We start from the raw sequence: 144,179 nt of genomic DNA on the forward strand, positions 1-144,179 counted from the left end.
AAGGAAAAAACCTTGAGGCTTTAGAATCATTTTAAAGGTTGTTTTAGTATTCAGATAAACTTATATAACTGCCATCTAAATTATTTTTACTGTTTTAAGCTGCTTAAGTCCTGCCTAGAACCCCTCACCTCAAAGTGTCTTACATAAGAGTTGCATTGCTACACAACAACAAATCCTTAGAATGTAGTCTAATACAAAATGAAAAAATAAACCGCAGTGCCCAGCAGTATGTACAAGGAAAAACTGCTTTAATAACAAGTAAGAAAATATTTCAGTATCATATAGCACAATCTATCCCCCAAAATGTCTTCCTGCACGTTTTCTTCCTGTGGGAAGAGGAATCCTTTAGGAAATGCTCTGTGTGTTTATTTTTCTGTAACATATAAAATACAAAAATAATGACAACTGTGTCTAAGCCCCAGTAGATTACAGTACATTTTGGTTGTGCGTTTCCGGTTAAAGGCGGTCGGTGTTTAGCCCTGCTAAAGTGTCCAGTGTATATCATTTAGGCCTCCATTGTCGCCAAGGCCTCCATCTGCCTCGAATAAGTTCATGAGGGTGGCCATGGTGGTTTCGTCATTCTCAAAGTCAAGAGCAGAACCCTCACCTGAGGGACCAAAGAAACAAACAAAGTGAATAACAAGAAGAGTTAATATACTTTTAACACTTTATCTCTTTAACATGCAGTGGTTAGGTAACGCAAGCAAATATGACCTTTCACTTTTTTTTCTTGCACCAACTGTCCCCAGGGATATGTAAAATTCAACCTACATTATTTTACCCACTGTCAGGGACTAAAAAAAAAAAAAAACTTTTGACAATTCAAAAGTTCCTGCTCCCTAGTAATAATGGAAGTTGAATTTCAGTGGTTCTGTTGCTAGTGAAGTGTCAATGATAACAAAACTGGCCTAAGGCTGGCCATAGATGGATCTTTCAATGGCTAAATGAAAAAATATAAATGGATTCCTCCATCCACACAACTCAGGTAGGTGGAGGAATCCTCGCTTCTGAGACATTGTGTTTTGACAGCAGGGGGTCCGCATTATCAGAATATAATGACAGCCCATTAGCTACAGCCACGGATGAGTGGGAGTGGCCACACATAAATCTGGTCCATGCTAAACCAACCAAATTTCAATCCATCTATGGCCAGCTTAAGTCTCTTTGCTAAGGGAGACAATGGGAGGTTACTACATTTCTTTTTACATATACAAGAGCCCAACCTTGAGAAAGCCAAAAGTCCACTCTTGCAGTGGTACTTGGACCTAAATGCGCTCTAGCGGTGGATAGCCCCTTGTTGGCATTGTGTCCACAGTAGCATTTGCAGTGGCGGAGCAGAGTAGGACTGGCCAGAGAGAGATTACTTTGATGCAGCTTGCCAGCTTAACCACCTAATCCCTGGACCATTTTGCAGGCCAAAGACCAGAGCACTTTTTGTGATCTGGCACTGCGTCGCTTTAACTGACAATTGCGCTGTCATGCGACATGGCTCTCAAACAAAATTGATGTCCTTTTTTCCTCACAAATAGAGCTTTCTTTTGGTAGTATTTGATCTCCCTTGCGGTTTTTACTTTTTGCGCTATAAACAAAAAAAAACAGTATCCTTTTTAAAAAAAAAAAAGCTGATTATTTTGTACTTTTTTCTATAATAAATATCCCCCAAAAATATATAAAAAAATAATAATTTCCCTCGGTTTAGGCCGATACGTATTCTTCTACATATTTTTGGTAAAAAAAAAGAAAAAAAAAAAAAAAAAAAAATCGCAATAAGCAATTATTGATTGGTTTGCGCAAAATTGATAGCGTCTACAAAATAGGGGATAGTTTTATGGCATTTTTTTAATAATTTATTTTTTAATAGTAATGGCGGCGATCAGCGATTTTTATTGTGACTGCGACATTATGGCAGACACATCAGACATTTTTGGAACCATTGTCATTTATACAGCAATCAGTGCTATATAAATGCACCAATTCCTGTGTAAATGACACTGGCAGTGAAGGGGTTAACCAGGGGGTGGCAGTGAAGGCTTTAAGTGTGTCCTAGGGGCGTGTTACTAACTGGGGGGGGCTGGGCTGTGTGTTAGTGAACACTGATCTCTGCTCCAATCACAGGGAGCAGAGATCAGTGTCACTTGTTGCTAGGCAGAATGGGGAGATGATGTTTACTTCCACATCACCCCGTTCAGCCTCCCCGTGAGACGATTGTGGGTATCCCCGCGGTGATTGAGTCCGCAGGACCAGACTCACAGAGGTCCCAACCAGCACACGCGCGTGCACCGCCACAGGGGCAATTTTAAATAGACGTACCTGTACATCAATTTGCCTGCCCCGTACATTGTCGTGCGCCAGTAGTTAAACTGAATTGGTTGTTTTACAAGGTGATCGTTTACAATTACTTAAAGTACTAAACTTGAACTGGAATTAGTCTGTTGTGATTCTTTGTACAGCAGAGCTAAGACTGGGAGAGGGAGGGAAAACACTACAAGCCAAACAGACTCTTCTGCAAACACATGTGTGGACAAGGAACATGATGACAGGAGGAAGTGTGAGAAGAGTAGTGAACTCCTGCTGCTTCTTCACTGCCCAATCACAGGCTGGGAGTGGGAAGGTGGCCTAGCTTTTCTTACCTTACCTGCAGCAAGGAAAAGTCAGGTACAGGAAAACCAAATATAAGAGAATTAAATATCAGCTTTTAAATACACCAGCAGAAACTTACTCAGGAGGTGATCTGGAATAGGGAACGAAGGCAAGATGTCATTTTGAGAAGACGCGTCTAGTTTCTCAATTTCTGTAGGGGACAGTTGTACCAAGTCGTCTTTCTGAACCTGAACAAAAGCAGTCAAAGACTTCTTAAAAAAACACAAGTACAAATGCCACATTGATAACACTCACATTTAAAGCAAACAAGCGCTAAGCCTTTTGTTTCTATGACTGTTTCTATAACCTCAGCTGGTGTGTAACCAGGACACAAAGTGATGGCAAATCCAAAGAATTCACAGTTGCCACCCCAACAAGAATCAAAGGGAAATCTTACAATGAGAGCACTTGTTCTAATCTAGAAACAACTATCTTAGGCATTATTCAGATGGGCATACAATTGGGTGGTACTGGCGCAAGCTGTTAAACATAATATTTAATCTGACAGGGGATGAGGGCGTAAAAACCCTCAATCAGGGGTCAGCAGTCTGAGTGAGGCCTGTGGATGTAGATAGGCTAAATAAGTCTATGCACAGGCAGCAGATGATGGTCCAATGACGATAGTAGGGGGCAGTTCTGTACTTAGGGCAAGCCTCTTGAGGGAAGCAGAAGCAAAAACTCCAGGAACATGTAAAGCAGAGATAGAGGCACTGCTGAAGTAAACTACGGAGCATCAATTAACATTCACATGTATGGACAATTGCCTTCTAGTGGCGGAGATTGGCGCCATCTTGTGGCTAGAAACTAAAAAATACTGGTAAAAAGCAATAGCAAGATTACCATTGCTTAGTACTTGCCAGAACATTAATTGGTACAAAATTTAAAAGATAAAGACATAGACTAATGCACTCTGCAGACACGCAATGGTGGGATAAACGCTTCCTTTCAAAATATATATACCTAGAGGATTACGTATTATCCAGTCATGCCCATTTGTGGAACCTGCTCATTCCAAGGAATGGCAAAACATCTCAGAATTCTGCACTTCAGAGTGGATAGAGAACCTTATCCAACAGACAATCTGGATACAATCAATTTGTTCAACAGCTAAAAAACCTTATTAAAGAGCTTATAAATGTCCACAGCCCAGTTCCTAACACCTGGTATGACACGCTAAAAAAGAATAACAAAAAGAAAGATTTAAATGACTATAACAGTGAGAATGTCTCCTCGTGGAAGAAAAATACACACAATCTACCCTCTCTCCTTACTCTCGATCCACGGAGTGTTGCCATTTATAGTCCGAATCCTTCCTCCCCTTCTCCCTATGGCAAACATACCCCAGACCATCTAACAATCCACTCACTATATCCCGCCAGGCAAAATCATCATTACATACTACACCAAAAACACATAATGCAGTTCTGCTCAAGAGTCTCAACTCTTTTTACAATAATAGAACTAATCATGTCACCACTACCAAGCCTCACAACGAAGTATACAGTCCACTCAGAGCTGTACCAAATAATGTACCGCTTCGACTCATCACCCCCATTGGTTTCGTCATTTGATAATCAATCTACTATTGACCCATGTGGTTCTTCTGCCAGAATGCAACATACCCCTAGAGTTCATATCCTACTGCAAATAACTCCGGAGCCAAACACCAGTGCCCATGACCCCACAGACAGACATACTGTAGCTTCTGTCCGATTCCAATCATGCACCCAATGTTCTGTCCAACGTCAGAACAAAGAATCAAATAATCAGCTTAATTCTGCCACATGCTCCAGCGAATCACCCAATACACCTTTGTCCAACTCTATAGATTTAGATTTTGATGCTGACATCATCAACACACTCAACTATACCAAGAGAATGAAAATGAGGATCTCAGTTTGTTCACACAACATCTTACAATGTTTCTCCCCCCCCCCCCCCGGTTACACATATTTCATTGAAACCCAAATCTATCTTCTACCCTTACAATGCCAAGGGCCCAAATTTATAAACTTTTTATAGGGTCGTTTATTCAGATTTTCTCAAACTGTCAACAACCTAATACTAATCATAGAGATCTGGGCTACTTGTCTAGGGATGACCAATCAGCCCTTAATAGTTTCATGAATAACAAAGACCTCATTATCAAAACTGCAGACAAGGGGGGTGGGATTGTCATACAAAATAAAACAGATTACATTGTGGAGGCACACAGACTATTGGCCCATTCCACCACATTCATAAAACTTGCAAAGACCCGCTAACAGGCTACAAAACCGAGGCCGATACGCTGGTCAAAAATGCACCATCTAGCAGCATCCTAGAAAAAACAGAAGCCTTGTTTATTCTTAGGGAGTACTACACTACCCTCTACTTTTATCGCATCCCTAAGATACATAAAGAACCAAACCACCCACCCAGGCAGACCAGTTATAGCCACCATGGACAGCATCACAACAAGATTCTCCAAATATATAGACCAATTCTTACAACCACTAGCCAAAAATCTCCAATCCTATATAAGAGATGGCACTCGCCTATTAGAACTTCTACATCCATACACATGGGAACCCACCTATACATGGGTTTCACTTGATGTGAACGCTCTCTACACATCTATACCACATGCTTTTGGTCTGTCGGCTCTGAATTATTTTCTATCCCTAGACCCATATTCCAACCCCAGACAAGTTCAGTTCATCTTGGATGCAACAGAATATTGACCAATAACTATTTTAGTTTTGACGGGGAATTCTTTTTACAAATACAGGGAACTGCTATGGGTGCCAACTTAGCATCAACTTATGCAAATCTGGACAGGGGTTTATGGGAATCTAGGTACATTTGGAACAACCACCCATTTGGCAGTAACCTAATATTTTTCAGCCGGTAAATAGACAACATAGAGAGGATGAACCGCCACTCCAAGGTAATCCTCGAGGACTAAGGCTCTGTCTCCTATTGATAAGCCCCAGGTGCTGACCATTACACACACACACTGAGCAAACAAGCAGGACAAAACTCTGGATAGCCGCACACTGGAAAAAGACTTGAAATCCCATCTTTAATTGAAACAACGTGGGTCACATCCAAACAAAGTCCAAAAATCCACAGCAAAAGGAATAACAGGGTACAGGAAAATCTGATGCGTTTCGCACCACAATCAGTGCTTACTCATAGCTATGTATGTGTTTCAATTAAAGATGGGATCTCAAGTCTTTTTCCAGGGTTCGGCTATCCAGAGTTTTGTCCTGCTTGTTTGCTCAGTATATAGACAACATAATCATCGTCTGGGATGGCCCCCCAGACCTAGTGAGGGACTTTCGAGAACATCCCAATAATCCATTTGGACTCTCCTTCACCTATGTCCAAGACAAAAACACATTAGCTTTCCTTGTCTTGGAATTGAGCCACCACGAGTGGACAATACAAGCCAAAAACTTTACAAAACCCACTGCATCACTATAACACCTGCCATTACCCCAAGTTGACCCCAAACATCCCCAAAGGCCAATATTGCCGACAAAATTGTACAAACACCACAGATTATATAGAACAAAGTCACCTGCTCAAAAGAAAATTACTCAATAACAGATACCATGAGTCTCTTGTTGAGCAAGCACACAATTTCTACCTTGACGGCAAGCCAGTATGTACCGACAAGGAGACGCTTGACCACTCCGCTAGATTTATCACCAAATTTCATCATCAGTATAAACATATGGAGAATATTCTGAGTAAACACTGGAACATTCTGGCTGAGGATCCACACCTAAAAACCATCCTACCAGCAAAACCTAGGGTGACATACCGAAAAGTGCCCAATCTTAGAAATAAAATTGCCCCAAGTAAAGTAAAACCTGATAAACCCATACAACCCACACAATCATGTCTCTTCCCTTTCAAAAGGCATGTTTCACTGTAAAAAAGCATCATGTAAAACCTGTGCTTTCGTAAAACACGGCAAAAAAGAATATACCAGTAAGTGTTAAAATGTATTTATGTTTTGTTATTGTGAACACTCTAGGCTTTGCAGCAATTATTTGCATTTATCTCTTCACTTATTTGGTAGATAGGCAGTATCATTTATTATTCCTAGTAGCACGAAGGACACATACACTTACAAAAAAGAAAATACTGCCAAGGGGAAAAAAAAAACATATAAATTTGATGAATTCTACAATTGTTCATCAAATTTCATTATTTACTGTTTGACATGCCCATTTTACTTGTTGTACATAGGTCTGCCCACTCCGAAAACATTTTGGAGAACACCATCGCCTAGTAGAGGAAGGAAAGGACAAACATAGTGTCCCTCGCTACTTTGCTAACGGTCACAAAAAAAAAAAAAAAAAAAAATCGACCACAAGCCTCAAAGTTTGGGTGGCAGAACAAATACCCAGGGGTCTTCCAGAGGCAGAGAGATTCCACCAGCTTTGCGAAAGGGAGACCTACTGGATATACTCTCTGGATACCCTCTCGCCAGGAGGGTTGAATGAGGAATTACACAGCAGTTCATATACACATCACCCTGTTCCTTCTTTCTTCTGACACGTTTGCTTTGTTCCATTGCATATTTATAATGAAACAACTGTCATCCATTCCAACATTTCATCTATTTCTATGCATCATCTTGTAATGATGCATATGACTTACCCAATTATGGTCTCCCCCATGCACATATAGAGAGCTATTTCAAACACAATATTTATCATGTGAGTATGTAATGTTTCTCACAATAACACACTATATTAGCGGAGTCTATTTTACTATAATATTGAATTGAATGCAGCTTCTCTTTTAGGATTTTTAGATATCATTCAATAATACGTTTTTTATTATTCAACATCATGTTTACCATTTATTTCAATTGGCTTGTTTGAGATGCATGTTGTTTTTCTATGTCTTTATCTTTTTCATTTTGTACCTATTGATGTTCTGCTAAGTACAGGCATACCCCACTTTTAAGCACACAATGGGTATAATTTACTAAAGCTGGAAAGTGCAAAATCAGGCTCACTTCTGCTTAGAAACCAATGAGCTTCTAACCCCAGCTTGTTCAACTAAGCTTTGGTAATAAAATCTGGAAGCTCATTGGTTTCTTTCAGAAGTGAGCCTGATTTTGCACTTTCCAGCTTTAGTAAATAAACCCCATTGTGTACTTAAAAGTGGGGTATGCTTGTACAAAGCAATGGTAATCTCTCTATTGCTTTTTTACGAGTAATTTTAGTTTCTAGCCACAAGATGATGCCAATCTTAGAGGGCCTTCTGAACTGTCCATACATGCGAGTGTTAATTGATGCACTGCATCTGCCAATCACCGCCCCTTATATAAGGCTCTCACACTCCTGTACAAACCAGCTTGAAAAAGGAACACGCTTGTCATCACCAACGGCAGAGTGCACGCTCAGAAACGCATTGAATCATATCCGGTGATGTACAGAACTCCACAATGTGCTTAATTTACCTTACCTGGATGCAAGTGCTTTTATGTCTTGTTAAAATAAATGTCATACAGTTTACTTCAGCGGCGCCTCTATCTTTGTTTTACTTATTCAAATTGGCGCTGTCATCTGTACTGCAAGCAGGAGGCGTTTGCTTACGCCCCCTGCTGTGTGCAGGCAACCCATGGAAGTGGCTGCGCAGAAACCATTGCATATAAAAATTTTACAGGTGTGCAGAGCGGATGCATGGCTCAGAACACAGGAATCCACTCCTGTACACCTGTCAAATTTTAACACATGGCTGCATCTGCATCCAGTTCCATAAGCAGCTTCATGCAGCTGGGGACTGATGCAGACACCAAAACAAACACCTCATGCATGCAATATAAGTGCCAGCACCTGTCTGAATGAGGCCCAAGAGGGAAATTCTTCTCACTTTTTGCATGTACCCCAATACATTGGTCTCCCAATAGTTAACGTAGATCTTTAGTCAAAAAATCAAGTCCTGCTAGATGACGTCATGCTGGCCCCCTTTGCAGTAAATGTAGAACATTAAAAATAAGTGTTTATACTGTTTAAAATCCAGTAATTGGGTAAAGTTCCACATTAAAAAGGAGGAGTACAGCCAAAGCTCGATTGGCTGTACTTCTGTGGATCACTGGAGGGCAGTTCCGTTTTCAGCAGACACCGGGGTCAAGCCTGCTGCCGGTTGATGTCACTGAGCCGGTCCAGGCTTGGGAAGGATCACAATCATACAGTCAGGATCCACCCCCATGCCTGGCCTGGCACCCAGCTCAGCCTCTCAGTGAGCACCTAAGAGAACTAGTCGGCCTCTCCCGCCCCCTCCACATACCATGGCTCCAATGAGTGTGGTGGTAGAGCAGAGTGCCTCTTTAGTAAACTAAAACTATTGTCAAGGCAAAGGATGATGCATGGTGATTTCATCAAGACACTCCCGGGGCTGCAGAATTCTGAACTTACCTCCACGCATGGGGCGCCGATGCCAAGAGGGGATTTCTTTAAAAGGTCAGTAGGACTTATATCCCCATTAAAAGGAGGAGACTGCAACCTGTAAAACAGAAAGGATTTATACTTTGGTTATTGTGGTTATCACTGTATTTTTAATTTCCATAGCGCCATCTTACTCTGTGGCACTGTAGGGTGGGATATATGGGATATACCTCACAGGCTCCTAAACATTTTAATTTTATATCCATCAGATGGTCCCAATCCCTTACTACTAAGGTGATAAAGAATTGTTCAAGAAGGTCTTGGCCTTGTTGCTATTAGAAAGACTTGGATAAAGAAAGCGTTCAATCAATAGGACCCCCTACAACTGGCTGAGCAAGGATGCGTTTTAAAGTACAAGTCCCTGTTCACCCCGGTGCGATTTGTCATAAAAAAAAAAAATTTGACAGGTCCAAATCGCATGACAAGTTGCACCTTATTGTTGGCAATGGAACAGTTTAAATCGGTGTGACTCTGACTTTGTGGTGCCACACCAATTTAAAAAAAGGTTCCTGCACTATTTTATTGCGATTTCAGGTGCGACTTGTATAAACATCTGTGCATGACGTCGCACAGGTCACACCTGAAGTCACACTGACCTGCGGCTTTAAAATCATGCTAATCCCTCTCCACTCTATCCCAAACTAAAAAAAAAAAAAAAAAAAAAAAAAAAAAACACAACATTTTGCGCTTAGTGATACTTTAAAGAGCGTCTAAGCTCAAGAACAAAAATGTGATATAGTGGCTGCATTGGTTTTTTCTTTCATACTTTTTTCCTTTATTTTTACTGTGATCCTGCCAATAACAAACTTCTTGTCCTAAGGCAACAATGCTTACTGTACTCTGAGGCCAGATTAATGTAGGGCAGGGGTCTCAAACTGGCAGCCCTCCAGCTGTTGCAAAACTACCATGCCTCTGCCTGTGGGAGTCATGCTTGTAATTGTCAGCCTTGCCATGCCTCATGGGACTTGTAGTTTTGCAACAGCTAGGGGGCCGCCAGTTTGAAAACCCTAATGTAGGGGCTATTCAAACTTCAGCTCCAGTTCCCTATCCTAATATAGACCCAGCCACTCAAAAAGAACAGGCCATGCACAGAAAACAATGTGCATGGCCTGACTGGCTCTGCATTCCGCACGCACTGCCTGGGCCAGGTGGTGGGATTAACAACGGGTGACGGGGGCAGAGCCCCGTTCCTCACTGACATGAGTGACTGCAGTGTCACCCCTGTCAGAAAAAGCAGCGGCCGATGGAGAACCTGCTGCTGGAGGGAGGATTCAGCTTTCTCCTCCCTCCAGCCTGCACGGGAGGGAGCCAGCGGCACGGAGACAGAAAACTGTCCTTAGTCTCAGTGTGGTGCTGCTGAGGAAGGAGGGCAGAACGTGACATGTCATATGGCTGGAGAGAGGAAGGAGAGGTTGCGAGTACTGATCTGCCAGAAGGGGGGGGGGCTAAACAACACGGAAATATGGGGACACCCAATGTAAAGGGGGACTCTACTGGGGACACCCAATGTAAAGGGGGACTCTACTGGGGACACCCAATGTAAAGGGGGACTCTACTGGGGACACCCAATGTAAAGGGGGACTCTACTGGGGACACCCAATGTAAAGGGGGACTCTACTGGGGACTTAACCTGGTGAGTTATTCGTCATCTTCACCCTCGTGCTGGATTACTTTTTACGGGCGCTGCCAGGCAGTCCTAACGGAGGCCTGGCATTTGGCTTCTGCAGTGTTGCATTAGACCTACGTGGCTACGCCCTTCCACCTCACCTCAGCATGCAGGCTTCCGTACGATTGTGGCTGCTCCTAGTTACCTCAGGCCGCATGTCCATGCATGGCCGTTATGGAAGACTAGTAAATCAAATGCCAGACTTTCCAAGCGTTACCCCTGTGGTGTTTTGGCGCACACCAGCACAAGCTCTTGGAAATGCAAGAGGGCGCCCAGTAAGAGGAAACCTGGGATTTGACAGCCTGACTGTCCCTGGCCTGTCCCTTTCACTCACAAGATTTCAGTTCTTTCAGTCATAGATGCTCAACATCACAAGTAGGCCTTACCGGGGGTGGTTTGTATGCACATAGAGCCTGCCTAGAAACACCAACTCCTCCCAAAAGGCAACCCACTGCTTTCATCAGGGCTGAGGGCTCTTAAGAGAAGTACTGAGGTAAAGTGCTGTGATGTTTTCATAAATTTGTACAGCACTCTGCCGGCCCCTCCCACCAACAAGCTCTTCTTGCATTGCACAGAAAAACACAGAGACTCAGGCCGCGTACACACGCGGGGACTGTTCGCTCAACTTTGTCCGTCAAACAGTTTCAGCGGACAGTCCGCTCAAAATTAGCATGGACGGACTTGGCCACACACGACGAACGAACAGTCCGCTGAAACCGTGCGCGATGACGTGAACGGCACGTACGACGGGACTAGAAAATGACGTCCTATACACTGCAATGCAAACTTCGGCGTGTAAATCCTTTCTGAGCATGCGCGGAACTTAGTTTGACGAACAAGCCTACACACGAGGGGACTGTTCGCTGAAACAAAGTTTCAGCGGACAGTTTTTCGGAATTTCCGAAAAACTTTGTTCAGCAGACTGTCTGCTGAAACTGTCCGCTGAAAGCCCACACACGAGCGGACTGTCCGCCGAAACACTGTTCAGCGGACAAAGTTGAGCGAACAGTCCCCGCGTGTGTACGCGGCCTCAGTGATGACATCATTGCATCTAAAATAAGGGATGTAATGAAAACGGAAAGGTTTTATTTAAAATGTTGATGAGGGGGGACAGGAGGAACCAGGGAAGGCAAAAATATAAGCAGATTAAACTTCTTTTTTAAATCCTTTTTTTTTTTAAAACAGTCGGAAAGAGTTAGGTCAGGTTTTAATTGGGACAATGCAGTAAGACACCTGTGCACACTAGAACAATAAACAAATCACTAAAAAAGTTTAAAATATAGGACTAAGGCCCCTTTCACACTTGTGCGACTTGATACTGCAAAGTCACATGACAAGTCGTACCCCAGGTTTTCCAATGAATACCGTTCATATCTGTGCGACTTCAAAAGTAATCCCTGCACTACTTTGGTCTGACTTTGATGCAACTTGAGGTCCATAGATCTCAAGATTACACAGGCATTGCTCTAAGTAGCGGCAAAATCCTGGGAAAAAAAATCGCTGCAAAGTCATGCAACTTTCAGGTCGCACAAGTATGAAAGGGGCCTAAAATTATGAAACGTTCCCCCCACACTGTTTACATGAATCATACACAAAGTGTTAGCAAAGTAAAACTAAGAAACAGGAAACCAATGGAAGTTTTACCTTTGCAGTTCTAATATCTGTTTTGCAATCTCTTTTCCAATGTTTGCAGCACCGAGCAGTGTCCCACTGGACATCCCAGGTACATGGAGGTAAGGACGCTTGGAAGTATCTACAACAAAACATATCAATTAGAAATCAACTTCAAAGTGCACCTGTGCCCAGACTTTGGACATTAAAGTGTTTAGTACTTAATAAGCTGTAAGGCCAGGTGTTGCGTGCATCTGCATGCAGGCAGTCTAATGCATGTTGTTTGGGAGACAGCCGCTGCTTCTTACTTGACATCTGTGTGGGTGCAAGTGCGTGTCACTGAACTTACACTGTCTGCGTTCGGGGACCCGAACCCGACCCACGCGAATGTCAAATTGGGAGCAGCGGCTGTGTCTGTGAAGCTGTTGCATCCCAATTGACATCAATGGGACTGCCTGCAAGCAGATGCACAGAACACATGTGTATTCCATGTAGGTAAGACACAGCCCTCACACTGGTATACACTTAAAAGGTTTGTAACCCTAAATTATGCTTTGTGCCAGCCTCCCTATTTTAAGCTGTCATCCTGCATTGTATAAGTGTTTGTTAGAATAGATGCCTCTAAATACCTTTTTGTGTTGTATCTTCAGGCCAGTCGCGCTACTCCCGGCCGCTCTGCTATTCCAATCCAGGGCTACAGCCTCTGACATCAGCAGGGAGTCACATGACCGCCGAGCTGGGCGCTCGATCCCTCCCACTGTAGCTATGGATTGGAATAGCAGAGTGGCTGGGAGCTACGTGACTGGCCTGAAGATACAGCACAAAGGTATTTAGAGGCTTTGTTTCTAACAAGCACTTTTACAGTGCGGAATGGCGTTTACTAACAGTAGCGTGGGAGAGAGGAGCAGAGGGGAGACACAGCGGATGATGGAGGCACATGAACTGACCATGGTATCAGGGCTCAGCAGCCATGGCAAACCGTGGTCAGTTTACAGGGGGGTGGGGTGGGCAGAAACTGGCAGGATCACCCAGGTTTTTTTTACAGTTTCCAGAGGTGCAGGTGAGACAGCACAAACACTGTGCTGTTAAACCTGCTATAAGGAAACAGGATCTCTATTTTTTTTGGTAGGGTAACAACTACTTTAAGCATGACTGTGTGCATGACACACAAGGGAGCTTTAAAATGAGCCCTCACTAACCTCTTCAGCTGCAGGTACTGTGGCATTAATTTCCAAAGACCACAGCATACACTCTAAAGTCAGTTACAATCTGTTTTCTAAAAATTTGGAAAAATTTTAAAAGTTGCCTTATGACCCATCTCATGCACTGCCTGCCTTGGTTATGAAAATACTATTTGGAGATTATTGTCCCAAGGACAGGTAGGTGACTGACAACCCTTAACATCATTATGTTCTTACCTCTGCTAAGCACTATTGGTTTAAAACAAAAAATAACTATGTTTATTCAATATCTACAAATACAATTCCCTCAGCTATTATCATAAGAGCTTCCAGAGCACTTTACCACTCTGTCATCTCTCAGTTTGCGGCTGTGGTAGGGGGCAGCGTGGCGCGCAAATTTGTTGTTCTCTTACTTCTCATTAAAACAGAAGTATAGAAAACTTGAAAACATTTCTTATTTAAAAAAAACAAACCAAAAAAAACAAACAAAAAGGGTTTACATTAATAAAGGGCTAGCAGGCCGCTGTCAGAGAATAAGAGGAGAAAAGCTGTGATTTTAGTGCCTGTGTTGTGAATTTAGGAGATTCATTTCTCCACAATGCCTGAAGGTACAGAGGTGATTGGGGACTTGTTTTAGTGCATCTTAAATGCTTGTTTAGAATATGTACATAATCTGTGCAAAAGTTCACTTAAAAAGATATGGCAACAAATTAAACGAATGATAGACAAATCTTCTCACCTTCTGAAGAGTGTGAGCTCCCAGGGAGAGAGGTAGTCTCTAGAGATGACCACTGGCCTCTGCAGAAGGAGAACACATGAGCTCATAAACATGTTCATGGTTCAAATAGTAAAAACCAAAATTGTTTTCATGTTGTTTCGAATGTATTCATGTTTCAGGAATATATACACACACATGGCTTAAAAGGAATTTTGACTCGCCTGTAAAATTCCATATCTTGGGAGTACAGTACAGGACACAGGCTGGATATTCATAGACCCTGGGTTATAGCCTACCACAAGGGTCTATAAATATCCAGCCTGCGTCCTGTACTGTAAGATTAGGAGAAAAGGAATTTCAACTTACCTGTAAAATTCATATCCAGACTCCACCTTACCAACCACTCAGCATCTGCTGCCATTCTCTGTCAATCCCTCCACTGGATTCTGCTCGCTTAATGAATAGAATTCAAAACACTAGCATCCAACCCATCCACCACTATACCCAGAGCAACATTAGAAATCTTGCCACACAATATCACCCAAACCGTCCTCTTCGGCCCTCTTAAGACCTCCTGCTTTCCCATTACCTTGTCCTGTGCTTGACTCCAAGGCTTCTTCAGAGTCTCTCAAATCCCCTGGCCCCCTCTACCTCAATTTTTCCAGCTATCTCCTACTCTGTGCGCCTTTAGGCAACCCCTGAAAACTCATCTCACCAGGGAAGCCTACCCTGCTACTATCTAAAAGGTCTATTTACCTCAACTCAATCCCCCACAGTTATTACCTTTTGTATCACTTGACACCCCCTTTCAGATTGTAAGCTCTCACGGTTATTAGAAGCAGTAGAGAAGAAATATCCTCTGCTAATCTGTTGGTCACAGTGTTGGTGTAGGGCAGGGTGGTAAAAGCAGTGAGGGAGCTGACAAGCACAGGAGATAACTGGCAGAGCTGCAAGCACTGGAAGGAGAGAGCCTAAGATCTTTACAGCAGGGATTTCTGTAGATCCTGCCCTGGAGTGAAGAACAGGTACACAGGTGTTGGAGTTTGCAATATGCAGGCACCAACACTGAAAGAACTTGGCTGGGTAGCAGAGTGGCGGTATGTCCCCTAGGCAACACTCTGTACAGCGGGGAAGCTCAGTTCTGATGGCAGAGCAGCTTATTGGGCTCCCTCCTTCCAGTTCTTGCAACTCTCCACATAGACATCTGTCAGCATGCCTCTCTGAGCCCGTCAGCTTCCACAGTGAGGAACACACTGTGGGGCCACAATTTACCCAAGTCTGGGTTACATTGATCAAATTCCTATTAATAGGAAAGGCAATACCTTTACTGTTCAACCCCCTGATACCAGGCACACACCTAGTGAAGGTACTGCCTTTTACCCTTAGTGAGATCTGCCACACCTCCTTGCCATTCTAGAAACGAATGCGGACACTGCGAAGGCTGAGGCCCCCCAAAGGACTGGGAGATGGCAGGGAGGAAACTTGGAAAAGCTCTGAGGTAGAACAAAAGACAAATGAACAACATGAACCCATTGGAGTATATACTACATATTAAAAAGGTACCTGTGGGAACATTGTGCGCCATGCTTTTAGGCTCTAATATGCATGACCAGTCCCCTTTAATACTGACACAAGAATTTATCTGAAATTCCCCAACACTTACGAGACCACGGTGTTAACTGACACAATATATTCAAACTCTTTGGTCCACGGATTAATGAAACTGAACCACTGGCTCCTCAGAATAATGAAGGACCCGTCTTTCACCCTGAACTTGTATGGGTTTGTCAATATCTTCTCCTTGCTCTGAAGAACTGTATGAAGGAGATACAGACCATCAGCGGTGTAAAATATTAAATTCTTGCATGCAATAAATTAATCTTACTCGTAGCACGATTTTATTTTTGCAGATAGCCAAGGGGCCCAAAAGATTAATGGAGAATCACGGGCAAAATAACAAAAGTGACATTTATGATGCAGTCTGTCAGTGGTCTTAACACAACAAGTTCTGTTTTTCTGCATCCCCCATTTAACGTAGTTTTACTACCTGTTAATCCAGCTGGCGGATCCATTATTTTTCGACTTCTTGTAACAGGGTGACAACACTATTTGTTCTGCAGTACATCACATAGCAGCGCTGTCACACTGTGGACAGGTTAGTCTTAGATGTATATCTAGGTTTAAATGGACTTTAAACAAGAGACAAACAAATTAAACCCCAACTCCAGCTAACACTGTAAGGCAGCCCATACATTATGTGTTTTTTCTTTCAACCATCAAGAAAATGCCTCGATTTCCCCATCCACACATTCGATGTGGATGAGGGAATCCCTCCCACTGAGGTATTGTATTCTGCCAGTGGGGAGCCTTCTCTGCCCTCAGTGTTGTCATTTATAACCAGCGCAACCTGACTGGCTGGTTGTACACAAGTCAATCAATAGATCAACTAGTGTACAACCAGCCTGGCCTTACAGTACACGGACCAAAATTCGGCCGGTCTCTTCTGAATCGGATGAGTTTCAATCTATGTATGGCCAGCTTATTCATCTTTGATCATTTTCCTAAGTACATCACAGCAATCAGGAGAGTTAATTCTTAGACAATTGGGTTATGCTTCACCTCCACGCGATTATATACTGGCAAATAGCAAAGTCTGACACAGCCCAGCGTAACCCCCCTCCTACTCCCAACATTGCCTCAGTTCTGTCAGCAAACAAACAATATTGGAGTGAAACCAGTGGACCTGTATCTTATGATGTACTCCAAGAAAGGGATTTTACAGGCAAGTCAAAAATCCCTTTTTCTTGTATTTCACTGGACACAGGAGAATACATTTTTAGATTACTAGGGCATATAAAAGCAATCTCACAAGGGGTGGGCAACAGCAGACAAAGGCTAACAGGACCAAGGGTAATAATCCTCTCAATGTAACAAGAGGAGGAATAATTGACAAGGACCCCATCAGGCTTTTTTTTGACCAAGGACAGCATTCATCGAGGCTTGAACAATAACCTAATAAAACTTAGCAAGTGTGTCAGCAGATAACCAGGTGGTGGCCTTACATACCTGGGAATCCTGCTGTTGAAAAGCCCATGAAGCACCAATACTCCTGGTAGAGTGGGCCTTCACAGGAAAGGAAGGAACACCACTTTTCAGTACTAGAATTGGCATATCGGTAATGTTACGCCGAATCGACCTAGCAATTGTGAATCGAGAGGAAGCCAGTCTCTTTCAGGAGCATTCAACCAAAACAAATAATATGGAAGTTTGACAAATCAAGGCCATGGCTATGAGGTAGTCTAGCACAGCGCTAACCACACCCAGGCGGTGAAAAGCAATTTCCTTACAATGCTTTGGAGCAATGCAAAAAAGGAAGGCAATACTATGGCCTTCACTTGACCGCACTAGTATGGAAAAGGATACCTTAAAAAAAAAAAAAAAAAAACATCCTTTAACACCAGCAGTTTAACGGTACAGAAAGGGCCACCTTTAACCAAGGTCCATAGAGACTGCCCATTTCTAGGGGAAACAGGTATTGTTGCACAAATTGCTTAGGGGGCACAGATACCTTTCAGAATGAGAATGCAACAGAGAGGACTTGGTTGGTTTGGCCAGTTTCCAAGACCCCGACCCTGATATCTTAGGCTGTGAAAGTTCTAGTAATGGTAGTTTTAAATTCTTATGGACCACCTCCGTGGACTTTTGAGATGGAGACATATGAAAGCCCCAGGTATCCTCTTCAGAGAATTAAATCGGCCTTGCAGGAGTTTGCTTCCTTGGATCCTGCCTCCCAACCTAAGAAATGGTAGAAGGGGGAAGGGAGGGAAACCTAGATTTCTCACAGTCATCTCTTTGCAAATCTTTACATTTCATAGAATACTTTCTACTAATAAAATCTGTGATTTTTTCAATCTGCCTCCACAAAGTCATCCATCTCATCCAAAGCCCCATTTTTCCTTCTCTTTTCTATATATTAGGGAAGGGGGCACACCGCATATGTGCCTCACCCAAAGTCCCAAAAATTCCCCCATTTGATACACAATAGGGATGGAGACTTGATGACTGGTTTGGCAGTGTTCCCCTGCTGCCCAAGTGAGAGGCTTGCAGATTCCGGGTGGCGATGTCGCCATACCCGGGTTCTTGCATACTTGGGGTATACCAATACTGTATTCTTGTCATTTTACAGCACTATTGCGCTAATTTATTGGGGCTATCCTGTGACCATAGTGATTCGGGGTTCCCTTTTTAGCCTGTACCCGGGAGCTGTGATGCTTTCTACATGCCCCCCCCTCCCCCTCTGTACCCGGGAGTTGTATGGAGTAGTGGGTTGATGCTTACAAGGCATCAGCACTACGCATCCTGCCTTGTGTGTGACATAATGCTTGATGTCGACATGCAGCACATGTGATTTTTATCTCAGCTGCTTGGTGGGCTATACAGTCTTCTGTGGAGGGCGGTGATTACCACCTCCACCAGGGTCCCTCCCCGGCCACGTCAAGCTAGAGTGACGCCGGCAATAGGCCGGCGTGCACATGTGTGGGGGCCCTTATAAACTGCCTCCCTGGACACAATCTTGCTGTCACACCTTTCAGACATTACATTGTACTTTAGCACCTCACTTCGGTTTCAGCTTTCTTCCAACACGCGGGTACATTCACTAGGTCCACATGCATTCGCTATGTCACCCTCACTTTCTTCCGTTGGTTTTGTCTGTTTCACTCTTTGATTTCCTCTTTTTTGTCCCCACTATTCATCACTGTTCCACCCTTTTTATGTCACTTTAGCTATGATCACAGTTTATATATTGATTTTACATATATTTAATATATACACTTTGAACATTTTGTCATTTTAACCATATTATTTACACATAGCCCCATGTACACCTTTTTTTCAGCTCACTTCAGGTTTCCATCCCAGGCCACTTTAGTTTTTCACCCACACACCAGAAAATTGTGTCTTGGACCATCAGGAGGTTTTTGTTGTATGTGCCCTGCTGCACACGGCTTTCATTACCTCAGTTCCCGGGGAAGACTACTTTGGGACCTTGGTTGCACGGTCGCAGTATTTTACAGTATCGGACCCCTTGTGAGTATTTAAGTTGGGCTAATATGCCTTCCTGTATATTATTAATTAGAACTAGACTAATGTTACCATTTTTTTTTTTTTTACACTCTGTAGACACATTTGAGCATCCGCCCCTGAAGAGTGTCTCTACACAAAAACGTGTACGCGATGCCGATCTATGTCTGTAATGGACATATTGACCCTGGTCTGCAGTATATTCATGCATTTATCATTTGCAATTCCATTTACATATTTATACTCCTGCTGCTAGTGCCGTTTATAGGCCATCTCTGTGTGTGTGTTATATTATATATATATATATATATATATATATATATATATATATATATATATATATATAACTAAACTTAATCCAATATAATGTAACAAGTAACTGTTTTAAAATTATTATACCTATGTAATTTTTTTACCCATGCCACACCTGTATGTTATGTGTGGGTGGAGTTATTATGAATCAGTATACCTATTGTATATGTGGTTTCTAACATTGCCATATTTCATATAATACGTTCTACTAATAAAATCTGTAGTTTTTTCAATCTGCCTCCACAAAGTCATCTATCTCATCCCAAGTCCCATTTTTCCCCTTCTCTTTTCTAATACAATGGTAAAGGCAGCTGAAAATTCCTCCTTGGTCACAAGAGATCCCATAAAGATTTTAAAGAAAATTAAGCATTAAAGCAAAAAAAGGGCTCTCTCAGCATAGATAGAGACAAGTCCATAACCTATGAAACTAGCAAAAGTGGAGGCAATCCTGGAAATGAGAGGAGTAAATGCGGAGCAGTGTCACGCTTGCTTTTCGACAGCATGCAATTACCTGGAAGTGGAGCATAACCCAACAGACTAAGAATAAACTCTCCTTTGTCCTGCGATGTACAATCAAGAAAAAAAGCAGAATAAAATCTAACTATTGCAAGCACCGCTAGTGTTATATAGTTTGTACAAACCCTTGTAACTGCCTCTTTTGCTGGACAGTTTGGCCTGTTACATAAAAGAGGAAAAATCTACTAATGGCAGAATAAACAGATAATAAATTATGTTACCATGGACTGAGAAAACAAAAACGAGGATGTGTTAATGCTAGTGACAGACTGCATTATGCACAGAATGTAATTTTTAGCCCATCGGTCCATTTTAAAGGAGGATATTTATAAAAGCAATAAATGACCAAACAATCACAGGTAGTGAATCAATCACAGTCGTTTAAAATACTTGCGCCAGAAAGGTTCACCTGGGGTAAATGTTTGGTAAAAGTCCGATAACTGCTTTAAAAATATACTCCTAGGTGTTGACACCTAAACATTTTAAGCAATTTCTTTCAGTATGAATTAAACTGAAATAAGAATATTTTCAGGGAGGGCTTCTGTGGACTTATATTTTACAGTCCAAATACGCAGAGACCAAAACACGGACATACGCCGCAATAAAATGTATTAATTGGCTATTAAATATCCAGCAGGGACAGAGGCAGTACTAGGGAACAGGTGGACATTACCACTTTTGTGATGGTCCGTTAGGTGGCTGTGGTCATCTGGATGGAAGTACTCATAGCAGGAAGTGCCCAAAAGCTCCTGAGGAAGGTACCCTAAAATAGCCGTGGCTCTGAAAAAGACACAACAAGGTGGATGAGTAAAGTGACTACAAAGCACGTCATGTTCAAAAATCCCTATTACATATTTGCTTTTTGTAGCAGCAGAATCTCAATAAAAAATAGACTGAGAGCCAAACAAGTTTCACAAATCTGATATAGTAGATGTAGTAAAATACGTATCACTTCCTTAGAAGGGAAGGATGGAACACAACAAAATCCAGACACATTTTTTATCCTATTTTTGGCTGACGTTTTCTATTTGATAGGGTGTCAGACATAGGGGAGGGTAAGGGGGTCTCAGAAGGGGAGATTTTCCCTTTTTTACAGGAAGTGCGGGCATTGAAATATAAGCGAACCAAACGAAAATGATCTCCAGTATTATTATCATCATCAAGTCCAACCTGATCCATTCTCACCGCGACTACAAACATATGGCGTTATTGTAGCCTCCATAGCAGTAGGATTACGTCAGATTTTTGAATCTCAAAGTGGTACATTGCTTTGCATGGAAATTTGGCATTTTATATTGTAGACCTGTAATTCTTAGGAATAACTCACTTAAAGTGGTGTTGCCACCAAAAAAAAAAAAAAATGTTTAAAATTCTTTAAAAAAAAAGAAAAAAAAATTGGAAAAAAAAAAATAATTGGAAAAAATTTTTTTTTTACTCACCTCTAAATACCTGTTGCTAGGGGGTCCCTCATAGTCTGCCTTCTTTCTTGCCGGGCTGGTGACATCACTTCCCCTCGCACCGCACAGTCACCTGGGACCTGTCACGTGTCCCAGGTGACTGCGCAGCATATCACGGCGCCCTGCGCCGCTCGCGCATGCGCAGTGGGTGCCCGGCTGTGAAGCCACAGCCGGGTGCCCACAGTACGAATGACGGCGCCACGAGCGGAGCGGAGAACATACATTATAATAACTATAAAAAAATAATAATAAAAAAAGAATTTCCCCACGATTCACTATCACTCAATTCTGCAAGTGTTCTAATTTACTATCGCTGTTTTCTAGCTGATCCAAAACCGCTTTTGACATAAAAGGCACACTTTTTAGTTGCCATGGACAATCTCAAGTTTCTAGGCAGAAAGAACAGTGTATGTATATATGTATATACAGTGGTGTGAAAAAGTGTTTGCCCCCTTCCTCATTTCCTGTTCCTTTGCATGTTTGTCACACTTAAGTGTTTCGGAACATCAAACCAATTTAAACAATAGTCAAGGACAACACAAGTTAACACAAAATGCAATTTGTAAATAAAGGTGTTTATTATTAAAGGTGAAAAAAAATCCAAACCATCATGGCCCTGTGTGAAAAAGTGATTGCCCCCCTTGTTAAAACATACTATAACTGTGGTTGTCCACACCTGAGTTCAATTTCTCTAGCCACACCCAGGCCTGATTATTGCCACACCTGTTCACAATCAAGGCATCACTTAAATAGGAGCTGCTTGACACAGTAAGGTCCACCAGAAGATCCTTAAAAGCTACACATCATGCCAAGACCCAAAGAAATTCAGGAACAATTGAGAAAGAAAGTAATTGAGATCTATCAGTCTGGAAAGGGTTATAAAGCCATTTCCAAAGCTTTGGGAATCCAGCGAACCACAGTGAGAGCCATTATCCACAAATGGCGAAGACATGGAACAGTGGTGAACCTTCCCAGGAGTGGCCGGCCGCCCAAAATTACCCCAAGAGCGCAGCGACGACTCATCCAAGAGGTCACAAAAGACCCCACAACAACGTCCAAGGAACTGCAGGCCTCACTTGCCTCAGTTAAGGTCAGCGTTCATGCCTCCACCATCAGGAAAAGACTGGGCAAGAATGGCCTGCATGGCAGAGTTCCAAGGAGAAAACCACTGCTGAGCAAAAAGAACATCAAAGCTCGTCTCAATTTCTCCACAACACATCTTGATGATCCCCAAGACTTTTGGGACAACATTCTGTGGACCGATGAGACAAAAGTGGAACTCTTTGGAAGGTGTGTGTCCAAGTATATCTGGCGTAGAAGGAACACTGCATTTCATAAAAAGAACATTATACCAACAGTAAAATATGGTGGTGGTAGTGTGATGGTCTGGGGCTGTTTTGCTGCTTCAGGACCTGGAAGACTTGCCGTGATAAAAGGAACTATGAATTCTGCTGTCTACCAAGAGATCCTGAAGGAGAATGTCCGACCATCTGTTCGTGTACTCAAGCTGAAACGAACTTGGGTTCTGCAGCAGGACAATGATCCTAAACACACCAGCAAGTCCACCACCGAATGGCTGAAGAAAAACAAAATGAAGACTTTGGAGTGGCCTAGCCAAAGTCCTGACCTGAATCCTATTGAGATGTTGTGGTATGACCTTAAAAAGGCCGTTCATGCTCGAAAACCCTCTAATGTAACTGAATTAGGACAATTCTGCAAAGATGAGTGGGCCAAAATTCCTCCAGGACGCTGTAAAAGCCTCATTGCACGTTATCGCAAACGCTTGGTTGCAGCTGTTGCTGCTAAGGGTGGCCCAACCAGTTATTAGGTTTAGGGGGCAATCACTTTTTCACACAGGGCCATGATGGTTTGGATTTTTTTTCACCTCTAATAATAAACACCTTCATTTACAAATTGCATTTTGTGTTTACTTGTGTTGTCCTTGACTATTGTTTAAATTGGTTTGATGTTCCGAAACACTTAAGTGTGACAAACATGCAAAGGAACAGGAAATGAGGAAGGGGGCAAACACTTTTTCACACCACTGTATATATATATATATATATTTTTTATTTTTATTTTTTTATTTTTTTTATGTAATATAAAACTGCATGCAGGGCACTGGACAAAGTACTTGGGACATAAGGGAGGTGAAATAATACAGTAATGTAATTTGTAAGATTACAGTGTACTATGTTATGTATTTTGTACTTTTTGAATTTGAACTTCGCCCCCCATACTTCACAACGTTTGCAGGGAAAGAAGGCCAGAACACAGGACATCGGGAAGATGATCTGGAGGACACAGCGGAGGGACATCGCAGGATCCTGGTGACAAGGCAAGTATGTTGTACCAGGATTCTGCAATGCAACCCTGAGTGTGGCTCGGGGTTACCGCTAATGGTACTGAAATTGAACCCCGAGCCACACTTGGGAATACTGCCAGGAGGGTTAAAGTGGAATTCCAGCCAAATTTTTGCTGCTATCGGAGTTTCAACTAAGAATATTCCCTTACTTCCAGATGTGTTGTAAGGCAGGAGGAGAGGGGAAATCTCCTTTAGCTGGACTCAGACAGCTTTAAAAATCCAACTGGATTCTAACCCTTTCCCATCCCATCCAAAATTAGACTATTTTCAGCTAGAGTTCTACTTTAAAATGAAGTACATCTTCATTAAAATGTCATTAACAACAAGTAAACAAAAACAAAAGCTGCCCACTTTTATGCCCACAAAACAACAACCAAAAATGATAGGAAGAAAAAGGAGAAGGATTGATTGACAGTCCTTACCGTTGATCCACATAAACAAATTTACCATCCATGGTGTAACGTGTGACAAACTCGGTGGGCTTGACTTTAATCTCGGGGGTGCTCTGCGGCATGATGAACGGGTGGAGCCTCCCAATGGCCACAAGGCAGCTGAAATTATAGGACTCTTTCTCAGAGTCACTGTCTTCTTTCATTCCTACTTCGCTGGATAGGCAGTTGCGGAGGTAGCCCGTGCAGTGGATGGTACAGAATCGCCGGTGTTCTACAAAGTAAAATAAATAAAATCAGTAACATTCATTTATAAAAGAGTGGCCTTATTCAAATAGGAATCTTGCAGAAATTGCTAGGGTTTCCTGAGCAGTGATCAAAGGTGGATTGACCACCTGATAAAGCCTGCATTGTTTCCTTACCAAGCACTTTGCAGGTATCATGTATAGTGCCTGCCAGTGGATCTCTCCTGTTCTCTTATAGGGAAGTAAATAAGAATACCAATGACCTTTCTAGTGGTCTATATGTGTGACATTCTTCTCACTTAGAATTAATGTAAGGGACAGGTTTCCCTCTGACTCCATATTGTAAAAGGGTACCCTTCTCACTGAGAAGGGTACTGAGCAATAAGGGTACTGAGCAATAAGGGTACTGAGCAATAAGCCTCTCCCAATGAGCATGTGTGACAAAGCTCCTAATTTATTTATTTTTAGTTTTTACATTTTTCTTTAGCAGCCCTGTTGGGGGGGTTGGTGAAATATCAGAGCTCTAAGCAGCCTCCTCATGTCTCACTTTTGAGACAGAAAGGTACTGAGGACATAGATTCCTCAATCCCTTTTCCTGTGGCCTCATGAACAAACAGGAGGACTACTATACAGATGCTCCCTGTTCATTGACAAACTGAAGCATAGTAAACACAGTTAACATTGCTTCAGTTATGAATGAGCACAAGAGCGATTGGTACCATTCCCTCATGGTGTTCATTTAGAAAGGGAAGGGGCCAGTAAATATCACATAATTTATCATCCCCCATTCCATCCTAAAACCATATCCCCCAATCTTCCTGAGCCCCGCAGCAGCTGCAACTGGCAGGAAGGAGAGGAGGAGAAGCTGGCAACTCTGCAATGGGGCAAACAGGATAGGAGAAAAGGAAAGGGGGATGATCAGAGTGGTGGGAAGGGGGGGGCGCAGTTAATTTAACCAATCCCTCTGTAGCTCCCCTGGCAGCAGCTGAAAGCCAGCAAGAGGCAGAGGAAGAGAAGCTGACTGCACTGCAGTGAGAGCCACAGGGAGATCACTTTCAGCGATAAGGAGCAAGGGGCTGGCTGTAGTACCTTAGGTGCCTGGGCCCCTTTGTTGAACTTATGGGGCCTGGGCCCTGTACATGAAGGCCAGCTGTACTGCCTTATCAGCAGCCTTGAGCACCATATAAAGGGGACCTTCCCCCAATAAGCACCTATTTCCCCCATGAGCAACAATGTAAGGGGAGACCTTTTCCTAATGAACAAGCCATTGCCCATAAATTTTTTGGTAGGTGTTCTCTGAACGATTACATTTATTTCAAGGGTACCTTCAGCCTGGGTTCACACTAGCGCGATCTCAGAGATCGCATGTGATTTGTGCCCGCACTGCAGGTGCCGATCAAATGCGATCTCTGAGCAATGAGAGTTCAGCCATACAGTTGTATGGCTGAACATTGGATTCACACAGAAAATAGTGCAGGGACTTGTTTTTTTGACGTACTAGAATCAGATCGCATGGGTTTTCTCACCTATGCAATCTGATTCCTGTGCGAGTTCACAGTTCGCACTGCAATCTGTGAACTAAACTGGGGATGTCATTAACTTTGTAAAGACACCCGCAGCGGTTCGCAGAAGGCAGTGTCAACTGCCTGCGGGAGGGATGCGATGTGGGAACTAGCGGTGCAATCGCGCTGGTTCCCGTACCACACATATGTGAACCCAGGGTTATGTTTGAGAAAGGTTATATTAAAGCATACAGAGCCACAACTTTTTTGTTGCTTTTGGATAGAGGAGGAAAGGCTTCAACCCCACGTCAGTTTTATTTTTTGTGTCCCAAAGACGCAACAGGAAACTAACGGTAATCTTTCCAGAGTGAAGGGAAATCCCACTTAGACAACTGTCACCAGAACAGGTGTCCCAACGGGAAAACTTCTCTCACCCCATTAACCCACCTACTCCCAGTTGCAAGTTAAAATTCCCATCAATGACGATGGTTGCCTTGACCAACAGAGGGGTGACTCTCCCAATCAGGGTCACAGACAGCAATAAAACATCAGAAGTTAGTATCCTTATCTATAGCGGGATGTGTTATATGTCCACATCCTAACAAATCATATACAACTATGAACAGAATATTATGGACTTTGTCATGAACTTTGCGTGGACATATGAAAGAGGAACTAAGTAACATAAAACAACTTTATTATGTACCATTAAAAATGTATTACACAACAATAAAAATGACTCTCCACATAGGGGTTCAGACTGGATTAAGGTTACAGGCTGGATTGATGTAAACTGAGTTTGTTTCTAAAATACCTATCAAGAGCCTTTTCTTTAGAACATACAGGTGTATCTCAAAAGATTAGAATAGCATCAAAAAATTTATTTATTGCAGCGATTCAATTCAAAAAGTGAAACTCATATTATATAGATTCATTACACACAGAGTGATATAATTTAAGCATTTCTCTCTTAATTTTGAGGATTATGGCTCACAGCTGGTGAAAACCCCAAATTTAGTATCTCAGAAAATGTTAATATTGTGAAAAAGTTCAATATTGTAGACTCATAGTGTCACACTCTAATCAGCTAACTCCAAAACACCTGTAAGTGTTTCCTGAGCCTTTAAATGGTCTCTCAGTCTGGTTCAGTAGGTTGCACAATCATGGGGGAAGACTGCTGACTTGACAGTTGTCCAGAAGACAGTCATTGACACCCTCCACATTGCTAAAGAAGCTGGCTGTTAACAGAGTACTGTATCCAAGCAAATTAATGGAAAGTTTAGTGGAAGGAAAAAAAAAAAAGAGTGGTATAAAAAAAGATGCACAAGCAACAGGGATAACCACAGCCTTGAAAGGATTGTGAAGCAAAGGCCATTCAAGATTCACAAGGAGTGGACTACAGCTGGTGTCAGTGCTTCAAAAGCCACCACACACAGACATATCCAGAACATGGGCTACAACTGTCCCATTCCTTGTGTCACTCTACTCCTTAACCAGAGACAACGTCAGAAGCATCTTACCTGGACTAAGGAAAAAAAGGACTGGACTGTTTTTGGATGAAAGTAGATTTTGCATTTAATTTGGAAAGCAAGGTCCCAGAGTCTGGGGGAAGAGTGGAGAGGCGCACAATCCAAGTTGCATGAGGTCCAGTGTGAAGATTCCACAGTCAGTGATGATTTGGGGAGCCATGTCATCTGCTGTAGTTGGTCCACTGTATTTTACCAAGTCCAAAGTCAGAGAAGCCCTCTACCAGGAAATTCTAGAGCACTTCATGCTTCCCTCCACTGATCAGCTTTATGGACATGCCGATTGTTTTCCAGCAGGACTTGGCACCTGCCCACACTGCCAAAAGTACCAATATCTGGTTTAATAATCATGGTATCATTGTGCTTGAGTGGCCAGCAACCTTGCCTGATCTAAACCTCATAGAGAATCTGTGGGGTATTGTCAAAATCCTTTTTTTATTGGTTTTATGTAATATTCTAATTTTCTGAGATACTAAATTTTGCATTTTCACTAGCTGTAAGCCGTAATAATCAAAAAAAAAAAAAAAAAAAAGAAAGAAATGCTTGAAATAGATCAGTGTGTGTGTGTGTGTGTCGCATCTATATAAAATAAATGAGTCTCTTTTTAGATATTACGCTATTAAAGATTAGGAGTGGGTTCCAGTGTACGGATTCGGTCACATGTGCTCCTGAAGGATCCCCAAAATGTGAATGTGAACTGTAAATCGGAATAACTGCATGTTGTGAACCCTTATGTGGAGTGTAATTTTCAATGTTGAGTAATAGATGTTTAACGGTACATAATAAAGTTGTTTTTATATTATATCCACATAAAAGTCCATGACTACATATATGTTCATAGTTGTAAGTTATAATCCTTCCCCACTCCATCTAAGGTGCAAAATCTGCTATATGTGTTGGAGCGATGCGGTGACATCCTAGTGCACCATGCCAAAGAACGTACACTGCGGTGCACTGACAGAAGTGGAGCATTCACCTGTTTTTGCGCATTGTGGTGCATTGGCAGCCCAGTCATTTTGAATGGGCTATCCGAACAACAAAAATTGACAAACAGAATTGCGAGTGTTAAACTTACAACATTGGGTCCTTAGATTCATTTTAAACCTGACAGTGGAAAGTCACTGTTGCCTTTAGTAACATAAGAACTACCTTTTTTCTTTGCTCCGCGAAGGAATTCTTCCTTCTCTTTGTTGGACACGCGACCGGTCCTTATGCGACAGAAGAACGACCGCCGGGAGCCCCAATGGAGACGGGAAGAGCCAGCCTGAAAGTGTGTGTGCACTTGCAAACCAGCTTTCAAAACAGTTTAATAAGACTGAATCAGTTCAAAAGATGACGTCTGGATTAATGAGGAAAGACATTTAGTTTTATTATAGCAAGGAGCGACAGATGATGAGTCCACAGGCAGACAGCATCAAACTTGAAAGCGAGTGAAAATTTTACAACAAAAGTTTGTTGTTTTTTTTTCGTTTTTAAAGATTAAAGCTGAACTCTAAGAAAAGCAAATGTTGTTTAAACAGAGTCGTGTATTTTTACTTGACTCTTGGTGTGCTTTGTGTATTTCTTCCAGATCTGTGCAGTAATCCAGTGTGAGACTTTACCTCTGTGTAGGAGATACCTGTATTGAAGACCGGTCTCTGCTGCTCTCTCTCCTTGTGCAGGGTCACTGGTCTTGTCTCCGCCCCCTCTTTTCATTTTCTGCAGGCAGCCTGTAGTGGGTGGACCTGCTGAGCCCCTCCCACAGCTCTGCTCAGATTATGTACGGCACAGTGATGATGTCATCGCTACTTTTGCAAGGAAATATCTGGACTTGTAAAGGAATTTGGTGAACACAAAGTGGATTTAGATCCATACAGGCTACTAAGGAACACATTTAATTGAAGGTCTTTGTGCCCGGAGTTCAGCTTTACCTTTGACAGCTAAAAGAAGCTCCACAAAGCACCAAATACATCTAAAATGGCCATATATAATTATGTCATAACTCCAAGGTCATTTTAGAAAAGCCATAACCCTTTCCTTGGAGGGGGGGGGGATACATATTATGGCCGATGTTTATAGGAATCCTCTGCATCCAAGGCTGGCCACACATGCTTTAATTTTATTATCCAACTGATGGGTAATTCAATCAATATGATCATATCTAAATGCAATCAAAAAGCCATAACCTTGATTCCAATTGATGTAGACTCAATTTAGATTGTATCTGATAAACGGAGTTGATTGCCCAGGGTGGAATAATATCAGTAATTTTGTATCAATTAACAGCACGGAATACGGTCATATTTTGATAGATTAGACCATAAGACTGAATAGTGGAAACAGAGATCTGATTGATGACTTAGGATTGGAAGCTACAATCATATCTTAACTAGGAATTAAAATCTACTTACCCATGTGTGGCATATCCATTAAATGGGTTGTTGATTCTATACTGATTATTCCAGACGAGATAGATCGAAAAAGAAATTGATCCTTTGTTGGTCACCACAAGAGTTAGCCACACAAGGAAGAAATAATCTTTATATATAATTAAATATATACACTATATTACTAAAAGTATTAGGATGCCTGCGTTTACATGCACATGAACTCTAATGGCATCCCAGTCTTCGTCCATAGGGTTCAATATTGAGTTGGCCCACCCTTTACTAACAGCTTCAACTCTTCTGGGAAGCCTGTCCACAAGGTTTAGGAATGCGTCTATGGGAATATTTGACCATTCTTCCAGTAGTGCATTTGTGAGGATAGTCACTGATGTTGGACAAGAAGGCCTGGCTCACAGTCTCCAATCAAATTAATCTCAAAGGTGTTCTATTGGGTTGAGCTCAGGACACCCTAAACTTGCTCATCGATGGCTTTATGGACCTTGCTTTGTCCACGGGTGTGCAGTCATGTTAGAACAGGAAGAAGCCGTCCCCAAACTATTCCCACAAAGTTGGGAGCATGAAATTGTCCAAAATATCTTGGTATGTTGACACCTTAAGAGTTCCCTTCACTGCAACTAAAGGACCAAGGCCAACCCCTGAAGAACAACCCCACACCATAATCCCCACTCCACCAAATTATTTGGACCAGTGCACAAAGCAAAGTGCAATAAAGACATGCAATAAAGACAATAGACACACTCCTAAACATTGTGGGCAGCCTTCCCAGAAGAGTTGAAGCTGTTATAGCTGCAAAGGGTGGGCCAATTCAATACTGAACCCTAAAAAGGCAGGCGTCCCGATACGTTTGGTAATTTAGTGTACATGTACATACATCTCCTTATCAGCATGCAGTAGCTGTGCAAGTCTGAGCCAGGAAAAAAAATCTGCAACAGACAACTGCCGATGAGAGTTAAATTGTCCATAAATTGCGTCTGATTTTATAGGACGAGTTGAAAGTTCTCTGCACATGGCTGTGCTGTTACATTAGGCCATTTTACATATAGATAGTAGTTTGTGGGATTGGCTTGAAAAGCACTTTGTGTCATCACTGTGTCTTTTGTCACGTGAGTCACATGCTTCTCCAAGACTAATCACAGGTGTGGGAAATTCAAGAGAAAGCGCATAAGCTATAGACACAGTTCGCTTACTTTTGGAATCGATTAATTTTTCCCGCGGGGTGATGTCCGAGGAGGACAGCTGTTCCTTTACTTTGGCAACATCCTTGGGATGTAGATAGTCAAACAGACTTTGTCCTATCAGGTCAGCCTAAAAAGAAAAAATGATAAAAGGGATGATGGCGATTATAATGGGAAATTTACATTAAACAACCTTTCAGTGTGAATGGCATCTCACTATTTACTGATGGAGAATTTATTTCTTCTATTAGCATTTACTGTAATACTCAGTACTGCTGGAGAATATTGCTCTGACCGCTCACCTCCAGTCCTTTCCCCACATTTTGCTCCTGTTATATGCATTCCTTTCATCAAAGCCCAACTCCAGGCAACTAAAAAATGATTCCTTGCATTGGGATTGTGCCAACATTGCAAGCGTTAATAGCTTGATTTGTCTAAGGGGGAGGAGAAACAGTTTCACTTACCCGATTACCAATTACCGCTTGCCTGTACAAAACACTCAAAAAAGGAAAAAAGCCTAACAAAAAGCAAGGCTTATATCCAGGAACACTATCCCCTTAAACTACCTTTTAACCCCCATCTCCCTCTAATCACAGAGTTAGACAAGTAGTTGTGAACAAACTAAAAATTAGAGACACTTTCAAATAAATATAGTTATACTATAACTATGCAGACACCATAACTGCTTTTGAATAATTTCAAAGATGATCTTTCTTTTACAAGGTTAGAAAATTCTGTCATGTGACCATGCACCTCTTCCACCTGACAATGGGGGTTACAGGACACTGAGCAGACACACTGTGTGCCTGTATTCTATAGTCTGTTCAGCCTGAGACAATATGCAGGATGTGCTTAAGCAGGGGGAGTGTTCAAGAGGCAGGCTGTGATTGGGTGGGGGTGTGTGCCAGTGGCAGGCTGTGATTGGTTGGAAGCCTGATTACTGAACCAACTACCCAAGACAGGCATGCTGTGTGCCAGCATAGTGTTCTGTACCTCTAAAAACTCACCACATAACACAGATGAACTTCAGTGCTTTCAGATGGAAGAAGTACATGAAAATGATAAGACTTTGATTTATAAAATACACATACTTTATGTGAACAGGCTATGCAAAAAACTTAAAATAGCACTGCCCTAGGCTTATATATTTGCACATGTGAACACAAAAATATTCAGGGTACCATGCACTTTAATTAAAATTAATAAATAAATAAATCTACTTAAAAAAGTGGCTCGAAAGGCAGAAGGTGTTTTACCTTAAAGAGGAAGTAAACCCTGACAGGTTTGCCTTCCTTTTTTCCCCCCTGCAAAGTAAAAGCATAACGTGCTAGTATACATCGCATACTAGCATGTTATGTGACACTTACCTGCAAACGAAGCCTGTGCAGTCCCCGCTGTAGACCGCATCCATGCTCGCCCCTTTTCCTTCTGGGGCCCCGGACTCCAGGCTCCGTGACTGGCCAGAGCCGTCTTTCACACCATTCACTATTGAAGAAACGGCATGGGCGGCCGCTTCTTTACAGCGCATGCACCGATGACATCATCAGCGCAGTGTACAGCAAATATCTCCTAAACTGAGCAGGTTTAGAAGATATTTACAGTACCTATAGGTAGCCTTACCTATAGGTACAACTTCCTCATAGGAGGTTTACAGCCTCTTTAATGCATTCTATCCATTAAGGTTATACTTTCCCAAGCCCGATCTCAAGCCAGTGATGTGCACAAGAGCAGAGGCTCTATCTGCGCTCTTTCTCCTCATTGGCCTAGAGACAGCAGTGGATGCCAGTGGGGTCAACATGGACAATTCCAATTCGCTGGTCAGTGCTAGGGTTCTCTCCAGTTCCAGAAGACTGCAGCAGTGTAACACCCTTTGGCCGAGGAGGCAAATTGCAGCACTGGATTGCTGGGGTCTCCATCCATGGAAGAGGCACCTTGAAGGGTCACTTGACAGTGGATTCAGGTGAGTAAAAGAAAAAAAAAAAAGGTGCCAGAGGGAATTTCTTTTTTTGTACAGAGCTGGGCTTAAAAAAAAAAAAAAAAAAAAATTTTTTTTTACAATTTTATATATATATATATATATATATATATATATATATATATATATATATATATATTCATATTCCTTTTAATGGAAATAATCTTTTAATTAGCATTTTAATGTTTTAACATTTGTGTTTCCACATAAAGTTTACCAGACAGGGTTTGTCAGATTGGAAACAGACTCCCAGCAGTCTCTAATGACATGAACACTCACAGTGTTCATGGTAGTCATAGAATACGTGATATCTATCTAGGCTATATGTCACAGGAGGGAGATTAGAAGCAGAAGTTTCCCCCCCCCCATTTTATTATTATTATTTTTTTACACACCAAGCAATGTGAATTTCCCAATGCTGACATGTGTTCCAATAATCCATGTGACATGTGAACTTTAATGACAGGTCCACTTAAACAATGCTTCCCCTGCATGTGGGTACGTTTTCTCATGGTAGAGAAGGTAGGTTTCTCATGGAACTGCTAATGTTACCAGCAACCGGTTCATATAAGATCAGCATTTGTTTCATGTTTAGTGACCTATTAATGGCTCAATGTGTCACAGCCCCATCTGACTTTAATTCTCCGATAATAACTCCCATCTTGCTATTGATTTGCCGGATAAAGAGCTCCCTGCAGAGAACAATGTCCCCACATACATCCGCGCCTCTCGTTAAACTAGGACAGGCATTCACAAATTCACTTGTATTTCTGGGTTACGGTAACAATTTCCTGGAGGATGGATTTGCACTGGGATTTGCGGCAGAGGAAACAAGCTCAGGGGACTTGGCAGCTCTGGGCAGACAGTATCAGACAGCATCATGTACCTGGCTGTACTTCAGCGTCTTCGACACGGATTCAGACACAAACAGGATTTTTCCTCTGTCACATCCGACCACAAACAGGAAGCCGTCGGCTGCCTAAAAAATAAAAAGAGCCTATTGGACGCGAGAAGAAAACTAGCAAATGAGAAAATTTAACTGGACTGTATTCAGCTTGTATCAACAAGGAGAACAATCTCCTTTCCATTACATAGGGAGGATGGGTTGTGAAATTCACAGAAGATAGCTGAGAAAGCGGATAACGTTTGGGATTTCAGTTCAGTCCACAGAAAGTTACAAGGACACTGACATTTCTGGCAGGAACAAAAGGCATTTTCTGTATTTGCAGAAAATCTATTTACCTTGAAAGGAAAACTAGAGCAGCCACCACATCTAAGGATCTGTAAGCTGCAATATATTACTGTACTGGATTCATTGTATTTTAAAAGTGAACTCAATATATAGTTACATACAAGTGCCTTGAAAAAGTGTTCATACTCCTTGAAAATTTTCCAGTTTGTCATGTTACAACCAAAAATGTAAATGTATTTTATTGGGATTTTAGGTGAAAGACCAACACAAAGTGGCACATAATTGTGAAGTGGAAGGAAAATGATAAATGGTTTTCCATTTTTTTTTACAAATAAATATCTGAAAAGTGTGGCGTGAATTTGTATTCAGCCCCCTGAGAGTCAATATTTTGTAGAACAGTGGAGGTTGGTGCTCCAAATTTTTTTTGGGGGGGCAAACAAACTGAAAAATACTGAACCCCCCCCCCCATCAAACGCAGCCTCACTGTGTCCATCAAAGGCAGCCACCTGTGCCCATCAAACGCAGCCTCACTGTGTCCATCAAAGGCAGCCACCTGTGCCCATCAAAGGCAGCCACCTGTGCCCATCAAAGGCAGCCACCTGTGCCCACTGACCAATCCACCCCCTCCCAGGGCTCGCGGCTCTGACAGACCCCCCTGGCACTTACCGCCAGGCAGCTCCTCTCAGTGTAGTGAGTGCACCAGAGTGGCGGCGACCTCCACTCCAGTGTGTGTCTCGTCGGCTGAGTCCGCTCCTATTCCTAAGTGCCAGGCATCCAATAGGGTGGCCTGACGCTTTGGCCAATCAGGAAATATGTCTGATGCCCTGCCTCCTGGTTGGCAGGGAGGAAGGTTAGAGTGAAAATAGCGAAAAATTAATTCGCTATCATCACACAATTGGGTGTAATCAGGGCACACTCTCTGCGCCCAAGCCCACCCTATTTTGGCTCTAAGCTCTCTGGCTCTAATCAGGTGCTTCAAAAATTACCACCCCCTCCCGTCCTCACTATAGAAATCCATGCGTCTGGTGTCCTGAAAGGGACCTGGTGCATGGATGGGGGGGCAGCGCCCGTAGTGCATGGGCCACCACTGTTGTAAAACCACCTTTGGCTGTAATTACCATTGCAAGTCTTTTTAGGTATGTCTCTCTACAGGCTTTGCACATCTAGAGAGTGACATTTTTGCCCATTCTTCTTTACAAAAGCTCAATTTTTTACATCACAGAAACCTGACATTTTAACAGGGGTGATTAGACATTTTATATCCACATTATATATTCATATTAATCCAGAGGGAGGCAAAAAAAAAAAAAAAAAAAGCAAAGCATTATGCAATTCGCACCAGCAGGGGAAAATATTCCTTCCTGATCCCCCAAGAGGCAATCGGATATTCCCTTTACCTATAAATTGTTAGTATCCAGTTATATTATATACTTTTTTAAAGTGATTGTAAAGGCTTGTTTTTTTTTTGTTTTGTTTTTTAAATTACAAACATATACTTACCTCCACTGTGCAGCTCGTTTTGCACAGTGTGGCCCCGATCGTCCATTTCTGTTATACCTCGGTAGCTCTTGCGGCTTCTCCTTGCATCAGATAACCCCCTAGGAGAAGCGCTCTCCCAGGGGGGGTTACCTTGCGGGCGTGCTCCCGAGTCCAGCATTTGCATCCATAGACACGAATGCTGTCAATCAAATTGAATGACGCAGGAACTGGGGGCGGGCCGAGTATGGCATCCGTGTCTATGGATGCAAATGCTGGACTCGGGAGCACGCCCGCAAGGTAACCCCCAAAGGCTGTGCTGCTATCAATCTATCCAATCAAAAGCCGGGACCCCAAGGAGAGAGGGACAAGAAGAAAACATTCCATACCAACCTTTAGGATTAACCGTCTGAGCTCATCCTGCTGCAGGAAAGATGGCCTGTAACTTTCCTCTGCGAACGAGTTGCTGGAACCTGAAATGAATAAAAAGTGACTTGTATACAACACAAGAGATGGGAAGCCTCCAGCTACAGGAGATTTAAGAGATTTTTTTATGTGGAAAAAATAAAAATAAATTCTTTGACATTCACAACTGTGTTAAAACCACGAAAAGGCCTATTGCAACTCCACAGTATAAATCATAGATAGGCTTAAATTTGCTATCCAACAAGTTTCTTGGCACAAAGTCCATGTTGTCAAGGCTGCACATGCAGTTCAAATAATAATTGCATATAATAGATATTTGCAAAATTGCTTCAAAGAATGAACAATTTATAGTAAAAAAAAAAAAAAAAAGGGAAGAAGAAACAATGTTCAGCTCACACCAAGGAAGTACACAAAGAGGCAACTGGAATGATGGATTTGTTTAGAACAACTAAGGGGTTCCTCAGGCTGAGACTGTCCTTCAAGGGGACTGTACCTCCTAGCACCACTCTTGTAAGCAATGAAAGAGAGCTACATACTTTACTCTCACATTAGTTAAGAATGATGGTTTAACTGACAGGATATGATTCGAATAGGTTTATGTTTAGGACCCCACTGGCACTATTCACATGTTCGAAGGTGGTAGCAGGTCATCAAACCCCCCTCCACTTCTGTCCTGGAAGATGTCTGTTTATGACAAAACGTCTAGGGGACGCCCCCCCATGACATCATCGTGTAGAGGAAGTGAACTGGAAGTTGATGCCAATATTGATGGCTTGATGATTACACTTTTATGCGCATACCAGTTTATGTTTGTAAGTGCGTTTTTTGCTCAATAAAAAAAGTGTTTTCTGCGGTTTACACTATGAGAACCTAAACTGTAAAGCTCTAAAGAGCAGAGCCCTCTGATTCCTATTGTATTGAAACTGTACTGTCTGCCCCATGTTGTAAAGCGATGAGCAAACTGTTGGCGCTATATAAATCCTGTATTATAATAATAATAATAATAATAAGTGTTTATCAGTTTGCTTTACATGAATATACTTACCTGTGTTGAGCTCATAAAATTCCTGAGGAGCAATGCTGGTGAACAGTATTGGGATTGACATGGACAGTTGCCATTGAGGTTGAGCATTCTGGGCACACCGTTTTTTGACCACTCTGAATAAAAGGCTCTTTGCATCTCGTAAGCCCGCATCTTAGCTTTACAGTGGTTAAAAGGTGACACTGGTGTTGGCGGAGGAAGACAGAAGTTTTGGAGTGTTCCTCTTTTTCTTTGAAGTAGATTAACACTTAATTTATTCACTGTGGACTAATAGTTTTTGACTGTATATACTTTTTTGTATGTACTGTGAATTTTTCTCTTTCTACACTATTTTGTAAATAACTTTGTTCATTTTATGTGATTCTATGTTGGTTTATAAAATAGCGCAACACTTATTATATTGAAAGTGATTAGAGAGGATATCCTCTTTTGTATTTGCTGCTCACTTTTTAGATTGTGCACAGATTTGCGCGGTTTCCACCTTTAGTCACGTGTAACAGAATAACACTAGCAATGGCAAGCAGTAATTGCGCCAACCAATGAAAAATTTATAAAAAATGTAAACACTACACTGTTTACATTTGTGAGCTATTGGTCATCACAGGCGGGTATATCATTGGCAATTAAAGCAGAAAGGGGTTATCTAAATTTTCATCATTCTGTTCTAAAGTGGGTAGGGAAGAACCAGAGAATGCAGAATAGAAGCATATTACATGTCAACTTTAAATCCCTTTGCAGCAAATGGTTTCTGTTTTACCCTGAGAGAGGTGTGATTCAATGTTCTATGACAATAAAAAATGTAAAAATTCAAGGAGGGGTTAATACTGGTTTGTAGGAATTATATACTATGCTAAATTACACAGTAAGGGACTGTTCACACCAGTCATTTGCTGTTAAATGCATGCGTTACCACAACGCATGTGAACGCACTGTATGCTCTGCAACAACTCCAAGACCACGGCGCAGGTTTCTTGTGAGCAGGCCATGAATGTTTTTGACTCAATAAAATAAATATGTAACTTTACAAATATTTTTCCAGGTTAAACCGATCCTATGTACATCACTCTGTTGCCCCTTTCAGATGTTTGGCAGGAGGTGTCCAATAATGACATAGTGTTTCAGATATTTCTATTTCTCAAGCCATACTAATCAATTCTTAGAATTCCTTCTAGTTCCTCACCAGCCAGTAAGAATTGGAATTTTCGCAGCACCCACCTAAGAATTGGCCAGTAAGGCCAGCCATACACGGTTCAAATCTCGGCCAGTTCAGCAGGTACCAAACCATTAATGGGCAGGCTGAATGTACCAAGTTGATCGATTGACCATCCTGCCAGACTAGCTTGCGATTATCGCAAGCAGCTGCTTTAGCTACTAACGATAATCTCTGGAATTCTCCCAGCAAGGACAGCTTCCCCCGTCGGGAAAAGACAATTACTGATTACCTTGTCAGCTTTGTGTTGAATGGGGGAATTTCTTTCCTGCAGCCCATGTTTGCAGGAAAGAAAATTTGCACCATGTATGGCCTGCCTTAGTTAAAACTGGCAGAAGCTGAAGAGGGTTTTAGTTTAGTTGAAGCCACGTCATCGAAAACAATACTGGTCTTTTCTTGCGAGATTACATCCATGTAGGATTAACACTGCTCAAGATTGTTCTCGAGTTTACAGTACCTGCGCCAAGTAGTATAAAAAGACATAATTATTCCTGGAAATCCCATTCTCGCCACAGCTGGAACAAATCCAAAAGTGCATGCAGCAAAACACAGATCAAATTATAGTTCAGCAATAATGGATGCACCCCCAGACACAAAAATCTTACATTTATAGTTGTTCTTTTAGTAAATGTACAAGCCTGCAGACTTGGCAGACTGACAAAAAAATCTGTGTTTCTGAAGTAGTAATTACAGACTCAGAGGTGACCCTTTCTTTCAGAACTTGGGCTTCAACAGCCATGCCGTTTAAGCCTGCCCCCGTGCAGCAGAATGGCAAACCAGCCCTTCAAAAACAAAAGATTTGGACAAATCTCCACCCACAGCCCATAGCATTTTTACCAAATTCTTAACAAGTCACAGTACCACTTCCACCTGGGACAGACTAGAGAAATATGAATCACTGGTTTGCTCTGTGTCTTGATCCTGCGAAGCCAACAAGGAAAAGGTTTAGGGTAGAAAAGGCAGAGCTTTGTGTACTGATCCCGCAGATCCATCAGAGCATTCACTGCTACTGCTAGAGAATCTCTGTACCTGGAGACAAAGCTCTTCAGTTTGCTGTTGACCTGAAGGCCAAGAGGTTTGCATCTGGCAACCCTCGCTTGTGACAGGTTCTGGAACACTTCCGGTTGTAGGAATTACTTCTCCCGGGTCCAGACAACGGCAGCTGAAGAAGTCTACCTGCCAATTGTTCACTCCAGGGATTTAAACAGCAGACAAGGCTGCAACGTGAAATTCTGCCAAAGTCACCTCTCTGGGAGACTAATGGTTCATCCCTTATGGATGCCACTGAATCTGCATCAGTGACCCCCTCTCCTGCAGAATTGTACAATCCTGCAGGGGCAGCCAAATAACCCAAATGTTGATCGCCCCTTGCATCAACAGGGTGCCCAGGACATCTCCACAGCCAAACAGACTGGCATCCATTATGATGATCTTTCTAAAGACAGAAAAGAAGGAAGAACTTCCCCCAGATCCACAGCTGTATTCTTGGCCCACCAAGCCAGGGACAACCTGGTCCTCTGTGCCAAGAAAACTGGTCTGGCCACAGACTGGACCAACATGTCCCACAACAACAGAATATTGCATTATAGAGTTCTGGGGTAAAACTGGACTAATTAAACTGTCTTGAAGAAGGCTACCATCAGACCCAGAACTCCCAAGCGGTGAGTCAGTCAACTCCTGGACTGAATAGCATGAGTCTAGTATTAGAGTGTTTGAACTTCTTCCAGAGTTAGAAATAATCTGGTCTGAGCTGTGTCTATAAATGGACCCAGACACACCTAACAATTAATTGGTTTCAGTTTTGATTTTCAAATGATCAGGATGCATCCAAAAAAATTTTAATATCTGGTCGGGGCTACAGTGACCACTAGTGTGTTGGCCTATTCCTTCAACAGCAGGTTGTCTAAGCATACCGGAAAGAAGATGCCAAGAGAGCACAGCACAGCTAGTACTGGGGGCAGCAGCTTGGTGAACACCCAAGGTGCAAATGAGGATCAGCAGGCCACAAACTTAAAGTTCAGCAAAATCAAGTTAGTCTTTAACACGAGAGCTGGAGAAAATATATCCATCCTCACAGAACACTAGTAAAAAAGTCTATTTGTAATGAAAGGGGGTTGGGTTATCCTGGACTGGACTACATTTTTTTTGTTTACCAGTAGTGATGGGCTCAGGTGCGTTTGGATCAAACCCACCAGGAAGCTGTCACTGCACATCGCCAATCATAGGTAGTGAGGCATTTCTCGACTGGCAGCTGCACATACACATGGCTGCTTACGATTGGCGGTGTGCAGTGCAGTCATCCTGGCGGGTTCGACCCAAACACGCCCAAGCCCATCATTATTTACCAATGTCCGATCTTACTGTAGTTGACGTTATAGTCCAAAAGTGAATCATTTCCTGTATTCCTTAATGAATGAGAAAGAGACTTGCCCCATACATGGATTGAAATTCAGCCAGTCCCTGCTAAGCCAGCCAAATTTCAAACCATGAATGGCCGGCTTTATTTTACAGGACAGTTTTAGCCCTTTATTAGCAGCCAAGAGAGTGTGTCAAAAGATCAGCTCTGAGCTTAGGTAGGAGACCGATCGCTGGAGTATTAAAGCCTGCCAGTGAATTAACACTTCTCTGACAAAGAATGAATACGAGTACCAGCACATACATTAATCCCTGAGAGGCAAGGCTTTACTTTATAATAACTTAAGAAAACCACTACTTACCCTTTAGTGATTTCAAATGCTGAACAGCCGTCCGTAGGACAGTCAGCTTGTCAAGCTTGCGGGGTAAGGGGTCACTCTGCGGGATCATGGCAGACAACTCCTCAATCAAAGTGTTCATTTTATCCCGCCGTCGCTTCTCAGTTTGGCTGTGAGCCTCTCTGCAAGGAAGCCAAATTTTGTTACTGCACAAAATAAAAATGGTTATTAATATTTATTGAAAAAAAATGGCACTGTAGATTATTGACATGGGAGCATCCAATTGCCTAAGGAGATCAAGAATTTTTTTTTGCCCATTGGACCATATTTTATAAGGGTTTTTTCCTACCTTTGGCAAACTGTAGGTTTATTGTTTTAAACAAGTAGGTTTATTTATTTGTGTCTAAGGGCTAGCTTACATTTGCTTCAAAACATGGCTTTGTTAAAGCTCTTTGAACGCCCTGTAACTAAATAAAATGTTAGCTTACAGTCCTATTTACACCTGCTTTTGCTTGGTGATTAGCGATGGACGCGGAATGCGGCCGATAGTTAGCGAACTGTAACGTTCGCGGTGGGCCCCATTGACTTCAATGGGAGGCGAACTTTACAAACCTACATGTCAAATTTGCAGCCACAAAATAATTACTAGCTGTTCACACATAGTCCCACCACATGGCCAATGACATAACACATGTATGAGGTGAATCTGGGATCGACAACTACAAGCATTTTTTTATATGTGAAATTGTGACAATTCAGGACTGTGGAGCGCATCAAGGCAATGGAGGAGAGGGAAGGTCAGGGTAGGCAAAGAAGAGGGTGCAGGAGATGATCACCAGCAGCGTGACATACAGCAATGACACCTGCACCGTGATAGAGTGATCTGACACCAGCACCGTGAAAGAGAGCACTGACATCAGCAGCGTGACATACAGCAATGACATCTGCACCGTGATAGAGTGATCTGACACCAGCACCGTGATACAGAGCACTGAAATCAGCAGCGTGACATAAAGCAATGACACCTGCACCGTGATAGAGTGATCTGACACCAGCACCATGATAGAGAGCACCGACATCAGCAGCGTGACATAAAGCAATGACACCTGCACCGTGATAGAGTGATCTAACACCAGCACCGTGAAAGAAAGCACTGACAGCAGCGTGATATACAGCACTGACACCTGCACCGTAAGCAGCCCCAGGAGTAAGTCAGCATAACACAGGGATGGTGGGAGCCCCTCATAATGAGCATAGCACAGGGATGGTGGGAGCCCCTCATAATATGCACAGCAGAGGTACAGCCCCAGGAGTAAGTCAGCACAGCACAGGGATGGTGGGAGCCCCTCATAATAAGCAGCCCCAGGAGGAAGACAGCACAGCACAGGGATGGTGGGAGCCCCTCATAATGAGCACAGCACAGGGATGGTGGGAGCCCCTCATAATAAGCAGCCCCAGGAGGAAGTCAGCACAGCACAGGGATGGTGGGAGCCCCTCATAATGAGCATAGCACAGGGATGGTGGGAGCCCCTCATAATAAGCAGCCCCAGGAGGAAGTCATCACAGCACAGGGATGGTGAACTTTACAAACCTACAGGTCATATTTGCAGCCACAAAATAATTACTAGCTGTGCACACATAGTCCCACCACATGGCCAATGACATAACACATGTATGAGGTGAATCTGGGATCGACAACTACAAGCATTCTTTTTTTATATGTGAAATTCTGAAAATTCAGGACTCTTGAGACAATGGAGGCGAGGGAAGGTCAGGGTAGGCAAAGAAGAGGGTGCAGGAGATGATCACCAGCACCGTGATATACAGCACCTGCACCATAAGCAGCCCCAGGAGGAAGTCAGCATAGCACAGGGATGGTGGGAGCCCCTCATAATATGCACAGCAGAGGGTGCAGAAGAGTAAGGCTGAGTGAGCCACTCAACCAATTCTGGTGCTTCCTTTGACGTAATCGCACGCACCTTCTGCAATTTCCCACTTTGGCTCAAGCCTGTTGCTCCTGCCCTACCCCTACCACCCCTGCGGAAGGGCCTGCCTCTTCCTCTGCCTGTCATTTTTTAAATGACCCTGTGACAAAACTCTCTACAGAAGTGCAGTATGTATGTGGAAGAACGTAATAACACCCCGCTTAAATCTATTGTTTTTGGGGCCACTGGTCTATCACACCAGTTACAATACTTTTTTTTTGGATTGCGTTTGTCACTCTTTGTAGTATTGCTGCAGAACCGCTCAGCAGTCACAATGCTGGACAGTGGAAACGCACTATACTATGCTTTCTATATGTGCAAGTATTTTATACGTGTATTACACAACTATATACTGCACACCAAATAGTACACCTATACCAGTCCTTAAGGACCTTTGTGGAACTAGTAGGTTGTGATTAGCAGACTGTACCTCAGTCCCTATACTGATAAAGGACTACTGCAGCAGAAGGGCAGAAGTCAGCAGTAGTGCACCTCAACCCTATATATTGTGGACCTATACCAGTCCTTAAGGATTAGCAGACGGTACCTCACTCAACCCTATATACTGTAGTACATTATACCTTACCAGTCCTTAGAAGGACCTTTGTGGAACTAGTAGGTTGTGATTAGCAGACTGTACCTCAGTCCCTATACTCATAAAGGACTACTGCAGCAGAAGGGCAGCAGTCAAGTATAATATTCTTTCTATATTTGGAAGAAAGAATATTATACGTGTACAAGCCTATTACCATACCAGTCCTGAAAAGGACCTTTGTGTACCTAATAGTAACAGCTACTGATTAAACTGACTGCCCCTCACTGCCACACACAGCTTCCTGTCTGTCCCTATTTAAACTGACAAAACACAGGCTGCTGCAACAATAACTTGAATAGCACTCAAAACTATATCCTGTACTACTACACCATACCAGTCCTGAAAAGGACTTTTGTGGACCTAATAGTAACAGCTACTGATTAAACTGACTGCCCCTCACTGCCACACACAGCTTCCTGTCTGTCCCTATTTAAACTGACAAAACACAGGCTGCTGCAACAATAACTTGAATAGCACTCAAAACTATATCCTGTACTACTACACCATACCAGTCCTGAAAAGGACTTTTGTGGACCTAATAGTAACAGCTAATGATTAAACTGACTGTCCCTCTCTGCAACACACAGTGTCCTATCTGTCCCTCTCTCAGCACTGACAAAAGACAATCTGCTGCAACAATGACTTGAAAAGCAGTGCCTCAAACCTATATCCTGAACTACACCTATACCATACCAGTCCTTAAAAGAACTTTTGTGGACCTAATAGCGAGCGATTTTGGTCACTGCAGTCTCTCCCTGCTCCACACAGCAACCTCTCCCTATAGTGACAGTAGAAAGAATGTAAAATGGCCGCCGGATCGGGTCTATTTATAAGTTAGGGGGAATGTCCAAGTGTCCATGTGCTGTAATGTCTCAATTGGCTGTCCTGTACCCCATGATGGATGTGTCATCATAGGTCAAAGTTCTTTTACACAGTAAACACGCAAGTCCGCCGGGCGAACAGCGGCAATAGTCCGCCGATCGGGCGGACTGCGAACAGCCGAAATTCGCCGCGAACCGACCGCCGGGCGAACAGTTCGGCCATCCCTATTGGTGATTCAATTAAGGCTTCGATGGGGCTTCGGTGGGGCTTCAAGCAAGCTTTGCCATAGACTTCTACGGAGGATTGAAGCATCACTGAAGCTACATGGGGTATAATTTAAGTGAAGCCGAAGCAAAGCAAAGCAAAGCAAAAGCAGGTGTAAACAGGACTGTAAGCTAACCATTTTATTTAGTGGCAGGAGCTGTGACTAGCTTTCAGAGAGCTTTAACAACATCTGTATAAAGCCTTGTTGAAGTCAAAGCAAGTGTAATTGAGCCCTAATGGTTTTATCTGGCTAACTATATGTTAAATCAACCTAATCATGAATATCGGTCTTGTGTCGCCAAAACTTTAAAACAAAGGACACACCAAAGATCGAGTTAAGCCACACAATGAGATTATAGGACGAATTATCATCCACTTTTTTTGCATGCTAGGAATGCGAATAGGTTACTAAAGTACAAAAATTCTCGTATGACAGAAAAAAAAAAAAATTCGGAAGGGATGTAATGTATTTGTATTGTATTTTCAGGTGAAAACTGTACTGATTAAACGAAAATTATACGATCTGGTGTCATACAAGAAATATTTTCGTGTTTGTCCCTTCGGAAAATTTCGGACGACAGCTGTGTACTAACGATCAGATTATCATACGATCAGGTCAAAAGACATTTTCATCCGATTATCTCAGCGAAAGCTGAGTCAAAATCAAATTGAGAATCTTCGGTTTGCAATTTTTATTGAGTGCGACCATTTTAGCTGCATTGAATAATCATCTGTATTATCATATCTGCATGTTTGGGGCCTCCTTAAAGTAACTGTGACTTTACATGTGCTGCCATCCACTACGTTTCTTTAAAAAAAAAAAAAAAAAAAAGGCCAAATACCTTTTGTCACACTGCGGCTCTGAGCTCACGTGATCCCCTGTGCTGGCTGGCTTCGATCTATGGAGAGAAGCAGGAGGGGGGGGGTCGAGGGGGATCACAGGGGGATCACGTGACTGCACAGCTGAGGTGTGACAAAAGGTATTTAGCCTTTTAATTTTTTTAAAAACAAAGCCACAGTAGTGGATGGCAGGATGCCCAGAGGGGATACTATATTAGCTACATTATGCAGCTTAATAGCAGCGGGAGGGGCAGCAGGAGGGCTGCTCTCATGATGACAGGGAGGGAGAGAGGGGAGAGACTGTCAGAGATGATCAGCAGATGAGGGAGGCACCTAAACTGACCACGATAATCAGGGCTCAGCAGCCATTATTATCGTGATCAGCAGAGGCAGAGGGACACAGAAACTACCAGGATCAACCAGGTTTTTTACAAGTTAGGAAGGTAAAAATTACACTGCAAAAGCACTGTGCTATACAGCATGCCTTAAAGGAACAGGATCTGAGTTTTTTTTTTTTAACCACTTTAAGTTGGGTGGAGTGGTATAAAACTATTTGGAAACAATTTAATATTTTTACCTGCTCTGCAGATCATTAGGTTCATTCCCTTCTGTGGTTCTGCGGAGGGCAAATAACACAATCAGTACACACAGCATAAGGTGACCTGTTATGAAATTATTTTATAAAACCAAAAGGGTAACTTTCATGACAAACAGTACACGCTAATAAAACGTATAACTGGAATAAAGCCCTTATGACAAGACCATGAAAATTAGATACATGCAGCAAGCCAGCCCTGATTTAGGTTTCTAGACCCCACACACACACACTGCATTGTGGGCTCTCTCCCTGAACACAACAGCCACCGCTGGAGGCCAGACTGGATTGGCTTCAGAAAAGGCAAGTATAGTGATTTTTGTTCTTTACAGGGTTACCGTATATACTCGAGTATAAGCCGAGATTTTCAGCCTCTTTTTTGAGGCTGAAAGTGCCCCCCTCGGCTTATACTCGAGTCATCGCTGTCTGCCTGCTCGATCAGCGTGTCGAGCAGACAGACAGCGGCCATTCTATAATTCAAAAGCCGCGCCTCCGGCTCCGCCTTCGCCTGTGATAGGCGGAACACTGAATTTCCCAGCAGCCTGTGTTCCGCCTATCACGGACATCGTCTCATCCTCGTACTACGGACGAGGATGAGACGATGTCCGTGATAGGCGGAACACAGGCTGCTGGGAAATTGTGTTCCGCCTATCACAGACAGGGAGGCGCGGCATTTGAACAGGGGAATGGGCGCCGACGAAGAGCGGTGATCCTGGGACGGGACCGGACGGAGGCTCGGCTCGGGACGGGACGGGACCGGACGGAGTCTCGGGACGGGACGGGACCGGACGGAGGCTCGGGACGGGACGGGACCGGACGGAGGCTCGGGACGGGACGGGACCGGACGGAGGCTCGGGACACAGGTAGGCTGGACACACAAGGCCACACACACACACACACACACACACACGGATGGACACACACACACACAGGGATGGATGGATGGATGGACACACACACAGGGATGGATGGATGGATGGATGGACACACACACACACAGGGATGGATGGATGGATGGACACACACACAGGGATGGATGGACACACACACACACAGGGATGGATGGACACACACACACACACACAGGGATGGATGGATGGATGGACACACACACACACAGGGATGGACAGGCATATCTCACCCTCGGCTTATACACGAGTCAATAGGTTTCCCAGTTTTTTGGGGGTAAATTGGGGGCCTCGGCTTATACTCGGGTCGGCCTATACTCGAGTATATACGGTAGATAGATTTAGGTTTTAGCTGAACTTCCATTTTAACTAGGATAGAGGGGGGCATTATTTAATAAACTTGACCTCGCCTGAAGTGCAAGGTCCAATTTAAGCATTAAAATATGGAATAGCAAAGAAAAGTGGGAAAGACACATTGAAACTACAAAAATTCCCCATCTGGACAATACGGACTCCAATTCAATGTGTTTTGTTTCTGGAGCACTTACTGACTATCAGTCTCGCTGATCCTCCTCTTGCGGGAATACTCCAACAGCGGGCTAAAGGACCTGGAGCTGACGGAGCTCGGCATAGGACCCAGAATACTGGACACTGCAAGACACTGGCTGGGTTCCATAATAAGAGTATCTGTCACAAGAAAGAGATTTATCAGCAACAAGAAAAAGTACAGGAGGCACTACAGAAAATACACCTTAACTCTAGGCAAATACAGAACAGTCAAAATACATACATGGGAGCATTTTTATAATGCCTTAAGTATTTTTGGATTTGGCCAGCCAGCCCTAAGATTTAAAGAGAAGAGGAAAAAAGGGCACACCGGGCTTGTGCATTATCCTTTGGATATATTTTATTAAAAGTAGATAAAAGGAAAAACTACTCACAAACATCTGTGGAAATCTTGCAATGCAAATAGTCTCCGAATAACAGCAAATAGTTTAAGACAAATGATGAACTCCAAAAGGTCATGGAGGAGATAACAGGGGCCACTGCTGGCTGATGCGTTTCGAAACATGTGACCTTTGGAGTTCATCATTTGTCTTAGACCATTTGCTGTTATCCAGAGACTATTTGCATTGCAAGATTTCCATAGATGTTTGCGAGTGGTTTTCCTTTTATCTACATTTAATAAAATATATCCAAAAGGTTAATACACAAGGCTGGTGCGCCCCCCCCCCCTTTTTTCCCCCCTTTTCTCTTTGATTGTTAGGATACCCCTATCCTTGAGGGCAGCAAAGCCTGTGACATATATCATCACAATACATAGACTGTCTGGCAATCCACTCGTGCGCAGGAGCGTTCGTTTTCTGCTATCGTAGTGCTAAGATATACACAGCCTTGCTACATGGCCAGTGACATTTTTCTACTACAGTTAGACCTAAATAGCTTGGTCACCTTCCTTCCTACAACCTTTAAGTGGACATAGGAGCAGCAGTAGACCAACAATACAGGGGATTGCAGGAAACCAATACTAAATTAAATCTAAATACTTATACTAACTACATTTAAATGCTTTACATTTTCTAATAAATACATAACATTTTCTGGGCTTGTTTTATATGGGCTTTAAGGCATCACTCCGCTTTGATGGAAAAATCTGAATACTGGCTTCTCTCCTGAGGAGAGCTGTTAATTCCCTGACTAGCCAATCTCAGCACTGGCAAAAGACTCCGATATTCACATGCAAGGCATGTCCCAACTGCCAATATAAGCGATTGGGAGGGGACTTGTGAAATTTACTTTGTTGACTGCTCGACTCCTGAACGTGTTCATGTTTAAAATCCTTATTTTCACATGCCAGGTTGCCTTTAAGAGCCCATTCACACAGGGGCAACTCCTGATCCGACTTCAGGTCGCCCCTAGTCGCCTCAGGTCGCCTCAGGTCGGACAACATTTAAAAATCAATGTAAGTGAATGAGAGCCGTGTTAATGCACACTACTGAAGTCGCTCCGACTTCAAAAAAGGTTCCTGTACTACTTCTATCCGACTTGTAGGCGACCGGTACCCATTGATTTCAATGGAGGTCGCCTCCAAGTCGGATCTCTGTCTATACGGAGGCGACTTTGACAGAATTATCAGCTCTCAAGAGGGAACTCCACGGCAAATTTCTGAAAAAAATTCGGCGTGGGTTCCCCCTCCGAGAGCATACCAGGCCCTTAGGTCTGGTATGGATTCCAAGGGGAACCCCCTACGCCGAAAAAACGGCGTGGGGGTCCCCCCCAGATCCACACCAGACCCTTATCCGAGCACGCTACCCGGCCGGCCAGGAAAGGGGGTGGGGACGAGCGGGCGGCCCCCCCCCTCCTGAGCCGTACCAGGCCGCGTGCCCTCAACATGGGGGGGTGCCTTGGGGGAGGGGGGGCGTGCGGCCCCCCCACCCCAAAGCACCTTGTCCCCATGTTGATGAGGACAAGGGCCTCTTCCCGACAACCCTGGCCGTTGGTTGTCGGGGTCTGCGGGCGGGGGGCTTATCGGAATCCGGGAGCCCCCTTTAATAAGGGGGCCCCCGGATACCGGCCCCCCACCCTATGTGAATGAGTATGGGGTACAATGTACCCCTACCCATTCACCTGTGAAATAAAGTACAATAAAACACACAACACAGAGAAAAAGTATTTTATTGCACAGCCGGGGGTCTTCCGTCTTCGGGGGTCTTCTCGCCGGACTCCTCCGCTATGTGTGTGTAGCTCTTTTGCCAGCGGAGGAGTCCGGCTTTCTTCCTCCCCGCCGCCGGCCTCTTCTCCCGACTTCGGGGGTCTTGTCCCCCTCTTCGGTTCTTCTGCCGGGCCACCGCGCCTGGTCCGGTGGCCCGGTCTTCTGTCGCCGTCTTCCGTTCTTCTGTCGCCGCCTTCGGTTCTTCTGCCGGGCCACCGCGCCTTCTTATAGCTCTTTTACAGGCGGTGGCCCGGTCTTCCGTCGCCGCCGCCGCCTTCCGTTCTTCTCCTTCTTCTTCTCCTGGAGATGTTGACTCGACGAGCTCTCCGGCCGGAATGCCAGGGACGCGCTCCGCTGCCTCTTATATAGGGACAATGGGGCGGTGTCACATGGGTTGATGTCACATGGGTTGGTCACATGGGTTGATGTCACATGGTAAGGGGGCGGGGTCACCATGTGACATCAACCCATGTGACCAACCCATGTGACATCAACCCATGTGACACCGCCCCATTGTCCCTATATAAGAGGCAGCGGAGCGCGTCCCTGGCATTGTGGCCGGAGAGCTCGTCGAGTCAACATCTCCAGGAGAAGAAGAAGAAGAAGGAGAAGAACGGAAGGCGGCGGCGGCGGCGACGGAAGACCGGGCCACCGCCTGTAAAAGAGCTATAAGAAGGCGCGGTGGCCCGGCAGAAGAACCGAAGGCGGCGACAGAAGAACGGAAGACGGCGACAGAAGACCGGGCCACCGGACCAGGCGCGGTGGCCCAGCAGAAGAACCGAAGAGGGGGACAAGACCCCCGAAGTCGGGAGAAGAGGCCGGCGGCGGGGAGGAAGAAAGCCGGACTCCTCCGCTGGCAAAAGAGCTACACACACATAGCGGAGGAGTCCGGCGAGAAGACCCCCGAAGACGGAAGACCCCCGGCTGTGCAATAAAATACTTTTTCTCTGTGTTGTGTGTTTTATTGTACTTTATTTCACAGGTGAATGGGTAGGGGTACATTGTACCCCATACTCATTCACATAGGGTGGGGGGCCGGTATCCGGGGGCCCCCTTATTAAAGGGGGCTCCCGGATTCCGATAAGCCCCCCGCCCGCAGACCCCGACAACCAACGGCCAGGGTTGTCGGGAAGAGGCCCTTGTCCTCATCAACATGGGGACAAGGTGCTTCGGGGTGGGGGGGGCCGCACGCCCCCCCTCCCCCAAGGCACCCCCCCATGTTGAGGGCACGCGGCCTGGTACGGCTCAGGAGGGGGGGGGCCGCCCGCTCGTCCCCACCCCCTTTCCTAGCCGACCGGGTAGCGTGCTCGGATAAGGGTCTGGTGTGGATCTGGGGGGGACCCCCACGCCGTTTTTTCGGCGTAGGGGGTTCCCCTTGGAATCCATACCAGACCTAAGGGCCTGGTATGCTCTCGGAGGGGGAACCCACGCCAAATTTTTTTCAGAAATTTGCCGTGGAGTTTCCCCTTGAGCTCATTCTCTGCTTGGCCGCGGCAAAAGTCGCCTGGCCTGGGGCGACTAAGTCGTCCCAAGTCGCGCTTGAAGTCATCACAAGTCGTTTTGAAGTCGTCCCAAGTCGCCGCTGTCAAGTCGTGTCCAAGTAGCCTGATCAAGTCGCCTACAAGTCGTGTTGCCCCTGTGTGAATGGGCTCTAAGCCCCTCACCTCCCCTCAAAGAGGAAGTTACTTGAACAGTTGCTTAAGCATGAAATCTTCCTTTAAGTTTATTAATCAAAAAAGAAAAAGAAAAAAAACAAGTTTTTCATAGTTTGTTATAAAAAAAAATCAAAACAGTTAATTTTTCTCCTTCACTGATGTGCGCTGATGAGGCAGCACTGGTGGCCACTGATGAGAAGGCACTGATGAGGCAGCACTGATGGGCACCACGGATAGGTGGCAAGGGTAGGCATTGATAGGCGACATTGAGGGACACTAATGACAATGAACTGATTGGCAGCACTGGTGGGCGTGGATAGGCAGCACTGGTGGAGCACTGGCTGCCCACTGTTTGGACCGCACTGATAATGAATGAATGAATGAATGAAATACTTATATAGCGCACAATGCGAACTGAATCGCCTCTAGGCGCTGTGGCGAGCTTTGATCATCTGCTAAAAAAGAGGAAGGTCTTGAGTTTTTTCCTAAAAGCCAGGTGATTTTCTTCCAGGCGGATGTTGATTGGTAGAGCATTCCATAGCCGAGGTCCTTGGACAGCGAATCTCCGATCACCCTTGGATTTATACCGGGCTTTGGGCACGAGGAGGAGGTTTTTGTTGGCTGATCGAAGACTGCGGTTTGGTGTGTAATGATTTATTTTCTCCATTAGGTATTGCGGAGCTTCTCTATGCACGCATTTGTGGGTGAGGCAAAGGGTCTTGAACGTGATCCGATTTTTTACGGTTAGCCAATGTAAGCTCCTCAGTGAAGGAGAAATGGATTCCCAGGGTTTTTTTTCCTGTTATCAGCCTTGCCGCCGTGTTTTGGATCATCGGGACACTGATCATTAGGGTCTTGATTATCAGTGTAGATGTCCTTTTAACACAAGCTACTACTGTCTCTCCTCCCCTCTCCTTATGCTGTCAGCGGGAGAAAAGGAATGTTGATAACTGGCTTGTGTTTACATCGTGATCCGCTGTGATTGAACAAACCTGATCAAGTGGTAAAGAGCCGCTGATTGGCTCTTTACTCTGATCTGTGATTAACTGTGCCCGGAGGACACAGTGATCACAGAGCGTGCCACCTTCACACCAGAGCGGGCACGATTACGGGAGGATGCTATACAGTGCCAAAAACGGGTTGGCTGTGCTGTAGCTGTCAATTGGCTATAGCACGTTTGGTAAGTGGTTGAAGTATATCTAAACCCAATCATTAAAATACCATATAAGCTTTAACATGTTACTCTAATTTCAAAATTAGTTGTCCCACTTTTTAAATCTGAAGCCATTATTAAAATAATCCCTGGTGATCCTGCCATCATGGTTCTTGCACTTCCTGTTATGGGGTAGGAACTGTCTCCCAATTGTGTTCCTACGTTGTCAACCCTATTACATTGCCCTGATCAAGGAGACTAGGTGGCTGTGTACAACACAGCTCAGGCAACGGTCAAACGCTGACACCATTAGGAAGTCCGTCTAAAATGATATCCACCTGAGAAAAAAAAAAGTGTCCGTAGGCTGTACTGAGAAGGAAAAATAATAAAATACAATACAAATTATATATATATATATATATATATATAGCGTTGGGCTCCTGATCCCAAGTTAAAAAAACTGTTCAATGGTTGAAGTTTGCAAATAAAATCCATTCAATTGGATCTATTGTCAGTCTCAAGCTACTGGGTCACCTACCACGGGACATCCCCTAGATGTGCAACAAGGAGAAGCGGAAGGTAATGGTAAGCCCAAAAATAACCAGCAGCTCCTTCGGGGGTTAGTGCTATAATATATGTATGTATGTATGTGTATATATATATTATTAATTTATATATTTATATATATATATATATATATATATATTTATATATATATATATATATTATATATATATATATATATATATATATATATATATATATATATATATATATATATATATATATATATATATATATATATATATATATAATTTTTTATTTTATTTTTTATTTCATTCCCCCCCCCGTTTATAAAAAAAACTAGAACCATTATAAATATTTATGATACATGGTCTGTTAGCAGATCAATGCCTTCAATTTATGGTTTAGATCTACTTTAAAGCTCAACTCCAAGCACAACATTTTTATTTACACATTCTTCATTAGCCACAAAGGATATAAACCCACTGTGTGCACAGAATGCCTTTGAAGTGCCAAATATTACTTTGTAAAATTAACAGTGACACTGTGCTGTACATATCCTGTGCAGAGAGGAGGGGGCTGAGACAAGACCAGTCACGCTGCGCAAGGAGAGAGCAGCAGTGACCGGTCTTTATTATAGGAAGTCCCTGCACAGAGGGAAAGTCTCACATTGGATTACTGCACAGATCTGGAAGAAATACACAAAGCACACCAAGATTCAAGTAAGAACACACCTACGTCTTGTAGTTACACAAGATTTGCTTATCCTAGCGTTCAGCATTAATTAGCAGTGACCTGAATACACTAGCTGTGTTTACTATCCACACTGTGCTCATCATGGTTCATTTTGTTTGGCACACTGACAGGCCATACAAATCATTGTGGGGAGGTGAATAATTCCAGAGAAAAGCTTCCAGATCGTACAGAACATCCCGAGGGTGTTTCAGAAGAGGGGGCACTTCCGTGTTGTCGCACATCAGGACATGGCGCTGTACTGCACACCTCAAAGAACTCCCAGCAGCCTGTATTTACAGGTGTTTTGAGGACCAAAACTAAAAGCTCTGAGTATTTAAAGTCAACCTTTCAGCAAAATTACAAGTCTTGTGTCATTCTATCAGAAAAAAAAGCTCCACCTTTTATCATTAAAAAGTCATCCTTGAGCCCCAGTCAGTGACTCTGCCTATGCAGAGAAGTGTCCTAAGCCCACGTACACACGGTCGGAGATTTTGCCAACCAAATCCGTTGATTTTGCCCGTCGGATTTAGTCCGAAACTGTTGCATACACACGGTCGGGCCAAGTTGGCGAAAAATCTGATCTTTCAGAACGTGATGACGTAATTTCGTTACGATGGGACTACATTCAGGCTAGTAGCCAATAGCTTTGATGTAGGAATTTGATCTGAGCATGCGTGGCACTTGGTCCGATGAAAATGCTCTACACATGATCGGATTAGGTCCGTCCGGCCCAGTTGGTCAGGAAATCTTTCTAACATGTTGGAAAATTGGGTCGGACGGGGATTCAGACGGAATCAGTCCGATGCATACCACACACAGTCGGATTATCTGACGACACGGGACTACGTCTATTGACGTCGTCCCGTGCACGAGCGGCCTGCGCTCCCCCTGAGGGGCGCACGCGGCGCGCTCTGTGATCGGCGAGTCTACGAGACTCGCCTGATCACCGATCCGTGCAAGGGGTCGATCCCGACCCCTTATCACGTGATCAGCTGTCAGCCAATGACAGCTGATCATGTGATATAACGGAGCCGGTAATCGGCTATTATTCCTCCTCGTGCTGACAGCGCGAGGAGAAAAAAAAAAAAGCCGATCACCGGCGGCCGTGATCGGGACATCCATCCGTGCCACCCATCTGTGCCATCTTATGTGCTCATCTTTGCCCATCAGTGCCGCCTTATCTGTGCTGCCTTATCTGTGCCTATTTGTGCCCACCAGTGCAGCCCATCAGTGCCCACCAGTGCAGCCCATCAGTGCAGCCCATCAGTGCCGCCTCCTCAGCGCACTTCAATGAAGGAGAAAAATGACCCGTTTGCAAAATTTTATAACAAACTATTAAACATGATTATTTATTTATTTTTTTGCATCTTTTTTTGTTTGTTTAGCAAAAAATAAAACTCCGAGCTGTAATTAAATACCACCAAAAGAAAGCTCTATTTGTGGGAAAAAAAATGATAAAAATTTCATTTGGGTACAGTGTTGTATGCCCGCGCAATTGTCATTCAAAGTGCATCAGCGCTGAAAGCTGAAAATTGGTCTGGGACTGAGGGGGGTTTAAGTGCCCAGTAGGCAAGTGGTTAAATGCTTTTGCAAACCCAGACAGTACCTTGTAAGGCTCTTGCACCCTCCAGCTTGAAAAAGCTCAGTACAGCTTAATTTTATTATTTTTTTTACTTAACTAAAATACAGCTCATTAATTGTAATGTGCCTATGTACACAGGCACGTAAACAAGCGCCATGTATTGTTCAGTGAAAAAAAAAAAAAAAATTGAAAAATCTGAATTTTTGGCAAGTAATTTATACCTCATCCGTGTATATGTGCACATTTGTGCTGCAATTGGCCATTAACATATTGAGAATAAAGCCGCGTACACACGGGCGGATTGTATGGCCTACTTAGTCCGTCATACAATCCGACGGACAGTCCGTCCTACTTTCGAATGAACGGACTTGACCACACACGGATGCACAAACAGTCCGTCGAAAGCTTGCGCGATGACGTGTACAGCACGTACGACGGGACTAGAAATAGGAAGTCCAATACACAGCAATGCAACCTTCCGCCGTGTAAATCCTTTCTGAGCTTGCGCCATTCTTAGTCCGTCGAACTAGCGTACTCATGAGCGGATTGTCCGCTGAAACCAAAGTTGGACGGACAATATTACAGAAATTCCGAAATACTTAGTACGCCAGACTACACGCTGAAAAAGTCAGCTGAAGCCCACACACGAGCGGACTGTCCACTGAAATGTGTTTCGACGGACTAAGTAGGCCATACAGTCCGCCCGTGTGTACGCGGCTTAAGTTTGCGTGTAAGGGCGTGAATCCGCAAACGCATATGCGCAAAAAATCAGGCAAATACATTTAAAAACGGTTGAAAAAATAGATGCTCAAAACAGGAGTATCATGTGCAAGAGGCCTAACAGTAGCAGTGGCAACATCACTATGCTGTGTACATAGTCTGTACAGAGAGCAAAGCTGTGGGAGGGACCCAGCAGAGCCCACCCACTACAGGAGGGGCGGAGACAAGACCAGTCACCCTTCACAAGGAGAGAGAGCAGCAGGGACCAGTCTTTATAACAGGAAGCTCCTACAAAGAGGGAACGTTTCACACTGGATTACTGTAGAGATCTGGAAGCAATACACAGAGCACACCAAGATTCTAGTACGAAACACTGGACAGCTTTAATAATTATAATAAAGGTCACACAGGACATCCAATGCATTTCAAAGACAAAACACTTCCTCATAATCAGGGCTTGAGTTGTCAAAACTTTAATGGACTCAGATGGCAAAATGACTAGAAAGGATCTGTTGAAAAAGGAACTTGTGAGACACATTGATGGAGTGTGCTTAAACCAAGTGTGTCAGAATAAGCTTCTATAAAAGAACCCTGTGGGGGCCACACTATGTGTGAGACAGAGAAACAAGGTAACAGCCAATAAGATAAAGGCATGTTGTTTTCTATGAAGTTGTCATCTTCATGCGTCTTCACTACCAAGCAGTGGCAGCTGGCGCAAAGAAACTGAAAAAAAAAAAACCCCCCATCAATTGTAGCCTCACTGTACCATCAATCCAATTCCTGTCCCTTCACCCCTCAGATCAGTCCCAATGATAGATAGATAGAGTTTACATACCAGAAGTCACGCCAGCAAAGCTCACTCCACACAGTCACACCACCCGCCCGGCTCTGTCTACTCTTCTCACGCCAAACAAAGTGAACCGAGAGACCAGAAGTGACAAGGTGCAGCGAAAAAGCACCGCCCACCGTCCTCGGCCAATACATTTAAAGAACAGGACCTGCAATGGCAATTTACTGGACATTGGAGAATGGGGGCGTGTTTGCGGGCACATCTCTTGCGCCCCGGACACTCCCTAAACATGGGCAAATCGACTTTCCAGCCTGCAATCAGCCAATTGCAGGCTGGGAAGCTTCCCATAGACCGCCGCATGTCCGCCACCCGGTCACTCTTAAAGTGACCATTTTTTTCGTTACAGATTGGGGGGGGGGGGGTGACACCTGAGCGCCCCCTACGGATAGGCCTCCACTGCTAACAGGCGAGTCACTGACCTGAAACTAGTATGCAGGTTTACATTTTGCAGACTACATGCTGGCTCAACATCAGTGACTCACTAGGTAGCCAGGATAGGAATCACAGCCCTGGATAAGCAGGAACCCTCATAATGGGCACTGCACGTGTACAGACTTTGGAACTCAGCACAGGGATGGCGATAAACCCTCATAATGGGCACAGCAAGTGTATGTACCCAGGAACTCAGTACAGGGATAGGTATAACCCCTTATAATGGGCACAGAAGGTGTACATACCCAGGAACTCAGCACATGGATGGCAATCACCCCTCATAATGGGCACAGCAGGTGTACAGCCTGGGAACCGAGCTTAAGGATGGTGGAAGCCCCCATAATGCACACTGCAGATGTGCAGACCCAGGGACTTAGCTCAGGGATGATGGGAACCCCTCATAATGGGCACAGCAGGAATAAAGACCAAGGAACATAGCTCAGGAACAGTGAGAACCCCTCATAATGGGCATAGTTGGTGCAAAGAAACTTGAACTCAGATCAAGGATGGTAATAACCTCTCATAATGGGCACAGGAGGTATACATACATACACACACACACACACACACACACACACACACAGGAACTCAGCTCAAGGATGGTGGGAGACCCTCATAATGGGCACAGCAGGAATAAACACCAAGAGAACTTAGCTCAGGGACAGTGGGAACCCCTCAAATTGGGCATAGTTGGTGCAACAAAACTTAAACTCAGCACAGGAATGTCACTAACCTCTCAAAATAGGCACAACAGGTGTTCAGACCCAGGAACTCAGCACAGGGATTGTAGAAACCGCTTATAATGGGCACAGCAGGCATACAGACCTGGGAACGCCGCTTAAGGCTGGTGTAAGCTCCTGATAATATTTAAAACAGGTGTACAAATCCATGCACTCAGAGCAGAGCCCCTCATAATTGGCACAGTAGGTGTGCAGACCTAGGAACTTAGCTCAGGAATGGTGGGAACTCCTCATAATGGTCATACCAAGTGCACAGACCCAGGAACTCTGCACAGGGTTTGGGGGGGGACCCTTATAAGGATGATGGGAACCCCTCATATTGGCACAGCAGGTGTGCAGACCTAGGAACTTAGCTCAGGGTTAGTGGGAACCCCTTATAATGGTAGAATAGACCCAGGAACTCAGCACAGGGTTTGGGGAACCCCTATATGGGGCACAGCAAGTGTATAGACCCTCAGCAGAGCCCCTCATAATGGGCACAGTAGGTGTGCAGACTTGAGAACTCCAGAGATTTCACCAATAGAGTCCCTGAAAGATAGAAGAAATCTCCACCCACCTGACACTGAAACATCGTATCTTGGGTGGCCTGGACCTTTAGGACCGTAAAGACAGGAACTTTATCCCTGCAGATTAAATGACCCGGCAGCCAGACAGTTATTACTGGGCTTTGCCAAGAGATTAGTCTTTTTCACAAATCTCGTCTGACCTGGAGGCGGCCGGCTGCTGTGAAGCATAATACACTGAAGATCACAGATCAGCGAGCTGTAAATAGCCTTTTCCTCCTCCGTACTGCTAAAAAAGATTTAAAAGTCTATTTATGGGGCAGGGACAACTGCTGTAACCCATAGCAACCAAATAAGGATTTGTACTGTGCAGCAGAACTTGATTTCAAGAATCTGCTCCGTGATTGGTCACAGTAGGTTACTGGACATCACCATTGCATGCATCAGGTTAAAGTGAAACCCCAACCAGTCTGCTAAATCCACAAATCCCCAGTTCCAAGGCTGCTCCAACATGCCACTATGAAGGACCACCACTATATGGCTAAGGTCCTTTCAAGGCCCCGTGCCTGAATCATGTTAATGCCCAACTCACACCCACATTGCTCCTTTCTCCTCAGTTTTTCCCATTGTGCATATAGAGTGGAAAAAGGTTACATTTCCTGTCTCTTTTTTTGTCCATCTGTGTCCCAGAAGAGAGATTTCCCTTTACTTCCCCCTCTGTAGACACAAAAGGAATTGAGGGGAAGTTTCTACAGTGAGGGAAGTCTTTGGGGACAGTTGTCACCTCAACACTGGTAGAATTCTCCTCCATTCCTGTTTTTCCGACAACTCAAAAAACTTCTAATACCGATGTCAATGGTGACCAGCACCTGCGGCTTTCAGCATACCTGAAGAGTGCCTGTATCGGATTGGACGACAATTTTCTGACTTTTTGCCAAAAGTCACCTAACCAATATTTGTTCAACAGAGGGGTCAGCAGGGCCATACATTGCTCAAATTTTGGCAGTCAGCCGGTCGAAAATTGGAGACGTGTATGGCCATCTTTATACACCAGCTTCAGTAAAGCTGAAGCAGAAATTCCACTGATAACACTCCCAGCCTCTCCTGTCCGACCTGAACATTTGAATTTTACCGACTTGACTCCGTCTTGGCTAATAATAGCCTTATTATTTCACAATCCTCTAATCCTCCGCTAATTATACAGCAGGACAATCTGGAAAATCCACATGCGGTGAAGTGACATTGATGGCGGTGACGCATATACAGACAGCCTGGGGGGGACGGAGCGTGAAGCAATGAAATTACTCAATTATAGGCCAGGAAGAAAATAGGAATATTCTGTTACATAAAAAAAAAGTCCAAATACAAAATCCTCCACCACAGATTAATGGGCTCTCCCTCCCAGTAAGGCCCACTAACCTAAATACTGATAACAGTGCTTACAAATACACTGAGAGACAGACAGATTTCCAAACCATGTCCATTTAAAGAAACTGGAGCAGGGATTAAAAGAGATGGATCCAAAGAAATGCATAGTGGTGGCTGGATTGAAATTAGAGTCCTGCACAACGGACGCCACAAACGCATCGGGACCAGACACACCATAATCCTAAATGAGCGGAATGTAAAGCTGAATTCCAGGAATTCAGCTCCTTTATAAAAGATGATGGCATACTATGCATGAAGTCCAAGGAACTGCATGACATCTCCTGGACCTACCTTTATTATTTAGATGTGACAGTTGTATTGCACTCCTTGAAGATACTATCGCTAGATTTCCGGGAGCTCGACGCTGATGCTTCAGGTCTAAGGATTTTCAACATTAGAATCAGTTCAGCTGCTTGCCTGCCCCAAACCTCTTCCATCCTAATCACAGAAACCTTTGTATTGGGTGAACTCATTCACCCAATGCAAAGGCTTCTCTAAATGGACAGCAGAGGAGAGGGGCAAGCATAGCTGCTTTGTGTGCCTTTCTCCTCTCACTCCTCCCTGAGTGTTACTGCATGCTCAGGCAGAGCCATAAACCTGTCAGATATAAATAATAAGTAAGATACATTCAAGAGATGTCATGCACCTCCTTGGACATAACTCATAGCGTGCCTGCATATTTTACAAAGTGTCTGAATTCCTGGGATTTATCATTAAAAGGGAACCAACGATTGAAGTAATACCACAAGCTGCCAATGCTGACTTGTTTCTAAAGGAGCAGGTTTCAGGGCACCACATCCTACATGTGGGATAGGACTTCAGAAGGTTTTGGGGCAGTGGTTTACTAGGTGACAAAAGTATGGTAGGGATATCAGCCCTGAAACCTGCACCTACCAAAGTCATCTCTAGCAGCTGTCATGTCCCTCAAAACATTAGCTCAGAGCTACCAATTAGCTCTTCCCTTAAAGCGGAACTAAACCCTCCTATATTTTACAGACAAGGAAGCGGTCATGATTTTATTTTATTTATTTTTTTTGCTAAAGTAAAAAACAAAAAAGTTATACTTACTTGCTATTGCATTGACTGGTGCCTTACCCCCTTTTGGAGCCCTCCAGATGGCCTTTGTCAGTGCTGGATCAATAGAGGACTTGGGGTAAATGTTTACGGATAGGTGATGAACAGATTCCCCCATCTACCCAAGCAAGGTGGATCGAGAAACTCTTCCCATTGTGCTATTGTATTCTGACAACGGGACTCTGCCAGAATACACCGATCAGTGCTGCCGCCGTTTACATGCACTGATGGAACATACTTTTTCCGAAATTTCACCATTCGTGAGAAGACAATCATTAGTGTAAGCGGTCACAGATGGATCAAAATTTGGCTGGACCCTGCTGACAAAATTTTCAATTCATCCATGGCCAGCTTTATCCTTGGTTGGACCTGCAGAAGCAAAGAAGGACCTGGAGGACACTAGTAGGTAGAGAAGTTTGCTTTTGTCGTTTGAGAATTTTCATACAAGTTAAAATAATTTTCGCACATTTGTGGGAAAAAAAATAAAAAAAATAAAAAAAATAAAAAAAAAAAATCGGACAATCGGTTCTGCGATTTACTCAGTGTGTGCTGGCTGTTATAAAACATAGGGAAAGGGGCTCACTTGTGGCAGATGTGCAAACCTGGGACTGAAACCTGGAGGAGATCTCACCACAGAAGTCTGAGAGATATTAGGTAAATGCCAGACGATTCTACCTATCACAAACATTAATTAAATGTTGGAAGCTCAATTTCGATATACAAGCTGTATAATATGTTTAAATATTAAGGTTTCACAAGTTGCTTCTATTCTTTTTCTTAAATCTGCAGCTTTCATTAAAAGAATCCCAGGGGATTCTGCCACGAAGTACCTTGTTAAAGCATGTATGGTTATACAGTGACAACACTATGACTCTGTTGCCTAATTGTGCTCCAGAGTTGTCACCCTGTCACGTGCTCCCCTGGTGGAGACTACAGGCAAGCCGATACACAGTGCTCAGTCATGGTCCACTGTTGTCACTATCAGGCAACCAAGAAAGAGACTGGAGAAGATCAATAGCACTGAGATGGTGAAAGAAAAAAAATAAAAATAAATGGGGGGAGAATATAAAAAAAGGTGTTTTAACCACTTCAGCCCCAGAAGATTTTCCCCCTTAAAAGCGGTAGTAAACTGCTGAAGAAAAAAAAAAATACAACTTGCAAGACAATGGCATAATGTGCTAGTATGCATCACATACTAGAACGAAGCTCCCGCAGCCCGACCCGGTCAGGGCTGATATGTTGCCTCGCCATTTCTTCCGGGGTCGCTGGCTCCGGCACTGTGAGTGGCTGGAGCAGCGATGATGTCACTCCCACGCACACGATACGCCGGACCTTCACTGTGCATGTGCCGCTGATGTCAGCGTCTGCATGCAGGGTAAATATCTCCAAACCATGTAGGTTTAGGAGATATTCATTTTACCTACAGGTAAGCCTCATGACAAGGCCATTTTTTTTTGTGATAAGGCACTGTGTCATTTTAACTGACAATTGTGCAGTCGTGCGACGTTGTACCCAAACAAAATTGAGGTACTTTTTTTTCCCCTACATATGGAGCATTCCTTTGGTGCTATTTGATCACCTGTGTTTTTTGGGGGTTTTTTGCGCTATAAAAAAATAAAATAAAAGGACCATCAATTTTGAAAAAATAAAACAACAATATTTTTTACTTTTTGCTATAATAAATATCCCATAAATATATATTTTTAAATATATTTTTCTACATATTTTTGGGAAAAAAATAAAAAATAAAGGCATATTTTAATTTTTCGCAAAAGTTATAGAGTCTGCAAAATAGGGGATAGGCTTATGGCATTTTTATTATTTTACTAGTAATGGAGGCGATCAGCGATTTTTTGTGGGACTGTGACATTCCGGCAGACAGGTCGGACACTTTTTTGGGGATCATTGCTATAAAAATGCACTGATTAATGTATAAATGACACTGGCAGGGAAGGGGTTAACACTAGGGGGCGATCAAGGGGTTAAATGCGTTTCCTGGGAGGTGTTTCTAACTTGGAGTACAGAGAGATCGTTAGGATAAGGATGAGCTCAGGCGTGTTTTCAAACAGCACATGCAGAGCCCGCCAGCACCAATTACAAGCAGTGAGACATTGTCCCGATGCGCGGTTGCAGAGATTGTAAATGTCTCACTGCTTGTGATTAGCGCTCCGCGATGCCCACTAAACATGCCTGAGCTCGTCCTTATTCCTAATCACTAGTAACAGGCGATCACTCTGTACCTCCCAGTCAGAACGGGGATCTGTTTGTTTACATCGACAGATCCCTGTTCTGGCTCTCTGTGGAGCAACCGCGGGTGGCCGACGGACATCGCATCCGCCGGCCACGCGCATCAGCATCTCCCCCCCCCCCCCCACCGTGCAGCCTGCTATAGCTGTTAAAGGGAGCGACGTACAACTACGCCGATTAAACAATAAAAAAAATCCACATCTACATTAATACAGGCCATACATGGTCGAATTTCAAACAAATTTTCTTTTCAAAAATCAGAAAGTTTTTTTTGTGATCCAATGATACCACCATTGATTTTTGAAATTCGACCAACCAAACCTTCAATTTCACCTCATGTTGCTGCAGAAGAGGGGGGGGGGATTTTATTTTCTCTCTGTAAATTTTCTTTTATTATTACGTGTCTCACACGATTCTCCCATCATTGATTAGAAAATCGTTAATTTTTACAAAAATGTCCAACATGTCCGATTCCTCAAATTTGATTTCCGCATGAAAAATCGGCTGTTGCTGCAGCCCAGTAATGGTGCGAAATTCGTACGAAAATGCTTAGATCGATTTTCGAAATATTTTTTTTTCGAAAATCGAACCGTGTATGGCCGGCATTAGACTGCTTTCACACTGGGGCGGACCCTGCCAGCCAGGGCTGGACTTGCCATTGGGCTTGACTGGGCTCAAGCCCATGGGCCCCGCCCAATAGGGGGCCCCGTCGAGATACATAGCTGAGTGTACTCGGCTCGGCTCCGCTCACAGTCATGCCCAGTCCCGCCCTATGATGGGCATAACACAGGGACTGGGCGTGACTGTGAGCTGAGCCGAGTACACTCGGCTACTCTTGGCAAGAGGACCCGAGAGCCGCTGAGAGGACCCAAGAGCTGCCAAGAGCCATTGAGAGGACCTGAGAGCCGCCGAGATACACCGGACTCTGTATCTCGGCAGCGCCATTTTTAAACTTCAAGACTGCAATGGCAAGGCTGCGAATGACACTGGGGCAAGGCTGCAGATGGATGGACAAGGCTGCAGATGGACACTGATAAGGCTGCATTGATGGGCTTTTAAATGCAAGTTTTTTTACTTAAACTTCATTCCTAAAAGTTATTTTTTCTTAAAATTCCCTCCTAAACTTGGGGTGCATGTTATACGCCGGTGTGTGTTATACGCCGTTGAATACGGTAATGTATAGAAGGTAGGGCCCGAAAGTCACTCAAGCCCAGGGGCCCCCACCACCCTAAGTCCTGCCCTGCTGCCAGCGCAGGTGTGAAAGCACTCGGGCTCTTACACAGAGACTGCAGGGGAGGTGTTTTTTTTTTTTTTAGGCACTTTACAGGCACTATTTGTAGCCCAAAAGCACCTGAAAAAACGCCTCAGTGTGAAAGGGGTTTAAGCAGAACTGCTGACTGCACTGCTTGATGCCACAAAAGGGAGAAAGTACAATTCTACATATGAAATAGAATAATGGAAATGTGGGTTTTATCATAAAGGACTTTCAGTCAGTGTGCAAAGAGCAAGCAGTTGTGTACATACAATGTACAGGGCACTCCGGGACATGAATGGGTTATCTAGGCCGAATTTTTGTTTCTCTGATGACACATGTATGTCTCAGAGGCTGTGCTGCAATCCCATCTCTCACCTAAAATATGATAATAATAACAGAGGAATTAGCATGAGGTTAATGACTACGTGCATCAACATGATCAGGTGGCTGTGCTATTTATCGTGACTAATGGAAGCCATCACACCTACAGAGAGCCGTAAAATACACCTACAACCTTCCAAACTTAGTCAACAAGGAAGTGCAAAAACAATGAAGAGCAGCAATCAAAAAGTGACACTCAAGCCCCATACACACTATCAGATTTTCTGCCGATTTTTGTCTTCAGATTTACCAAAACCATGTAGTGCAAGGGCCTAACCTGATTGAACACAAATTGAAACTCCTAAGGTTTGACCTCATATTATATGGTTTTGATAAATCTGAAGGAAAAAAAAAAAAAAAAAATCTGCAGAAAATCTGATAGTGTGTATGGGGCTTTTGTGATTCGACTAGGTGTATAATACAAACCCAAGAACAAAGTTTTACTATATCGCAGCCTATTAGTCCCTGGATGTGGTGGCTGTCTTATCGCCTGTACACACAATGCGATTATCAAACAAATTATTGTTTGTTTGTTTTTTTGCATGTTAATCTCAGATCGAAAATTCTCGCACAACAGAATAAAAATTCGGATGTAATGTTTTGTAATGTATTTGTATTGCATTTTCAGATGCCAACTGTACTGATTTAGGCCGGGTTCATACCGCTGCGATGCGGGAACGCCGCGAATCCGCAGCGTTTTCCCGCATCGCATTACTCCCGCCGGCAGTTCACACTGCCCTATGCGGACGGCTGGGAGTGTCAATGATATGTTAATGACACCCCCAGATCCGTCCGCATATCGCAGTGCGATCTGCCGACTCGCACAGGAATCGGATCGCATGGTGTGAACCCCCATGCAATCCGATTCTGTTGCGGACCAAAAAAAGGGTCCCGTGCGAGTTTGCTGCGGGAGCGATGCGAATTTCAGCCATACTATCTGTATGGCTGAACTCGCATCGCTACGGAGATCGGATGTGATTTGCGGTGCGAATCACATCCGGATCTCCCCCCGCAGCAGTGTGAACCCGGCCTTAACGAAAATGGTACGATCTGGTATTGTGCTTGCACCATCGGCTAATATCAGATGAACTGTCAAGATTGGCAATCAATAGCTGTGTACTACCGATCAGATTATCGTACAATCGCTTCGAAAGTGGTATTTTTCGTACGATTTTCGGATAGTGTGTACGGGTCATTTTAGTCTTCTTATTCATTACACCAGTCGGTTCTGCTGGTAAACACAGGGGGAGGTTTTAGGGCTTTTTCACACGAGCGATCCACCACTGAGCAGGCGGATGAAAGGTCCGTCTTCGCTCACTATGCCGAGATGGACCTGTCAGTGCCCTGCTTCACTATGGGGAGATCGGATGAAAACGGGCCGCCTGTCAGTTTTCATCCGATCCGATCCTCCAGACAGATGGAAAATAGGAAAAATAGGGTCTCATTTCATCTGGATTTTGCGGACAGGATTGGATAGCAGTGGGTGTCAGCGGACATGACACCGCTGACATCCGCTGCTCCATAGGGCTGAATGGAGCCTCCGATCAGGTCCACCTGAAAAACTGACAGGCACACCTGATCGGAAAGCCTGCGTGAAAGGGGCCTAATTGTCAATGCTAAATTGAACAAACTGAAGTTAGAAGCTGATTGGTTACAATGCACAGCTGGACCAGATTTAGTAATTCTCCCCCACACTTCCTGTCATAGAGTGACAACACTCACTGTGATGTATCTATGGAAGGGCAGTGTCTCCCTGCAACAAGAAGTGTTCAAACAGAATAATATAAAGAGACGTTCAGTGTTATTATGTAATTTTACACATAGACATGCTTCTATGTGTTGTGATTACATAAGGGACAATTATACTGGCTCATTACATATGTAGGCTTTACATAGCTCCCAATAGTTCCCGATTTTGAGGGACTGTCCCCAATTTGGAACAAAGTACCTCTGTCACTCTTTCCTCCTCATTTGTCCCAATCGATGTAGTTGTAAATAAAATCCACGATTTACCTTTCAAAAAGTGTTTCCCAGTGCTAAACCTTTCATCCAATGTTTAAAATGAGGAATTTGTAAAATTTAAGTATAAAAGGAATAGTAGTGAGAGATATAGAGATTCAATAGATAGATAGACAGACAGACACACCTAATCATTTTTTTTAAGGTGGTGTGTCGTATGCCTATCACAGCGCATGTGGGGGGTATAAGGAGGTTCGTCCACTCCTGGAGGAAGGTGGTAGGTTCACATATGGAGAGGCAGCTGCTGTTTCCAGCTGCTCTGGTGGCACCCAGCGCTTCCTGGTTCTCAGAATCGGCTCAGGGGCGGCTGGACACGTCACTTCCAGATGGTGAGGGAGTGCCAGCGTTGTGATCTCTACGATCTTGGGAGTGTAAAATTGTCTGTCCTATATTAAAATGTTTCAATTATGCTGCACTTAGATGGCGCTGCTCTTTTTTTGTGTTTTTGTCTACAGAGCCCCTTCTAGCTTGTTATGAGCTGGCAGCCAACCAGAGTCAGCCTGTGACCATCAACACACCTCGTACTGCATTTGAACTCTCACGCATGGACTCCCCATTTCTCTCTTTTTGAGCGGACAGAGTGCACATGAGCATAGGTATACAATATTCCTGTGTTTTAATACTAACCTATCTAACCTTTTAAAGAAAAAATCAGTATACATACCTTTTTTGAAGCTGATCCGACCCGTTTCGACACTGAGCTATCAGCTGCGGCTTCACTGTGGAGGCGGGTGCAGAGGACACATCCGACAACAGAAGCCCCATAATGACTCTATGGGCGACGTCACTTCCCAATTTATTTTAGAGTCATTGTCGGCTGTGTCCTCTGCAGAGTGGGTCAGATCGGCTTCAGAAAAGGCATGTGTATTGGTTTCTTCTTTACAGGACTAGATAGATCAGGGGTCTTCAAACTACGGCCCTCCAGTTGTTCAGGAACTACAATTCCCATCATGCCTAGTCATGTCTGTGAATGTCAGAGTTTTACAATGCCTCATGGGATGTGTAGACTGTTAGATCATAATATAAACAAACATTCAGTACCGACACAAAATAATTAAATCTAAATAGATATAAAAATGCAAGCTGACACTCAAGGATAATTCAGAATGCCTTGACAGATAAATTTTTTTTTTAAATAAATAAAAGTACAGTGCAGCGCAAAATATTAGTAGTCCATATATAATCGTTCAGCGATGAGACATCCGGAACAAAGAGAGCCTCCTTATGTACAATATTGGATGACAGACAAGACAGTGAAGCAGTGATTGCAGCCCATCTACCACAGAGCATCAAGCCTCTCATCTCACAGACTCGACCTGTAACAGCCCTTTCACACTGAGCCGCGGGGGCCATAGACGGTAAAGCGGTGCTATTTTTAGCTCCGCTTTACTGTCGTTTTAGTGGCGCTATTTGAAAAAGGGCGAAAAAGGGCACTGAAAAGGGGTTAAATCCGCCCGCAAAATCCCACCGGAGCAGCATTTTGCTGGCGGTAGCGGAGCACTGCCCCCATTTATTTCAATGGGGAGCAGCGGCGAGTTCACCGCTTCAAAGAAACTGCTGGCAGGACTTTTTGTGACGCCCTGCCACTGCACCGCTCTAACGTGAAAGCCCTCGGGCTTTCATACTGGAGTGCATGGGCCAGCTTTTTTCCAGGCGCTATTTTTAGTGCTGTAGCGCTTGAAAAACGCTGGCAGTGTGAAAGGGGTCTAAAGGTCACTCAGCTTCTGACCCTCATCTGGGGTACTAGTAACCAACTATCCGCTGGCAATCGATAGAGCTGATGATCTCCCAGACAAAAGGACAAATAATAAAAGATTCTAGTGCTTTCCTTATAACAGGTTTAATGTCAGCATAAATTTAAAATCTTACTTAGAAACTTAGCACGCCAGTCGAGTGCAGGCATACAAGCGTTGTATAATTACTGGTTTGTAACCAGGAAGATGGCAGCGGGTGATGTCAGACGTGACTCTTCCCTCCCGTACGCGTTACGTCTGTAGTTGGGACTTCTTCAGCCGCATGTCGACGGCCCGCTCATATAAGTGATACCAGGGCAACCATCAATCAACTAATCAGTCTCCCGGGCAGAGCTGCGCAGACGAAATCAGTGTCCTGCCAGTGATCCAGCACAGGGAGAGCAGAAAGATGAAAGGTTAAAAACAAACAATCTTAAACGAATTCTTTCAAAATTTGTAGAATTTGTGTAGGATTGTTTTTAACCTTTCACACCACAGAAGTGCATCAATACACATGGATATAATGCTGGTTTCACACAGGCGGCGGATCAGGACCACCTGTCAGTTTTTCAGGCGGATCTGATCGGGCCAGCCATGGTTCTCTATGGAGCGGCGAATGTCAGCAGACACGTGTCCAATGACACCCACCGGCATCTGATCCGGAGGGGGAATCCATTCCCCATCTGTCCAGTGGATCGGATCACAGTTGGATGGAAATGGACGCCCCATAGAGAACAGCGGGGCTGTGTCCGTGTCTGCTCTGCATCAGCGGAGTGGACATGGACCTGTCACCCACCTGCTCAGCGGAGGGTTCCCATGCTCTACAGGCAGATGCACATTATGGTGTCCACCCTGTGAGAAAGGGGCCTAATCCAATAAATTAGGCTACTACACTATATTACCAAAATTATTGGGACACCTGCCTTTACACGCACATTAACTTTAATGACATCCCAGTCTTAGTCCATAGGGTTCAATATTGAGTTGGCCCACCCTTTGCAGCTATAACAGCTTTAACTCTTTTGGGAAGGCTGCAAGCAAGGTTTAGGAGTGTGTCTAAAGGAACGTTTGACCATTCTTCCAGAAGCGCATTTATGAGGTCAGGTACTGATGTGGACAAGAAGGCCTGGCTCGCAGTCTCCACTTTAATTCATTCCAAAGGTGTTCTATCGGGTTGAGGTCAGGACTCTGCAGGCCAGTCAAGTTCCTCCACCCCAAACTCACTCATCCATGTCTTTATGGACCTTGCTTTGTGAACTAGTCCAAATAATTTGGTGGGGGGGGGGGGGGGATTATGGTGTGGGGTTGTTTTTCAGAGGTTGGACTTGGCCCCTTAGTTCCAGTGAAAAGCGTCAGCATACCACGACATTTTGGACAATTTTGTGGGAACAGTTTTGGGATGGCCCCTTCCTGTTCCATCATGACTGTGCACCAGTGGCCTGTCCCAAGGAGACTAGTATTGCAGTGCGCATAGCCTGCTGCAACGAACAGTGGGTGTGGCCAAATTGCTCTTACTGACATCATCACCCCGCATCCGAGTGATGCTGAACCTGCCCCCAGACAGCCGTCCGCAGCTCCCATACAGCAACAGATTTGTGTGTGACTATCTTGGTTACATAGGGAGCCACAGCCCGGTCTGAACAATGTATCTGGTTTCAGTCTGACTGAAACCCGGACACTTGATTCAAATCCCGAACTGTCCAGGTGAATCCCGGACAGGTGGCAACCCTGGCTGAGGCCCAACTCCATGAATATTCCTCTTCCCCCTCCTTGGTCCCTGGAAGAATTGTCTACTATAAAACCAGTCCCTGGTACCTAAAAGGTTGGGGACCACTGGTATAACATGTTTGTTATTTAAAAATAAAAATCCCTTTACAAATCACTTGAAGGAAATTTTCTGATCCGTTTCTTAAATCTGCAAAAATAGTCTAATGTGTGAATTTCAAAAACTATTTTTTTTTTCTTAAACATTTTGACATTTTATTTCAATTATTTTTTGGGGGGTGAAATGAGCTGAATCTCCATCTGGTGGTGCGGTAAGAAGAGTGAGCGGATGGGTTAATTGTAAAGCAGAGCGGAGATCGATAAACACACAATACAGGCTTATAGCAGACCCACCCTGACCTACTTCTCCCGACAGACGAGGCCTAGTGATTGCAGGTGGTGAAGACGACACTACGTGTTTGTTTCCATAACATGCCAAGAATCTCCCGTCATACCTGACACATGAACACAGGAGAGAGGAGGAGGAGGGGTACCTGTCAAATTTTGAGCGGAGGAGGAGCTGTATGAACTCTGTCTTGGACCCAAGTGGATGGAGATTTTATCTCATTGATGGTCCTGGAGTGGTCTCCTACCAGAGGGAGAATCTACAAATCTGTACATGGAATGCAATAATAAAAATATGCTGAGTGCATGAGCATCATGGGAAATGTAGTTCCAAAACATCTGGAGTGCCAAGGGTCGCCATCACTGGGATAGGAGGTGGCTGAATATATTCATAAATATGTATGTATGTATGTATGTATGTATGTATATATATATATATATATTTTAAGTATGTATATGTAATGCGTTTGTACTCACTATATAGGTTTTATTGTTAACCCTTTCATGCCTAAGCCTACAGTATTTCTGACATTTGTTGCTTACAAGTTAAAATATGTATTTTTTGCTAGAAAATTACTTAGAACCCCCAAACATGATATATATATTTTTTTTAGCAGAGACCCCATAGCAAGCTGCTTGCTGTGGGGGCACCCAACAGGAGAGAGGGGCCAGGAACACCGAAGAGGGACACGAGGAGGATCCGGGCTGCTCTGTGCAAATCCACTGCAACAGAGCAGGTTTTTATAGAAAAAAAGAAAACAAAACTTTACAATCACTTTAACACTAGGCATTGTGTCAGTTGATGAGATGTGGAGGCCCTGAAGAAGCAGCTGCAACCACGAAACGCGTAGGAAGCTCTTGAACTTATCTGACCGCTGCCATCTTTCTGGTTTTATGTACGGTGGGTTTGTATCACCCACCCGGTGCAAATTGTTTTTTAATGCTTTGTAATAAAGATATGAAATGTTTAGCATGTAGTTTGAATTTGGAGATATTTGACATACCAAGGGGCTGTCGCTAAACACCCATTATCTCTTATTCTTAAAATTTTGACTAACTGTACGTGGCCCACCTTCTTCATTTATTGGATTTCAGTTCTGCCAATCATGGAGGCTCAGCATGGCTTGTGGCTCTACCTAGGGTGGTCTGCGTGCAAACACAGCATTGCCTAGGAACACCCACTCTCTGCCAGACGGACATCCACCCATCAAAACATATTGATATTTGCATAAATCCTCCCCAAAACCAGCCCACTGCTTAAATCTTGGCTGAGGGCTCTTGAGAAGAGTGGCAAGCCCAGATACTGTGACGTTTTCATGAAGTTATGTATAGCGCCCTGCTGGCCCCTCCCACCCCCCATGATCTGTCTGCTTTGCACAGAGAAGCACAAGGACCCCGTGATTACATCGCTAGTCTGTCTGTAATAAAAACAGAAAGGGTTTTTAAAAAAATGTCATTAGCATTTTGATGAGGGGGAGGGAGAAACCAAAATAGACAATGTATAATCAGAAAACTTGAGCCTTAAACACGTTCAGCATTAAAGTGTTACTAAACCCACAACAGTAAAATCAGTCTGTATTTGCAGTAAAGCATGCTTGTTATACTCACTGGGGATTGTGTAAAACGGCTTTTTGATCCTGTCTTCTCTGATCCTCCTCCTTCCACAGTCCCCAATCTATCTCCTAATAGAACAGAACCTTTGGGGCAAGCTGCACATGCTCAGTTTGGTGTGCATTGCTACAGTTTTTTTTTTTTTTTTGGGGAGGATGCATGTGATCAACACAGGGCCAATCAGCACTGTGCAGACAGAGGGTCAGGGTTCATGCAGCAGGACAATCAGGGGAGAATGAAAACTCCTCCAACAAGTTTTAACCAGTGCTCAGCCGAACACTGATAGAAGTCACTGAACTGCTATATACTGCTAATGAAAAAAATATATAAAATAATTTAAAAAAAAAGATATTTAACAGATTATATTTACTAAAACTATTGCATTCCATGTTCTGCGTACTGTGGGAGATCAGATATAGTGACTGCAGGTTCCTGGGTTTAGTAACACTTTAAGAGGCCATTCAATTAGATGAATAACAATTAGTTTGCCAAATCACTGTGCAACAAACCATTGCTATTTACTTTTGATTTATCGATTGTTGAAGCTTAGTGCTGCTTATCACCTGCAGCCTATTTACAGCCATTTCCAATCTATATGCATTCCAGCAATGGCTGAATAGCATTTCACAGGGCAGGGTTCCTGATGGTGACAACAGTGGACCATGCCTGTATGCATGTATGTATGTATGTATGTATAGGAGCAGCCAGCCACTAGTAGTCTCCATTGTAAACCTGTGTAACAGGGTGGTAATGCAAGAGCACAATCTGGAGACAGGACCACAGCATTGTCATCCTATAACAGGAAGAGACTGAACAAAGACCTTCATGGCAGGATCGCCAGGGATTATTTTAATGAAATCTACAGATTTGTAACATATAAAATGACATTACCATTTTAAAGCGAATAGGATATTGTAGTTATTGAGTTTAGATACATTTTATACTACAAAGACGCATTGGGCTATTATAGACATGTTCAGAGTGTGATGAAATACATTGTATCTCAGAGTAACATGAATCATCTTGTTGCTCATTGGCAGCCATGACCCATCTGCTTATTATTCCTGCAGAACTAGCAGTCTTCTCTATTCCCTGTTCCAGGCGCAGATAATCCGCCCAGCTCTGGAAGCAATTCATGCTCTACTAAAAGCATAGAAGCACTCTGAAGAGGCTTTCTGTGTGACCCAAATCCAAAGATCCTAGACTGGACAGTAGGCCGATTCCAGGTTTTCAGGTTATCACCTGCCCCTAAGTGGGCCTCACTCTGCAGCTCAGACACAACAATAGGCACTTGGGTTGTTTTTCCATTTATTTGTTTCTATACGGAGGGCAAATCTTGGTGTTCAGAATCAGGCCAACCAGAGGGCATTATGGTCCTAATATGAAGGCTTTGGGGGCTTCAGCTGACTGCGGTGGAGGACAAAATTAATAAAGGACCCATGTGCAAGACTCATTTCTGGGCCCCCTAGTCAACTACTGACTACCAAGTAAAAACATATTCACTGTTTTTCAATAGACAGCTAAAGAAGGCCCCTTTCACACATTTTAGCTCCTGAAAACTGCCTCCCATTAAGTTCAATGTGGGTTATTTACGATAGGCAAATCCACTTTGCACTACAAGTGCAAACTATAAGTGCAAACTGCACTTGAAATTGCAGTCATTGTAAATCTGTGGGGTAGATCTGACATGAGGGGAAGCTCTGCTGATTTTATTATCCAATCATGTGCAAGCTAAAATGCTGTTTTGTTTTTTTCCCTTTCATGTCCCCCTCAGATCTACAGTTACTTTACTTCCAAATGCACTTTCAGTGTACTTTGCACTTGTAGTGCAAAGTGGATTTGCTTTTAGTAAATCACACAGTGGGGTTTCTTTCACACTGGGGTGGTGTGCTTTCAGGACGTTAGGAAAAGTCCTTCAAGCAGCATCTTTGGAGCACTATAAATAATGCTCCAAACCCCCCCCCCCGGAATGGGCAGCGCTTCCAAAGTGCAGCAGAACCAAAAACAACTGACGCATTTCACACTAAACATAGTGCTTACTTATAGCTATGAGTAAGCACTATGTTTAGTGTGAAACGCATCAGTTGTTTTTGGTTCTGTATTACTTTGCTGTGACATGCACAGTGTGCTCCTGATGTTCTAATAAAGGCACAAGAAATTTCATTTGGAGCGCGGCTGTCCAGAATTTTCCACTTACCTTGATTTGCTATATGCATTAGCCGGCACCTAGGGCTCTTCATTTCCTGGAGGAAAATCCTTTTTTGTTTCAGCAGACCTACCTGGACTGGTGGTAACCCCATCTCGTGTACTCAAGAGGGCCGATGCCGATTCAGGGCATCGTTCTGAGGCAAGTACTTCATAATAGGCTAGTATGCGATGCATACTAGTTTATTATGCCCTTGGCTGGGTTTGTTTGTTTTTTCTCATAGGTTTACAACCTCTTGAACTGTTACATTGGCAGGAGTGAATGGGGTTCTAAAGTGAGTCATGTCCACATATATGTGACAGTTGGAGAAGTCCTAGCACATATCTGATCTACAACTTGAGGGCTACTTTCACACTGAGGCAGTTTTCAGGCGTTTTAGTGCTAGAAATAGCACCTGTAAAGCGCCTGAAAACTGCCTCTCATGCCTCCCCAGTGTGAAAGCCCGAGTGCTTTCACATTGGGGCGAAGCACTTAAAGTGGTTGTAAACCCTTACAAACCACTTTGACCTACAGGTAAGCCTAGATTAAGGCTTACCTGTAGGTCCAAGAAATATCTCCCAAACCTATACGGTTTAGGAGATATTTTCCTGAAGACGGGCACCGCTGTCTACGGCGCATGGTAAAACTAGCGGAGCTTTACCGCGAATGGACCTGCTAGAGTAGTTCTAAAGGCAGGTTTTTTACTTTCATGAATTCTATGCATGAAGGTTAAAAAAAAAAAAAAAAAAAAAAAAGCCTCCCCCCCCCCCCCCAATACCTGAGCTCCCTCTTGATCCAACTATGTGCACGAGAGCGTCAGCTCTCCCTCTTTATTGGCTGAGACAGCAGCGGGAGCCAATGAGGAGACAGAGAGAGGGGGCGGGGCCAAGCCAAAGCTCCCTGTCTGCATGGACACGCAGAGCAGCAGCTCGGGAGCCTGCCTGCTTGGCTGCCCCATTGCAAGCTGCTTGCTCTGGGGGTACTTGACTAGAGGGAGGGGCCTAGAGCACCGGCAAAGGACCTGATATGAGGAGGATCGGGGCTGCTCTGTGCAAAACCACTGCAAAGGGCAGGTTAATATGACACGTTTTTATTTAAATTTTTTACAGACATTTTTACCTTTTAATATCACATTGAGTGAGTTGCAGAAGGAGCTCATCTGTGTCATATATTTGTGAACACAGCCAATAACTGCATGGGCATCAGGATTTAGATGACTGCGGGGGTTATTTACGAAAGGCAAATTAAATTTGCACTGCAAGTGCACTTGGAAGTGCAGTCGCTCTAAATCTAAGGGGTAGATCTGAAATGAAGGGAAGCTCTGCAAATTTTATCATCCAATCATGTGCAAGCTAAAATGCTGTTTTTTTTTTTTTTTTCCTTGCATGTCCCCCTCGGATCTACAGTGACTTTACTTCCAAGTGCACTTTCAGTGCAAAGTGGATTTTCCTTTAGTAAATAACCCCCTGTGTGTCATCTCTGAGCCAGCATCTCGGTACAGGAATCAGATGGTGACCCTGGGTGATGCCTTAACAAAGATGGTGCCATTCGCCTGGAAAGAAAACTGATAAAGGCATCATCGGGATCAAGGTGAGAGATAATAAATGCCTGGAAGTGTTACACTGCACTTGACAATTATATCTAATGATAGGTCCACTTTGACCCCTTTGCCACTGCAAGGAAGAAGGGATTTTAGGGATTCCAAGAGCTTTTCGAATTTCTCACTTTTCAATTAGACGGAGTTGCCAGATGTTAAATGTGACAATTTGTCAGGGACACTTGGCCATTATCACCTTTCAGGAGAAAAGTGTGACACTGATGTTTGTTTCAAAAGACAACTGAAGGAACAATCTGGAGCGAAGTGAGGACAGCCACGCACGCTCCCCGCTGGGCATTCCTGCCTAATAGAAGCAGTTGGCACACACGACGTGAAATAAATTAACCATTTCACAACGCACACTGAGGTTCTCCGCATAACTCCCAGGAGAACAGCGCATATTCCAGACAAAAATTAAACCCAACTGTAACACCAGCGAGCTGAAACTGATTACCCTCATTTGTGTGGCGGGAACAAAAATCACATCGTAGACAGCGAAGGACGCCACCAGCTAGCGAGTCTTTTACAAGTTCAAACAACAAGCCAAAATTTTCTCATAAAGCGGAAAACATGGTGAACTCATTATCCTTTGTCTTGTATGCAGAGCCATCACGTACAAACCAGTTTTAAAATAAGTACAAATGCCAGTTATAAAAAAAACAGCGGAGGTTTTGGGTGACTGCAGGATGGCACAATCAGTATCTCTTGAAGGTGCAGATGATGAGATTTCCCAATAGTACCCCTCTGCCCCCTCATAATAAAGGCGTCACCCTCTCTCATAGATAAATATTCTTCTTATACATCTATGGCAGGGGGGTCTCCAAACCTTTGAAAAAAAGGGCCAGTTTAAGGAGGAAGTAAACCCTAATGGGTTTACTACCTCTTTGTCTCCCTGCAAAGGTAAAGCATAATGGGCTATTGTGCATCGCATAGTAGCCCATTATGTGTCACTTACCTGACACAGGAGCCAGTGATGTCACCGCTGTCCCCTGTAGCACGGACCTTCCATCTTCTCCCAGGTATCGCTGCTCCGGCCACTCAGCACCAGAGCAGCGATGACATCACTCCTGTGCATGCGCATGGGAGCCACCACTAAACGGTCAGTGCGCATGCGCCATAGACAGCGGTGCCTGTCTTTTTGTAAATATCTCCTAAACCGTGTAGGTTTAGGAGATATTTCTTGGACCTACAGGTAAACCTTAATCTAGGCTTACCTGTAGGTCAAAGTGGTTTGTAATGGTTTACAACCACTGTAATGTCCTTCAGACTCTAGGAGGGCCAGATTGTAGCCAGCGGGGGCAGAAAATTTCCCAGACCCAGCATCAGTGAGAATAAATATGGCCTCAGAGTTGGTGGTCAATAGGAGGAGGAGGAGGTGTGCCCCTATTAGTAGGAGGAAAAGTAACCAGTCATTGGTATCAGTAGAAGAAATAGTGCCCCATTGTTGGTGTCAGTTGGAGTATGGACTTATCCTCACACTAAAAAGCAAAACTATCTCTGGGTCCAGCGCCTCCCCCTCATATTTCCCCAAATTTTAAAAAGCAAAAAACTGTCACCCAGCAAATATACCCAACCACACTCCAATCAAGAGCCGAGAACCCCAGGCAGAGAGGTACAGCGCGTCTCCGCCAAGGGAATCAATGGCCTCAGGTGAGTAAAACGAGGGGGCTGGGGGGCCGGTCACTGGCAGAAGTTTTTTTCATCCTTAATGCATAGGATGCATTAAGGTGAAAAAAAAAAAAAAAAAAAAAAAAAAAAACACAAGGGTTTACTTTGCGACAGCTCTGAGCTGGGAGCTCCATCCAGAAGTAGACAGTGACCCTGGATGATGCCTGACTAAAGATGGTGCTGTCCTTCTGGAGAGAAAAGCAGATGAACGCATTGCCAGGGGGAGTACTGTGATCTCGGTGAGCGTTAACCAATACCTGAAAGTGTTACAATGACACATTACTCAGCCTGCCTGCATGCAGAGATGAGTATGATACCTTTTCTATAGCATGGAACTCTCATTTAGATTTTTTTTTAACTGAACAGAGTTGCTTTAAAAGAGGACCGGGCATGTCTGAGATCCAACCACTGGATTTTAAAGAAACAACATTAGGATGGTGGGTGATCCAGGATGCCAGAGACTACCTAAATGGAAACAGTTCTGAGTGAATGAACTGTATCTGTATTCTGTATCTATCATCGTGAAACATAAAACAAGAATTATGATATAAAGAATGAATTATCCATACACACTATACACTATGACTGGAAGGAGTAGTCCTTGTATCAAACACATTACACAATATCATGTAGGCACTGTCTATCAGCAACAGTAGAGGCATCCAACGACATAAAAGGTATAATAAATTCTATAAAGGGACAGCAGAGATAGGATATAACTGGTCAGTATGCTCTACAATGATCAAATAATGAATATCAGTAAAAAAAAAAAAAAAATAATAATTATAATTATAATATATATTTTTTTTTTATTACTCATCGCAATATGTAGATTTACAAAGAACAAGATAACAGAAACTGTTATACAGAATATGGTACAGGATTATAAAGTACTGCACAGAATATAAGGGTAAATGTTCCATAAAGTAATGTATAAGTTCCTATACTGTACTACTGTACAAATGATATTATTGGAAGGTATAATGTATAGGATCCTATAGTATTGCACAAGTGATATTATCAGGATGAAGTAACGTACAGTACAGAGTTGTGTTGTACTGTGCAGGTGATCATTTCATCAGTGTAATGTATAGGACCCTATAGTACTGTACAGCCAATAATATCAGAAGTAATGTACAGGACCCTATAGTACTGTACAGGTAATATCAGAATGTATAGGATCCTATAGTACTGTACAGGTGAGAATATTATCAGACTTCATAATTATATGATCCTCTAGCACTTTACAGGTGATAATACATTCAGCATTAGCAATGTATAGGTTCCTACAGTACGGTATATGTGACATTATCAGAGTTTTGTAAGGACCCTATATTAATGTGTGGATGATATTATCAGAAGGTTTAATGTATAGGATCCTGTAGTACTGCACAGGTGATAATATCGGAGGAAGTAATGTATAGAGTTGTATAGTATTGTACAGGTAAAAATATCAGAGGATTGTATAGGACCCTTTACTACCGTGCAAACGATAATATCAGAGTAATGTATAGGATCCTGTAGTACTGTACAGGAGATATTATCAGACAATGTAATGTATAGGATCATATAGTACTGTACAGGAGATGTTATCAATGGAATTTATAGGATCCTATACTACTGTACAGGCAATAATATCAGAGTATTGTAAGGACCCTATAGTACTGTACAGGTGATCATATCACAAGGTATAATGTCCTATAGTATTGAACAAGTAATGGGTACGATTATATATATATATATATATATATATATATATATATATATATATATATATATATATATATATATATATAGTACTTTGCAGGTGATAATGCTATCAGAAGGAGTAGTGTATAGGATTTTAGAGCACAGTGCAGGTGATTATAGGAATTTCACACACAGTAATGTATAAGATCCTATAGCACTCTGCTGGTGGTAGTAGTTGTTAAAATGGATAGAATGCAGTGAACTATAAAATACTTTAGGAGGTGATAAATAGGAAGTATTATAAAAAGAAATGCATAGGATCATGAAATACTCCACAGGTAAAAATGGGAAATATTATTACAGAAAGCAATGTATATGAATTATAAAGAAATCTAAAGGGATGATGGGAGGGTATTATCTATATAGAGAGTAAAGTATATGATGCTATATAAAGTGAAATAAAGCCTCTGTGTCTATGGGGCAGAATGAGGTCAAAAAAGCTGTTGTACACCCCTTATTTCCTAGACAAAAAAAAAAAAATATAAATAAAACTGTACTCTTGTTTAGAGCACTGCACCAACTTATACATAATTTGATACTATAGTATTCTTCATGTGATAAGGAAGTAATACATGTAGTAAAGCACGGAATCACGGTATTCTATAGGCGATAACAGGAAGTATTATTAAGAACAATGTATAGGATCACACAACACTAGAAGTGATTAAAAGAGATATTACATAGAAACATGTATACGAGTCCTCAGTACTCTATAGTGGATGAGGGGGTGATATATTGTCAGTATACAGAGCATTGTATGTGGTTTTATAGAACTATAAAAAGGTGGTAATAGAGAGCGTTACACAAAGTAATATATGGGGGCAAAGCGATCACTAGAGGGGATAATATTAATGGAGTATCATATGGAACAATCTAGAGATCACGTGGCGCTCCATAGGATCATGGTGAGTATTAGTAATGTGTATCATACAACATTGTACAGGTGAGATCAATACAGATTTTTCTAGTATAGTAGTAATGTATAGGATCACACAGGATAAAGGGAAGTATTACACAGAGAAATGTGTAGTAGAGGAAGAATTATTTATTCAGTGTATAGATCTCTCTCTCTATGTGTATATTATAATATATATATATATATATATATATATATAAAAAAAAACTATACTTCCCACTAGTCTCATATTATATATATATATATATACACACATATACATACACACACACGAACATACGATGTATAGGAGTACTCCAGATGAGGTAAAATGACACTAATCTATCTATCTATCTATCTATCTATCTATCTATTATATATATATATATATATATATATATATATATATATATATATATATATATATATATCTGAGACTAGTGGGCAGTATAGTAATGTATAGGATGATAACACAGAATTATATTTATATATAGGTATTGGGAAGTATAGTATGGAGTAATGTAACGGATGACACAGAACTATATGGGAGAAGATAGAACATACGATGTATAGGATGAGAGGGGACAGTTGGAAATAGTCTATGGGAGAAGGGGGGTGATCGGAGGTATTATATAGTCGTGTGACATATACAATGTGTAGATGTCTCAGTACTCCATGGGGAATGATCGGGAACAATGTACGGGTGTATGTAGTACTCTATAGAGGACATGAGAAAGTCTATCTATGCGAACTGATGTGTAGGATGATATATGGGGCGGTATACAGACGGAGCGCTAGCAGGCAGCACACACACTGTGCGATCACCGATGACAGGCAGCACACACACGGTCACCGATGACAGGCTGGAAACACACTCACCCGGCAGCTCGTCTCCGTCCCCCCCGGCTGCTGTCATCTTGATCCCGGACAACCGGCATTGAGCAGCCCGCACTGCCGCACGGTCCCGCCCCTTCCTTATACCCCGCCCACACCCGTCCAGCGGCCAGATTATTGCTGGGATCCTTCCCGCGAGAATGACAGGGGGCGGGCTCGTATGTTTCCAAGACAACCGTAATGCTTTCTGCGAAAGGAAACGCCCACTCTGCAAGCAGAAAGCGGCGAGCAGACAGGCAAAGCAAAGAGAGTAAAGATCTCAGCCAGGGGCCACAGACAGAGCACTGATCCCAGCCAGGGGCCACAGACACAGCACTGATCCAAGCCAGGGGCCACAGACAGCAGTGATCCCACCCAGGGGCCACAGACACAGCACTGATCCCAGCCAGGGGCCACAGAGCAGTGATCCCAGCCAGGGGCCACAGACAGAGCACTGATCCCAGCCAGGGGCCACCGACAGAGCACTGATCCCATCCAGGGGCCACAGACAGAGCACTGATCCCATCCAGAGGCCACAGACAGATCCCTGATCCCATCCAGGGGCCACAGACAGAGCCCTGGTCCCATCCAGGGGCCACAGACAGAGCACTGATCCCAGCCAGGGGCCACAGACAGAGCACTGATCCCAGCCAGGGGCCACCGACAGAGCACTGATCCCATCCAGGGGCCACAGACAGAGCACTGATCCCATCCAGAGGCCACAGACAGATCCCTGATCCCATCCAGGGGCCACAGACAGAGCCCTGGTCCCATCCAGGGGCCACAGACAGAGCACTGATCCCAGCCAGGGGCCACAGACAGAGCACTGATCCCAGCCAGGGGCCACAGACAGAGCCCTGATCCCATCCAGGGGCCACAGACAGAGCACTGATCCCAGCCAGGGGCCACAGACAGAGCCCTGATCCTATCCAGGGGCCACAGAGACCCGATCCCAGCCAGGGGCCACAGACAGAGCACTGAACCCAGCCAGGGACCACAGACAGAGCACAGCCCCCCGCTCCCCCACTCAAACAGCTAAATATACAAATAAAATTCATAAATTAAATTTGTCATACAAGCAAAATTATTTGTATCTCTGTCCATTCTGTCCCGGGATTTACACTGCTCTGCTATAGAACAGTCCTTTCTGGTGGCATTACTTTTCTCTGCTGCAATTTGATGGGACATTGAGAAAGCACCAATGGGCTGTCAAGCTGATCTTCTGTCTGCACTTTCCTCCTGTCCACTACCCTCTCCCAGTCTGAGTACTGTTGTACAGACAATTTCAAGAGGTTGAAAATACAGTAAAACATATTCAGGTATTTCTATCAGTTGTATTTAAAAACACAGATTGTTTTTTTTTTTTCTAATGTTTATTAGATACATACCTACACACGTAGTTTTTTATATCTGCCAGAAGTTCAGCTTAATTATAAGAAGAGTCATCTTCAGCCACCCAAAGCTACCAGTCCGGTTTGCGCAGTGTGCAATGTAATGTAATTAATTACAGTTTATGTCAATTCTTCCAGGAAGTGGTCATGTGACCTGTATTCTGGGAATCAGCACAAGGAAGTTCTGACTTTATAGGGACCTAATGTCCAGAGAAACAGGCAAGAAACAAAGATCCACATACCGAGCTGAAATTTTCAGTATCTGCTGTCACTCTCTGATGAGGATGATGAAAACATCAAACAATGAATAAAGCCATTGGCTCCTGCTGCTGATAGTCAAATCCTGTGAGAAGAGAGCAAGGGGTGGGGCCAAGCCACTCTGTGTGTGTCAATGGACACACACAGTCCAGCTCGGGAGCAAGCCAGGAGGTGTGTCACCATAGAAAGCAGCTTCAATGGCACCGCTATGGAGGAAGTTTGCACTACAGCCACATGCTCTGCCAGTAAAGCCATTCAGGAGTTAACACGTGGTGTGGGAATGTAGGCGCCAGAGGAAATGGGCAGGATAACCACCCAAATGTGGACCAATAATAAAAGGGGGGAGAGGAGCCGATGGATTTGTCCAATTGTAAGAGGCAGCCACGTCAATTCCGAGTGCACATGAGAAGGCCCACGTGGTGGGTGCAGCAAGATGGCAGAGCATGTGTGCAGGCTACCGGAGAGAGCTCCTATATGGGTTCCAGAGTAGGAAGACTGAACCAGATGGCCATGGAAGACGAGAGCATCACGGTCACATGGGTGTGCAGCAGGCAGCAAAGCGATGGGCACTGTCTGAGGGGGCCAAACACCTGGGTACCATATGCGGGACCTGCTAAATGCCTACAGGGGGCGTTAAGGTATGGAGTCATGGCAGGCACTGTGAAGATCTGTTGTTTAAGTTGCTGCCCAAGAGTGAATCACCTACGGTGGTGTATGCTGTGGATTGGAGCACATAATTCTGTTCAAAAGTGCTGAGCTGGGGTAACATGCAAGTACAAGTAAGGGACTTAAATCCACTGTTGAGCAGAGTAGGGGAGAACTGCTGCTGAGAAGGGGCAGAAGAGGTCGAGGCTATGTGTGCAGCCGCCTGCAGGGTCCCATCCCAGGGATTACTGACATGTCCTGTCTCCTGTGCAGGAGAAAAGAAGCTAGCTACAGGGGAAAACTAGGCAAATGAGCATGTGATTGCAGCACTATTAAAGCCTGCTGATGCATTGGAGAGAGAGCGGGATGTTTCGGAAGAGTTGGTAAGGGAGACAGACTTGAGAGAAGAGTGATGTGGAGATTGATCCAGGGTCTCTACAATTTGTTGTAGACCTAAGTGACTTAGACTTAGCAGAGTGGGAGGATCCTGATCCGATTGGTCTTGGGGAAGTCGCCATTGCTCAGAGACACTAACAACCACCAGTTGGGCTGACGGTATAGCTTCCAAGCCGGAGACTTTGCCCAATCTGGCACATGATCCTGAAGCAGCACATCAGGGACAAGACTGTCCAGATCACAGTGTGCATCCAAGATAGGGTTTGGTCGGGAATACCAGAGCTGTTGCCTGGATTTGTCACCTCCCCGCACTTGGTCTAGAGCTGTTGCTCAAAACAAGGTCCATCAGTGCCTGATTAAAAGAGCCTCCAACCCATGTGTGCGCCCAGGAAGGGAAGTCAAAGATGCAATAACTCAATTCTTCAAGATACAGAGAGTTGTTCCAAGAAGGGTGGCTCTAGAATTTGGGTACAAATATCCATAGGTACCCCCTGCCAACACAGATCAGGTAGAGGAAAAAAAAGGGAGGACTGGTGCAATGAGGAAATATGGGAATACCTTCAGGTACCAAAACCCCACCACCTCCCTGGATCTGCTGAGTTCTGAAAGGACTGTGTCAAAAGCTTGGGAAATGAGACCAAGAATGCTTTGTGAATATTTGGGGTTCGGAGGGCCAGATGAATCAGGTCCCAGACCCCAATTGCTAACTGTAAATGCCTTTGCATGGCCCCTATCTGTGCAAACTATGATTATGTTTGAGGATTTTTACATCTCTTACCTGTGAATACACTTTGCATGACACCCAGTTGTGCAAAGTCTGCTAATGCATGGTCTTCAGCTGTGCAACTGCTTAAGGGTGCTGTGGATCCCTGTCAACCCTTTGACTTTTTTCTTACCATTGTCACTGGGCAAGCTTCTTGAACCAGTGGGCTGCCCCTACGTCTGGAAGGATCCAGTCTTGTCTACAACATCTCACCCTCTATAACTCTATGGGTGCAACCAATGATAAGAAAAGTCACTTATTGTAGGCAGTCATTAGCCTGGGCTGGCTGCTCATCTACTTTGGGGCCCTTTACATTTGGCCTGAGTCAAGGGGACTCTATTCAACTAAGTGTCTGTGAGTGGACACCACCTACCCATCATCCATACAAGGAGATCCTTGTGTTTATATGTGATGATCCTCAAACCACCTCCTTTTTCGCTTTGGGATCCCATGCTCTTGGGCTCAACATTTATATTTCAAATTTGTGGCGGCAGAGGGGGTGAATGTAGCACTCTCCTAGTTAGGTGCTAGTGAGATAAATAAGAGGTAAAGGTAATCGTTTTGAGGCTCTGCTGTAACCAGTGGAGCTTGTGGATTGCTTTTTGTATACTCGTGGTTCTGCAGCTGCAGGCTTGCCGGTTTCCCTTTCTTTCCAGAAATATCTGGAACATAGTGGGTGGAAAGGGTAGAGTCTTACCTGGCCCTGGATACAGCCTCAGCCAATCCCTGGTCAGGGAAGTGACCAGCAGGAGGCTGGGAGGTGTATATAGGGGCTGGAGCAGAGAGTAGCAAGATCCTTTGCCTGCTGGAGAGTGACCCAGCCTGGAAGTGCTGTTAAATCTCCCAAGGCTCTGAGAAGCTTTAAGAAGCCCTGGAAAATTCCAGCTCACCAAGAAGCTGAAGGATCACCCCCAAGTCACAGGAACACCCTGGCAACATCCAAAGAGGATCATTCTGAGATACTTTTGTGCCAGTGTCAGCTGAAGCAGGAAGAAGGCCTCCAGATTAACCCAGTGAGTAGGCCTTACAGAATTCTCAGGAAAGAGACTGTTACCTTTGCACCCCTTTTTCTAGAGGGACTGTTCCAGACCTGCTGCAAGGGCTGTGTCCATAGTGGGAGCCCCCCCCCGTGTTGAGTCATTACTACTCTATGTACAGAAGTCTCTGCTTTATGTCAATTAACCATTGCAAGATGGCATCCTCAAGTAGCTAGTAGCTAGTTCTAGGTGTAGTACTACCCCCGAAGGAGCTGCTAATGAATGTTTGATTCTGCAACCTGCGCCTCTCAGCCCCAACAACAGTCTGAACCCCTCTGGCACACCTGCTTGGTAATATAAGTGTGGGACCCAGCAATAGAGAGAAACACAAAAATGATAAACCATAAAGTATATTTACTATAGCCCTGGATCCCGTCACTTCACCAGCTGTAGTAGTAAATAGAAACTCACACAGAATAGCAAATAACCACTCAGAAAGTTGACTAAAGTGGATATTAAACACGATGAACAATGTGACAAATCAGAAACAAGGACAGTAGATAACAGTTATTGTATATGAGAAACGGTGAGTTCAATAATCACAGTAGGGAGTATATGCAGGCAGGTGTATAATGGGACAGGCATTCAATATGCTCCAATTCCTATATTAGACACATTCCCACTGAATCCCCAATACACACACACCAAACTGTTATAATATAATTTTATTTACATCCAACAGTACAATGCAATATATTTAATCTGCACTCAAGGGCTCCCCCTAGGTGGTAATTCAATGTGATGAAAGTTCCTTTTCTCCAAGTATCTTCAGCTCGCCTGTATGTTAAACTGCAGTATTTGTAATCCAACAGGGAAACAAAGAGAAAGAAAACTGTGGAATAAATGTGTTAACTGTTTGACTGAAGAAATAGGGCACTTGTAACACTTCCTCCTTATCTGTTAGTGTAATACAGTACTGACTCCACAGCACAGGGAACAACAAACCCCAGGGTACAGCTGCATGTGGCCTGTGAACAAGATAACTCATGTAGGACTACAAGTCTCACCAGCAGTCTGTAAATAACTCCCTCAGCAATTAGTGCACTTTACTGAAATGGGCAGGTGCCCTCTCACCACAATAGACCCAGAGGCTGTGAGGCTCCGTCCAGTCTCCGCTCTTGATGTCTCAGTCTGATGAAAGATGGCGGCACTGCGATGTACCGCTCCTCTGGATGGCTGTGATGCAGGAAACTTCCAGATGTCCTGGCACTACACACCGATCTGCTTGCTAAGCTGGTAGGGCTGTATTCTACAGTCTCTGAGGCTGGTGATCTTGCTCCGCGCCGCAGGCTGCGGTGGCGCCATCTTTCATCAGACTGAGACATCAAGAGAGGAGACTGGACGGAGCCTCACAGCCCAGGTCACACACACACAGACCTCCTGCTGGTTGTTGAATGGCGCCTGGAGAGCCCGAAAACAGGCAACGCCTGTCCTTTTATCTGTTTACCCAGCAGGCTGGTCTGTGACTTGGCATTGAGGGTCAGTAGTTTCCAGACTTATTTAACAACATGAGTCACTTCCTCATCTGACTACATTCCCCACAATGCATAGCTGTTTGCTTCTTAAAAGAAGGAAAAGGTCCTGACAAAGTTTTAGCAGCCATTAGAGGGAGCCAAACCCTTGCTTAACCACTTTCAGACCGGACCAATTTGCTGGTCAAAGACCAGACCACTTTTTGCGATTCGGCACTGCGTCGCTTTAACTGACAATTGCGCGGTCGTGCGACGTGGCTCCCAAACAAAATTGACGTCCTTTTTTCCCCACAAATAGAGCTTTCTTTTGGTGGTATTTGATCACCCCTGCGGTTTTTATTTTTTGCGCTATAAACAAAAATAGAGCGATAATTTTGAAAAAAACGCATTATTTTTTACTTTTTGTAATAATAAATATCCCCCAAAAATATATAAAAAAACATTTTTTTCCCTCAGTTTAGGCCGATACGTATTCTTCTACATATTTTTGGTAAAAAAAATCGCAATAAGCGATTATTGATTGGTTTGCGCAAAAGTTATAGCGTTTACAAAATAGGGATAGTTTTATAGCATTTTTATTAATAATTTTTTATTATTTTTTTTTTTTAACTAGTAATGGCGGCGATCTGCGATTTTTATTGTGACTGCGACATTGTGGGGGACCCATCGGACATTTTTGACACATTTTTGGGACCATTGTCATTTATACAGTAATCACTGCTATATAAATGCAGTGATTCCTGTGTAAATGACACTGGCAGTGAAAGGGTTAACCAGTGGGTGGCAGTGTAGGGGTTAAGTGTTCCTAGGGGTGTGTTACTAACTGTGGGGGGGTTGGGCTTTCATTTAGTGTACACTGATCTCTGCTCCAATCACATGGAGCAGAGATCAGCGTCACTAGTTGCTAGGCAGAATGGAAAAATGTTGTTTACACAGCATTTCCTCCATTCGGCCGCTCCGTGAGACGATCGCGGGGATGCCCGCGGCGATCGAGTCCGCGGGTCCCGCGACCGGACTCACGGGGGTCCCGACCAGCGCGGGAGCGCGCCGCCGGCGGCGCGCTCCCGATGGCACGGCGACATCGAATATTGGACGTACATGTACGCCAATATGCCTGCCCGTGCCATTCTGTCGACGTACATCGTCGTGCGCTGGTCGGGAAGTGGTTAAGAAACAATACATTACTTAGCATGATAAATTTGGTAGCAAACCCCTGCGCTACATACAGTGCCTTGCGAAAGTATTCGGCCCCCTTGAACTTTTCAACCTTTTGCCACATTTCAGGCTTCAAACATAAAGATATAAAATTTTAATTTTTTGTGAAGAATCACCAACAAGTGGGACACAATTGTGAAGTGGATCGAAATCTATTGGATAATTTAAACTTTTTTAGCAAATAAAAAACTGAAAAGTGGTGCGTGCAAAATTATTCGGCCCCTTTACTTTCAGTGCAGCAAACTCACTCCAGAAGTTCAGCGAGGATCTCTGAATGATCCAATGTTGTCCTAAATGACTGATGGTGATAAATAGAATCCACCTGTGTGTAATCAAGTCTCTGTATAAATGCACCTGCTCTGTGATAGTTTCAGGGTTCTGTTGAAAGTGCAGAGAGCATCATGAAGACCAAGGAACACACCAGGCAGGTCCGTAATACTGTTGTGGAGAAGTTTAAAGCCGGATTTGGATACAAAAAGATTTCCCAAGCTTTAAACATCCCAAGGAGCACTGTGCAAGCCATCATTTTGAAATGGAAGGAGTATCAGACCACTGCAAATCTACCAAGACCTGGCCGTCACTCTAAACTTTCAGCTCAGACAAGGAGAAGACTGGTCAGAGATGCAGCCAAGAGGCCCATGATCACTCTGGATGAACTGCAGAGAACTACAGCTGAGGTGGGAGAGTCTGTCCATAGGACAACAATCAGTCGTACACTGCACAAATCTGGCCTTTACGGAAGAGTGGCAAGAAGAAAGCCATTTCTCAAAGATATCCATAAAAAGTCTTGTCTAAAGTTTGCCACAAGCCACCTGGGAGACACACCAAACATGTGGAAGAAGGTGCTCTGGTCAGATGAAACCAAAATCGAACTTTTTGCCCACAATGCAAAACGATATGTTTGGCATAAAAGCAACACAGCTCATCACCCTCAACACACCATCCCCACTGTCAAACATGGTGGTGGCAGCATCATGGTTTGGGCCTGCTTTTCTTCAGCAGGGACAGGGAAGATAGTTAAAATTGAGGGGAAGATGGATGCAGCCAAATACAGGACCATTCTGGATGAAAACCTGTTGGAGTCTGCAAAAGACCTGAAACTGGGACGGAGATTTATCTTCCAACAAGACAATGATCCCAAACATACAGCAAAATCTACAAAGGAATGGTTCACAAATAAATGTACCCAGGTGTTAGAATGGCCAAGTCAAAGTCCAGACCTGAATCCAATCGAGAATCTGTGGAAAGAGCTGAAAACTGCTGTTCACAAACGCTCTCCATCCAACCTCACTAAGCTCGAGCTGTTTTGCAAGGAAGAATGGCCAAGAATTTCAGTCTCTCGATGTGCAAAACTGAGAGACATACCCCAAGCGACTGCAGCTGTAATCGCAGCAAAAGGTGGCTCTACAAAGTATTAACGCAAAGAGGGCCGAATAATTTTGCACGCCCCACTTTTCATTTTTTTATTAGTTAAAAAAGTTTCAAAAATCCAATAGATTTCGTTCCACTTCACAATTGTGTCCCACTTGTTGGTGATTCTTCACAAAAAATAAAAATTTTATATCTTTATGTTTGAAGCCTGAAATGTGGCAAAAGGTTGAAAAGTTCAAGGGGGCCGAATACTTTCGCAAGGCACTGTAGGTATCCCAAAGTTCTTTCCCAATACCTAGCCCAGTTCTGCAAAACAAATAAAATAAAAAAAGACACCATCTGCCTGATTGTGTGAGGACTGAGTGGGACACGGCTGAAAATACCCCATGCCTTGCTGTTTGCACCATAAAGAAATCCGAACCTGGGTTTACAGCAGGACTGTAATAGAAGGGCTGCGCTACATTAACAACAAGGTAGGATGGGATGATGCCATCTCAGAATTTTTAAGTCAGGGTTCAAGAAGTACGTAAATGGCCTACACCTATATCAAGTGCATTATTTCATTTTGGTCAAAGCCGCACAGTTTGTTTTTTTATCTACAGATGCCTCTTACCATAGGCAGTTATTTTTTTGGTAAATGTGAACTATGTCTTTAAAAAACTGAGGGTTTAATATCACTTTAAAGCTGCTTAAAGAATTTTGGTTACAATTTTTCCTACAAGATTTCCCCTCCTTTCCTGTCCCAGTGACCAAACAGGAAGTGAAGATCTTTCCAACAGTGAGGCAGATGACCATTTGTATCCCAAACTATATGGCTCATGACACCAAAGGAGCCTGGTAATAACAAGCAGGACTACAGCTACAGCAGGACTGTGACAACCCATGGGAGGATTAAGCACCACTTGCAGTAATTCCTTCTAACACAGAGGATAAGATTTGGGGTAAAGCAGGACTTTTCAGGCATCTTTACACCTTTTCATTTTCACTTGTGCTTTCAATTTTTTTTTTTTATTCTTTATTTAAGGGTATGCAATATAACACATTAGTATGACTTGACAGCATAGTCCTAAGAAAGGTTGTCAGATGGAAATAAAAATAACATAGGTTAATTGTCATTAATCAAACTATATACGCTATGTCAATTTGGTGATAAATCGTGTCTAACAAGTCCGGGTCATATTACATTTAAAGCGGAGGTCCACCCTAAAATGGACCTTCCGCTCATCGGATTCCTCCCCCCCTCCGGCGCCACAATTGGCACCTTTCAGGGGGGAGGGGGGTGCAGTTACCTGGATAATCCAGGTAACTGCACCCACTTCCGGGCTAGCTCTCTGCGGAAATGGGCGTAACATTACGCCCCTTTCCGCAAGCGCCCGCCCCCTTCAGCAAGTGCCCCGCTGCCTGCTGGGAAACACACAGCTCCCAGAGGCAGCGGGGACCGCCCTCATTGCGCAGCGCGGCTCGCGCATGCGCAGTAGGGAACCGGGAAATGAAGCCGAAAGGCTCCATTTCCTGATTCCCATACCCAAGATGGCGGCGGCAGGACCCGACAGACGACCTAGCGATCGGCTTCGGGTGCCGACATCGCGGGCGCGCTGGACAGGTAAGTGTCACTATTTTAAAAGCCAGCAGCTGCAGTATTGGTAGCTGCTGGCTTTTAAAAAAAAAAAAAAAACGCGGAGTCCCGGTGGACTCCCGAAAAGCCATAACCACGTGTAGAAAAATAGTTGTAGGAACATGGCTTGCATTTACATACTAAGAGGTTTAGATCACCTACAGGCACACATCATTTGTAATGTAAAGGCAAGCGATGACCCTCAAAAAAACGGGGCACCTCAAAAAAAAAAACGGGGTACCATTTGGTCGTTACCTACTGAAAGGCATTTTCGGGTGTTTTTTTTTTTTTTTAAAGAAGAAAGGTGGACACACTAGGTGTTTAAAAAGGGAAGAAAAAAAAAGTAAGAGCGAGAAAAAAGGGTATGAGGGATAGGGTTAAGGGAACCTCTATGGGGTTGACAGCATAAGGAACCGAGTTTCCAGAACTGAATGCCTTCAGATAGTTAAAAAAAAAATGCTAAGTATTCATCCAAAAAATGAAACATGTCCCAATATAGCCATCGCTGCTTTCACATTTAACGCAAGTTAACACGTGCGGTAATGTGCACACAACAATGGTGGTTAATGGGCAGTGTAATATTTTGCCATTCATTCTGACACCAGAATGCATATATACAGTGTACACCCAGCCTTAATGGGTTACTAAACCCAGGACCCTGCATTCAATATATCTGGTCTCCCACATTACACAGAACATGGAAATACAATATCTTTAGTAAATATAAAGTGCTAAATACATTTCTCATCAGCAGTATATTGCAGTGTTGTGACTTCTGTCAGTGTCTGGTTGAAGCTTGTAGGAAGAAATTTAATTCTCCCCCCTGATTGTCCTATGAGGCTGCAGGACACCTGACCCTTGTCTGGACAGTGCCGATTGGCCCTGTGCTGATCACATGCACCCTCCTAAGAAAAAAAAAACTCTCTAGCAATACACACCAAACTGAGAATGTGCAGCTTGCCCCAAATGCTCTGTTCTATCAGGAGATGGATTAGGAACAATGGAAGATGGGGAGGGTCAGAGAAGACAAACAGCCTTTTTACACACTGCAAAAGATTAACCCGCTTAGATTCCATGGCAAGTATAACAAGCATGCTTTACTGCATATACAGACTGATTTTTTTCTGTTGTGGGTTTAGTTTAGGGATGAGCCGAACACCACCCGGTTCGGTTCGCACCAGAACTTTCGAACGGACCCCAAATTCGAACGAACTTTAGAACCCCATTGAAGTCTATGGGACTCGAACGTTCGAAATTAAAAGTGCTAATTTTAACGGCTAATATGCAAGATACTGTCCTAAAAAGGGTTTGGGGACCTGGCTCCTGCCCCAGGGGACATGGGTCAATGCCTAAAATGTTTTTAAAAATGGCCGTTTTGGCGGGAGCACTGATTTTAATGACGATTAAAGTGAAAAAAAAAGTGAAATATTCCTTTAAATATGGTGCCTGGGGGGTGTCTGTAGTATGCCTGTGAAGTGCCACGTGTTTCCCGTGTTTAGAACAGTCCCTGCACAAAATTACATTAAACGGAAATAACACCATTTAAAACTGCTTGCGGTTTTAATGTTATATCTGGTTCCTGCAATATGGTTGAAAATCATTGAGAAAAATGGCATGGGTAGCTCTCCCTGCCCATTACCAGCCTATTTGGGTCTTGTACGCATATTAAGGGGAACCCTGTACCCATATTAAAAAAAGGAAATGCGTGTGGCCCCCAGGCCCTATATACTCAGAACAGCAGTATACAGGCGGTGCAAAAAAGACAGGAACTGTGTAGGTTTGTTGTGTTAAGTTGAATCTGTTTGTAATTTTCAACTGGTACATTTTTAAAGTGTAGCTCCAGTCCAAAAAAAATATTTTTAAGCTTTTTGGAAAACATAGGGAAGGGTTATCACCCCTGTATAATTTGTTTTGTCGTCCATCTTTTTTCATCTCACTTGCTGTTGTCTCCTTCCGTTTGCAAGTAGGAGATGTTTGTAAATTGGATGTTTGAAAGTAGGGGCCTGCCCTATATGCTCTGCAGAAATGGCGGAACAAGGTGTTGGTTTTGCCACAACATTGTAAGCCCTCAAAGTGACTCTTGGTGGGCGCTGGAGCGCCCTGCTGTGAACGATTATATCAAGAATTGTAATTACATGCCATTGTTGAACAGTGGTAGAAAAATTGACCTTTGGTGGTTGTGGTGCTGGTGCCACAACACTATAAGTCCTCACCGTTACTCTGGGTGGGCACAGGAAGGGGCCCTCCTGTGAAATATTATATCAAGAATTGTAATTACATGTCCCTGTTAAACAGGGGCAGAAAAATTTGGCCTTAGGCACTGCTGCTGGTGCCACCACACTGCAACCTCTCCCATATACTCTAGTTTTATTGCAGGAATTAGCCCTGCTGCAAAGCATTGCATCAAAAATTGTACTTAAACGCCCCTGTTAAACAGGGGCAGAAAAATTGGGCCTTAGGCACTGGTGCTGGTGCCACCACACTGCAACCTCTTCCATATACTCTAGTTTTATTGCAGGAATTAGCCCTGCTGCAAAGCATTGCATCAAAAATTGTAATTAAACGCCCCTGTTAAACAGGGGCAGAAAAATTGGGCTGATGGCATCACCCAGAACCAGAAATGTTCTTCCAACATATCAGCGGAGGAGGAAGAGGATAGACAATCAACATAACAGGACAGTCACTCAGCATCAGCAAAGGCAGTCTTGAAGGGATGTGATATTTCCAAAAAAATTATTCTGTTACATCAGCTTCAGGTGCTTGGTAGCTGTGGGTGATCCAAGACTGATTCATCTTGATGAAGGTCAGTCGATCAACTGATTCGGTGGACAGGCGCACCCTGTGATCGGTAACAAAGCCACCAGCAGCACTAAAGGTGCGTTCCGAAAGAACGCTGAATGCAGGACAGGCCAGTAGCTCAATTGCATACTGTGCAAGCTCTGGCCAGTGATCCATCCTCAAGACCCAGTAAGCCAGAGGATTTTCGGTGGGAAAGGTGTCCAAGTCTGACCTTGCCCCTAGGTATTCCTGCACCATGTAAATCAGACGCTGGCGATGGGTGCTGGAACCGATCATACCTTGGGGCTGCGGACTAAAAAATAGTCTGAAAGCATCAGTCAGACGGCCACCTTCTCCACCGCTCCTTCTGACCGATGCCTCAGCAACACGTTGTCCAGGACTAGGAGTTTGTAACCTCCCAGTCTCTGGGAACGCGTTGCACAGACCTTTCTGCAAAGCCTCCCGGAGATGTCTCATCCTCTGCTCCCTCTGCGATGGCAAGATAAGGTCGGCAACCTTACCCTTGTACCATGGATCAAGGAGAGTGGCCAGCCAGTAATGGTCCCTCTCCTTGATCCGAAGAATACGAGGATCCTTCCGCAGGCTTTGCAGGATCAGGGAGGCCATGCAGCGTAGGTTAGCTGAGGCATTCGGTCCGGAGTCCTCTGGGTCACTAAGGACAACATGATCCGCAGCTACCTCCTCCCAGCCACGTACAAGTCCACGTGTTTCTTGGGACTGTAAATCATCCCTACAAGACTGTTGCTGCTGCTGATGCTGAGTGCCAGCCTCCACCTCCATGCTGACACAATCATCCTCCTCCTCCTCCTCCTCATCCTCTTCCTGTGTGATGGGTGGCACAGCAGGAACACTGTCTGGATAAAGGGGGCCTTGAGAGGCAAAGAAGTCCTCCTCTTCCTGCCTCTGTTCTGCCTCAAGTGCCCTGTCCATTATTCCACGCAGCGTATGCTCCAAGAGGTGGACAAAAGGTACAGTGTCACTGATGTATGCACTGTCACTGCTCACATCCTTGTGGCCTCCTCAAACGGTGACAGGACAGTGCATGCATCCCTGATCATGCCCCACTGGCGTGGTGAGAAAAAACCGAGCTCCCCTGACCCTGTCCTGGTGCCGTAGTCGCACAGGTACTCATTGATGGCCCTCTGCTGCGTGTGCAGCCGCTGCAGCATGGCCAACGTTGAGTTCCATCTGGTGGGCATGTCACATATAAGGCGGTTCTTGGGCAAGTTCAACTCCTTTTGGAGCTCAGCCAGCCGAGCACAGGCATTAAATGATCGGCGGAAATGCACACAGACTTTCCTGGCCTGCTTCAGGACATCCTGTAAGCCGGGGTACCTGCCCAAGAACCGCTGCACCACCAGGTTAAGGACGTGAGCTACACAGGGCACATGGGTCAGTTGTCCCTGTCGGAGGGCGGAGAGGAGGTTGGTGCCATTGTCACAAACCACCATTCCTGGCATAAGCTGGCGTGGCGTCAACCACCTCTCGGCCTGCCCCTGCAGAGCTGACAAGACATCTGCCCCAGTGTGGCTCCTGTCCCCCAAACAAACCAGCGCAAGCACGGCATGGCATCGTTTTGCCTGCGTACTTGCGTAGCCCCTGGAACGCCTACGAAGCACCGCTGGTTCTGAGGACAGAGCACTGGAAGAGGCCATGGAGGAAGAAGAAGAGGAGGGGGTGGAGGAGAGAGGTGTGTCACAACCAATAGTAGCATTTTGGAGGCGTGGTGGCGGAACAACCTCCAACACTACTGCACCTTGTCCTGCATCCTTCCCAGCTGCCAGAAGAGTGACCCAATGGGCCGTGAAAGACAGGTAACGTCCCTGTCCATGCCTGCTGGACCATGAGTCAGCGGTAATATGCACCTTACCGCTGACCGCCCTGTCCAGCAAGGCAAGGACATTGCCTTCCACATGCCGGTAGAGAGCCGGAATCGCCTTCCGTGAGAAAAAGTGGCGTTTGGGGACCTGCCACTGAGGAACCGCACATTGTACAAACTCACGGAAGGGGGCCGAGTCTACCAACTGAAAAGGCAGCAGGTGAAGTGCTAGCAATTTAGCCAAGCTAGCATTCAACCGCTGGGCATGTGGATGGCTGGGAGTGAACTTCTTTCGCCGGTCCAGCAGCTGGGGCAGGGACATTTGCCTGCTAAAATAGGACGTCAGTGTACTGCACTTGGCTGTGACACACCTAATTCTACACCTTCATTCCTCTCAGAGCAGGTTTCAGAGAGGACTGAAGGTCTAGTGGGGTTGTAGATGCCAGCTGATGAGGAGCAAGGAGAGGTCCGCTTTGTTCTTTGGTGTGGGTCTTTGAGGTACGCTTGCCAACGAGCTGCATGGCAGGTCAACATATGTCTGGTCAAGCATGTGGTGCCCAAGCGGCTGATGTTTTGGCCACGCGAGATACGCTTGAGACATATGTTGCAAATAGCAGCGGTGCGATCTGATGCACTCGTCTCAAAAAAGGCCCACACCAAAGAACTTTTAGAATAACGCGCAGAGGCAGCGCCCTGCACAGGCGGAGCTCTGCGGTGTGATTCAGTCGGTGTGCTGCCGCTAAGCTGGCCCCCGGAGGGCATCCTGCCTCGTTGGACATGTGCCTCCTCCTCCTCCTCTCTCTTCCCAGGCACCCACGTGGGGTCAGTGCCCTCATCATCCCTTCCCTCTTCATCGCTGTAGCAAACCTGGCAGTATGCTGCAGCTTGTGGAACATGACTGCCAGATTGCTGTCCTTCTTGAGCATCCCCTCTCTCTGCGCTCACGCTACTGCCTTCCTCTAGCTGAGTGTCATCATCAGAGCCCACAAAACACTGGCCATCCTCCTGGAGCATGTACCCAACACTGTACTCAAAGAGTTCAGGAGACTCCTCAGGAGGACGTGGTGGGTCTAGGGAAGGAGTCACTGATGATGACATTGAGAGGAGGGAAGACGATGCGTTGGTAGCTGCTTTGCTAGTACCCTGAGACTGGGTGAGAGAGGATGAGGAGGATGAAGAGGGCTTGGTCATCCACTCTACCAAGTCATTGGCATGTTGCGGCTCAACATGTCCAGCTGCCGAAAAGAAGGACAAGCGTGTCCCATGGCCACGTGCTGATGACAATGCACCGCGTCCACGACCAGCACTGTTGTCTCTAGACACAGAGCCTGCTTGTCCTCTTTTATCGGCTCGCGCCTGTCTGCCTCTCCTTGCTGGCCTTCCAGACATGGTAATGGCCTGAAGGGAGTTGGGTAAAAAAGCAGTTGGGTAGTGTATATTGTGCTAGAGGCACACAACACCCACTAACTCCTGCAGATGCCTTTATTATAGAACACCAGAGATAAAGGGGTATATACAGATGTATACTGTGCTGTGCTGGAGGCACACACAACTTCCAATAACTCCTGCAGATGGCAAGTGGTCTCAAATAGAGAAGAGCTATGTAGGTGGATATAGCGGTATGTACTGGGTACAGAGCACGCAGACAGCACGCACAAGCTCCTAACACTACTGACTGCAAGCTCTATTATAAAAGATAGATCACTAGCTATATAGGTGAGGTGAATATAGCGGTGTATACTGCAGTCAGGGCACGCAGACAACAACCACTACACAACAGCAAGATCGAAAATCATCCGAAAACGATCGGTGTGTACTGTGTTGAAGGTACACAGAACACCCACTAACTCCTGCAGATGCCTTTATTATAGAACACCAGAGATAAAGGGGTATATACAGATGTATACTGTGCTGTGCTGGAGGCACACACAACTGTACTGTTGAAGGTACACAGAACACCCACTGCTTCAGACGCCAACACACTACACAATATATAGTGTGGGGCGTGCACTACACAGCTTGAGCTATGATTGGCCACAGGCATCCTGCCTGTGGCCAATCATGGCTCTCCTCGCTGCTGGCGCTGCGATTGGCCAAGCATGCGGGGTCACAGTGCATGCTTGGCCAATCATGAGCCAGCAATGCACTGTGCCATCGCAGTGCATTGTGGGCCGTGAGCGCCACACGAATTTGGCGCGAACGGACCAAAATGTTCGGACGTCGCCGAACGGACGAACAGCCGATGTTCGAGTCGAACGTATGTTCGACTCGAACACGAAGCTCATCCCTAGTTTAGTTACACTTTAATGCAGAACTCTAAAAAGCCCTTTAAGATAAACCGAAAAATTAAATAAAGTGGCTTTTGCCACAATACTGGCCATCAGTCCAGAGCTTTCCCCTGCAGTACTTCTTTTCCAACACAAGATGTCCTTAGTCTTCCAGGTTGTTTGATGGCCAACATCATTCAGCTACTTCTTGTGAGCCCAAGCCATGACTTGATTGTGAAGGAGAAGGAGCACAGTGACCAGCCGGTTTTCTGTCACTCTGCTCTCTCCTAGAATGTTCCTTGCCAGCACAAACTGATTGGGTCCTTGTGCTGCTTCTCCTTTACAGTGTCCAAGCTCTCCTGTAAAGGGACTGCAAAGGGGTCACACTAGGTAAAATTTGGGTACTAACACGGCTTGTTTTTAAACAAGATACATTTAAAGTAGAACTTCTACATAAAGAGAAAGTTCCCCTTTATGTCCCCTCTGCCCCCATGACATTTGATACATGATTTTTTTTTTTTTGAGGGGGGAGTGGGTTCCTAGTTTTGATAGGTACTCGCCATTGTCACTTTTGCTTGGATTGCCTAGGCAATCTGAGCAGAAGTTTGCCCCCCCATACACATATGTAAATGTGGCCATGTAGCAATGCGACAAATTCACCATGGAAAATTAAATTGCATGCTGGGAGTCAAACTGGGTTCTCTATTTTCAGAAGCATGTGACTGAACTATGTGCCAAACTCATGTATAATCAACCGCATCAGAAAAGTGCAGGCATCAGAATTATTTTACAGTTCTAAAAAGTTGCATTCTTGGCAAAAACTTTTTTTTATTTTTATTTTTTTATTTTTTTTACTAGCTCTCTCTTCCACCCCCATCTAACCCATCCTGCTCGACATTGTTTTCCCCTTACTATGTGAGGCCAGATATACCCCACTATCCTATGCATGTTTGTTGCCCCAAAAGAACCTCCTGTTCCTTTTCATGGAGGGAAGTAAGGTTCCCACTTACGGGACTTTAAAGGCCATGGTGGTGATATAGCTACACCAGAAAATTAGTCATATGAAGTAATATAAAAAGTATAATTTATTCTGACAAGATAAAGAGAAAATTAAGCGAACAAAGAGAAAAATTGTGGCTATACAAATTACACATTGACATGACGTGACTATATACTGTTAGGTAGTGATGGCCGAACGGTTCGCCCGGCGGTCGTTTCGCGGCGAATTTCGGCTGTTCGCGGTCCGCCCGTTCGCCGGACTATTGGCGCCGTTCGCCCGGTGGACTTCCGCGTTTACTGTGTAAAAGAACTTTGACCTATGATGACACATCCATCATGGGGTACAGGACAGCCAATTGAGACATTACAGCACATGGACACTTGGACATTCCCCCTAACCTATAAATACACCCGATCCGGCGGCCATTTTACATTCTTTTTTCTGTCACTATAGGGAGAGGTTGCTGTGTGGAGCAGGGAGAGATTACAGTGACCCAAATCGCTAGCTATTTGGTACAAAAAAGTTCTTTTCAGGACTGGTATAGGTGTTAGGTGTAGTTCAGGATAGGCAGTGCTGTGCTAGTGATTGTTGCAGCAGCCTGAGTGTCCTTTGTCAGTTTAGAGAAAGGGACAGGACTGTGTGTCTGCTGTAGGGACAGTCAGTTTAGTCATTAGCTGTTACTATCAGGTCCACAAAAGTGCTATTCCAGTTATTGTTCCAGTAGCCTCTGTTTTGTCAGTTTATATAGGGACAGGCAGGAAGCAGTGTGTGAGGCAATGAGGGTCAGTTTAATCAGTAGCTGTTACTATTAGTTCCACAAAGGTTCTTTTCAGGACTGGTATCAGTGGTATGGTAATAGGCTTGTACACGTATAATATTCTTTCTTCCAAATATAGAAAGAATATTATACTTGACTGCTGCCCTTCTGCTGCAGTCTGCTAATCATTCACAACCCACTTGTTCCACAAAGCTCCTTATAAGGACTGGTAACTTGGTCTCTCTAGGGTGCTACAGTACATAGGGTTGAGTGAGGTACAGTCTGCCATTCTATAAGGACTGGTATCGGTCCACAATACATAGGGTTGAGGTGCACTACTGCTGACCGCTGCCCTATACTGCAGCAGTCCTTCATCGGTATAGGGACTGACATACAGTCTGCTAATCACTCACACACAACCTACTTGGTCCACAAAAGTCCTTATAAGGACTGGTAACTTGGTCTGTCTAGGATGCTACAGTAAATAGGGTTGAGTGAGGTACAGTCTGCCATTCTATAAGGACTGGTATCGGTCCACAATACATAGGGTTGAGGTGCACTACTGCTGACCGCTGCCCTATACTGCAGCAGTCCATCATCGGTATGGGGACTGACGTACAGTCTGCTAATCACTCACACACAACCTACTTGGTCCACAAAAGTCCTTATAAGGACTGGTAACTTGGTCTGTCTAGGGTGCTACAGTACATAGGGTTGAGTGAGGTACAGTCTGCTATTCTATAAGGACTGGTACAACTACTTTAAAGGACGCACCAGACTTGGTTGAGTGGCTCGCTCAGCCTTACTCTTCTGCACCCTCCTCATCCTCTCGATCTGCACCCTCTTCTTCACTCTCTGCTATGTGCACCCCCAAAGACACTACCACCAACAACACCACCACCACCACATACCTTCCGCTTGAGTCACAGGAATTATTTTCCGATCCATATCAAGAGGACATTTCTGATGCGCAGCCACTCTTGGTATTGGATCAGGAAGAGGAGGTAGCAACAACCGCTACTCAGCAGTCTGACGACAGTACCCAGATCAGCCCAAGGAGGAGGTTGGTCACCAGTGTTGCTGCCTACTCCGAGATCTCTACTTATAGCGGTGGGGAAGGTGACGTTGATGATGACGTGTCTAGTGATGTCACGTGGGTGCCCACAAGAGAGGAAGAGGAGGGGAGTTCAGAGGGAGATATGGACCAGCAGATAGGGAGGAGAAGCAGGAATAACTTACATTGCACAGGAGGGACAAAGCAGACTGCAAATGTATCAGGAGCGAGTCATCGACCATGTACGGTCACATCTGGCGCTCCCAGGACACCAGCACATGGCTCTGCAGTGTGGGCTTTTTTTAACGTGTCCGCTACTGACAATAGCGTTGCCATCTGCAACGCATTAGTCGCGGTAAGCCCAACACTCACCTAGGGACGACCGCCTTAAGAAGGCACATGAGCAGCCATCACCGAACCGAGTGGGAGCAACGGAACACACAAAGCCACACTGCAGGCTCTCACCGTCCAGCCTCGTCTTCTACTTCTCCTTCTCCTCTCTCCTCACAATTGTCCTCCACTCCACCTTCCATCACGCCAAGCTCACGTTTTTCTGCAAAAAGGCAGGCTTCCGTGGGCCTAATGTTCAAGCGTAAAAAAATGATGACGCCGGATAACCCTCTTGCCCAACAGTTGACGGCTGGCTTGTCAGAACTCATAGCCCGCCAACTACTGCCATATAAACTGGTGGACTCGGAGGCCTTTCACAAATTTGTGGCCATTGGAACACCACAATGGAAGGTCCCAGGAAGGAAGTATTTCTCAGAGAAGGGCATCCCAGAGCTATATGGCCATGTTCAGCGGCAAGTGAATGTATCTCTGGCACACAGTGTCGGTGCCAAGATACATCTGACCACAGACACGTGGTCTAGCAAACACGGGCAGGGAAGGTATATCACTTTTACTGCCCACTGGGTGAACCTTCTGACGGCCGTCAAGCATATAACCCGTGGCACCCGTGTAGATTTGGTTTTACCACCACGGATTGCATGCAGGCCTGGCTCTTCTTCTCCTCCTCCTCCTACTCCATCCTCCTCCCTTTCCTCCTCAGCTGACTCCTTCTTTTCCGCTGCTAGCGTCTCTTCCGCTGCTAGCGTCTCTTCCGCTGCGCCGCCCAAGCTCCCCAGAACCTATTCGACATGCCAGGTGAGACGTTGCCATGCCGTGCTGTGTCTGTTGTGCCTGGAAGCCAAGAGCCACACTGGCCCGGCACTCCTTTCAGCTTTGCGTTCACAGGCAGATCAGTGGCTAACACCCCTCAATTTGACAGTTGGTAAAGTGGTGTGTGACAACGGTGCCAATCTGCTTAGCGCATTGAAACAGGGCAAAATCACGCACGTGCCATGCATGGCACATGCCTTAAACTTGGTCGTGCAGCGATTCCTTGTCAAATACCCTGGGGTCCAGGACATCTTGTGGCAGGCAAGGAAAATCTCGGCCCATTTCAGAAGATCTTACACGGCCATGGCTCGCCTGGCTGACATTCAGCGGTGACACAATCTGCCGGTCAGACGTCTTATTTGCGATTGCCCGACGTGATGGAACTCAACCTTCTATATGCTTGATAGGCTGCTCCAGCAGAAACGTGCAGTTAACGTCTACCTGTATGAACTCTGCGGCAGAACCGGTTCTGGGGAGCTGGGGTTTTTTTCACCGCACCAGTGGCTGCTCATGCGCGACGCATGCAGACTTCTGCGCCCATTTGAGGAGATCACCAAACTGGTCAGTCGCAGCCATGGCGCCATCAGTGACATGGTACCTTATGCCTTCTTTATGGAGCGTGCATTGCGTTGTGTCATTGATCAAGCTGTGGAGGAGCAGGAGCGGGAAGATGAGGAAGTCGCAATGCTGGATGAATTCCCAGGGGGGGCTACTCTATCTGAGACAAGTCAACAACAGGAGTCTGAAGAGGAGTCAGAGGAGGAGCAAGAAGAGCATGCTTTAAACCTTTCTGGGATCCCTGTTGTGTGTGGATGGGGAGAGGAGAATGAAGAGGACGACATTATCCTGGATGATGAGCAGGAGCCAGGCCACCACACCGCTTCCACTTTAGTGCAAATGGGGGCCTTCATGCTCCAGTGTTTTAATAGGGACCCCCGTATAAAAAGCATAAGGGTCAAGGACCAGTACTGGGTGGCAACGTACTTAGACCCCCGGTACAAACACAAAATGGCGGAAATGTTACCGCCGTCACAATGCAGCACTTCCAGGCCTTGCTTCGAGAAATGCTGCATTCTGCTTTTGCGTGCGCTGGCAGAGGAGCAATTCTCACTCCCAGAGAAGGAGTTGCGGGTACCAATCCAACAGCGCCTGCAAGAAGAGGCCGGTTTAAACATGTGTTGGTGACTTCGGATATGAGGTAATTCTTTCAGCCGACCCATTGACAGGTGTCATCCGGATCCAGCATCAGGGAACGCCTAGACCGACTACATCGGGTTAATGGCCGATGTGGACGCTCTGAAGAGTGATGAACCCCTGGACTACTGGGTGGGCAGGCTTGACCTCTGGCCAAAGCTTGCCCAATTTGCTATCGAACTGTTGACTTGCCCCTCATCCAGTGTCCTGTCCGAAAGGACGTTCAGTGCAGCAGGGGGGATCGTGACCGATAAGCGTACTCGCCTAGCTCACGACAGTGTTAACTACCTCACATTTCTAAAAATGAATGAGGCATGGATCTCGGAGGAATTCAACACATGTGACCAGTAGACCATGTATATATCTATAAACAATTTTTTTAATCGAGCACAGAGACCTTATTTCTTCATTTGGCTCACTTCCTTGTCCAAAAAAAGCACACCGTACTATATGCCCGTACCCTCCTCTTTGAAGAGGTTGAGCGGTGTCATATTTCTACTGGGGCTGCTTATTATGAGGGGCTCCCACCATCCCTGTGCTGTGCTGACTTCCTCCTGGGGCTGTACCTCTGCTGTGCATATTTTGAGGTGCTCCCACCATCCCTGTGCTATGCTCATTATGAGGGGCTCCCACCATCCCTGTGCTGTGCTGACTTCCTCCTGGGGCTGCTTATTATGAGGAGCTCCCACCATCTCTGTGCTATGCTGACATCCTCCTGGGGCTGCTTATTATGAGGGGCTCCCACCATCCCTGTGCTATGCTCATTATGAGGGGGCTCCCACCATCCCTGTGCTATGCTGACTTCCTCCTGGGGCTGCTTACGGTGCAGGTGTCAGTGCTGTATATCACGGTGCTGATGTCAGTGCTCTCTATCACGGTGCTATTGTCAGATCACTCCATCACGGTGCAGGTGTCATTGCTGTATGTCACGCTGCTGATGTCAGTGCTCTCTATCACGGCGCTGCTGTCAGATGACTCTATCACGGTGCAGGTGTTATTGCTGTATGTCACGCTGCTGGTGATCATCTCCTGCACCCTCTTCTTTGCCTACCCTGGTCCCTGACCTTCCCTCTCCTCCATTGCCTTCATGCGCTCCACAGTCCTGAATTGTCACAACAATTTCCCATATAAAAAAAGAATGCTTGTAGTTGTCGATCCCAGATTCACCTCATACATGTGTTGTCATTGGCCATGTGGTGGGACTATGTTTGCACAGCTATTAATTATTTTGTGGCTGCAAATTTGACCTGTAGGTTTGCGAAGTTCGCCTCCCATTGAATTCAATGGGGCCCGCCGCGAACCTTACGGTTCGCGAACTATCGGCTGCGTTCGCGAAACGTCCCGTCGGAAGTTCGTCCATCACTACTGTTAGGGGTCATGGACCGCCGTGATGTGGAGGCAGAGTCCAGGGGCCACACCCAATGCGTTTCAGGATCGTTCCTTCTTCAGCGGTGTATCAATAAGTGAAAGCATTCGTGCTACAATGCAAACAGATAAAGTTTGAGGAATGTCATATAAACATTGAAAGTAAAGTCATTGCCTATTATGGTAATTTATACCAGAGCAAACTTACATGTTGACAGTGAGAAAACACATAATAGCCACAAAAATATAAATTCTAAAAACAGCAGAATCCATCCAGGGGTTGCTCATGTGCTGTGACCAACCACAAGAGGCCCAGCGAGACCAGATTTACCGGAACGCACCCAGCGTGAGTTAAGATTGGGGGGAGGTGACTGCAATAAAAAAAAATGTTTGGTGCACAGCTTTCTCCATCCAGGGCTATCTCTGTTGAGTCCCCTGTCCATGCCGTGTGTTCTTCCTGATGCCCATCCGGCGCACATAGGTCAGCCATGCTGGCTGCAGAGGGTGGCAGTTTTGTCATCTTGAGCATGTTTTTCTCCAGGTGGCAACCCCCCTCCCCGGTTGCCCAGCAATCGCGGGGTGGGGAACCTTACTTCTCTCTATTCATATATTGGGATGTCAGCCCACTCCTAGTTTAATCAATCTCAACTTTCTTCCAATTCTGTTCTCTTTCATGTGACAAGATTCTTGAATTTCTTACATTTTAAAGGTGCGGTTTGCTGCACAATCTGGTCTTGTGCTTGAGCTTTGGGGGTGCACACCCTAATGCAATAAGCTGCCCTAACCTATATCTGATCATTTGTAAATTCTACAAGGCTACCCTCCAACCGAAAAACACTAAGAATTTTCTGAGGCTAGGTTCACCCATATCAAATTTGCATGACAGGCAAGTGTGACCGGCTCTCAATAGAGCCAGTTCACACACGTCCGGGACGGCCACAATCCGCATTCATAAAGGGTCCTGTGTGTCTTCGGATCTGATTCAGGTGTGCGTTCAGGCAGAAATTCAAACCTGAATCTCACCAGACCCCAGGCACGAACCCACAGCCACATATATGTGAACCCGGCCTAACACTGGAGCAGCCACAATCTGAAGCAGCTTTGCATGGCAACCAATCAACTTCTATCTTTCATGATCAGAGCTTAACTGAACAAACTGAAGATAGAAGCTGACTTAACTATGCACAGCTGCTTCAGATTCAGGCTGCTGTAGTTTTAAAAGATTCCACAAATCCTGCTTCTATATCCTGGAGCGCTGAACACCTCTGTAGTTCAGAAGGCATGTGTTCCGTCAGATTAGGCGACCCGTCAAATCTTGTAACGGAAGTCACATCCGTCATGGCCATTTTGGTACACCCACATTAAGCCTACAGTCCAAAGTCGCCAAGCGGACATCTTTTTACACCCAAAGTCTTGCATTTCACACTTATTTTTAACAGTAAACTGAGCTTATATCATGAAATACAGTATTTAGAAGTCCGTGACACTGTTTTGATGTTGAATTTTAAAAGCAGCGGTCTTCTGTCAGATTAGCAAATCGATTTTCTTTTATTAGTTCGGTTTTCGTACGAAAAAAATAGTAAAAGCAAGACTACGCGTGCTCAGAAATGAAAGAAGACATACAAAACAATTCAACACATTATAGCTATACTAGCATGTCACAAAAATCAGACCTTCAGTTGTCTGAAAATCTAAGCGTGTTTACGAGGCTTTAGTATGGCCGAGTGCGCGGTGTACCAATATGGCCGTGACCGAACTTCTGTTACAAAATCTGATGGGACGCCTAATCCAATGTAACAGAGGCTCTGAGCAATATGTGACACAGCTGTGCCTGAACACGTGTCACAGAAGTCAAGAAGTACAGTGCCTTGCGAAAGTATTCAGCCCCCTTGAACTTTTCAACCTTTTGCCACATTTCAGGCTTCAAACATAAAGATAACATTTTTATTTTTTGTGAAGAATCACCAACAAGTGGGACACAATTGTGAAGTGGAACGAAATCTATTGGATTTTTGAAACTTTTTTAACTAATAAAAAAAATGAAAAGTGGGGCGTGTAAAATTCGGCCCCCTTGCGTTAATACTTTGTAGAGCCACCTTTTGCTGCGATTACAGCTGCAAGTCGCTTGGGGTATGTCCATCAGTTTTGCACATCGAGAGACTGAAATTCTTGCCCATTCTTCTTCGCAAAACAGCTCGAGCTCAGTGAGGTTGGATGGAGAGCGTTTGTGAACAGCAGTTTTCAGCTCTTTCCACAGATTCTCGATTGGATTCAGGTCTGGACTTTGACTTGGCCATTCTAACACCTGGATACATTTATTTGTGAACCATTCCTTTGTAGATTTTGCTGTATGTTTGGGATCATTGTCTTGTTGGAAGATAAATCTCCGTCCCAGTTTCAGGTCTTTTGCAGACTCCAACAGGTTTTCATCCAGAATGGTCCTGTATTTGGCTGTATCCATCTTCCCCTCAATTTTAACCATCTTCCCTGTCCCTGCTGAAGAAAAGCAGGCCCAAACCATGATGCTGCCACCACCATGTTTGACAGTGGGGATGGTGTGTTGAGGGTGATGAGCAGTGTTGCTTTTACGCCAAACATATCGTTTTGCATTGTGGGCAAAAAGTTCGATTTTGGTTTCATCTGACCAGAGCACCCTTTTCCACATGTTTGGTGTGTCTCCCAGGTGGCTTGTGGCAAACTTTAGACGAGACTTTTTATGGATATCTTTGAGAAATGGCTTTCTTCTTGCCACTCTTCCATAAAGGCCAGATTTGTGCAGTGTACGACTGATTGTTGTCCTATGGACAGACTCTCCCACCTCAGCTGTAGTTCTCTGCAGTTCATCCAGAGTAATCATGGGCCTCTTGGCTGCATCTCTGATCAGTCTTCTTGTCTGAGAAGGAAGTTTAGAGGGACGGCCAGGTCTTGGTAGATTTGCAGTGGTCTGATACTCCTTCCATTTCAAAATGGCTTGCACAGTGCTCCTTGGGATGTTTAAAGCTTGGGAAATCTTTTTGTATCCAAATCTGGCTTTAAACTTCTCCACAACAGTATTACGGACCTGCCTGGTGTGTTCCTTGGTCTTCATGATGTCTCTGCGCTTTCAACAGAACCCTGAGACTATCACAGAGCAGGCGCATTTATACAGAGACTTGATTACACACAGGTGGATTCTATTTATTACCATCAGTCATATAGGACAACATTGGATCATTCAGAGATCCTCGCTGAACTTCTGGAGTGAGTTTGCTGCACTGAAAGTAAAGGGGCCGAATAATTTTGCACACACCACTTTTCAGTTTTTTTATATGCTAAAAAAGTTTAAAATATCCAATAGATTTCATTCCACTTCACAATTGTGTCCCACTTGTTGGTGATTCTTCACAAAATATAAAAATTTTATATCTTTATGCTTGAAGCCTGAAATGTGGCAAAAGGTTGAAAAGTTCAAAGGGGGCTGAATACTTTCGCAAGGCACTGTATAATGTGGCACTCAGATTATTGGAGTAGCCTAGAAATAATCAAAATACAATGTGAAAATGGATAAGCGATTTAAAATTTTGACCAAAGATAAGGTTTAGGGTGATCAATGATTTCCTATGTTGCTTAATCCACAGAACATAATACACAAATTAAAGTTATTATTTTTATTTTTATAAAACAAACACACTTGTGTGCAAAACAGGGAAAAAAGGAATACTTATGCCAGGAAAAAATGAATATCTGTACAACACAGCAAGCCAGTATGCTGATCTCATCCTACAATCATTCCACCTACAAGTTCCTCCAAACATCAATTCCAACATTTGATATCAATCCAAAATAAGAGTAATGAAATCACAGTCAGATTTCAGAAGCATGATTACGCTTTAGCTACAACTTTGAAGCTGGTTTGAACACAAACATACAAAGCATTATTAAAGTGTTACTAAACACGGAGGCTGGTTCCTCTTCCACTTTTGGGTATGAGCATTGCACACTGTATATTGTGGTCACCGCACAATCTAATGAATAGGGGGGGGGGGCGGGGCGTTTGCTGTGCTATTTGTACTGGCACTGGCTGCATCGGCACATACTACCGTGGAGCGTGCCAAGTAGGGTGGCTACATTCCCACATATAAGTGGGACACTGTAAACCACATGTAGCCACTCTCATAATGGAAATTGGAGCAGAACACTTTAAAAAAGTTTATTTCAGGATGTTCTACCAGACATTGCTATAAAGGAGATAAACGTGAAAAAATTATTACAATTTTTTTGTTGTTTCAATTGAGTTACATAGTTAGTAAGGTTGAATAAAGACACCAGTCCATCTAGTCCAACCTAAGTGTCTACAACTGTCCCCATCTCTGTACATTGCACGCTCACATCAGTCCCTACCCTCAAGAAGCCCACAATCCAAGGTCCCCATTCATATACTAGGGCCAATTTTGGACAGAAGCCAATTAACCTACCTGCATGTCTTTGGAGTGTGGGAGGAAACCGGAGTACCCAGAGGAAACCCACACAGGCACAGGGAGAACATGCAAACTCCAGGCATGTAGTGTCGTGGTTGGGATTCGAACCAGCAACCCTTTTTACTGCTAGGCGAGAGTCCTAACCACTACACCACTGTGCCGCCAAGTGGTGGTAGTGACAGTTTGAGGAACAGCATGGTTCCCATTTGATTCACATGCCACTCTGTGTGGTGCTATTTGAGCCCATTCATTTTGAACGGGCTCAAATCGCACCAAAATTAGTGCATGCACTACTATTGGAAACGCACTGCAACCGGATCGCATGGTATATCTATACTATGCAATCTGGTGCAGGCAAACGAAATGCGCTTGAGGTGTAAACATTACTCATTAGGGGGAGAACCCCTAGGAACTTCCAGGATGGAGATGGATCTGTGGGCCCTAGAAGACAGACTGAGCAATAGCATGACGTGTGAAGCTGTGGCTACCAAAGCCAGCAGAATATTGGCATGCATTAAAAAGGGGTTTTACTCCATTAGATAAAAATTATTCTACCACTTTATAAAACTCTGGTTCTACCGCATCTGGAGTATTCCATACAGTTCTGATCACCAATCATCAGAAGAGATGTGCTGGAGCAGGAGAGAGTCCAGAGAATGGCAACTAAATTAATATGGAGATTGGAGGACCTCAATTATGAGGAACACCTAAAGCGTTAAATGTATTCTCCGTGGAGAAGAGACGCTTGAGAGGAGATGTGATAGCGATTTACAAATACCTCAATAGTGATTCCAGCGTTAGTATGAAACTTTTCTGTCCCAGGGAGTGTAAGAGGACACGGGGCCACATGACTGTAAGAGAAGAGTTTTAACCTTAAGTTGCGTAGGGGTTTCACTGCCAGGGCAGTAAAGATGTGGAACGCTGTTCCACAATCGGTAGTATCGGCAGGAAGTATGGATAGTTTTAAAAGACTCTTGGACGGGTATCTTAGCGAAAACAATATACGGGGATATGGGAAATTAATTTTCAACACACACAGGTTGAAGTGGATGGACTGTTGTCTTTATTCAACCTTACCAACTATGTAACTTAAAACAAAGTCAGCAGCTACAGTAATTGTTGCGGCTGACTTTTCGTTTTTGCAAAACAGACTAATGAACCTCTTAACACTGACACATGTTGCAGAACGCAATTGTAGTGCATTTTCGAACACGGATCGTGGGTTCCCCACACCGGGTTCTAGTGTGAACCTAGCCTAAGACCTTATCTGGAATATGCCGTACAGTTAATCACCATTTTATAAAAAAGGATGTTGTGGAACTGGAAAGAGTGCATAAGTACATAATGAGCATTGAGAAGCTCAGTTATGAGATAAATTAACTGAATTTATTCACCCCTGAGGAGGAGATTAACGGGGGATAGGATCACCTTGTATAAAGATATGTGGTCCAGAAAGAGGCACATAAACACTGCACAGGGCATGGGCTCCATATTGATGGATGAAGCTGGCTGCAATGCCTAAAGCTAGCCATACACCTATAGATTTACTATGGTTAGATGGAAAAAGTGCAACAGATTTCTCCATGTATGCTAAACTGTGTGGATGGAGGAATCTCCCACTGGGCCAAGCTTCAGTATCTTGCTAGTCGGCCCCGCTGGCTCTCAACCTAAACAATGCCTGCAGCCAATCAGAATGTTCAGGTATTGTGAGAGCCAGCGGGGCTGACTAGCAAGATATGGAAGCTTGGGCCAGTGGGAGATTCTTCCATACAGACAGTTCTGTGTAGATGGAGGAATCTGTTCCACTTTTTCCATCTGACCATAGAATATCTGCAGATAATCTATAGGTGTATGGCTAGTCTTACTTTAATTGCAGATTAAAGCAGACAGTTTTCTGGTTAATACTATTAAAAAAACAAAAAAACACACACCTGTGCCTGGCCATGGGCTTTTCCCCTCTAGTGAAAATGATGAATGGTGTTCATGTGCACAACTCTAATTTGCAATCTCAGTGTATGGTCGATATTTCCTCATCATTACTTCAGGGCTGCGCCCTCAAAATCAAAGAGACTTTCCACATCAGTATGCTGCTTTGTAATATATTCTATTTTAATTAAGTAGGGAGTTGGGGGACTTTTTTGATACTAGTCATTGAATCATTCTCAAGTCTACAAAGCAAAGTACATGAAAACAAAAATGTGCAGACTCTTAGTTAATTTTCTTTAGAAAGCAGCCACTGTCCAAATAGAAAACGGTGTCAGGATTATTGGGGTTAAAAAGAATTCCTAAGGCCTTCATAAAATATATATGAAAAATATATCATATAAACAACTCAGAGGGCATTTTGGTCATTTTATTTTCCCTCTCTCTAAAGTTGTAACTAAGTTCACTGTCTTTAGTTAGACAAGAGCCTTTGACACTTGAAGATAAGAAGAGGTAAATAAAATATGCTATGAATGACAAAGGCCCCCCACCCGCTCACAAATAAGTCCTTTTAGGGGTGATCGGATAAAGGGGTGGCCGGTTAAGGTTTGCCTTTATATCTCACCCCATAGGTTCAATACAACACCGACCGTCCCTAACGCAACAACCGCTTAGGACATACTGAGTACCAGCTCATTAACGGTATTACCCCTACATAGATACCATTACCTCCCTAAACAAGAATACATTTACCCACACTGTTTGAGCAAGAAGTACTAAAGTTTGACACGTTTAATATGACTGCATTTTGTATTCTAACTATGATGCAATAATTTACTTCATGTTATCGATATTCCTTTCACTTTACCTCTGTTATTGTGTAAAATCGAATAAAATTCTTGGAAAAAAAAAATAAAATAAAGATAAGAAGAGGACCCATGGATAGTGCTTAGACTAGAGACTCATTTCAAATGAGCTCACAGACCTACATTTTGTTTCCAGGATTGAGGCATAAGATAGGGCAGAAACCAGACCAGATTGGCTGCAGAATAGGCAAGTACAGTGATTTCTGCTTTACATGGTTAGATAGTTTGGGTTTAGAATGTGGCAGTGAAAAGGTTTAGAGTTCGTTTTTGCCTGGACTTAAACTTTAAAGCCAGTATTTAATCACACTGCCTAGAATATTGGAATAGAGACCTTGGTTTCTCAGACCTGGATTGAAGGAACAAGGCCTAAGAGTATTATTAATTAGAATTTATTTATTATTATTATTATTAATGCTGAGTATTTCTCTTTCACCAAGCCACAGACTTGTCCAACTCTTTATACTCCACAAAGTGCATCATACCCAACAGAAATTCTCTTGGGTCCAAACTGACTTACCTACTTCACTAGGTGCTCAGGAGACACAGGTACACTCATCCACTAGTTGTGGAGATGTCCAAAAATATTTAGGATATCGGACCTTCATATTCCAAATAGTGAATCTGTTAATGCTTGTTACAGCTTCCACAAGACCCTCAAATTGGTATTGGTAAGGATGCGGTTCCTGAGTCTCTACAGTTGCCACTTACAAGGTTGCTTTTTGTAGCTCAGAAACTGAAATTGACCTCCCAGCTCCTTAAACATTCACCCAATGGAAAAACACTTAATTCACCGCTAGCAAAAAAACAAAAAATAAAAGCATATTTTCTCAGCATAGAGGATACACCGAAAAGTTCTTTAAAAACTGTGGACAGCCTGCCCTCTCCCATTTTGGTCCCTCCACCATCTTGGTAATTGCTACATTAAAACTCCCAACCCTGTACAATTTCAGAAAATTATGGAATTAAACCACCTATTACAGTTAATAATGTATTTTCAATTTATGGGTACTTCATGTACATGATTACTCTGTCGTTAGCCTCTATTGCCATCTCTCTGTAAAAGAACTTCTGCACTATGTGTACTTTCTACAGTACATGCTGAACCCTAAGTGTTGGTGATTAGAGGAAATAGTAACTTATTTTGAGTTTGGTATTTTGCAGTTATTAAAAACATAATGGAAGAAATTTAATTGAAAGTTCTAATAAAAAAATAACAGGATTAGAAAAAGAAAAATTACCATGCTGGTGAGGGGGAAAACCAGAAACCAGAAACCAGGAAAGGCAAGATTAAGGCCATTTTAACTTCAGCTTCTGGTTTTCTTGTGATTGATCAAATTGAAAAGACTATTAACCAAAGCTGTCAATACCAGTCAAAAAATACTTTGAACAGTTTTATTTATTTTTAGTACATTCATTTCATTCAGAGCTAAACAGCGTGTCTCCCACCTCTCATACTAAAACAGGAATGAATGGACAGAACATTAGAGAAATTCCATGGCCTGCGAACCAAATCATGACTCCTCCTTCCCTGACCACTTAAAATAGAGATAGTTTAAAAAAAAAAAAAAAAAGAGAGAGAAAGAAACATACATGAGCTAAGCACAAAACAAACCAATACAGTGCAGAATAAATAATTTTACAAATTAAAAATATATAAAAAAAAGTGAAGTAACAATGAAATTCATGACTCTTTCAAATGGCAACTCAACTGCCCCACTAAGATGCAGCACATTGCAGCGCATAATTCCCGCCGTAACTCTTGAGCGGTCGTCATTTCCTAAAGGCCAGTGTGACAGTAAATGGCAGCAATTACAATTCAGGGCCTCACAGTGCAAAGGGTGTCACTAAAGAGGAGCAGACCCTCTGTGCCCAGTGTTCAGAGAGGAATTGATACGATTTAATGCTCAATGCAGTACCCTTGCAAGATAACTTAAATCCCCATCCCTTTCCAACAAGGGAAAAAAAAAAAAAATTCCAGCTGGCTCTGCCAACGCGGTTCTGTAGTCATAAGGAATCCGGTTCCTGCAGATTTTCCTTGAGTATATACCAGTTCAACAGGTTCTCGGCAGATAGGTCCATCTGCCAAACAAGTCCGACTTGGCAGATACCTGAGTATTGTGTACTCCCTAATCCAAGAAGCGGTGGTTGTCAAAACTCATAGCTTTCCCGATTTCATGTAGGATGGGATGGAGCCGCGCTGTGTCAGGCCCTCAAAGCGTTTGTAGGTGTAGTTTAGGAAGACCCAGTCTTTGGATTTGTAGTCTGGTTCTGTCGTGTTTGGCACTGAAAAATAAAAAAAAATTTAATATCAGGTCAGTAGTATTAGATGTTAAAAGAAAAATCTGCAGCCTCTGAAAAAAATAAAAATAAAATAAAAAAAAACCAATAAAAACAAAATTAGGCAGAGCATAATCAGCCAGGCTCACGGTTTTCTGCAGTGCTTCCTTTCATATATTGTAGGCCACCAGGGTATTTCCTATATACTTCATTGTTTTTCCTATAGACTGCCTAAAAGATATGTATATTACATGTTTCGCTGATCATTCTGCATCCAGTTTCTCCATTGTTCTCCATCAAGTTCCCAACTATTGTGGCATTGTTTTGTACAGAGATTTGTACTGGATTCTGCCAGGAGCAGCTTCTATTGCACACTTCCAGGCTGGGGCAACTTCTATTCCAGCCTTGGCCCTGACAGGTGGGTTTTCTAGGTTACGATATGTTCAATCGCCAATGGGAGATTGTTAATGTTACTTGTTCTAGGGACATAGATGTATAAACCCATTTGCCTTATTTTGCTTTTTAAACTTCAATATTTTTTGTGTGTGTTAATTGTTTGGTAAGGGAATGGGAATTTGGATTGGTGGTGTAGGTTATGTAAACATTGTGTTTATTTGCTGTAAGACGGTCACTGCTGCCTGTGTAACGGTTCCTGTGTCTTCCAAAAAGTTGCATTGTTTCGCGTTTAATAAAAGTCCTTCTGTACATTTTTTTTTGCTACAGCTGGCCAAGGGCTTTGGGTGGCCTGACCATCAGTACCCTCTGGCCAAACATCCTTCAATCTGAATCAAAAAAGTGGAGTCAAGAGTATACTCATCGTTTACTCCAATGATTAACACAGAGTAAATCATGGTTGCAGGGTCTTAGTGGCAGAAGACTAAAAGGAGATTTAAAACAAGCAGATCTGAACTACTTGGTCTTGTAGCTTTCTATTGGCTTATCTGCTAGTTGGGACACTGAGACTGCTAGGACTGACACGAGTAATCGTTGCTGGAGTTGGTGGTGCCCTTGGATTCCAATTTTGTGAATCGTTAGAACACTGACCCATACCCATTATATTGGTCCCTTCCATTCTTGTCTGTCTTCCATATTGTGTGCTAAAACCTGCTCAATAAATGGCCCAACATTAGGCTATGTGTGCTTAGCCTCCAATTTCTCTCTACCCCCCTGGTTCACCACAATATTAAAACAGTAGGACAATTACAAAAAAATCCTTCAACGATATGCACAAAGAATCATGAATACAATTTCCTGCAGTCATCTCATATAAGAGAAAATTCATTGTTAGACCCCTTTTACAGTGGAGGCAGTTTTCAGGCATTTTTGTGCTAGAAATAGCACCTGTAAAGTGCCCGAAAAAAGCCCATGCTGTCCGAATGTGAAAGCTTGAGTGCTTTCACACTGGGGCAGTGCGCTTGCAGGACGTTACAAAAAGTCCTGCAAGCAGCATCTTTGGGGGCAGTTTAGGAACGCTGTATACAGTGCTAAAGCACAGCTAAAACGAGCAGCGCTAACGCTTGGGCAGCCCCAGTTTGAAAGTAGCCTTAGTTATATCTATATCTATCATGTCTGGGCATTACCCACATTAATCCCCAATACATTCCTCATCCCCTTTATATCATGTCCCAGCATTTTTTCCTCTACCTTGTTCCTGTACAAAGAAATAATTTGTATTACTCCCTGTGACATCAGCATCAGGCTTGTAAAAATTTTTACACGGAGTTCAGTTTCTATCAATGTAGTTATAACCCCAGAACTACATTTCCTTTCACACTGTGTGGGCAGGCTCTTGGAAATCAAGGCCGCAGCAATGTTTGGCTGGGAAAGAATTCAATGTATGCATGTCAAGAGGGACAGAGTGGCAGCGATAGGCAGAGTTCTGTAGCCCAGTCGGTGGCACTGACAACACTGCTTAGAAATTGAGTGCAGCAAAAGCCAATGTTTTTTGCCCCGTACACACGTTCCGATTATCGGACCACAAAAGTCGCTTTGGGACAGATCGTTCGATAATCTGATCGTTAGTACGCAGCTTTCGACAGCCGATCATGACAGTCCGTCCAACCAAATCCGAAGGGACAAACAGGAAAACTTTGGTTGGATGACAGCCCATCGTATGACAATCGTGTAGTCAGTACAGTATGCGTCCGATAAAATTCGTTCGACAAACACCACGCATGATCAGAAACACAAAAATAAACCAGAAGGACACACGGGTCACACGTATTTGACATTTAAAATACGTAGCTACGCACAACGGAAGATTTTTCCAGAATCGTACGACAAATCTTACACACATTTTGCACTGTTGTATTCGATCTTAGTTGTATGCAACAAAATGTGAACGATCTGTCGTACGATAATCGGAACGTGTGTACGGGGCATTAGCAGGAATATAGCAGCGCACAGGACTTCTGACAAAATAGCCAGGTATTTTTTTTTTGTACTTGCAGCATTTTTAAAAGGATATAAATATGGAGGAGAAGTGTTGTATATTAGTACTATTTTGTTTTTCCTGGACATACAGTACCTGCCCCCGATATTGTGTTTCCAGCACGATGGGATCACGCCGGAAATCACGGCTGCGAGGCTGTGCCTCTCACGCTCGCCACCGCATGAGATGCCACGCATCCATAGGAATCCATTGGGGTGGTGAGTGGGAGGAGCGACAGAGCTTGGCGCTGGCTCCCGCGACGGGGGCTCGCAGGTGTCAATCTCGCCGGCAGCACCTACTGTGCTCGCTCATTTATTCTGCACACAAAAACTGAACAAAATTGGTTGAGAACTGCTGTGTATATGGTCAGTGTTTTGCTTAATAAATATATTAATATATAAAGATATGGCACTCTTGCCTAATGTTGCTTACCATGATGTGTGTCCATACCTGGCTGTAAGATATCCGACTCTGGGAACTCATCAAAATTAGAAGTGTCGTCAATGCTTTTTATTTCAATGGTTATTGCTGCCGGTCTCTCTCTGTAAGAAATGGTGAATTTTTAAACATATGCAAAATATCTCCATTCATCTCTTCAGACAGACAACTGAGAAGGGCGGAGGGTACAGGGAGTGAAGATACATATAACTCAATATTACAAGATCATGGTGATGACCACCCCCCCCCCTCCCCCGTCTATGCCACATTTTAACTCCCCCATATTTTTTCGTCCACCTCAATAAAATATATTCTCAGAGGTATTTACTAAAACTGGAACAGACTGAATCTGGAATAGCTGTGCAAGGCTCTTGCAGGCTGTGTAAGCGGTCTGCTCATACCTCATACAGGCTGGCAGTTGCACTCTAACAGGAAGACTCAATGAACTAACTAGGTCAACAGCATCCAGGTAGTTGAGAACTAAAGGTGACAGCCACAAAAGCTGTCAGTATTTGTAGTTTTCACAGAACTCTTTTTTTTAAATTGTGACAGTGGTGGGGGACATCCCCCATTCAATGTCAAAATGGGGGATGGGGGGATTGCTGCAGAGACTAGCACATGTTACACCCTGAATATACAGTGAGAAAAAAAAAAAAAAAAAAAAAAAAAAAAAGTATTTGATCCCCTGCTGATTTTGTACGTTTTCCCACTGACAAGGAAATCATCAGTCTATAGTTTTAATGGTAGATTTTAACAGTGAGAGAAAAAAAAATCCAGAAAAATAAACATTAAAAAAAAAAGTTATAAATTGATATACATTTTAATGAGTGAAATAAGTATTTGACCCCTTCGCAAAACATGACTAAGTACTTGGTGGCAAAATCCTTGTTTGCAATCAAAGAGGTCAGATGTTTTTTGTAGTTGGCCATCATGTTTGTACACATCTCAGGAGGGATTTTGTCCTACTCCTCTTCGCAGATCCTCTCTAAGTAATTAAGGTTTAGAGGTTGATGTTTGGTAACCTGAACCTTCAGCTTTTTATGGGATTAAGGTCTGGATTAAGGTCTGGAGACTGGCTAGGCCACTCCAGAACCTTAATGTGCTTCTTCTTAAGCCACTCCTTTGCTGCCTTGGCCGCATGTTTTGGGTCATTGTCATGCTGGAATACCCATCCATGACCCATTTTCAATGTCCTGGCTGAGGGAAGGAGTTTCTCACCCAAGATTTGACAGTGCATGGCCCTGTCCATCATTCCCTTTGATGCGGTGAAGTTATCCTGTCCCCTTAGCAGAAAAACACCCCCAAAACAATTTTCCACCTCCAAGTTCGACAGTGAGGATGGTGTTCTTGAGGTCGTAGGAAGCATTCCCCCTCCTCCAAACATGGTGAGCAGAGTTGATGCCAAAGATCTCGATTATGGTCTCATCTGACCACAACACTTTCACCCTGTTCTCCTTTGAATCATTCAGGTGATCATTAGCAAACTTCAGACGGGACTGCGTGTGTGCTTTTTCGAGGAGGGGGACCTTGCGGGCGCTGTAGGATTTCAGTCCTTTACAGCGTAGTGTTACCAATTGTTTACTTTGTGACTATGGTCCCAAGCTGCCTTGAGATCATTGACAAGATTCTCCTGTGTAGTTCTGGGCTGATTACTCACTGCTCTCATGATCATTGAACCATAAGAGTTGAGATCTTGCATGGTGCACCAGACAGAGAAAGATTGACAGTTATTTTGCGTTTTTTTCCATTTGTAAATAAATCGCAACAACTGTTGTCACCCTCTCACCAAGCTGCTTGGCCATGGTCTTGTAGCCCATTCCAGCCTTGTGTAGGTCTAATCTTGTCCCTGACATCCTTGGATAGCGCTTTAGTCTTGGCCATGGTGGGGAGATTGGAATTGATTGATCGATTGCTTCTGTGGACAGGTGTCTTTTATACAGGCAACAAGCTGAGATTGCTCCTAAACTCAGCTTGATACCTGTATAGAAGACACCTGGGAGCCAGAAATCTTTCTGCTTGATAGGGGATCAAATACTCATTTCACTAATTAAAATGCAAATCAATTATTTAACTTTTGTTAAAAGCTTTTTTTCTAGATATTTTTGTTATTCTGTCGGTCACTGTTAAAATAAACCTACCATTACAATTCTAGACTGATCATCTCTTTGTCAGTGGGCAAACGTACAAAATCAGCAGGGGATCAAATGCATATTACACCTACAGTGAGGAGAAAAAAAAAGTAACGTGTGTAGTATAAAAGGTGAACTTATTCTTTAAGCTTTTAAAAGCTAGACTGGTTGCCATGCACAGTGTTTATGAACCATTTGCTTACTGGGCACATACGACTATTTACATTACATGGTCAGTTGTCATTGGCTGACAGCTGATCATGTGGTAAGGGGTCATGAGCGACCCCTTACTCTGATCTGTGATCAGTCAAGTCTCAGGCTCGCTGATCACGGAGCGCGCAGTGCAAAGTAGTAAGGCGCTACAGCCATCATTCATCTATAGCGGACAGTAAGGAGTTCATTTCCATTGCGGTTTTCTAGATATTTTTTCCCCATGGCCCTCTGTATTTCGGTTTGTTGTCTCTAACCCTTTTCTTAATGCCCGCCCCCCCCCCCCCCCAGCCTTTGACTGTACAGTGAAGGATAAGCAGCACACCGATGAGCTCATTGGGTCCTTGTGCTGCTTCTTCCTCCCAAAGTCTGAGCTCTGCTGTACAGGGACTGCAAAAGGCCGACACCAAGTCAAATTCAGGTACTTGCACTGCTTACATTTACAAAAACACACTTCCTGATGTATTAAAGAATATAGAGTTGCCTCAGTTTGTATCTTTAATGTCTGCATGGAGTTCAGCGTTACACTTTTTTTGTTGTTCCCCATTTCAATAATATACATTTAAGTTCAGTGTTCTAAACATATTAATGTACACATCATAAAAGAACACGTGTTATACCAAAAATGTTTGATTGTTTAATTTTTTAGATGTCCCCTCATTACTAGTCACTTGATCTTCAACACTGAATTTGTGTCACATTCTACACTTGGACCTGCTTGGGGTGTCATTTGTGCTTTTCGGGTGTCGCTTGGGTTTTGCCCCCTCAACCCGGTCTGTGGCATTTTTGGCCGGCCTGACTACCGATGTGCTGCACCACCTCTGCGCGGGTATATATGCAAGTATATGGGCCAAGTGTACATATGGGTTTCTTCATATTGTATATTTGTTCACTTTTTCCCAGACCATCCCAAATATGGTTGTTACCACCACGGTCTAGCTCCTGATGAGTGACAAAAAGGTCACGAAACGCGTAGAGCTGTCAACTTCCGTGTTGTGTACACAATTTTTAACGAAGAATGTTCCTTTTTGATTTATCCCTTTTTTTGTTTTTAATTCTTCTTAAGTGACACTTCAGTGTGTCACATACCCATAGTTAACTGGTGTTTATTGAATGTGACGTCTCTATTAAGTCCTTGTTGGAATGTATATTTTGATGAAATTGAAAACATTAATGTATGGTTATGTGCAATAATATGTAAATATATGACTATTCGAATTTATTAAAACCTGTTTACCTAAATGAATTTTTCTGCTTCCGTGTGCCTCATACAAAGTCCCGCCCGTTGCTCCCCCTTTTTTTCTAAATATTGAACCGGGGATGGAGGAGGGGATCTGAACAGCCTCTACTACCTCATTTAAAGTCCCAAATAGTGTTGCTCTTTTCCTTAATCATGTGTTATACCATATTGTTTGGACTATAAGACGCACTTTTTTCCCCCAGAAATATGGGGGAAAACGTGCCTGCGTCTTATGGTGTGAATATACGATTAGCACCGCCCCCCGCCACGATCCGGCCTAGGAAAGGCCGCGGCTTCGGCCTAGCTCAAGAGCGGCGGGGCCATCTTGGTGCACCCATCGGCCGTTTACAAGTGATTGCTCCGTCATTTGACGGCGCACTGACATTGTAAACAAACCGTCGTCATGACGACGCCGGTTTCTCTCTCCCCTCTGTGTACAGATCTGTACAGTGGAGGGGAGAGAGATTGGATGGCATTTTATAACAAAGGATACTGCTAATACCACAAACCTAGCCCAACTCTCAATCAGAACCTTTTTTAATCTTGTAAAGACTTCTTATTGCTGCCCTTGACTGTGATGGGAAGATTTTACCTTACTTTCTGCTGATATTACAGCAAGACTACAAATGAGGGGGTGGGTATTCTGCTGGCTGGACAAAGAAAGAGTGTAGGCAGACACAGGGAGCTTGTCCTAGCTCCAAGCTGCAGCAATATAAAAAAAATAAAATAAATTGAGCTAATTTTGATAAAGAAAGAATATAAACTGAGAAAGGGGGGGGGAGACAGATAACTCAACTCAGTGTTTTTACATGGCCACTGAATGCCTGTGATTTACTAAAAGGTTATCTGCATATCCACACATGTACCAGACACAATTATTGGTACCTTATATGGCCCCAGTCTACGCCTTCAAAGAAAGCATGGCTCTTAATTTCTTCAATGCCATTTGCGCCAATCCTGTTATCTGCATCGTTGCAAAACCTGAAACGAAATGTGTGAGAAACAGATAGTTTTATGGCAAACAAACTGATGCCACTGGTGGCTAGCTTATAGGTGACAGCACAGCAGTGGGCTTTACTATCATTCTACCATATACAGGGGCTATAAGAAAAAAATAAATAAAAAATAAAATAAAAAAAGAAGTCTACACACACACACACACACACACACCTGTTAAAATGTCAAGTTTCTGTGATGTAATAAAAAAAAAAAAAAAATATGACAAAGCTGAAATTATTTATAACACACCTTTAATGTGACCTATAAACTGTACAACTCAGTTGAACAACAAACAGACCTTTTAGGTGGAGGGAAGTAAAACTAAAAATATAAATGGTTGCATAAGTGTGCACACCCTTAACCACTTTGCACCGGGTGGACGTCCTGGGACAGCCTCAACTTTCGGGGGTTATATCTGAACGATGCCTGAGGCCACAGACGTCATTCAGATATCGGCATTTTCAGCCGGCGATTTACGGCTGTACCGCCGCTTGATTGTTCTTACGGGCGGCGGGAGGGGGACGTCCCCTCCCTCCTGCCGCCCTCCGGTGCTTCTACAGACTCAGCGATTCCATCGGTGAGTAGGTCACAGGATCCATAGAGATTTCCGGCGGACCAGATGGTCCCCGGAGTATTTATGATTGTTCGGAGGCCGGGCACGATGTTATGATGTTACACCCGGCCTCTGCATTCAAAATAACATGCCACCTCGGCTGGGAAGCCGCAATCGTTTTTTTTCTTTTTTTTTTTTATTTTAGGCTTCCCAGCCTAGAGGTGAAATGTGGGGTCTTATTGACCCTATATCTCACTGTAAATAGGTCCGATCGTGCCATATTCCTATTACAAGGGATGTTTACATTCCTTGTAATAGGAATAAAAGTAATTTTTTTTAGCATGAAACTTTTTCTTCTGAAAAAAACGTGTTAGAAAAATTGCTGCCAAATACCGTGCGAGATAAAAAGTTGCAACAACTGCCATTGTATTCTCTAGGGTCTTTGCTAAAAAAAAACATATATAATGTTTGGGGGTTCTATGTAATTTTCTAGCAAAAAAATTATGAATTTTACATGTAGGAGAGAAATGTCAGAATTGGCCTGGATTCAAAGTGGTTAAACTAATACTTTGTTGAAGCACCTTTTGATTTTATTACAGCAGTCTTTTTGGGTATGAGTATCCGCATGGCACATCTTGACTTGGCAATATTTGCCACTCTTCTTTGCAAAAACACTCTAAATCTGTCAGATTGCAAGGGCATCTCCTGTGCACAGCCCTCTTCAGATCACCCCACAGATTTTCAATCGGATTCAGGTCTGGGCTCTGGCTGGGCCATTCCAAAACTTGAATCTTCTTCTGGTGAAGCCATTCCCTTTGTTGATTTGGATGTATGCTTTGGGTTGTTGTCGTGCTGAACGATTAAGTTCCTCTTCATGTTCAGCTTTCTAGTAGAAGCCTGAAGCTTTTGTGCCAATATTGACAGGTATTTGGAACTGTTCATAATTTTCTCTACCTTGACTAAGGCCCCTGTTCCAGCTGAAGAAAAACAGGCCACACCAAGCTTCACTGTGGGCATGGTGTTCTTTTGATGATGTGCAGTGTTTTTTGTGCCAAACATCTTTTGGAATTATGGCCAAAACATTCAACCTCGGTTTCATCAGACAAGAACACATTTTCCCACATGCTTTTGGGAGACTTCTGGTGTGTTTTTGCAAAATTTAGCCAGGCTTAGATGTTTTTCTTTGTAAGAAGAGACTTCCTTCTTGCCACTCTACCCCATAGCCCAGACGTATGAAGAATATGGGAGATTGTTGTCACATGTACCACACAGCCAGTACTTGCCAGATATTCCTGCAGCTCCTTTAATGTTGTTGTGTGCCTCTTGGCAGTCAATTATTTAATAGTTTAATTTGGAGTGGCGAGTGGTCAGACAGTCCCTGATAAGTGACCTGAGGTTTAAAGGAGTGAATTAAGCCTGAACCCAGTGCTAAGGCTATGCGTGAAAGGGTGGAATGTGTTAAGAAATGACATGAGAATTGGGCCCGATGGGGGAATTTACAGCGCCAGAGGGCAGTTAGCTCAATCTCTGAGATGTATCTGGCAAAGGCTGTAGGCGCTCTGGGGCCTTGTGAGCAAAATTTCCTTATGCAGATCAAAAGCAGCATCCGATACATTATTAAAATCCCACAAAAGTAGTACCGGAGTACATGGATGACTGGCTATAAATGGAGACAACACCTCATTGTCAAAGGGTGAAAGTATATATACACATTTATGTTAACACATACATGAGAGTCCCAATTTCCCAGTAAAAAAAATATATCTGCCTTGAGGATCTATTTGGGCAGTGTGTGTCATAAATGGCGTAGACCTTGAAATCAGTACACTTACACCGCTAGAGTAAGAGTGGAGTGGTTTTGTACTAATTCAAGTTGTGCAAAAGTCTTACTGTATCAGTCAGATGTGTTTCCTGCAAACAGATAACAGCTGGAGAATGATGGGTATAGAATGTGAAAATAGCAGTTCTCTTTTTATAATGTAGCTCCCTCACATTCCATGAGAAAAGAGGTAGTATGTATACTCATCTCGGAACAAAGGAATATATAGTTAGTTTCCAGGAGAATATTCTCAAGGGGGGGGGGGGAATAATTGGGATGAGCTGAAAGTGTGAAATAAGAGTCAGCAGCCAAAGGAAGTAAGGGGCAGGTCGCAAACCAACTGATCTCAAAAGATAGCATACCCAAGCTAGAGTACCATGGTAATATGCAGTGATAGTGTCCTGAAAATAGGGTTACAAAAACACTGTTAAGAAAGTGTGCAACCCAAAACAATAACTCCAACAGTCTGGTGTGAACTCATAACCCATCGTAGCCAGGTAGTAAAAAGAGCCAGGACCTGCAAATCTTTAACAAACACAAGAGTTGTTCAGTGCCTATTAAGACAAACGCAGTAAATCCTTGTGCGTGATGATCTTTAGCTCCCGTGTGAACTAATGAATGGTGAGACTATACCGTTAGAAAGAGAATCATTCTTAGGCCGGTGCACATTAGCGGTTACCCACCTTAGGTTGTTGCTCATGTCAATCAAGCCAGTTAGTCACCATTATTGGGTTTTCAAAGAAATGCACAGATTCGTCTGCAACCCTGCGTTTTTGGACAGTAGTTGAAAAATCTGGATATATGGAAACCTCCTTGCCTTGTATTTCAAGTTTAGGCTGTTGTCTGGCCAGCCGTCAAACTATATCTCTGTCCTTGTAATGAAGAAGTATTAGCAGAAATGGTCGATCAGGGCCCCCTGGTGGTGGAGCTCGAAATGACACCCTGTGGGCCCTTTCCACTGAGAAAAATAGTGTAAAATTATTTTCCCCAAATGTATCAGTCAGACAGTTTTCAATAAAACCTACAGGGTTTTTGCCTTCTACTCTAAGGTATAATGACCGAATATTACTACGTGCGAGCCTGTTCAATATCCTCGACCATTGCTGCAATATCAGAGGATTTTGCCGCGATCAAACATCTTGTAGCAATGGTGGTATTTCACTCTCAACTGAGCTCACTCTACCCTCTAAAGCAGTGGCTCTCTCATTTTCTGCATATCATGCCTAATGTGCAGTAAATGTTCTTTCATGCCCTTAACTTTAGTGGAGAGATTAGCAATAGAAGAGCCATAAGTGTGCACTGCTGTAAGGATATCTTGCAGTGTGGGCTCCCTGTGTTCAGTGTCAGGGAAAGTTGTTGTCTCGTGTAGTGGCGATGGAAAGGTACTCACTGCGGTTCCCAGGAGTTCTGCCAGCATTTCCTCTGCCACAAGTTGAGCCAGTTCTGCTTTCCACTTTGATTGCTGAGCTCCAGACTCCATGGGAGAAGTGGAGAGTTTGTGCAGCATCTTGTGCCTGCTCTGATCATGAGCAAACTTCTCCAGCTTGGCTGCAGTTGCACTGTCTGCCCCAACACGCTGTGTCAGCGGGGGTCCGTCATGTTGTGGATGTTGTCTCCCTGCTGGCTAGTCATCTTTGCAGGCTACACTGGATGGCTGTGAGCAGCTGCAGGGGTGACTCTACCCCGGAAACAAAGGATTCGGTCAATTGCACCAGCTTTGAAGTCTCACAACAGGGGGAAATCCCAGGATACTAGCAGAGCTACTGTGAAGCACACATCCCAGCCATGCCCCGATTACAGCAGGTTTGTAATGACTCCTATTTCACATGAGACTGAATGGGATTGCTTAATTGTGAACACAGCTACATCTCCAGCTATAAGAGGGTGTGTACACTTATGCAACAACATTCATTTTTTTATTTTTACCCCCCTAAAATATTTCAGTTTTTTCAATTGAGTTGTACCGTTTATAGGTTACATTAAAAGGTGGAAAAAGTTCTGAAATGATTTATCTTTGTCTCATTTTTTTACATCATAGAAACCTGACATTTTAAGCGAGTAGGCTTTTTATATCCTCTATATATACGTACAGCTGATGCCGCTGCTTTGTGTTGGAAGCAAACTCACTTGGTGCCCCCAGCACTGACAGCTGTGTAACCGATAACTCCTGGTCACTATTCACAATTAGCAGTAGTATGGTTCCTAATTATGTGATCGCTGTGACACACAATCACAGTGATCACATGGTCGGAAAGTCCAAGAAATACTTGTGGCATTAAGAAACCATTAAAGGAGCATCAGAAATCAACTATAAAAATGTAAATAACAGGCTATTATCCAGCATGTATCACTAATACCCAGCCATTAACCTCCCATGTGGCCAAGCACAGACCTGAGAATTAAATCCTTTGACTTTTCAGATATTGGCACCTCAGGAGGGAAAACAAGCGTTTCTTTCCAGGTCATTACTTTCCGGTACGTCTCCTGCGGTGTTTCTGAACAGAACGGAGGATATCCTGTGTAACGCACAACAAAGACCTTTAATTATATCAGCCACAATAAATCACAGGCACAATAATTAAGTAACAGAATTCCTTAAATTTTACGTAAATGAATCAAAACGACAATGATTATATTACAGAGTTCACATAGCAGAGATCAGGAACTGTGAAAAATTGTGAAAGAATTATGAATAAAGAATTAAGAACTTGTCACTTCTCAAAATGTCAACTACACAGCTATTTGTGGATGCCGTGAAAGATTATGCATCACCACAGGAAAATAGAAACTGCATTTGTTAACCATTATTTTCTTATTTAGGATGGATGCTCCTTCATCCCTCTGTAAGTTGCAGACCTGCGACAAGTAAGCTGCAAGTGATCTGCATACTTCATACTTGTTTAATCTTCGGTCATTCAATAAGTAATGATGTCAAGAGAGGCAGCCCTATAGACTGAAGATTTAAAATGATGCTAAACTATGGTTTAAAACAAAATACAGTATATTCAATATGCATGCTTTATTCGAAAAAGTACCTTCTATATTGCTTTCGGCCTCCAGCAAATCTCCACTTTTTGCTATCCAACTTCCTATTAGCCCTTGTACACACGGTTGGAGATTCCGACGGAATGTTTCCTATCGGACCATTTTGTTGGATATTCTGACTGTGTGTGGTATGCATCGGACCGTTTCCATCGGAATAAGTTTTCCAACTTGCCGGTAAAATTTTCCGACAAAATGCTCCTATCGGACATACTCCGATCATGTGTAGCCTACTCCGACGGACAAAGTTCCATGCATGCTCAGATCAAATTCCTAGACAAAAGCTATTGGCTACTAGCCTGAACGTAGTCCAGTCGTAACAAAATATCACCACGTTATGTACAAATCGGATTTTCCGACAACTTAGTCCGACCGCGTGTATGCAACATCACTTCCGGACCTCTTCCGGAATTAATCCATCGGAATTACTCAGACGGATTTGGTTGTTGGAATCTCCGACTGTGTGTACAAGGGCTAAGAGTGTTTACATTTGTTCTTTATGGTCCCCCTGTATGTAGAACATAACCACGCTCCATTGCCCACTCTTGAGATGGTCTAGTCTTGAAGATCAGTGCCCCAATTACCTGTACAGGTTCCCCCCGCAATGAGATGCTGCCGATTGGCTCTCCTCGGCTCACACTCTGCCAGTGTGACATATTTACATGTGACCGGCTGTGATCAGACACAGCCGATCACATGGGTAAAGAGCCGCATCATTGGCTCTTTACCAAGATCGGGCTTGCACTGTTTACTAGGGAGCAGTGACACTGGGCAATGTTATATGACGTCGACCCAGAACAAGAGGGGATCCCGCCTGCTGTATAGTAAAATGAAGGTAGGCGGGATCCCCCCTCGTTCGGGGGGGGGGGGGGGGGGGAAATCGCGCCATATGACATTGCCCAAGTGTCACTGCTCACACGCAATGATGGCACCATGTTTCTAGGACATGGCGCGAGCCTGAGCTTGGTAAAGAGCCGATAACACGGCTTTTAAACACATGTCAGTGGCTGTGTCTGATCACAGCCAGTCACATGTAAACACGGAAGTGCCGTTGATCAGCTCTCCTCGCCTCACACGGACAGAGTGTGAGGCGAGGAGAGCTGATCAGTGGAACCTCATCACAGGGGAGAACTGTATAGGTAATTAGGGCACTGATCGTCAAGACTAGACCAACTCAAGAGCGAGCAATAGAGGGTGGTTATGTTCTACATACAGTGAGATCATGAAGATCAAATATAAACACTAATAGAAAGTTAGTAGTCAGCGTCCTTTTAAAGCCAAAACTCAGGCAGATATAAAAAGATATATCACATGAAAGTCTCAAGGTTTTCACCTTAATGCATTGTATGTATTAAAAGGTGAAAAACCTTCTTTGCTGCCCCCCAGAGCCCCCCCCTTTTCTATTACCCCAGTCCATCTGATCCAGCGATGTGCATGACCCCAGCAGCTCCAGCCACTGTCGCTCTTCTCATTGGACAGATTGATAGCAGCAGGAGCCATTGGCTCCAACTGCTATAAAATCCAGTGACACGGGAGTGGGGTTACATCATATGTTTCAATGGATGCAGTCTGTAGATAAAGTAGACTTCCGGAAGTCAGCGCTGCTGCAATATTTCATTAGATTCATGCTTACCTATTAACATCTCATACATGATGACACCCAATGACCACCAGTCACAAAGCTTGTTGTATCCTGTCTGCATGAAGACTTCTGGGGCGATGTAGTCAGGAGTCCCAACTGTGGAGTAGGCCTGAAACATGACAATAAATGATTAATTAGATTAGTAGAACACAAGACACAAATACATAAAATGGCAAATAAGTGCAGAATCCTATACTGGCCAGATTTTATGTTACATTTCAATGGTTTGCAGCATTCATAACAATGAAAACTATTTACTAGCATAGCGTCAGCATAGCAACTCAGAATTTACCTTCTTTTTAGCCTGATCATGTGATAGTCGCATGGCTGTGATATCATCTGTCCCTATCAAATCACTCCAATTCACCATCATTCCTATAGTCACTCTGAAAGTACACTGAAGAGGCATGGACAATTTAGCTGTTCAGTTCCAGCGCCTGCTGATAGCCCAACTCCCCCAAGTATACTCACCCCCCAACACCTCTATCTGTGGCAAGAATCTACCCGAATAAGCTCAGGTCTCAGAATTTACCAAATGTGATAATGTTTACTGCCCTCCCCAAGAGGCAGTGGTGCGGCCTAATGTTCCCCACTCCATTACAGCAAAAGCCTGAGGCACCAATCAATAATAATACATATATAATAGCTCAAGGTGAATGTACTAGTAATTTACTTTTAGGAAACATGCAGTCCATGAACTGACAAAGTACGTTCTATGTAATCTCACTATTCTATTATTGCTACCTCTCATATACGCTACAAGTTTCAAATACAAATGATTTCCCACCTGTGTACTTACCAACTGCCTCCTGTTCTTCTTCCATGTCTCTGCCTTCCTCTTCGAGTTCATATTCTGGAATGCTGACATGAAAGAGATTTGTTATATTATGGTGCACAATATACATGAAACTTTTGCACAGGTTGCAAGAAAAAATTAAATGAAAGTGGCATTGGTGGCAGCATACTGAGTTAATTGTTTTAGGTTGCCTGAGCTGCAAGTGGTCTGGTAACTCCTCTCGAACCTCAGAACATGCAATCAGAAGGAGTTTCACAAATGGCGTTAGGCTTTCCCTATGTGGACCTGCAGTTCATGTTGTGCAAGGACACAGAAACAGGACTGTACGGCACTTACTGAAATCACTGGGAGGATTATGGCTCAGATTCCTGTAGAATTCTGTCCGGTGGGCTTTCTTCAGTCCCGTACAAAGACCAAAATCCGACAGCTTGACGTGACCCTGCAAAATGAACCAGGTTATTACAAATTGTACATATTACATGGGAATGGAAGGGTCAAAGTTATCAAAATAAAATAGGACTTTTGATTTTCCAGCAAATTTCCTTATCTAGCAGTAATAGTACCCAACGTAAGACTTGTATTTAAAGACCGTGGATAATATGCTGCCACCTTCACGCGATTAGATACTGTCAAAAAACTTTGCTAGGGCTGCTCCTAGAGCATACCCAAATAACCTTGCCCACTCCATGAGATTCACATTTTTTTAAAAGCAATTCCATTTAATATGGGCTTGCCCCTCAATACATGGCTTCTGGAAGCAGATATTAAGATTTCATCTACGATACTATGGGCTCACCCCTCACTTTGGATCCAAAGCCGTGCCTATTGGGGATATTCCCAGACTCAGAGATTGATAAAATTTACAAAAATATTTTTACATGAAACACTATTCTCGGCCAGGAAAGTTATTGCTAGGCAGTGGGTGAGACTGAAACCTCCTAGTCTTACTGACTGGATAGCAGAAGTAAACAATACCTTCTCTTACAAAAAAAATTCGTATACGTTAACAGAGGATGCCCAAACAAATACAATAAGATCTGGGAACGTTGGTTGCGAGATTCCGACAGTTGTAATTGAATGGTATTTTGTTCACCCAGAAGCGTTACCTACAAAATGTAATCAAACTATGAACTCATTCTCATGTGGGATGCCACATCTTTCTCCTAATTGTCAATCCGATGTGCCTGGAATTTACTGATATACCCTTATTTTTTCTTTATTTTATTTTTCTCTATCTCATGTCTTTTTCCTCATTGTAATGGAACTGTTGCCTGTATGCTGTACAAGATTATCTTGTCTGTACTAATTGTTTAATAAAAGCTTTTTTGGAAGAAAAAAAAAAAAAAAAAAGCCAGAAACTGGAGTCCATTTACAGGGAAACCCTGTCTTAGCTTATGCACAACACTGGGTCTAGTATAAGTCCAGGCTTCGCACATTACGTTGGAATAACCCCTGAAAGGGTCTTTAAGGTCTAGGAACTATAGAAATGGTCCATGGCCCTGGACCTGTATAGCATCCTGCAACTTGCACTTCATGCCAAGGAGAGCACCTAACAAAGGATCCAGTGCCCGAACTGACACAGGAGTCCAGGTACACACCAAGGATAACCAATCTGGAAACTGCTAGGCAGCGCAAGGTAATATAAGCAGACAGGTGTTGATATAAGCTCTAAATGAAAAAATGGCTTTAAAAGAAAAATACTTCACCATAGGAGAACAGGTCCGTCACCTGAACACACTAATAAAAAACTGGAGCAGCACTGAGTGGGTGGGGTTATGTGGGAAAGCTCTAGGGTGGTGCTAGCAACTTTTTTTGTCACTTTCCAATGACCTGGAAGTAGCAGCATATAACCCATGGTCTATAAATACAAATCCTGTGTCTTACTGTACGATTAGGATGAATACATTCCATATTTTCATGTGTGGATAATGACTTTAGCCTTTTGTGTGGACAATAATCAAATTTACCCCTAGAACATGCTCCAAAATACATTTTTTCCATTGTCCATGTCCCTGTAGCTAGAAACCACAATTATTACTTCCTGGGACATCACTGGTTAAACTTCTTGCAGGGGGGGAAGCTGCTGGGAGGTCTGTTTGTAAATATGGCCCCAGAACTACATCTCCCATGAGTATTTACACTATACACAATGTGTGGGCAGGCACTTGGGAGTCAAGGTAGCAGCACTACATTGAGAAAGAAATCTATGCATTGCTGAGAAATGACCATCACCACAAAACCAGCTTGAACAAAAGCCCTTCTACACAGGCTCTTAATATAAGTAAAGTAAAGGCAAACCTTTTTTGGTTTTAGATGTGGAGAATAAGAACACGTCAGATTTGTATTGCTGTCTGTGCACCTGTTAGGGAAATTCCCCATCAGTCTTTATTATCAGCGAAAGTAAAAGAAAACCCCAAATTTCGGGTTGTCCCCAGAACAGGGATAGTGGGTATATTTTCCAATGGGGACACTAGTTCTGGTAACATCCAAAGAATCCCTTACTTTAGATGGATTTTTCTCTCGCTTTCGGTTTAGCTATGGGACAGAAAGTGAAGGGTAATCTCGCCAATGGGATGCAGATGGCATAAATAAACCTTACAGGGGTTAGAACACTCCTTTATAAAAAACAATGGGGGGAAAAAAGTTTTGCCTTTAATACTTTTAGGTTTGGTTCACGCCTATGCATTTTTTAGTGCGTTTTCAGTTTTGCAGAAATACACTACAGTCCATTTAAAATGGTTTCCTATGGATTTAGTTCACATCTGTGCATTTTATGGAAAGGTCCAGGGACTTTTTTTTTCTGGTTTTTGGTTCCACAGACTTCAATGGATCAAAAGAGTGTATTCAAAGATGCAAAAAGCATGTGCATATGCATAGGTGTGAATCAGGCCTCAGGGATTTGCGCAGTGACATCTCTCCGCCTTATTTTCTGGCTTCCTTCCCACCCTGCTTGAGGTTTTGGGCAATCCTGTTCCTCTTGACAATATATTGGTAGAGTAGGACTGCAAGTTAATTGCCCTGTCCAGTTAGCAGGCCCAGAAACCCAATAAATTAGGGTGAACATCTACGATGAAAATACAGAAGCAGCTTTTGCTGAAGTATATGACATCACAAGCATAAGCAACTTATCTTCAGCTTCATGATCTCCAAACCTGTCAGAACAATGACTCAGACTCCACCAATACAAGTCTAATGGAATCCAAACGTAACTAGAAGTAGGTCAGAAGCAGGTCAACTGCAGATGAAATGCAATGAATTCCGAACGATCCCAATATGCCTTTGAACTTACAGAAGCCCACCCCCCGTTGACACAAGCCCTCACAGCCAGAAGACTAGCTGTTTGAGGACAAAGTCATCAATAACAGCTCACATATTACTATCAAAACAGGATTTATTTTGAAGCTGAAAATAAATCCTACATTTTACTGAAGACAAAAGTTTAAAAAAAAAAAAAAAAAAAAAAAAAAGCACCTTAGCATCCAACAACAGGTTGTCTGGTTTGATGTCCCGGTGAATGAAGCCCAGCTGATGAATTGCATCAATGGCCAATACAGTCTCTGCTATGTAGAACTGTGTCTCCTCTTCTGTTAAAGTATCTTTCTTCATTAGTAAAGTCATCATGTCACCTAAATGAGTGAAAGTTAATATTTTCAATGGGGACACAACAAAAGAAAAACAAACAATTTTGCCAGTAAAACAAGGAAGACGTAAAAACCCTTATAGTCAGGTATTTATGACAGTATTTCTTGAACGGAAGGCTTCCTACCACTTCCTGTCCAGGTGACGGATGTCAGACAAAACACAGACAAAAAGGGGCATAGATAGCATTCAGCACTGAATTTTTAGAGAGGTTTAAAAGGAAGAAATGAATGAAGCTCTGTGTATCCATTAAAGTGAGAGTAAACTCCCTTTGTTGATTATTACATATAGGTAAGCCTTATTATAGGCTTACCTATAGGTACAGTAAACATAAAAATTTAGGAGAGATTTACTTTAGAAGCGCCTGGTGACGTCACCGTCACTTGTACATTGGGCTCTGGCTAGACTGTGCAGCCCATTCAAAAACTTCACGCCGTGACTCCCGCGCACATGCGCGGGAGTGATGTCATCACGGCTCAGCCATTCATACGGCCGAAGCCTGCAAACCCAGGAGGAAGACTGGATGAAAATGGAAGCACCTATAGCTGTGAGTGTGCTATAGGGCTTTGTTTTCAGGTAAGTTTCTCATAATGTGGTAATATGCAGCATACTAGCACATTATGACAAACTGCCCTGGGCCCAATTTTTTTTGCTGCGGTTTACTACCGTTTTAACACGTTTTTAAGGGCCTGTGTCTATGGCATTAGTTTGACATCAGCTTGAAAAGCTTCCGAGATCATTCAGAATTCACTGACAGGTGTTATCTGAAGTCTAGTTGACCAGATTCAAGCAGGTTTTGCATTCTCAAACTTGTATGGAAAGGCAAAACCCAATTGAAAACAAAATTGTTGACACAGACCCTGTATTGTATGGTTTTAAAGGCAAGCAGTGCAAGTACCTGAACTAGACTTGGTATGAGCACTCTTGCAGTTCCTCTACAGCACAGCTTAGAGAAAAGGAAAACAGCACAAGCAATCAGCTCTACTGCAGTGCAAAACATGGATGGGAGGAGAGAGCAGAATGACAAAGGCTCAGTCTGCGGTTTCCCTGCTTTTTCTGTCCTGGACACAGGCTGGGGGAAGAAAAAGTAAGCTTTCCTGAAATGTTGCAGATAAATATCAGGTCTCCTCCCCTCCCAGACAGGGTTGTGCTGTATGGCAGAGCTAAATCTCAGGACTGGATGAACAGTAATACAAATCCTTTGACAGGTAAACACCTTTATATGTATTTTTCTGTGTATTTTGCCATTTGCCTGGATTTCAAAAAGTTACCTCCAGGTAAAAATTCCATGATCAAATAGAGATTCCTTTTGTCTTGAAAGCTGTAGAACATTTTCACCACCCAGGCACCATCAGCCTCCACTAAGATGTCTCGCTCAGCACGAATATGAGCCACCTACAGAAAGAAAAAACCATGTTAGATTTGCACCACATGCAATATTAGGAACACTTCATTTTACATGGGCATGATGTTGAGCTCTGAGGTTATGAAGCGCTCATTAGGAGGACAGAAATGCTATTGCAAGTGTATTTTCTTTAAAATATTACTATAAATACGTTTGTCAACTGAAGTGACACCAATGTCTTTTAAATTTCCTTTAAAGCCCATATCCATGTTTACTTTAATAGTTTCGCCCAAACACCCAGAATATTTATTTGTCCGTAGATGGGCTTTAACAGAATTCTGCTGTGCATGCTACAGGACGAATGAGTATTTACATACTTTTTAGGCAACGGGTTTAAATTCTATGTTGGCTGGCTAAAAGGTCGATTTAAGGTCCAACACCATCCAAAATGTATTTATAATTTTGGATAGATATAAGTAGTGTTAGATTATCAGTCAGGTTTTTACTTTTGTCTTTGTTGCTGTCTGTGTCCCCATTAGTGAACTATCCCATCATTTCCTGTCCCTCTAAACACCTGCCATTTGGACAGGAAGTGAAGACAAATTTCCAAAATTAGAAAGGGGTAATAAAGTGACGAGGTCCTAAACCCTGTCCCCTCCATCCGAAATAAACTATTGGCTGGAGTTTAGCCGAGGAAGAAGACATTTTGTACAAACCTGTTCCTTCTCCAACATGTCTGCTTTTCTTAGGATCTTCATTGCATAGATGTGTCCTGTGTCCTTCTTCTGAACTAGACGAACCTGAAAAAGAAAAAAAGTGCATGTTTGCTAAATGGGCAATTACACATCCCCTGTCACAACAGACATTACAAATTCAGAGCATTTTAAAAGGGAAAGTATAAAGCCCATTGGTCACCGTAGAGTGAAATTTCACTCTCCCAATCAACATTATGTATTAATTAACTAATGCTGCTAGAATAAATAGATATGCTTTCCTATCATATTTACTTGTTTTAAACTTTTTTTTTATTTACATTTCTTCAGTTACTTTCTGGTTTCTTGCCTAGGCAAATTATGTCATACATCCCAGGAGTCTTCAGAAGGGTAGAAGAGAAGGGGTTTTCTCAGCTAATCACACTCTCCTGGAAGTAAATGCTACATGAATCATTTGTCCTTACTTAAGATAAGATGACTAGAAATGCTAGGGGGTGTTTTTTTACAGTGATTTCTCTACATAAAAGGATGGAGACATGGATGGATAGTTTGCTTTGAAAATTAAAAGTGACTCAAATTATGTTTTTACTTTTTTTGTGGTGCTCAGATGCAGCGAAGACACTTTTTTTTTTAAAAGGTTTACAAGTTTATATCATTAGTCTGAATTTTTAGTGTAATATCTTTACTTCACAAAAAAAATAAAAAAAAAATAAAAAAAAAATATGGGTGCATCCATGACAGTCTGTTTGCAAAGCATGCTGAAATAAGCAAAGTCTAATTTTTTTTTTATTTTTTTTTTTGGGGGGGAAATCACTTCTGTGAGTGCCTACAGTCCCATAGCTGTAGGTCTGCACTATATTTTACCCTCTGCAATACCGCTCTGCGTTACTTTAACTGACAATTGCACAGCTGTGTAACACTGTACCCAAACAACATTTTTGTCCTTTCCCCACAAAAAAAAAGAGCTTTCTTTTGGTGGTATTTGATCACCTCTACGGTTAATATAATTTTTTTTACACTATAAAGACCGACAATTTAAAAAAAAAAAAAATTATATATATATATATATATATATATATATATATATATATATATATATATATATATATATATATATATATATATATATATATATATATATATATATATATATATATATATATATCTCTATATATATATCTCAATACATTTAATTCATTTAGGCCAATATATATTCTGCTACATATTTTTGATAAAAACTACAAAATCCCACTAAGCACATATGGATGGTTTATGTAAAAAATGTATAGCGTCTACAAACTGGGATATTTTTTAGCTTGATTTTTTTTTTTACTAATGATGGCAGCGATCAGCGACTTATAGCGGAACTCTGATATTAAAGGTGGACAAATTGGACACCTGACAGACACTTTACAGCCAATGACACTAATACAGTGATCAGTGCTAAAAAAAATATGCACAGTCACTGTACTAATGACTAATGGCTGGGAAGGGGTTAACATCAGGGGCGATCAAAGGGTTAGAATAAAGAAGGAATACTCCCACACTATCACTGAAGATGAATTATTAATAAAAATATATACACACACACTCACCAAATAAACTGCTGCAAACACCTATAGGTGAATATGTGACCAAAGTAATGTGTATGTGAACGGTGCTGCGCTGTTACAAAACTATAATAGAACCTGTGTGGCACAGGTAAAAAGCTGTAAATAGAAAGTGATACTAAAGCTGTACACAAGATGGCAGTATAACCACTACATCAAATACATAAAACCTCCGGAGGTGAAACTGAGAAAATAAATCCAATGCAGGTATAAATCTTATACAATAAAAATCAAACCCTGCACATAAACAACAAGTCAATGTGTGTAGTGAGCTAGTGAAAAGTCTCTAGCATAATCGTGAGATGGGGAGTGAAAAGGAGATGTTCCAATCTTAACCATGCAAACTATGTAGTAAGCGACACTTCATTCCATGCAGTGACACATCTAAGTGAAGTGGCCTCTCACCTTACTACTGTAAGGCAACAGCATGAGAAAACCCCAATAATTCAGAGATATTCTCTGTAGGACCTTGCATAGGGTGTCTGGTAGCTTCAATAACCTTTAAGGGTCTTCCTCACATTAATCCAAGAGTTGGTATAAAATGGTGAATGATGGCTCCTCTATATTAAATTTCCACACTCGCCCCAACCGGGATGCAAAGGGAAGAAGGGGAATGCCCAAATAGTGTAGTAAGTTGTATAAAAAAAAAAAAAAAAAAAAAAAAAAAAAAATCAATACAAGGTAACAGTTGCATTAAGCAAGATGAGACCAGTAATACCATCCACGAGTGCCAAGTATTGATTTTATTAATGCATTTTTTACAAAAATACACTAATTTTGGCATTCCCCTTCTTCCCTTTGCATCTCGGTTGGGGCGAGCGTGGAAGTTCACTATATATGATGGCCTCGGGTTCTCGCTGCTACTGCAGGCCCCCAGCGTGGTGATCGGGGATCAGGCGTTTCCCTTGGGACACAGCCCCTTCTCGATCAGTCCAAAGAGCCAATGAAGTTGGCTCTTTACCACATGACCAGCTGTGTCCAATTACAGCTGGTCACAAGTGTCAACAAACGGCTATAGCGCCGTTTCCGGGTTCTCCTCTTCAGTGTGTGAGGAGGAGACCTGGCTGAGAAAGTGCAGGGATGTACCCGATTGGGACACCCCCCCCGCCCCCCCCCCAAATAAAGAGGACCCGTCACAGCCCATCACCAGCCCACCAGAGTACCCGAGTACCTGTCACCAGCCCACCAGAGTACCCCGAGTACCTGTCACCAGCCCACCAGAGTACCCGAGTACCTGTCACCAGCCCACCAGAGTACCCGAGTACCTGTCACCAGTTGGGGTTTTCTTTTTAAAATTGGGTAATTTTATGTGCAATTTCATTGTCCTGGTGCTCCAGGACTTTCAAAAGTGTGATAGGTAGGCAGGAAACGAAATGTGCAATTTATGCTCCTAGAACGACTGATGGAGCTGGGCTGTGTAAAAGTCTCATACGTGTGTTATCGATATACTTAGGAGGAGTAGTAGAATATTTTCTGGGGTGTAATTTTTGCTATCTACATGCTGTGTTAGAAAAATCTAATAAAATTGACTCCAGGGCCTTCAAAAATATAATAGGTCATTAGGAAATTGTATGTCATTTATGCTCCTAGAACACTTGATGGTGCTCCCTGCATGTTGGGCCTCTCTACGTGGCCAGGTTGTAAAAAAGTCTCACACATGTAGTATTGCCATACAATATAAAATGTATTTTGGGGTGTAATTGGAAGTATGCTGTGTGTGAGAAATAACTTATGATAATTTTGTGTAAAAAAAAAAAAAAAAAAATTATATATATATATATATATATATATATATATATATATATATATATATATAAATAAAATTTTCCCAGGAAGTGTGAAAAAAATTACAACTTCAAAAAATGCACCATGCCTCTCACGTAATACCCTGGACTGTCTACTTTTCAAAATAGGGTCATTTGGGAGGTATTTGTACTTTCCTGACATTTCAGGGCCTCAAGAAATGAGACAGGTCATCAGTACACCAGTTGTAATCAATTTTCAATGATTTGCATCATAGCTTGCAGACTTTCACACAGACCAAATAATATACACTTATTTGGGTTATTTTTTACCAAAAAGATACGCGACAGTGTAAATTTTGGCCCAAATTTTTAAAAAAAAAAAATGATTTGCAAAAAATTTTCATAGGCGCTAAATAAAAAAAGTTTTTTTTTTTTTCAAGATTTTTGCTCTTTTTTTTCCACTTATGTCACAAATAAATAAAACCAAAGACAGCTCTATTTGTGTAGAAAAAATAAAATAAAAAATTATGTCTGAGTACAGTGTTGCATGACTGAGTAATTGGCGAAAGCGCTGAAAGCTGAAAATTGGTCTGGGCAGGAAGGGTGTATAAGTGCCCTGTATTGAGGTGGTTAATGAAAGAAAGAAAAAAAGAGGAAATAAATGTATGCACTGCATGACAGATTAAAGAGGATCTTCACCCAGTTAACAAAAATGTAAAAGTCAGCAGATACAAATACTGTAGCCGACAAAAAAAATAAATAAATAAATAAATAAAAAAAAAAAACACTCCAGCAATGTTATGTCCATTCCTTGCTACCAGTCCTTAAGTGTTTTTTGCCCATTGAGTTCCATTACAGCATAAATAGGATTGAATGTTGGCCTATTACTTCCCTGGCTTGACAAAGAGGCGGTTGCGTAAGCACGCCCCCTTGATGTAGTGACGGTATCGTGGAACAATCCTGGAGCAGAGCTGAGGCTCGTTGAGTTGGCGGTTACCTGGGAGTCGCCACCGAGCAGACAGAGCTTGTGTTCCATCTGCAGCCTTGATAGCGCTCCCTCTCCTACAAATCAGCAGCTCCCTGGCTGAACTCTGCATACACCAGTCACTTGCCCGCTGATCGCTCCGTCTTGGAACAGCTGCTTGCCTGTCAATCTCTGCATGATTGAGCCACTCCACAGATTAAGTAAATCTGTCATGCAGCAAGTGCATACATTTATTTTATCTTTTTCTTTTTATAAAACGGTTTAAACTTAGATGGAGGTGCTCTCTCTTGCTTATTCCATACAGTGCAGAACGATGCATTGTAATATTGGAATTACCAGCCTTAGAGAGGCCACAGGCAATACTGGAGACTTGTCCTTTATCTGCATTTTTCTGGGCACAGCTTTAAGAGTTCTGTTCCTTTCTAAAGTTAAAATAATTTCAGTAGAAGTCTGCTGTAAATTGCAGCATCTTTCAAAAACTAACCTCTCCAAATGCTCCCCGACCAATGACCTTCAGTGACTCAAAATCATCCAATCCCAGCCTGGTCCTCTTTAACCGCAGGAATTCTGTTTCCTTTCTGGCATGCTGCGAGCGCCGAAGCCTTTTCTAAAAGAAAAAATAAATAAAATACAATTTTAAAAATATCAAACACTCATTTTTAATGATAAAATTACATTTGTATCAATGATAAGAAAAAAAAAAAAAAAAAAAAAAACTCCAATGACTGCAATAGAGCATCTTCTTGAACAAAATTGAAAGGGAAAAAAAAAAAAAAAAAAAAAAAAAAAAGTAATAGCTACAGATGTTACTAGTGTTCAGCAGTCCTGCAGATCTCAATAATAACACTAGAGGGCAGAAAAAGCAAAAAAATTAATAAAGAAAAAAATCACTACAGTCGTCTGCACACCAAATAATTATTTTCGTACAGTGATATAACCAAGTCAGCTGTACACTTGATGTAGTCATTGGCTAGCAGAGTCTTGTGCTGTCCTAGCATATGCAGGCTTTGTGCCCAAGTGGTAGGTAGAAGTCCATTTCTTTGACTCACTTTGGTGGCAACGATAGAAAGCAGCAGCTTGACATGTCAGTACAGAGCTCGACTATTACTCACTTCCTGATGAGCCGGAATGAAAACCAGGACAAAAAAAAAAAAAGTCAAATATTTATAAATAAAAAACTGACCTCATCATCACCCAATCCTTCCTCTTCCATGGCAATTTCCAGTTTCTTCTGCCTTTAAAGCAAAGAAAGCATACTTTAGCTATGAGTGGCAACTGAAGCATTAAAGTGTAAGTTCAGGCTAAAACTAAAAAAAAACTTTAAATCTACTTGCTTCCACAATCTAAGACTAACCTATCTAGCCTCTAAAGCAAAAATCTCTCTCTGCACACACACACACACCTTTTCTGAAGCAGCTCCGGTCCGGTCTCCAGCGGCAGAAGTTCTGTGCGGGAGACAGCTGACAACAGATGGGAAATGCCTGGGAAGTGACGTCACCTATAGAGTTACTATGGGACTTCCGTTGTCGGCTGCCTCTTCTGTACACGCCTACACAGAGAAGCCGCCGCTGACAGCTCAGCGTGGGACCGGACCGTAGCGGCTTCAGAAAGAGATATGTATACCGATTTCTTCTTTACAGGGCTAGATAAGTTAGTCTTAGATTGTGGATGCAAGTAGATTTAGAGATTTTTAGTTTTAGCCTGAACTTCTACTTTAAGTAACTGTCCATATTAAATTTTAGGGTTGCCTTATTAACTCAAAAAAATGAAAACGAATGATGAACCTCAGGCAAATATAAAACCACAGTTATGTAAATATATTTTTTTTTACGTGCAGCTAGTGTAAGTAGCCTCTAAACTTCCTGTATGGCAGCATTCACCTTTGAAGAGGGAATGAATCAGGCTTTGCTGCATGCGCTTTCAAGGAACACGCTAAAAGGAGAGCCATGACCTCACCTGTTCAATGCTCTGTGTTGTCACAGATGACCAAGTTATATGGTCATCTGATTTTGAGATGACCAAGTTGTATTGTACAATTGCAGTAAATAAAAATTAGGTTCCCAAGCTGCTTGTACTGTCAAACCACCAAAATTTAGATTTTTGTACAAGTATGAACAGCATATTTGCATATTATGGCAGACTTCCCCAGCAAAGCGATCTTCTACAGTGATGCAATGTCAGTGCTCCTCTTTATCGTCAGTGTATCCAATTTTCTTTCGAGTTCAGTCTTCATTTTCTGGGCCGGGATGACGTGCATGCGAGTTACTTTGTTCTGACGTAGACTCGTATCAAGCTTGCTAAATGTGTTGGGGAGCTTTCCGAATGAATGGCGGTACAAAACTGCATGTTACGTTTTTCCCATGCTTCACCCCCACACAGATCTCAATGGGCCCTAAAGGCAGTTTAAATCTTCGAAATCCACAAAAGTACATTAGGTAAAACATAAAATTTTACATAAAAAAAATAAAATAAATAAAAAGCAGATGGTGCAATCATTTAGCTCCCAAATATCTAACTGCATCAAAGTAAAATCCACCACCACACACTGCAGGAAATAGGCAACTGAATTAGGAAAAGTAAAAAAATCTTAAAGAGGAAGTAAACCCTGATGTGTTTACTTCCTCTTACTTTCCCTGCAAAGGTAAAGCATAATGGGCTACTATGGACTGCATAGTAGCCCATTATGTGTCACGTACCTGACATAGGAGCCAGCGATGTCACCGCTGTCCCTTCTTCCACGGAGCATCCATCTTCTTTCCGGGCATCGTGGCTCCGGCGCTGTGATTGGCTTAAGTCGCGATGGCATCACTCTCACGCATGCGCATGGGAGCCGCTACTAACTGCATATCGCCATTAGCAGTGGCATGCTCAGTGCGCCTGCGTGCCGTTGTCTACGGCGCATACGCTGTAGACAGCAGTGCCGGTCTTTTTGCAAATATCTCCTAAACTGTGTAGGTTTAGGAGATATTTCTTGGACCTACAGGTAAGCCTTAATCTAGGCTTACCTGTAGCTCAAAGTGGTCTGTAAGGGTTTACAACTACTTTAAAGTAAAAGTTCAGCCTAAAACTGACTTTAAATCTACTGGCAGCCAAACTCTAATGCTGGCTATACGAAAAATCGGCCGAAATGCAGTCAGTTTGTTAGTTTTTCAGCCAGTTAATGGGCACAAAACCGATTATCGTTGAGACGTTTTTGAACCGAAAAAATGAAGGACAAGTTTGGAAATTTTCTGCCAAATGAATGATAAATTGAAAGGTTAATGTGTTTCCCGTCTGAACTGTCTGCAATAGGTATATGTAAAAAAACTAAAACAAAAAATACATTCATGTCCACTGAACGGTTTATCGGTCATTACATGATGGTACTATCGGTTGCGCTCACGACCGAATGTTTGTTTTTTTCACAATGGGTTTGGCCGACTTCTCATATAGCGTATGGCCAGCATAAGGCTAATCTAGCCCTGTGAAGCAAAAATCGTTATACATGCCTTTTCAGAAGTTGATCAGATCCGGTCTCCAGCAGTAGATGCTGTGTGGAAAACACAGCCAACAATGGCTGGGAAATGCCTGGAAAGTGATGTCACCCACAGAGTTACTATGGGACTTCCGATATGGGCTGCCTCTCCTGCACATGCCTCCACAGAAAAGCCACCATTGACTGCTCAGTGTGGGATCAGCTGCAGAAAAAGGTATGTATAGTGATTTTTGCTTTACAGGGTTAGAATGTGGCTGCTTAGGTTTAGAGTTAGTTTTAGGCTGAACTTCTACTTTAAAGTGGTAAAAGGTTTATTTACCATAATGCACTCTCTACATGAAGGTAAAAAAAAAAAAAAACTTTTCAATAGTAGCTCCCCAGCAGCCCCCCCAAATACTTACCTGAGCCAGAGCTCAGTCCAACACTGCACGTTTGCAACAGCTCTTCTCCCCTCTTCCCGCTCACACAAGCTTGGCAGAGGACAGCAGGAGCCATTGGTTTTGCGGCTGTCTACCAAAACCTGTGACCAGAGAATGGGGGGCGAGCTCAAGCCAGGCGGTGGGTCTGAATAGACGCAAACAGCT

At 43.6% G+C, this 144,179-nt stretch overlaps 2 protein-coding genes across 7 annotated transcripts in view; both read right to left on the reverse strand.

Annotated features, from left to right (window-relative positions):
* Positions 1-231: 231 nt before the first annotated feature.
* Positions 232-81,795, reverse strand: BMAL2 (basic helix-loop-helix ARNT like 2). The gene is made up of 16 exons (XM_077469070.1): positions 81,689-81,795; positions 47,799-47,937; positions 46,325-46,363; positions 41,266-41,423; positions 36,264-36,343; positions 34,089-34,181; positions 31,240-31,357; positions 28,815-28,958; positions 24,426-24,666; positions 20,855-20,961; positions 15,935-16,085; positions 14,293-14,351; positions 12,406-12,514; positions 9,066-9,153; positions 2,720-2,828; positions 232-607 (listed from the first exon to the last, which is right to left on the reverse strand). The coding sequence occupies exons 1-16, from the start codon at positions 81,723-81,725 to the stop codon at positions 483-485; spliced, it is 1,797 nt and encodes a 598-aa protein (XP_077325196.1). The 5' UTR covers positions 81,726-81,795; the 3' UTR covers positions 232-482.
* A 32,090-nt stretch (positions 81,796-113,885) lies between these two features.
* Positions 113,886-144,179, reverse strand: part of STK38L (serine/threonine kinase 38 like) — a 70,974-nt gene continuing 40,680 nt past the window's right edge. For 2 of the 6 annotated variants that reach the window (XM_077469071.1, XM_077469073.1), the window contains exons 3-15: positions 141,304-141,355; positions 140,605-140,727; positions 135,784-135,867; positions 134,994-135,117; positions 133,555-133,709; positions 130,420-130,522; positions 130,087-130,148; positions 129,580-129,684; positions 129,279-129,396; positions 126,996-127,119; positions 122,118-122,213; positions 117,648-117,757; positions 113,886-114,790 (exon numbers count right to left, since the gene is read on the reverse strand). In XM_077469071.1, coding sequence (XP_077325197.1) covers positions 114,663-114,790; positions 117,648-117,757; positions 122,118-122,213; positions 126,996-127,119; positions 129,279-129,396; positions 129,580-129,684; positions 130,087-130,148; positions 130,420-130,522; positions 133,555-133,709; positions 134,994-135,117; positions 135,784-135,867; positions 140,605-140,727; positions 141,304-141,355 — 1,384 coding nt within the window. In that variant the 3' untranslated portion in view covers positions 113,886-114,662. Of the gene's footprint in view, positions 114,791-117,647; positions 117,758-122,117; positions 122,214-126,995; positions 127,120-129,278; positions 129,397-129,579; positions 129,685-130,074; positions 130,149-130,419; positions 130,523-133,554; positions 133,710-134,993; positions 135,118-135,783; positions 135,868-140,604; positions 140,728-141,303; positions 141,356-144,179 lie in introns of all 6 variants that reach the window. The other 4 variants (XM_077469074.1, XM_077469077.1, XM_077469076.1 and 1 more) reach the window with 4 other exon arrangements.

Source organism: Lithobates pipiens, unplaced genomic scaffold (assembly GCF_037356315.1).
Source record: "Lithobates pipiens isolate NorthernLeopardFrog02 unplaced genomic scaffold, aLitPip1_a1.2 Scaffold_8, whole genome shotgun sequence".
Lineage (NCBI taxonomy): Eukaryota > Metazoa > Chordata > Amphibia > Anura > Ranidae > Lithobates > Lithobates pipiens.

Bases quoted from the DNA above. Each gene is read 5' to 3' on its own strand.
- BMAL2 (XM_077469070.1), bottom strand. From the start codon at position 81,725: ATGACAGCAGCCGGGGGGGACGGAGACGAGCTGCCGG. The intron at 36,344-41,265 runs GTAAGTAGTGGT...TATTCATTTCAG, and splicing joins GCATTTGAAATCACTAAAGG to GTTCCAGCAACTCGTTCGCA. The intron at 608-2,719 runs GTAAGTTTCTGC...TTGGTCCCTCAG, and splicing joins TATTCCAGATCACCTCCTGA to GTGAGGGTTCTGCTCTTGAC.